This window comes from Poecilia reticulata, chromosome 12, assembly GCF_904066995.2.
Source record: "Poecilia reticulata chromosome 12, P_reticulata-male-v2, whole genome shotgun sequence".
Lineage (NCBI taxonomy): Eukaryota > Metazoa > Chordata > Actinopteri > Cyprinodontiformes > Poeciliidae > Poecilia > Poecilia reticulata.
Window position 1 is genome coordinate 27,509,024 of NC_088841.1, and position 121,896 is coordinate 27,630,919.

General features: G+C 39.5%; 1 protein-coding gene, 1 long non-coding RNA gene and 1 pseudogene across 10 annotated transcripts in view; all 3 read left to right on the forward strand.

Moving 5' to 3' along the window:
- LOC108166038 (NACHT, LRR and PYD domains-containing protein 12-like) overlaps nt 1-24,542 on the forward strand; it is a 92,767-nt pseudogene extending 68,225 nt beyond the window's left edge. Inside the window, exons 6-13 of the transcript XR_014090022.1 lie at nt 2,909-4,727; nt 7,245-7,439; nt 8,591-8,761; nt 10,296-10,466; nt 11,940-12,110; nt 16,265-16,438; nt 23,385-23,431; nt 23,573-24,542. The product of XR_014090022.1 is annotated as an NACHT, LRR and PYD domains-containing protein 12-like (transcript). The remainder of the gene's footprint in view (nt 1-2,908; nt 4,728-7,244; nt 7,440-8,590; nt 8,762-10,295; nt 10,467-11,939; nt 12,111-16,264; nt 16,439-23,384; nt 23,432-23,572) is intronic.
- Nucleotides 24,543-35,069: 10,527 nt separating this feature from the next.
- LOC145553964 (uncharacterized) lies at nt 35,070-38,644 on the forward strand. Of its 3 annotated transcripts, none has more exons than XR_014090026.1 (5): nt 35,070-35,862; nt 36,904-37,080; nt 37,779-37,957; nt 38,378-38,460; nt 38,545-38,644. It is a non-coding gene; the product is annotated as an uncharacterized LOC145553964 (long non-coding RNA). The 3 variants fall into 3 exon arrangements; XR_014090024.1 differs by having other exon boundaries at nt 37,827-37,957; XR_014090025.1 differs by lacking the exon at nt 38,378-38,460 and having other exon boundaries at nt 37,827-37,957.
- A 10,302-nt stretch (nt 38,645-48,946) lies between these two features.
- Nucleotides 48,947-119,725, forward strand: LOC145547570 (NLR family CARD domain-containing protein 3-like). Of its 6 annotated transcripts, none has more exons than XM_081613061.1 (11): nt 48,947-49,292; nt 49,446-49,583; nt 50,466-50,612; nt 95,522-95,635; nt 97,181-97,416; nt 102,846-104,667; nt 107,538-107,732; nt 109,213-109,383; nt 114,537-114,710; nt 118,634-118,680; nt 118,822-119,725. In XM_081613061.1, exons 1-11 carry the CDS (start codon nt 49,204-49,206, stop codon nt 119,346-119,348), a joined length of 3,660 nt encoding a protein of 1,219 aa, XP_081469187.1. In that variant the 5' UTR covers nt 48,947-49,203; the 3' UTR covers nt 119,349-119,725. The 6 variants fall into 6 exon arrangements, with proteins under 6 accessions (XP_081469187.1, XP_081469191.1, XP_081469190.1 ...); XM_081613063.1 differs by lacking the exons at nt 48,947-49,292; nt 49,446-49,583; nt 50,466-50,612 and adding exons at nt 89,138-89,812; nt 90,514-90,645; nt 90,799-90,924 and having other exon boundaries at nt 102,849-104,667; XM_081613062.1 differs by lacking the exons at nt 48,947-49,292; nt 49,446-49,583; nt 50,466-50,612 and adding exons at nt 89,139-89,812; nt 90,514-90,645; nt 90,799-90,924.
- The last annotated feature ends 2,171 nt before the right edge of the window (nt 119,726-121,896 follow it).

Genomic DNA, 121,896 nt, shown 5'->3' on the forward strand with positions numbered 1-121,896 from the left:
AACAATAATGACCAAAATAAAACACAGGATATATTAAGTTCAGCTAAATTGTCGTGGTGGGAGCTAAAGGACCCTAAAGCCCTAAAGACAGTTCAGGATGATGTAAAATGTTCTACATAATTGGCCTCTGTTTTGTAATGCTTTAAGCTATTATGGGGATGAAAGAAAAAGCGGGGATTTCAACCATCTGTGAAGAACATTTTCATCAGACACTGACTGAAAAACGTTCGACTCGTTTCTCAAAGGTGTAAAATCCATATTTAGTTAATTAGTTAATTTATTAAATAAAACCTACCGTTTTAGGGCTTACATGGTTAAGAAACGTGATAATGTTATGAATATCTTCAAAAGTTTCCTCTTTGGTCATATTTCAGTCCGTTTTCTCATCAATATGCGAGAGTTTAGAGCGATGCGCGCTCCTGCTACAGGGGAAGCAATTCTCGGCAGGCCTGCGTTTCTCTGTATAACACCTGTAACACCTGTAACACCTGGCCTCCAGGACCTACTTTGGACACCCCGGTTTTAAAACATCCTCTTATTTATTGTATAGTAGTATCAGCCAAAAAAACCTAAATGGCCATTTAAAGAACAAATCATACTAAGAGATTAATAGTAAATACTGTACTTTCCGGACTATAAGGCGCACCTAAAAGCCTTAAATTTTCTCAAAATTCAGCAGTGCGCCTTATAATCCTGTGTGCCTTATGTGTGCACCGGATTCCAAAATCTGTTCCTGACACAGAGATGTACAGTGTACAGTACGTATGCTGGCAGCGATAAACCAATCAGAGAATTGTTGTCCGATTTCTGCAGCATAGGCCTCTGGTAAAAACCAGATAGGTTTTTCCACGCATCACCATCCCTGTTCATCTGCGACTCCATGCGCGCCCATCTCACTGCTACTGTGAAAAAGCAAGTGAAGAAAACTGATTCGGAGTTTGCTGCCATTCCAGGATGATCAACAAAAGAACTCCAACCGCTGGACATTGGTGTAAACAGGGCGTTCAAAAAGAAGTTGCGAGCAGCGTGGGAGCGATGGATGACAGACTGAACACACGTTTATTAAGACGGGAGGCAGCGCCGGGCGAGTTACGCCACCATGTGTGGATGGATTGTGGGAGCCTGGGCTAAAGTATCTGCGTTAACTGTTGTCCGAGCTTTTGCCGGCATCATTGCTGAACAGCCACCTGGCAATGAGACCGACTCCGACAATGATGAGAGGGAACCTGGCATGTTTGATGGCAAAATTGCCCAGCTGATCAATTCAGATACAGAAGACAAGGATGGATTTGTGGAAGAAGAATAAAAAAATAACGTGAATAAAGTTCAACTAAACTTACTGTTTTGTTTCCGTTGCTTTTTATTTTTATTGACAGTATGTTTTAGCATGCGTCTTATAATCCGGAAAATACGGTACATAAATATTTCCTACTTTAAAAGGTTTGTTAGGGCTTTCTGTTTGTTTATTAAGAAATGTTGACATTTTTTTATTAATTCACAATTCAAACTGACTATCTTGACCCCTGTGGTAAATTTGGTCGAGAACCAGCCTCCAAGCCTAACTATTTATTTCTATGAATATTTTAGTAATACTCTTTACAGTACCAGAGTTTTCACATAACTTTTATACTCTTGGCTGTCTGAGGACACATTTTGATTATTAAATTAGATGTTATGATCAGTAACTCAGTATTTGAACAGTTTACCAAATACTTTTTACTCTTTGCTTAAACTTGTTGAAGGTGTGCTACTCTGATTGGAGTACAATTTTGGAGTAGTCCAAGTATGAATGATTAGTATCTATGGATCACTTTTTAAAAACAAAAAACATCAACATAAAATATTGTCTATCACTGCAGCGGCCGTCCCGCCCCATGACAGTAGGATGAAGCGCCGCGGGGAGCGTCCCTTAATTTATTTTCTGAAAGGTGGCAACGCTGGTAAAAGTCAGTCCCAGGATCTTTATAGAAATTCACCACATTATTCAACTCTGACTAGATGAATAGCACAGAATCAGTAACTCCAAAAGGAAACGACAACAGTGATCACACAGCGCTCAAAAAATCGTATTGCTCTTCTGAGTTCAACACCAGCCTGCTACCTGTTGCCCCCTGACTCAGATTCTTGAGCCTACAGCGCCACCTAGTGACCAAAGAGGGAATTTATCACATACTTACTTCCTGTAGTGTATGGAGACAAGAAGGTGGAAAAAGCAACCTGCTGCTTTTACAAAGAGGAGAAAAAAGTCTGAGACAGAAACATTTATTTACTCTGATAATATAGCACAGATTACAGTTTATGTTTCCTTGCAAATTATGTGATAATTCTAACAATTTGTTGTTTACCTCTAAAGGACCAAATCAAATCCATGTCATTTTCAAACTGTAATGTTTCTTTAAAAACATCCGATCCAGAGATCTGATGGTGAAAAACCATTTTAAATGTGAACATTATCAGATAAACAAGCAATTTCTCTGGCATGTTTTTCTCTAGATTTCCCACATTAAGGCTGGATAAGGAGAAAACATTCTTTTTCTCTGCCTCTTCTGCAGCTGCTGTTTGTGGGAGAAGCTCAGATAGAAACAGTAAAATGAGGACATGGTGACATGATGCAGAAGAGTTCGTGTTGCTTAAAGCATTTAATGGACATGTTTCTGTAAGGTTTTTTATCTGCTCTGCTTTGTGAGAATCAGATCCCATCAGAACAAATTCTGGCCACAAAACTGAGACAGAAATAAATTGTCTGACAACAGAACAACATTCTGTTTCAGAGAATGGATCCGATCATTTATCTTCAGATCATGTGACGTCAGAGACAGTATAAAACTTTCTAATCTGCACCAGATGATTTTGTTCCAACTTAATCACAGTCATGTTTTTAATGCAGTTGTTTCTTCTGTTTCAGCAGATGTTCGTCTGCAGGAGGTTCTAAAGGAACATAAGATCAGTCTGAGGAGGAGATGTGAATGTGTGACTGAAGGAAGTGATGAAACAGGAAGTGATCTAACAGGAAGTAGAATCCTCCTAAACAGGATCTACACTGATCTCTACATCACAGAGGGTTGGAGTGAAGAGGTTAACACCCAACATGAGGTGAAGCAGTTGGAGAGAGCTTCCAAGATCCAGAACCTCCATGACTCTCCAATCAGATGCCAGGACATCTTCAAATCCGTCCCTGACCAACATGGAGCCATCAGAGTGGTTCTGACCAACGGTGTCGCTGGTGTTGGAAAAACCTTCTCAGTGCAGAAGTTCACTCTGGACTGGGCCGAGGGCTTGGAGAACCAAGATGTCAGTGTGGTGGTTCTGCTTTCGTTCAGGGAGCTGAACCTGATCAGAGATCAGCAGCACAGTCTTCTCTCGCTGCTCCATGTTTTCCATCCAACACTCCAGAAGCTCCCAGCAGAGCAGCTGGCTAAATACAAACTGCTCTTCATCTTTGATGGACTGGATGAAAACAGACTTTCACTGGACTTCAACAGCAGGCAGAAGGTTTCTGACGTCACGCATAAGTCATCAGTCAATGTTCTGCTGACAAACCTCATCAAGGGGAACCTGCTTCCCTCGGCTCTCATCTGGATAACTACCAGACCTGCAGCGGCCAATCAGATCCCTCCTTCATGTGTTTCCAGGGCAACAGAAGTACGAGGGTTCACCGATGCCCAGAAGGAGGAGTACTTCAGGAGGAGGTTCAGTGATGAAGAGCTGTCCAGCAGAATCATCTCCCACATCCAGACCTGCAGGAGCCTCCACATCATGTGTGGAATCCCAGTTTTCTGCTGGATCACTGCTACAGTTCTGGAGAACATGTTGACCTCACAGCAGAGAGGAGAGCTGCCCAAGACCATGACTGACATGTACTCACACTTCCTGCTGATCCAGACAAAAAGGAAGAAGAACAAGTACCATGGAGGACATGAGACAAGTCCACAAGAGCTGAAGGAGGCTGACAGGGAAGTTCTTCTGAAGCTGGGGAGGCTGGCATTTGAACATCTGGAGAAAGGAAACATCATGTTCTACCAAGAAGACCTGGAGCTGTGTGGTCTGGATGTCACAGAGGCCTCAGTGTACTCAGGAGTTTGTACAGAGATCTTCAAAAGAGAGAATCTGATCTTCCAGAAACCAGTTTACTGCTTTGTTCACCTGAGCATCCAGGAGTTTCTGGCTGCAGTTTACATGTTCCACTGTTTCACCAGCAGGAATACAGGGGTGATGGAGAAGTTCCTGAGAGAACATTATTATAATTATAATTCATCTTTGGATGAGTGTAGTAAGAAATCTCTCGAGGGTTTCATGAACAGAGTTATGTCTAAATCCCTCAGCAGTAAAAATGGCCACCTGGACCTGTTTGTTCGCTTCCTTCATGGTCTCACTCTGGAGTCCAACCAGAGTCTGTTAGGAGGCCTGCTGGGTCGTACAGAGAACAGTCCAGAAACCATCCAGAGAATTATCAACAATCTGAAGAAGATGAGTTCTAATGAAATCTCTCCTGACAAAAGCATCAACATTTTCCACTGCCTGGTGGAGATGAATGACCTCTCAGTTTTTCAGGAGATCCAACAGCTCCTGGAATCAGGGAATAAACTCTCAGAAATCCAGTGTTCAGCTCTCGCATTCATGCTGCAGATGTCAGAGGTTCTGGATGAGTTGGACCTGGAGAAGTACAACACATCAGAATCGGGACGAGTGAGACTGGTTCCAGCTGTGAGGAACTGCAGAAAGGCTCGGTGAGTCCGGATCAGTGATGACATAGTGACTTTGAAAAAGTAACTTTAATCAGATTATTGATTACCTGATGTGGAAAGTAACTAAGTTACATGAAAAGTAACTTTTCTGGTTACTTTGAGCATCTGCTAACAACAACGCTCCACCACCTGTGAAAATTACATTAAGCTTTGCCAAAACATTATTCTAAGTTATTTTATAATGGTAACATCAACAATGTGTCTCACTTATAAGGTTGAACTGAAGGGCAGATTGTTTAATGGTTACAACAACATAAATAACTGTAGTAATCTTTGTGTTTTCCTGTATTGTCTATAAACTCTAATAGGATTTTAGGCCCCCCACGCTCCCTGCCCCAGCCTCCAGGTTCTGTGTTACGGCCCTGTGTTTGCTGTCATAGCTCAGCGCACAGAGCTTCTCCTGCTGCTCCACAGTTCAGATCGCCTTCTGCACAGATTTATGACACTTATCTTAATATTAATGATTATAATGGTGTTTAGTTGCACAACTTTACAGACTCGTTCATTCATGGCTGTTTTAATGTTTATTGCTGTTCATATTAGTCTCAATGTTTGCAGTTTTCTGGAGCGTAAAGCAAAGCTCGACGTCGTTCACTGCAAATATATTAACTTGACATTAACAAAGACAAAGCAGGATGGATCATCTGGGAAATGATGGACAGGGAGATTCTGACTGAAACTACCTGGATGTCAGACAAATTCTGTGGTTTATTATGTGTCTCTGCTTATTTCCAAACCCAAATGAGGAACTTCACATTCAGAAACAAAACCAGAAAACTGCAAGCGTCTTTAGAAAAAACAAACCCAGAGGCACTTATAATAATCAGACTTGGTGACAGAAACTCAATAGTTCCTGATTTTCCATCAACAAAATGTGCATCTCCCTCCATTGTTTATGTTTGTGTTGCTGCTGATACTGTCGCATAGAAACGGCGGTCGCTCCCCAAGATATGTAGAAGTAACTTTAGTCTGATTACTGAATTTGTTGCTCAAATTGCTTCTGGTCGTTTTTGGCCTTTACTTCCTTCATTCTTTGGACAATTTCAATCATCTAAACATTCAGCTACTCCAGGACAGCATTGCTGCAGCTTTTAATGTTTAGAAATTTTTTAAAATATTCCACTTTTATCAGTGTTCAAGTATAAAATTCTATAAATCTGTTTTTTTCTGACAGATCCAATCAATGACAGACACATTTTTAACTTTCACTCATTGAGCCGCTTCCCCATAATTCACATTTTTGAATCTTTGACTCTTTTCTATTAAATCCCTGTTTAGGATTGATGGAAACTTGAACCATTAAAATAAACTCCTGCATCAAAATTGTTGCTCTTTAATCTAGTTGGAAACTTTGTGAACCAACTTTTCATCTGCCCACTAGTTTCCTCTGAGGTTATAAATGAGAGCAAGGTTACTGGTTTCTCAGTCAGAAGCTGGTTGTAAACCTGAGGCCAGCAGGTATCAATCAGTTATGGTAGATCTGAACTTTGACCTTAATATGAGAAACTACAGACTGATAAGAGGAACCAAAGAGTTGAGTTAAAATCTTGTGAAGTTGGGATTTTTTTCCTCCAACAGGATCCAGAGGATCCAGATGTTGGACTGGATTATATTTCAGTGTCATTTGTGAATGTTAGAGCCTCATTTTCAACAGTGGAGCGATAAAGGTTGAAAACGGTTATTATTTTGGAGAAAATCTCATCAATATCAATATTTCCACTAAATAAGAGACAAATATAAATATCATGTTTGATGGAGGAAAAGCCTCTCAGACTCTGAGCTCAAAGCAAGATGCCAGAGACCCAAACTAATGTTTTTATATTAGACAATTAATTTAATTCCACATAATTATCACCATATGAGTGATTTGTTTGTTAAATACTTAATGAAATATATTTGTCCTATTTGATGTTTGTTGTGAATGACTTATACTCACAAATGAACGAGGTAATTAGTCCAATTCTGTCGTTTATTGAACGTTCAGAAGCTACACCAGCTGTAATGAGCCACAGACAAACTAGAGAAGCTGAATTTGTCTAGAAAATGGATGAATAGAAACTATTTTCTGATCATCACCATCCACTCTACCATGTTGGGTCTGTTAGGATATCAGCTCCACTGGTTTCATCCGTTCCTTCATCTTCCAATGAAAATCCTGTTTTAAAGTCATGTGATGTAGAGCTTCTGATCCAGATTGTTGCTGCAGCAGTCAGAGCTCAGCATGAAGAAACAGGGAGGTTTGCTAACAGGCAGCCAAGATGGCTGCCGCTAAAACCTTCAGTTGTTCTGAGAACATGAAGCCTGAACTATTTGAACCTGTTGCTCAGCTTTTCTATTAAATGGATCTTTGACCAGAACCAGAATGTTAATTATGAAATAATCAAACTCAGTAAATTGATGTGAAGACCAGATGTTCATCAGATGATATCAATGTTATCATGTGTGTCTATATAGATTATCTGGTTTAGTTAGAACTGACTATTTCTTCTCTAATCACAGACTTGGTGGCTGTAAACTCAGAGATGCTGAATTTGAAGTTGTGGCTTCAGCTCTGAAGTCCAACCAACATCTGACTGAACTGGAAATCAGTCAGATCCACATAGATGGAACTAAAGATAAAACCATTACAGACTCTGAACTGAATCATCTGTGTGAGATCCTGCAGAGTTCAGTCAGTAAAGTGAAGAGTCTCAGGTTTGTTTTCTCTATTTATCCTATAAAATATTTCATTAACAGTTTAATACTTATTTATCTTCACACTTATTCTGTTTTCTTTAAAAACAATTTGCTCTCTAAATGTCAGAATATAATTTTTAAAATATTTTGCTTTGTAAATGAATTATTTTCCTTTTTCAGACTTTGAGAATATTGATCTTTATTTTTCACTTTAAAATGTTTTGAACTGATGAAAAAAAATAAGTGAAATAAGTCAAATGATGATAATTAATGATGGAGATGTTTCAGTTTGTTCTGAGAAAGATTCAGATGATCAGACTGATTTATTTCTCTTTTCTTCTTCACATTAATAATGAAGAGTTCCTCCAGAGTAAAACCAGAACCAGACCAGTTATGTTTTATAACCAGAAACTATAACATGAATAAAAAATGGCAGCAGCAGCCGGTTCCTCCAGCTCAGCTTTGTCCTGAAGCTGTGGTTCTGTTGGACCGGGTCAGAGAAGAACCGTCTCTTCAAATCCAGGCCTCCAGGTTTGGTGTCCTGCAGCCTTTAGATGTTTCTGCTTCAACACCTGAATGAAGTGATGAATTGTCCTTCAGGACGCAGTCAGGTTCTCCAGAGTCCTGCTGAACTTTGACCTCATGATGGAACTCAGGTGTTGAAGGTTGCAGGACGCCGGCCATCGAGGCCTGGAGCTGAAGATCCCTGGTCAGGACTGAACCAAAATAAGTTCTCCAAGTATTTACTGTCCCCATAGTTCAGTAAATACTTTGACTTTAGAATAAAGAGCTGAAACCTGATCGGCAGCAGAGCAGCGCCACCTGGTGGATCAACAGTCATGGGTTTCTACCTGATACCTGAGATAAACCAACCTTCACTTTGATTCTGATATGAAACTATTTTAATATTTAAAGTCCATTTTAATTCCCGACCAGAACCACTGAAGGCCCGAATGAAATATTCTAACAACACGTCGTAACAACATGTTCTGGTTCTGCTGGTTTGGACTCTATAAACCAGTTTTACTGGATCAAATATTAAACATCAGTTCATTATGTTTCTTTTACATTCAGTCAAGTTAATTTTCTACATTTTTATTATTTTGTTCATATTTCAGTTTTAACCTGCATCCTGTTGCTTCAGCTCACATCTTTTATTCTTTATTCAGATTGTTGAGCTGCAGGTTGTCAGAGATCAGCTGTTCTTCTCTGGCCTCAGCTCTGAAGTCCAACCAACATCTGACTGAACTGGACCTGAGCAACAACGACCTGAAAGATTCAGGAGTGAAGAAGCTCTGTGGTTTTCTACAGAATCCTGAATGCAGAATACAACGATTAATGTAAGAAACCATGTTTTATTCTGGATCTGATGTTTGTGATGTGAAAGTTGTGTTTCCACTAAACTGCAGACAGATGCTGATATTCTACTGATCCCCTCTGAGGATCTTCATGGTAAAGTCTGCTTTCTTCTTCTATGGTTTGGTCCAGTTAAAGTTTCTGTGTTTTATAAAAGCACCAGCAGTTCCTCCTCCCACCATCACATCCAACTAATCACAGCGTTCATTTCACAGACAGCAACCACACCTGCAGAGAGAAGGTCAAAGGTCAGATTGGAGCCTAAATGCTGATAAAACTCTGATATTAGGATCATTAAATGTCTTAATATCTACAAACAATCAGATATAAAATCTGATAAAATGTCTTTATGTCCAAGACAGACTGAGGCTGAATTCACTAAATGATGATGTTCATTCACATCTCTGACCTTCTGATCTTAAATGATCAATAAACCATCATTGATAAAACCACAAACTTTATTAATCTGTAAAGATGAACAGATGTAGAAACATCAGGAATCAGTTTGACATTTAAAATGAATCTGAACTGAAATATTAGAGCTCAGTCCAACAGAAACAGTTACATTTTAATACAGCAGCATCAATTTAAGTAAATTATCTGAAAATATGTAAATATTTTCCAAGCTGTGAATAAATGTGAGGTAAACAAAGTATTCCCTCCTTTCCTTGGTTGTTTCTAATCTCCAGTGTCTGAGGTGAAGCAGCAGGAATCCTGTGAGTTTGTGACAGATGTAGCAGGAAGTTGTGACGTTGACAGAAGGAGCTGGATGGACGACGGAGGGACAGCTGATAGCAGAGCAGCTTTATTTCTAGACAACTTTAAACAGGACCAAAGGAGACATGAAGCAGCATCACATGATACAATAATCAACCAATAAACCATCAATAGTAGATAATCATCAATACAACAGCCCTGGATTAAAATAATAAGATAATCATACGGTCAGAATGAAGTAAATGGAAATAGAGCAAAATAACAATAAATTGATTTAATTCAAACAGACAAAAGTCAACATTTGGTTTGAAGCAGGAATTTATAATCAATCTGGGCTATTGACCTTAGATAAATCAGTCAGTTCAGTTTCCACTCATGTGTTCATGTGTTTATGAATGAGTGAAGTGTAATTATTGCAGCTGTTGATCCTCCAGATGATGAATCAGTCAGTTCCTCTCAATAACAGGTTACTGTCACTGTGGAAATGAGCTGCTTCATTAAATCACTGCAGCTTCATTAACAGCTCTAATGTCTCACTTTGATTCTTAAAGTCCATTTTAATTCCCGACCAGAACCACTGAAGGCCCGACTGAAATATTCTAACAACACGTCATAATAACATGTTCTGGTTCTGCTGGTTTGGACTCTATGAACCAGTTTTACTGGATCAGATATTAAACATCAGTTCATCATGTTTTACATTCAGTCAAGTTAATTTTCTACATTTTTATTATTTTGTTCATATTTCAGTTTTAACCTGCATCCTGTTGCTTCAGCTCACATCTTTTATTCTTTATTCAGATTGATCTACTGCAGTTTGTCAGAGATCAGCTGTTCTTCTCTGGCCTCAGCTCTGAAGTCCAACCAACATCTGACTGATCTGGACCTGAGCAACAACGACCTGAAAGATTCAGGAGTGAAGAAGCTTTGTGGTTTTCTACAGAATCCTGAATGCAGAATACAACGATTAAAGTAAGAAACCATGTTTTATTCTGGATCTGATGTTTGTGATGTGAAAGTTGTGTTTCCACTAAACTGCAGACAGATGCTGATATTCTACTGATCCCCTCTGAGGATCTTCATGGTAAAGTCTGCTTACTTCTTCTATGGTTTGGTCCAGTTAAAGTTTCTCTGTTTTATAAAAGCACCAGCAGTTCCTCCTCCCACCATCACATCCAACCAGTCACAGCGTTCATTTCACAGACACCAACCACACCTGCAGAGAGAAGGTCAAAGGTCAGATTGGAGACTAAAACTCTGATATTAGGATCATTAAATGTCTTAATATCTATAAACAATCAGATATAAAATCTGATAAAATGTCTTTATGTCCAAGACAGACTGAGGCTGAATTCACTAAATGATGATGTTCATTCACATCTCTGACCTTCTGATCTTAAATGATCAATGAACCATCATTGATAAAACCACAAACTTTATTAATCTGTAAAGATGAACAGATGTAGAAACATCAGGAATCAGTTTGACATTTAAAATGAATCTGAACTGAAATATTAGAGCTCAGTCCAACAGAAACAGTTACATTTTAATACAGCAGCATCAATTTAAGTCAATTATCCGAAAATAATATGTAAATATTTTCCAAGCTGTGAATAAATGTGAGGTAAACAAAGTATTCCCTCCTTTCCTTGGTTGTTTCTAATCTCCAGTGTCTGAGGTGAAGCAGCAGGAATCCTGTGAGTTTGTGACAGATGTAGCAGGAAGTTGTGACGTTGACAGAAGGAGCTGGATGGACGACGGAGGGACAGCTGATAGCAGAGCAGCTTTATTTCTAGACAACTTTAAACAGGACCAAAGAGACATGAAGCAGCATCACATGATCCAATAATCAACCAATAAACCATCAATAGGAGATAAACATCAATACAACAGCCCTGATTAAAATAATAAGATAATCATACAGTCAGAATGAAGTAAATGGAAATAGAGCAAAATAACAATAAATTGATTTAATTCAAACAGACAAAAGTCAACATTTGGTTTGAAGCAGGAATTTATAATCAATCTGGGCTATTGATCCTTAGATAAATCAGTCAGTTCAGTTTCCACTCATGTGTTCATGTGTTTATGAATGAGTGAAGTGTAATTATTGCAGCTGTTGGTCCTCCAGATGATGAATCATTCAGTTCCTCTCAATAGCAGGTTACTGTCACTGTGGAAATGAGCTGCTTCATTAAATCACTGCAGCTTCATTAACAGCTCTAATGTTTCACTTTGATTCTTAAAGTCCATTTTAATTCCTGACCAGAACCACTGAAGGCCCGATTGAAATATTCTAACAACACGTCATAATAACATGTTCTGGTTCTGCTGGTTTGGACTCTATAAACCAGTTTTACTGGATCAGATATTAAACATCAGTTCATATTTGAGTTTTAACCTGCATCCTGTTGCTTCAGCTCACATCTTTTATTCTTTATTCAGATTGATCTACTGCAGTTTGTCAGAGATCAGCTGTTCTTCTCTGGCCTCAGCTCTGAAGTCCAACCAACATCTGACTGATCTGGACCTGAGCAACAACGACCTGAAAGATTCAGGAGTGAAGAAGCTCTGTGGTTTACTACAGGATCCTGAATGCAGAATACAACGATTAATGTAAGAAACCATGTTTTATTCTGGATCTGATGTTTGTGATGTGAAAGTTGTGTTTCCACTAAACTGCAGACAGATGCTGATATTCTACTGATCCACTCTGAGGATCTTCATGGTAAAGTCTGCTTTCTTCTTCTATGGTTTGGTCCAGTTAAAGTTTCTGTGTTTTAAAAAAGCACCAGCAGTTCCTCCTCCCACCATCACATCCAACCAATCACAGCGTTCATTTCACAGACAGCAACCACACCTGCAGAGAGAAGGTCAAAGGTCAGATTGGAGACTAAAGGCTGATAAAACTCTGATATTAGGATCATTAAATGTCTTAATATCTATAAACAATCAGATATAAAATCTGATAAAATGTCTTTATGTCCAAGACAGACTGAGGCTGAATTCACTAAATGATGATGTTCATTCACATCTCTGACCTTCTGATCTTAAATGATCAATAAACCATCATTGATAAAACCACAAACTTTATTAGCCTGTAAAGATGAACAGATGTAGAAACATTAGGAATCAGTTTGACATTTAAATGAATCTGAACTGAAATATTAGAGCTCAGTCCAACAGAAACAGTTACATTTTAATACAGCAGCATCAATTTAAGTAAATTATCTGAAAATATGTAAATATTTTCCAAGCTGTGAATAAATGTGAGGTAAACAAAGTATTCCCTCCTTTCTTTGGTTGTTTCTAATCTCCAGTGTCTGAGGTGAAGCAGCAGGAATCCTGTGAGTTTGTGACAGATGTAGCAGGAAGTTGTGACGTTGACAGAAGGAGCTGGATGGACGACGGAGGGACAGCTGATAGCAGAGCAGCTTTATTTCTAGATAACTTTAAACCAAAGGAGACATGAAGCAGCATCACATGATCCAATAATCAACCAATAAACCATCAATAGGAGATAAACATCAATACAACAGCCCTGGATTAAAATAATAAGATAATCAAACAGTCAGAATGAAGTAAATGGAAATAGAGCAAAATAACAATAAATTGATTTAATTCAAACAGACAAAAGTCAACATTTGGTTTGAAGCAGGAATTTATAATCAATCTGGGCTATTGATCCTTAGATAAATCAGTCAGTTCAGTTTCCACTCATGTGTTCATGTGTTTATGAATGAGTGAAGTGTAATTATTGCAGCTGTTGATCCTCCAGATGATGAATCAGTCAGTTCCTCTCAATAGCAGGTTACTGTCACTGTGGAAATGAGCTGCTTCATTAAATCACTGCAGCTTCATTAACAGCTCTAATGTCTCACTTTGGTTCTTAAAGTCCATTTTAATTCCCGACCAGAACCACTGAAGGCCCGACTGAAATATTCTAACAACACGTCATAATAACATGTTCTGGTTCTGCTGGTTTGGACTCTATAAACCAGTTTTACTGGATCAAAAACAAACCGGATTCCAAAAAAGTTGGGAAACTAAACAAATTGTGAATAAAAACTGAATGCAATGATGTAGAGGTGCCAACATCTAATATTTTATTCACAATAGAACACAAATCACAGATCAAAAGTTTAAACTGAGAGAATGTATCATTCATGTCTAATACAGGCCTTTAACTGTTCAATCGTCTTGGGCCTTCTTTGTCGCACCTTCCTCTTTATGATGCGCCAAATGTTCTCTATAGGTAAAGATCTGGACTGCAGACTGACCATTTCAGTACCTGGATCCTTCTCCTATGTAGCCATGATGTTGTGATTGCTGCAGAATGTGGTCTGACATTATCTTGTTGAAAAATGCAGGGTCTTCCCTGAAAGAGATGACGACGTCTAGATGGGAGCATGTTGTTCTAGAACCTGAACATAGTTCTCTCCATTAATGGAGCCTTTCCAGACATGCAAGCTGCCCAGGCCACCAGCACTCATGCAACCCCAGACCATCAGTGACGCAGACTTCTGAGCATTGATGACAACTTGGGTTATCCTTGTCCTCTCTGGTCCGGATGACATGGCGTCCCAGTGTTTCATAAAAAACTACAAAATGGTGACTCATCTGACCACAGACCAGTCGTCCATTTTGCCTCACTCCATTTTAAATTACTCCTGGCCCAGTGAAACGGCTGAGCTTGTGGAGCTTAGAAATGGTTTCCTCTTTGCACTGTAGAGTTTCAGCTGGCAACAATGGTGGAATTGGTTATCCTCTTACCATCTTGGCTTCAGAGAGACACTGACACTCTAAAGAAGCTCTTTTTATACCCAATCATGTTGTCAATTGACCTAATTAGTGTTAATTGGTCTTCCAGCTGTTTGTTATATGTTCAATTTACTTTTTCCAGTCTCTTATTGCTACGTGTCCCAACTTTTTTGGGATTAATAGACACTGAACTTTTGAATCAACATATTTTTACTTTAAAATGTTACATTTACTCAGATTAAACTTTTGATCTGCCATCTATGTTCTATTACGAATAAAATATTGACATTTGCCATCTCCACATCATTTCATTCAGTTTTTATTCACAATTTGTTTAGTGTCACAACTTTTTGGGAATCCGGTTTGCATTTCCTCCAGGCTGAAAGAACCAAAAAGAGAGTTAAGAAAAGTGGAGGTCAGGCTTCCACTGATAGTGTAACTCTGAATTATTGACAGAACAAAGGAGATTATTGCAGATCTTTCCAACCAGCAGTTGTCAGACTTTCTCAACCATCGTTGGGGAAATGTTGATTTTTATTATCTACAAAAGGAAGCAGTTTTATTAATATTTCAAAGTATTAACAGTTTAAGCTCCAGTTTCTGGTGTGTTTTCCTCTTGTGAAAATATCCAATTCAGACCTTGGGCTTTACCTCAACGCAGTGGTGTCGGATAAATATTTGAGGTTTTGGGGTCATGAGGTGTTTCATCACCTCTGTTACACACTTTGAATGTCAGGCTCTTGTTCAATTGATACGATGGCGCCTGTCAATCAATTCGGTGGGTTTGTTACAATTTGTCCTGAAGTAAACAGTAAACATCCCTTACCTGGTGAACGTTTTTGAGTGTACCATGCGCTGCGGTCAAAGAGGTTTGGTGGAAAACGATCAGACAAAAATTTAAAAGTTGTCAGTGGGGAACATGCAGAAGGCAGCTTTACACAGAGCATTAGATGGTGGAGTGGACTTTATTCCATTTTCAAACCTGGAGTCTGGAAAAACGTAAAAGAGAATAAATGGCTGCAGCTGATCTGAGAGCAGCTTAATACAGATCAACGGTATTAAAACACCGTGATTGTATGAAGGTTTTGTCATCATTACATCATTGGTGTGAACGCACCAGTAGCGGGTTAAACAGTTGTCCAACCGAGTGACCAGTCAGGTCTTCAGTTTGCCAAAACACACACACACACACGCAAAGCTCATAAACCGCACATGGTAAAAAGCTTTGCAGGATCCGACCGCTCTTAGAACTACGGGAGGATTCAAAATGACCAGTCAGACTGCTGACAATATTTTTATATTAGAAACAAAATTAAAAACACCATTAACTTTAATCTGCTTGTTATTTAGCAGACAAAAATGAATTTCAACAGAAAACAGAGACCTGAAAACCATCAGTAGCATCGATACTTATGGCTCCTGATGGCTGATTGGCATCTTTAAGAGCAAAGAGGAAAAACAAAACAAATTTTTGATCTGAACCAAAATGATGTGCTCTGGGCAAAGTGTGGGTGAGCATTTGGTCCGACCCATAAACGGACATGATGGACCCGATCTCTTTTTATTTTCATCCCAACATCATTAGAAAGAAAATATCATCACAACTCTATAAATGGTGACAAATACAGAAATCCAATTTAATCATTAGGCAGAATTGGTTCAGACCTGGACTGGATCAGAGTCGAGGTCTTTTGTTAGATGTCAGACGGGTTCCTGATCCCAACCCGACCCGAAGCTGCCGCATGTGGTAAATAAACCTTTGGGTGACGGTTATGATCTGGAGCCTCAGATTTGGTTCTCAGTGCTGGAGGTTTTATCTGTACCTCTGTCTGCATAGAAACACAGAGAGATGTCAGTCAGACTGTCAGAGTTGTGTGCAGCCTGTTAAATGTCTGGTGGGACCAGCGGACAAGCAGGGCCGTAAAGTGGGGGGCTAATGGCCCCCTGTTCAGGTGCCTATGCCTCAATGTTCTCATCTTCTCATCATGTGATGAATTGTGTGTCTGCAGCTTATCAGGCTGTTTGGTCTCAGAGGAAGGCTGTGCTTCTCTGGCCTCAGCTCTGACCTTTAACCCCTCCCATCTGAAAGAGTTGGACCTGAGCTACAATCATCCAGGAGACTCAGGAGTGAAGCTGCTGTCGGCTGGACTGAAGGATCCAGACTGGAGACTGGAAGCTCTCAGGTATGGAGGAACCTGCTGCAGGAGCAGAGAAGGTCTGATAGAGGAGGAAGAGGAGAAACGTCTTTAGTCAGTCTGATGGGAAATGTTTAGTTTGAAGAATATTTAGTTTGATTATTAAATATTTAGACGCCTCATCTGGAGGCAGAGATCATTACCCAGTTTTCTGGAATATTCTCCTGACTAAGAACGGCTCACAAGGAAAATTAAAGAGTGGGATGGATTTAATAGAGTTTAATAGGGAATCTGACTAAATGAATAAAAGTGAAGTTCAGTTAGATTTCCATGATGATCTACTGATGACAGAAAGGACTTTAAAACAATATTTGATGGAGCTCCAGACCAATCAGCCCCAAGGAGCAAAGATGAGAAGAAAAGTAACTCCATGTTGGTCAGATGGATGTTTAAAAGCTCTGAGAGAGAAATAAAGATTTTCAACAAAACTCCCAACTTTCAGGATTTAATAAAATATAAAATAAATGTAGTAGTTTGTTCTCCACCAGGGGGCGACATCTGGAAAATGATCAAATGAATGAGAGGAATCAGGAGAGAATTGAAATTCCTTGTTTTCCAGATGAAATGGAGAATTGCAGTGAATGATGAGGAAAAAGTAGAATTGTTCTCTGTTATTTATTAATAAAACATTAAGCCTAAAACGTACTACAACAACAAACTAAATGTTCTGTTTGCAAAATTCTTGAATGTTTTTGGTGTTAAATCCTAAAACATGAAGTGGCATTGTTGTCAGTTGCTATGGCAACTCATGGGCAGCTGAAGGAGGAACAGCTTATCCTGCTCTCTCCCGTCCTTACTGATAACTTTGCTTGTGAATTATTTTTAAAGTCACAATTTTTATGGTTTTATTCACATTATCGTCACCATAACTGGATTACTTCAAACCTAAAGACCAGGAGATTTTCTCACTTTTATTTTTACCTCACTTTTCTTCACCTCCAAGTTGAACTAGGCCAAAATGCCCCCGTCCGACCCCAAGGACATTAGCAGTATTCTACAACGACGACAGTTTTTAGAAACAAAGATTCAACGGCTGGAGGTGAACTTTGAGATCAACGCTACCTGTGGATATGAAACAACTCTTCCTCAAATCAGCGGAGAGGTCGTACACCCCGCACCAAGCAGCTCACCCTGGATCGCTCAGGGAGCCAAGCCAAAACAAAAGTCTCACACTGCAGATCCTGTAAGACGACTAACGTGGAGAACCCCTCACCTGGATGAATCAGTGAGGCCGGCTCTGAGCCGAAACCCACCTTCAACCTCAACACCTGCTCCGCCAAAGAATAGCAAACAAGCAGCTGGAACCAAAACGGCACCACCAACCCCACTCCCAAGGACAAAGCGACCAGCCCGAGCCTCAAAACATCCTGACTCCGTGGGGCTTTCACCTCTTTGGAAGAGGAGGACGCAATCTTAACACGGAATAAGGCTGCTCACTGCAAACATTGTTCATTTTATCAACAAGAACAACAATGTGACCATCGCTTCAGAAGAACAGGCTTAAGGATGTCTGACTAGGATGGAGCCCTCCGCATATCAAGAACAAACTATTCCAATACAAACTGATAAAACATCGGCTGTGAACAGAATGACTGGTTCCCCTCCTCCTTCCCCCATCCCACATCTTTCCTCCCTCCCTTCTCCTTCACCCTCCCTCTCTGCTCCTACACTCACTCACAAGATCAGAGTTTCTCAGAAAGTGAACCACTAAAGAGAGTCGGGCTGCACCTGAGCCGCCTGAAAATGCTGGTGGAGAATTCAGGTCAGAGAGAAAGACGGACGGACTCTTTCTCCTCCCAGCTGGATAGTATGGATCAACAGGTTCGCCTCGGCACGACTCTCACTTCATCTAAGCCACCTGCCTCTGACCTCCCTGAGGATCCAGCACTCCGCATTTCTGAGGTCTGAGACCGGGGTCCAGATATTATCCTTACACCCGTCTTCCTCCAGAATGTGTCTGGCCCCCCAACATTGCATAGCAGGACAATACCTGTCCGGATCACTACAAGAACAGTTACAAAAAACAGAAATACAAAAAACAGTGGTCTTAATTCAAACCTCAGACTGAAGAGCTTTCAGCCTCCGAGTCACTTAAACTGGCTCTTTTAAATACCAGATCTCTCTGTTCTAAAGCTCCATTAATTAATGATTTCATCACTGAGCATAATATTGATGTTTTATTTCTGACAGAAACATGGCTGAATGACAATAATGAACCAATCACACTAATTGAATCAGCGCCTCCTACGTACAGTTTTTTAAGTGAAAATAGAAAACACAAAAAAGGAGGAGGCGTGGCTTCAATATTTAAGAATACCATAAACTGTAGTAAAATCTCTTTGGGTAATTTTATGTCTTTTGAATATCTTGGAATCGAGGTAAAAGGCCACAAACGAACTTTGACACTAACTCTATACAAAACACCAACATATGTGGAAAATTTCTTTGCGGACTTGAATGAGCTTCTATCTCTCATATGTATTGATTACGATTGTTTGATAATTGTCGGTGATTTCAACATTCATGTTGACAACCCCCAAGACCGAGGGGCTAAAAAGCTCTGTAATATATTAGAGAGTTTTGGTTTAACACAACATGTCAAACAAGCAACACACACTCAGGGACACACACTGGACCTGGTTATCAGTCAGGGTGTGAATATTTCCAATGACTCTGTAACTGATGTCGCCTGTCGGATCATTTTGCTGTTTTCTTTGACAGTTCTTTATCCGTTAACCAGTGGTGGGAAGTAACGAAGTACAAGTACTTCGTTACTGTACTTAAGTACAGTTTTCGTGTATCTGTACTTTACTTAAGTAGATTTAATAATGGGGACTTTCTACTTTTACTCCACTACATTTTACAGTAAGTATCTGTACTTTCTACTTCACTACATTTCTACTAAACTGTCTCGTTACTCGTTACATCCAAGTCTCGTTGCTCTTTTCTTCCGTTAAAATGTGAAGTTCAGGGATTTAAGGTGGCGCCGTAAAATCCCAGCAATAACGTGACTTAGTGTCTGATGTCACCCATCGGCTCCACCTTTACTCGCACGCGGAGCTCCAGACATGCGCAGTGGTTTCCTCTGAGCGGGAGGAGATGTCTGTCTAATCATCAGTAATATAATAGCTGCATAAATAATAAGATATGGCGACATGTAAAATCAGCAGCGCTTCGCTTTCACAGACGGTGGGACTTCGTCCAACTTTTAGCGTCACTTTAAAAGGAAATCTTAAAGAAAGGTAAGATCTGTGCTAGCAAAGCTAGCTGTACTGAGACACATGTTGCATCTGATGAAAAAAAGTTGTCACTCATGCGCTGAATTATTGTGTGGAGGTGTTGACTGAGGTGTCGCATTTATGGAACAACGCTGTGACCAAAGTCTGCAATATAGTGATATGACATCTGAACGATCCGATTCTTCTGGACGGATCTTTACTAAGTCCTAAGGACTGAAGCCTCACTGAGAGCCGTTCTTTGTTCTTGTGTACACTGCGGTAGCTATATATATATATATATATATATATATATATATATATTCATTTAATCTCTGAATAAGTAAAAGTTGAACGTAGGAACACAGAGCATGCTCATTGCTCATTGATTGATTTCGTCTCCTGTCATGGTGGCAAACATCGCAGTGGGAGGGAGGATGAAAACAGTCATGATGCTCATTCTGCTTAGTTACTTGTTGCGCCGTTGGACAGTGTTCATAGTTGAACGTTATTTACTGTTAATTGCGATGTTTCAGTTGTGGTTTCTGACATATGCAATATGGGCAACCGCCCAGGGCGTTATTTTTCTAGGGATAGCAGGAGACCTCTGCGGATTGTAGCACAGCGATGAAAGCAAAACAGAATGAAGTGAGTTTTAATTGATACTGGTTAAATTCATTTCAGCTCTTAAGTATTTAATATCTAGGTGTTTTTATGGGAATGTGGATCTTTCAGATCAATCTGAAAACCAATTTTGATAGGTAAACTTAATGTTATTGTGTCATTTAGCGCGGGGCGCTGGTCTTGGTCTTGGGTTCGGTGGTCTTGACTACAACTCTGCTACATGGCTCCTTGGTTGCATGTCCTCCATCCCGCCCGCACCTTCTTTACATCCCCTTTCAGTTAGATTTCTTTCTAAATAAATGTGACTAATGAAGTTCATGCTATGTTAGGACAGGAGACAAAATGTTTCCATCCCTGAAATTATGATTCATAGAATCACATATCTAAGTCTAAACTGTTACAGAGAATAAACACAATAAGAACATGTTTAATCTGTGGTAGTGTTAATTAAAATGGCACATTTCTGATGTATTCAAATTAAATACGATCGGCACACTTAATGATATTAGTGATTAGGTAATGCATTCAGCGAGTACTTTTACTTTTAATACTTAAGTATTTTTAAAAGCCAGTACTTTTTTACTTTTACTTAAGTACATTTTTGACTGTGTGTTTGTACTTTTACTTAAGTAAATGTTTTGAGTACTTTCTCCACCACTGCCGTTAACCCACTTGGACAAAAAGCTACTATCACAAAACGTACTTTCACAGAAAACACAGCAGAAACATTTAATCAAATCTACTCTTCTTCCTCACTCTTAAGTTATAGTGACGTAGATAAGTTGGTGGATGATTTTCAGTGCAAACTGTCAGATATCATTGATTACATTGCCCCCACTAAAGTGAATTTTGTGACTGGTAGGAAGAAATCTCCATGGAGAAATGCACAAGTAGTTCAATCTGCAAGACAACTCTGCCGTAGGGCCGAACGGAAATGGCGTAAAGGTCAACTGCACGTTTATTGTGACATCTACAAAGAAAGACTACGTAACTATCACACAACAATAAAACATGCCAGAGAGGCTTTCTTTGCAGATGTCATAAGCAAAAACACTAACAACGCTCGAGCTTTATTTGCTACTGTTGACAGGCTCACAAACCCTCCTATGACGTTACCACCTGAACTTCAATCTAATGCCTGCAACAAGTTTTCAAGTTTCTTTTCAGAGAAAATTCAAAAAATCAGAGGATTAATCTGCACATCCACTCCAAAGACAGTACTAATGCTGGGCCCAAACAAAACAAATGCAGGAAAAATGACCCAATTTCTACTACTAAATTATAAAACCCTAGAAGAAATTATAAGTCAATTCAGCTCCAGTTCCTGCTGTCTGGATGTCCTACCCACACATTTCTTTAAGAAAGTCCTGCCTGTTGTTGCTAATGATCTGATCCAAATAGTAACTCATCGCTCTCTTCAGGTGTTTTTTCCCCCAGGCTTTGAAAACAGCAGTTATCAAACCACTGATAAAAAAGACCAATCTGGACAAATCACTAGTGCAGAATTACAGGCCGATCTCCAACCTCCCATTCATCAGCAAAATTATTGAAAAAGCTGTTTTTAAACAATTAAATAACTTCCTAACAATAACAAACTGCTTTGACTTCCAGTCTGGTTTTCGTGCTCACCACAGCACGGAGACGGCCTAGTCAAAGTGTTCAGTGACATCCATATAAATACAGACTGTGGGAGAACCACAGTGCTGGTTCTGGTTCTGTTGGACCTCAGTGTTGATCAGGACATTCTACTGAATCGACTGGAGAGTTGGGTCGGACTCTCCGGTCCAGTGCTCAACTGGTTTGAATCTTACATAAAGAACAGGGATTTCTTTGTTTCAATCGGAAACTTTTCATCAGAGAGGTCAAAGGTCACATGTGGGGTACCCCAAGGTTCAATCCTAGGACCCCTTCTTTTCAATATTTATATGCTCCCACTGGCTCAGGTTATAACAGGACATAGGATCAGATACCACAATTATGCGGATGATACACAGCTCTACATCACGATGTCACCAGGTGACCTTTGACCCCATCCAATCACTGAATAGATGCTTAGAACAGATCAATGTGTGGATGAGACAAAACTTTCTCCAGCTGAACAGAAACAAAACTGAAGTTATTATCTTTGGACCTAAAGAGGAGCGAACTAGAATCAATGCACAGCTTCAGTTATTACAACTAAAAACCAGCGATCAGCCCGAAACCTGGGAGTAGTGATGACCTCTGACCTGAACCTTCAGAGCCACATTAAGACAGTCACAAAGTCGGCCTTCTATCACCTGAAGAACATCTCTAGGATTAGAGGACTGATGTCTCAGCACGATCTAGAGAAACTCATCCATGTTTATCTTTAGCCGCATTGATTCCTGCAGCAGCGTCTTCACAGGTCTGACTAATAAATCAATCAAACAGCTGCAGCTGATCCAGAAGCTGCTGCTGCTGTTCTCACTAAAACCAGGAAGATGGAGACATAACACCAGTTTTAAAGTCCCTACACTGGCTCCCTGTAGCTCAGAGAATAGACTTTAAAATACTGATGTTAGTTTATAAATCACTGAACGGTTTAGCACCACAATACATTAAAGATCTGTTATTGTTGTACCAACCGTCTGGACCCCTCAGATCTTCTGGTTCTGGTCTGCTCTGCATCCCCAGAACCAGAACCAGACGAGGAGAAGCAGCATTCAGTTTCTATGCACCACAGATTTGGAACAAACTTCCAGAAAACTGTAAAACAGCTGAAACACTGGGTGCCTTTAAATCTCAACTTAAAACCCACCTGTTTAGAGTTGCTCATGGCTAAATTAGGTTAGAGTGGGTTTTGATGTCTTCCATGTTTTTATGTCTTTAATGTTTTTAATTTCTTCTTCTTTCTTCTCGACGTTTTAATGATGTAATGTTTTTTGTTTATTTTATTTTTTTTTAATCTCTCACTGATTGAAGATGGTTGAATGTGAGCTGCTTTGTTGTCATGAATCAGATGACAACAAAATCTCACTGATTATTTCTGTTTTTATTTTAATTATGTAAAGCACTTTGAAATGCCTTGCTGCTGAAATGTGCTATACAAATAAAATTTGATTGATTGATTTCAGGGTGGAGCCTGCTGGAGGCCGATTCTTGACACCAGGTCTGAGGAAGTGTAAGTGTGTTTTTCATCTGATTCATGACAACAAAGCAGCTCACATTCAACCATCTTCAAACTGTCACATCACTCATTCATCATCAAAGATCAATAAATGATCAATAACTGCAGCTGGATTGTGTTTGTTCTCTCCATCAGATTCCTGTCAACTCACCATCGACACAAACACAGTGAGCAGAGAGCTCAAACTGTCTGAAGACAACAGGAAGGTGACATATAAGGAGGAGCTTCAGTCATATCCTGATCATCCAGACAGATTTGATTATTTTCCTCAGCTGCTGTGTAGAACTGGTCTGACTGGTCGCTGTTACTGGGAGGTCGAGTGGAGAGGATGGGTTTATATATCAGTGAGTTACAGAAGAATCAGGAGGAAAGGAGACAGTAGAGACTGTGGTTTGGATATAATGATCATTCCTGGAGTCTGAGCTGCTCTGATGATGGTGGTTACTCTGTCTGGCACAATAACATAGAAACTCGTCTCTCCTCCTCCTCCGTCTCTAACAGAGTATCAGTGTATGTGGACTGTCCTGCTGGCATTCTGTCCTTCTACAGAGTCTCCTCTGACTCACTGATCCTCCTCCACACCTTCAACACCACATTCACTGAACCTCTGATTCCTGGATTTGGGTTCTGGTTGTTCTGGTTCCTCTTCAGTGTTTCTTTGCTGATTTGAGTCTAAATATTTTCCTCCTGTCAGAGAAACTCTCTCACTGTTGAACAGATAGTTCATCTCTACAATCTATTTCTTGGTGAAACTTTTCTGATTGAGTCCTTGGAAACTTTTTCTTTTTCCAGTCCTTTAAAGATGGAAGCTGGGATTATTCCAGGATGATTCCAGGATGATTCCAGGATCCTCATGTTTTCCTGTTTGTTTCCAGTCAAAGCTTCACACTGAATATCAAGATGTTGTTTCTCTTATTTTTTCCTCTCATTCATCAGATTTCATTGAAATGTTGATCAGTTTTTCTCAATCACTGAACATTTTCTGTTTCTGTCGGCTCCTATTTTTATAAACTCGTCAGATTTGAATATTAAATCTTTTTTGTTTATTTGCTGCAGTTTTTCTTCATGTGTTTTAGAGAAATAAAAACATTTTTCTTCTTCTGCATTTGGTTCATTTGCTGCTCATTCTGTTCTTTTCATGTTCAAATTTAAATATTTCTGTTAAAAATATTTTTTATCAACTCTGCCTTTCAGAAAGTCCTAGTTAAAGTAAAACATTCCCATCCCATGAAGGTGAAAGATGAAAAAATATAATCTACAACATTGGGTCATTTAAATACAGGTTTGTCTCACCAAATTAGTTTCCAGCAGTTAATTGTTTATTGTAAAATTAAAAGATGACACTTTGTCTATTCCCTCAGAATAAACTCTGGACTCTCAGTGCAGAATTAGTAGTTTGAACAAATTCAGGCATTTATAGCTGCAGTGTGTAACTTTTATTAAAAATATGTTTTTTACATATTTGTGAAAAATGTTACCGTGTCATGACTGTATGGCATAAGACAGACGAAATGTGAACAGATCAAACTCCTCCATGAGCTGCTATTGAGGTTTGAAGAAATACACCAGGTTGGTGTAGCGCGTTAGCATTAGCTCCTGTTAAGTACCATGTTATTGTAGTGCTTTAGCATTAGTTTCAGATAAATGCATTAGTGTAGCGTTTTAGTGTTAGCTACTGCTAAATACCATGTTGGTATAGCGCAGTGGTTCCCAAACAAGAATCAACTTTTTCAGGGACAAAATGAATGGTAGCTGAACACAGTCAACAACATTGTTAGCCTACAGGCTACTTGTTAAGCTTATGGTGCTGTATTGATATTAGCTAGCTAGCCATCTTTTAGCTAACATTACCTGCATCCAACAGCTTCACTCAACTCAGTCGGTTAGTTTGGGGGAAAAACAGTGAAAAGTTCTTAGCGTTTTGCTGCCATGATTCTAACACACCTGTGTAGTTCTGCACAGCAGCAGCAGGTCTCCTTCACAGGTGTAAATCCAGCGCGAGCGTTGTAGCGCTCATGTTGCGTTTAAAGGCGGCTCGGAAAAACAGGTTACCACATGTTAACAACGGATTAAACAGTTTTAACTTCTGATAAAAGTGACAGAGGACACAGACATGGGAAGTGTGGAAGCCCCTGCTGTATTAAACTGATATAGGAATAACAGAGAGTTGGCCATTCTAAGGTAAAAACCCAACGCATACAGCGTTCATGTTTTTTTTTTTCCATCCAGACGGCTTCCCGAGCTCCCCTTGCAAAGGCACGGCGCCCCCCCTAGGGGGCGCACCCCAGAGTTTGGGAACCTCTGGTATAGCGCTTTACAGCTAGTTATTGATAAATACTGAGTTTATGTAGCGCTTTGGCATTAGTTGCTAATATATCCTATGTTGGTATTGTCTGCTAGCATTTGCTAGTGCTAAATGCCATGTTGTTGTAGCGCTTTACAGCTAGCTACTGATAAATACTGAGTTATTGTACCGTGTTGGCATTAGTTGACAATAAGTACTATGTTGGTATTTGGCACTAGCCTTTGCTAGTGCCAAATATTGGGTTGTAGCGCTCTAGCTTTAGCCAAAGCTAAATACAGGTCTAAGGCATTAGAGTAAGTAGTGCTATATACCAGGTTTGTGTACCACTTTACTGCTAGCTACTGAGAAATACTGAGTTGGTGAAGCGTTTTATTAGTTGTTAATAAGTACTATGTTGATATTGTGCGCTAGCGTTATCTAGTGCTATATTCCGAGTTTTTAAATTTTTATTATTTATTTTTTTATTCAGAAAACAGAAGCTATTTCTCATCAGCTCAGTGAAACGTCTTGTTAGTTCACAATAATTTTAATTGTTAGCCTTTATTTACGTCTGGATTTTACTCCTCTGTCTTCTTCTGGTGCAGGATTACGACACATCTCACGTCAATGATGTAAAAGTTAGATAAAAATGAGTCCAACTTCCACTTATTTGGAGACCAAAACAGAGTTTGAAATTAACCAAATATTCCAGGAAGAGATTCTTATACTTCAACTGGAAACCCCAAAGATTATGAGAAATTAGTTCCCAGAACTATGGAAGCCCATTTCCGCATTGCATAAAAAAAAGATAAACAAGAAGTCATAATTATGACTGAAAGTCGAAATTATGATTTTAAATCTCATAATTATGACTTTGAAAGTCAAAATTATGATTTTAAATCTCATAATTATGACTTTGAAAGTCGAAATTATGCCTTTAAATGTCATAATTATGACTGAAAGTCGAAATTATGATTTTAAATCTCATAATTATGACTTAGCAAGTCAAAATTATGACTTCCTGTTTATCTTTTTTTTGCATGGCAGAAATGGGCTTCCATACAGAACCGTCCGGTGTGGCCGATACAGAAAAAGTCCCACAGATGATTTAACATTTCAGCTTAAACATAAAGAAAACCTGAGATTTTCTGAGAACTTTACTTTTTAAGCAGTGAATTAAACCCGAAGCGTTTCTGCTTCTGGATGTCTCTTCATCAGACCGGAGCTGCGTCGCTGCGTCTCTGTGCTTCTCCTAATTAGCAGCAGCCTGTGGAGAAGCGTGAGGCGGAGGTGACTCTGCGAGATGATGGATCACAGGAACCGATGCCAGCCCAGCAGAGCGGCAGAACCTGGACTCGCTGAGGAAAAGGCTGTAAAATCCCTGCAGTTTAGATGCCAATTCATTCATGGAGCGAGTCATAAAGACGGAACTACGTACAGCTCGAGTGTTTCCGCTCGATTCTTTATTGAATGTTTATAGCAAAATGAACAGACATAATGGTTAATGGTGCAGTTAATTGGGCTTAATATGGAGCATTTACATTTGTTTTTCTCTCATTACAAACTGGGGCAAAGCTCATTTTTGTTCTTTATCACTTTATAAAGCATTACTTTTAGAAAAAGTCAGACAGACAAAGGAGAATAAGACAAACTGCTACAGAGTGTTTCCTAAGAAATAACACATTTTGTATTTTTTACATCATAACTTGATTTTATTGAATGTTTTTCTGAAAAAATCTGCACCACAATCACAATCAGCTAAAACACGAATAAATATAAAGTTTTAAGGAGATAATTTATAAATGATTTACATAAAAACTGAGATTTCTTATTTCTTATATTATGAAAATTAACTCTGGGCTTGGAGCTACAAAAATATGAATAGATAAGAAATTAATGAGTAAAAGAGAAAACAGCCTGCAAAGAACTGTGCTAGCTTAGCAGCTAGCAGACGATTGTAGCTAGTAATAGCTATGATCCTCACTTGCTATATATCTTAAAAGCAAACTAGCTAGCTAATTACAGCTTCTTACAGAAATTCAGCAATATATCCAATGTGTGGATAAAAACTTAGCTAGCTTACTAGCTTCCTGAAAAGTTTCTACCCTGGACAGCTAACTAGCTAACTTGAAAGCTAGCAACATGCTAATAAATCCTGGCTAATAAACCTGCAATCCAACAATCTAGGAAGATTTTAGCATCAATATAACTAATTTCACCTTTGTTTTCCATGGTTGAATTCACATCAGAACCAATTGATGTCACTTACATTATATGAGATCATCAGAGCTGCTGTTTGATCACCAAGATCTTCATCAGTAGGATCTTCATTGTACCATTAGTGTAGAAGAATGGAACCAGCTTGCCAGTGAAGGTGTGTATGTGTGTGTTAGTATCCAGATCAGAGGACAGTTTTCCTCTGTCCCAGTCCAGATTCACTCTGATCCTCTGGAGATTCTTCTGGACTGAGAGACGAGTCGAAGGAGCTGATTTAGCATATTCATCTCTATTGAACCCAATGTTGAACCATCCAGACTTTGTGGTTCGATTCTCCTGAAGAGCCTTTTCTACCACACCAAGGCTCCAGACGTCACTGCCTCCAACATCAACATCCCAGCTGTGGTTCCCCGAGTTAAAACCCTCAGAACAGAAAACCTGTAATGATCAAACCTCTCTGGATTATAAGGAAGCTGCTGTTCCTTTTCAAAAGTCAAACTGGTCAGATCTTCAGACAGATGGAGGTGTGGACCAGCCGTGTTTGGGTCCAGAACCAGAGGAGTGTAGGTCACCATGGTCTCCATGTGGCTCCAGATGTTGAAGGCCAGGTTGCCCAGATGTTTGGCCTGGTCTATCAGAGCTCCTGAGGGCAGCTGTGGATCCTCCAGCAGGGGGCAGCGCTGGACTCTTTCCACTGCAGCCTTGTAGTTGTGCAGGAATGAGACGTCTGCAGCTCTCAGCTCCTCCTCTGTGGCTCTGACTGTGTCTGAAAGAGCTGCTATCTCTCTGCTCAGAGCCTCCATCTTCTCCTTCATCATCCCTCTCTTCTGCTCCTCTTCCTCCCTCAGTGCAGCCAGCCTGGCCTCCTCTTCCTCTGCTAGAAACTGATGAAGCTGCTTAAACTGCTCCCTAATCTGCCTCTCTGTGTGTCGGGCCTGGACCTTCAGGTGTTCTGCTGTCTGATCAAACTCCTCCTGAACTTTCTTCCTGAGCTCCAGCTTCTCCTTTAAAGGCTCCAGAGTTTCCTGAAGCTTCTTCCTGTGGGGCCGAGCAGCTTCATCGATGGGTCTGAATCTGTGGTCGGTGTGTTTTTCTGAATCTCTGCAGACGAGACAAACTGGCTGCTGATGGTCCAGACAGAAGAGTTTGAGTTTCTCAGAGTGCAGAGAGCAGAGACCCTCTGAAGCTTTTTGGTTTCTCTGCTGTAACAAAGACTCATTGATTTCAGTCGGAGACGAAGGCAGGTGTCAGAGTTCATCCTCAGGGTGTTTACTCCTCAGTGAGTTTCTCTCTCTGAACTGTTTCCTGTTCAATTTTTCCAAGAGTTCCTGCTTGAATTCCAGTCTTGAAGCAGAGATGTGGCGCCCTCTGGAGGATTTATAGTGAATGTGTGACTTTCAAAAAACTCTACAGTACATTAACTTATTCTGATAAAAGTTTCTTCTTGCTTTTAGTAAAAAATATATTTTTCCTCTCATAAAACTCTTTCAGCTTCTCAAACAAGTGGAAAACTTAAATGTTTTTACTCATCTCTCCGATTCACTGTCACAAAGGATGGCATACTTACCCTAAAAGCCTAATCAGATTTTACTTTTCATTTATCTCGTCAGAAAAATCCCATCAACATTAAAAATCTCTTTTACAAGAAAATCCAGGCCAAGACTGGCTGCAGCACACAGAGGTTACATGACATTCACAGCAAAAACAGAAAAGGTTATGAATTAATTATAATTAAAGGGAACATAGACCCAAACCTTTAAGCAGAACTCCTTTAAAAACTTTCACTTCCAGGATCCAACCACAGATGGATGTTGGAGGAATCTGTGGAATGGTCGGTCATCACACACGTCTTCTGGGACTGAGCACAAATAAAGACCTTCTGGAGGAAATGAAGCAGGACATTGAGGACATTCTAAGGACAGATGTCCCCATGGAGCCTCTTCCGTTTCTGCTGGACAGAAACACCAAGGATTTACTCACTAAAGATCAATGTTACATATTGATGCACATTCTGCTGCTAGTACCAAGAAAGACAGTTACACCAAACTGGATCAAACCTGTTCACAATTACACCAAACTGGATCAAACCTGTTCACAATTACACCAAACTGGATCAAACCTGTTCACAATTACACCAAACTGGATCAAACCTGTTCATCAACTGTTGCTGAATGGAGGAGAAACTGAAACATGACAACCTGATGGAGCGTCTGACTGAACAACCAGACATGAAAACACATAAATATGTAGTTTTAAAAAATATTGAATTTGAAAATACAATTTTAATTTGGAAAAAAAAAATTATGAAGCTAAATATTAGTATATATTTTTATACCAATAGTTTGTAGGCATTTCCAATTTTTTTTTCTGTGTGAAATGCTAAACAAACTAAAATATCGATGTTAATTTTTCTGCAATAATCACTACAGTCATCATGGTCTAAACCAAGTAAATCCTCATGAAGATTTTATCAACCTGCCTCTGATTTCACTGCAGACCTTCTACTTCCTGGTTCTGCTGCTCTGAAAGAAGAAACTACAAACCACATGAGCTGTGACATCATCAGTTACGCAACATCCGTTACATTTACTTTCAGTTTGAATTACACTGTTAAGGTGCGGCTCTGATGAGAAGGTCCTCGCTGCAGCAAACAGAAAAGGGCGGGACGGACCACTGTCAGTCCCATACCTTATTTGGAAATGGGACTATTGCACTCCGGAAGTGAAGGGGGCGCCATTTTCCTAATTGCTAGTATAAATACGGAAAATAAAGGATTTAACTGGAAATCCCAAAACTCAGTAAAATCAGCAGCTGGTTGTGATTAAAATGCAGTTTGTTGCAGAGGTTCTCTAGAATGTTTAATAAATATAAACATTTTGTAGTTAAACCAACTTAATGAATTCAGATTTTAAAAAAATAAAAACATCGAGTCAGATGATCACAATATACAGAGTTGAATAAACTTCATAAATGAGGCTGGATGAACATAATTGAATTACTTGTTGAAGCATTTCAATTAAGTTGGTTCAACTCATTTCTTTTTACAGTGCAGGAGGAACATGATGGTTTAGAAGTTCATTGAAATCTTCTGTTTTGAAAGAAGCAACATCTTCAAAATATTTAGATAAAATCTGTCAGGAAAGGGTCTGATAATGGGATATGCTGTTGGTTTTTAACAACAAGAACAAGTGACACTTTTCTTGCCTTCAGTTTTTGTGTTTTGGCTCAAGGTTTCACAATATTGTGAGACTTTGATCATTCCTGGAGTCTGAGATGCTCTGATGATGGTTACTCTGTTTGGCACAATAACATAGAAACTCGTCTTTCCTCCTCCTCCGTCTCTCAGTTTGTTGCAGAGGATGTTTCACCAACCTCAGATGTTGGTGAAACATCTGAGGAAGACAGAAAACATGCATGATTACAATTCAGTACAATCTGATGACAGGCTGATAAAGTCCTGAGGTTAGAGTCAAAATTCAGTAGTTTATCAAGTTTTAGAGGATCTTAAACCAAAAATACCAGAGAAAAACTTCCAACCGTTCCTGAAATATGGAAGACACTGGAGTGTTTTACAGAGTATCATTTAAAGCCGTCAAAACCTTCTTATGGTAGCTGTCCAGCTTTCTGCATGTTGTTGATATTTTGAATCTTTAACGATAACCTTCTTTGAGCTCAGCCTCATCTTTAGCTGAATCCATCAGATTCACTAACATCACTTCCAATCATAAGAAACATTGCTTGTAAAATTAAAAGATGACACTTTGTCTATTCCCTCAGAATAAACTCTGGACTCTCAGTGCAGAATTAGTAGTTTGAACAAATTCAGGCATTTATAGCTGCAGTGTGTAACTTTTAATAATGTTTTTTTTTTTTACATATTTGTGAAAAATGTTACCGTGTCATGACTGTATGGCATAAGACAGATGAAATGTGAACAGATCAAACTCCTCCATGAGCTGCTATTGACGTGTGAAGAAATACACCAGGTTGGCATTAGTTTAAGATAAAATGCCTTAGTGTAGCGTTTTAGTGTTAGCTACTGCTAAATACCATGTTTGAGCAGCATGTTAGCATTTGTTTCCGCTAAATATAATAAGTACTATGTTGGTATTGTGCTGTAGCACTAGCTAGTGCCAAATACCATGTTGGTGTAGCGTTTTACAGCTAGCTACTGATTAATACTGAATTGGTTGTAGCGCAGCACTGTAGCTAATATTAGCTGGTATCCTGCCGGTGGACGCAAATACAGTAAAGTAATAGTCTAATCACAATATATACACAATAATATGTCCATCTTACTTGTGAAATATTGTCTGTCGAGCCCTCGCATCAATAGTCCGTCGATTCGAACAACAATGTCCCTCAGTGCTGAGGGATCTTCTGCTGTTTTGATTGAGCAAATTAAGAGGGATGACCCATCCAAGATGGCCGCCGTAATTCCTTCGCCGGAGCAGCCAATGCGGGGTAAGAAACAACAATTGTCCAAGAAGCAGAAGTGTTGACATTTATTGGAGGACCAAACCAAAAATAGAAAAAAATTTTGACAAATAAAAACTTTTTAATATACATCTCAATAAATAAATGCACTTTAAAGGCAATTAAGAACTTTACCTAATGTTTTATAAATTTAATTGACCATCTATAATGTCCATATTCATTTTACCACCTTAGTTCCAACAAATTATAGATTTTAGCCTGCAGTCAGCACGTCGATGCAAAACTTTGACCAAGCGTCGACATATGTGCTTCTGAGTAAGTGTAACAATACAAAAATCGTGGTAGCTGCTTGTATTTTCTCTTAAAAAGTTCTATAAGCGCAACCGAGTAGCAAACTGCGTTTAGCTAGCTGCATTAACCAACTCCTGCCCTCGACAGTTAGCAAGCTGTTGTTTTACATCTTGTGCTTAAACATGCAACAGAGACACGAACTTTTAACTCTTAATAACACATTTTAAAAATGGATGGCATTATCAAAAAACGATAAATGCAGCTTACCTTACTTTTATGGCTCCAGCTCATTTCGCATTTAGAAAAAATGCCCCGTCGAATTTGAACGCCGTTGGGACGGATCCAGGTCTTGGTAAAATGGTATTCATCCGCGACTTTGCTTTCAACGTCCTTAATCTGGTCAGGTGGTGTTCCTCTTCTTCATTTAATATACAATTTAACTGGGATGGAGAACTTTATAAAGTCTTTACTTTATAAATTTTTTACATACATCTCAATTAAATGCTCTTTAAAGGCAATTAAGAACTTTACGTAATGTTTTATAAATTTAATTGACCATCTATAATGTCCATATTCATTTTACCACCTTAGTTCCAACAAATTATAGATTTTAGCCTGCAGTCAGCACGTCGATGCAAAACTTTGACCAAGCGTCGACATATGTGCTTCTGAGTAAGTGTAACAATACAAAAATCGTGGTAGCTGCTTGTATTTTCTCTTAAAAAGTTCTATAAGCGCAACCGAGTAGCAAACTGCGTTTAGCTAGCTGCATTAACCAACTCCTGCCCTCGACAGTTAGCAAGCTGTTGTTTTACATCTTGTGCTTAAACATGCAACAGAGACACGAACTTTTAACTCTTAATAACACATTTTAAAAATGGATGGCATTATCAAAAAACGATAAATGCAACTTACCTTACTTTAATGGCTCCAGCTCATTTCGCATTTAGAAAAAATGCCCCGTCGAATTTGAACGCCGTTGGGACGGATCCAGGTCTTGGTAAAATGGTATTCATCCGCGACTTTGCTTTCAACGTCCTTAATCTGGTCAGGTGGTGTTCCTCTTCTTCATTTAATATACAATTTAACTGGGATGGAGAACTTTATAAAGTCTTTACTTTATAAATTTTTTACATACATCTCAAATAAATGCACTTTAAAGGCAATTAAGAACTTTACCTAATGTTTTATAAATTTAATTGACCATCTATAATGTCCATATTAATTTTCCACCTTAGTTCCAACAAAATATAGATTTTAGCACATTTACAGTTTATCATTTTAAAAAATTTGTTTTTCCCCCTTACTTGAAGATTCATCTATTACTCTTAAATATTTTATCATTTTTTTCCAAAAAAACTTTTCCAGGTGTTGCTTTACCTGTGCATTTCTCCTTTATTATGCAAATAAGGCGGGCAGTGACATTTTTCTACTTTAAGACGAGACAAAATATTGGGTTAATGAAAAGACAAGGTTTTAAAACAATTTAAAGGAACCACCACTGACTAAATGGGGGCTGCATATCGATAGTGAAAAAAATATTCAAGCTCTTATCAATTAACTTGTTACTCAATATAACAATAAACTCAATAAAATAAATATATGAAAAAACAAAACAAAAAGTATTTTAACATTTAAGATAATCAGTAACAGCAGTGTGGGGCAAGGACACATGAAACAAAGGACACGGCTAATTACTGACAGGGAACACGACTAATTAATGATGGACAGCCTTTCCCGAAGCCGCTAACTCACCTGCAGTCAGCACGTCGATGCAAAACTTTGACCAAGCGTCACATATGTGCTTCTGAGTAAGTGGAACAATACAAAAATCGTGGTTGTGCTTGTATTTTCTCTTAAAAAGTTCTATAAGCGCAACCGAGTAGCAAACTGCGTTTAGCTAGCTGCATTAACCAACTCCTGCCCTCGACAGTTAGCAAGCTGTTGTTTTACGTCTCGTGTTTAAACATGCAACAGAGACACGCACTTTTAGCTCTTAATAACATGTTTTAAAAATGGATGGCATCATCAAAAAACGATAAATGCAGCTTACCTTACTTTTATGGCTCCAGCTCACTTCGCATTTAGAAAAAATGCCCCGCCGAATTTGAACGCCGTTGGGACGGATCCAGGTCTTGGTAAAATGGTATTCATCCGCGACTTTGCTTTCAACGTCCTTAATCTGGTCAGGTGGTGTTCCTCTTCTTCATTTAATATACAATTTAACTGGGATGGAGAACTTTATAAAGTCTCACATCATATTTAGTCCCTTATCAGATAAAGAGTGGCACTATTTGGATCTCGCATTAATATTGCCAGTGGTGATCAGTTTTTATAAGATCCGGTTACCATTTTAAAACTCAGCTTGTCAAGTTATGTTCACACATTTAAATGTATGTTTCACTGAACTGACCCGTTTAATAAACCGTACTGGTCAGTAGTAAACCAAGGGCAATACACATGAAGAGAGCACAGTTAGCTTTCAGCATTTAGCACTTAGTGCAACCGCGCTGTCTCAGAACTGTATAAAACAACCCTTTAAAGTGAATACATAAGAAATAAGCAAACAAGGCTGAATGTATCAGCCACACTATTCAGTCTCTTGAATTAGTAAAGCAGTCAGTTAGCTTTACAAACGTTGCAGGCCTGAAGGGACTCAGTTAGCATTCGTCCTCGGAATAGCAGCTCCAAAGATGGCGGCTCCCAGAACAACTACAAGGAATGGGTTACTCACCCCACCATGGATTACAGTTTTAAACGAACGGTAATAAAACGGCTCCAACTCCAGTCCAACAGTCCTTTCCGGTTCACGAGCGTGGTCCGGTTCTGTGGCTCCAAAAAACGTCCAGGGAAAAGTTCGTAGCTCCAACTGGTTAGTTAAAAAATAAAAGTCCACAGCAGCAAAGATCCAACCTCGTCCATGAACGGCTGCTGACCAACTGCCAGTACGTAGCAGCGGCACGTGCACCTCCAGTCCCGTTCTCACCCATCACAGCCAATCAAATTGCTTAAACTTGATTTTGCCCTTGACTGACCAGTGAGGTGGTAGAGACAAGTAAAAACGATGCATTTACTGGCCGTAGTAAATAACAGTTACTGACGAAACGCTGCATTTACTGCGTGTTTTAAACCAACTGAAAATACTTGTGCGGACTATAATGTTAAGGACTTTTACAGCGGGAAAAACCTCCAATATGTGAGTGTAAAACATTAACCAGGTTAAATAACAGGCGATTATTACTGTTTAAATGCATTGTATTTAAGAACATGTCTAAGGTGTGTAGGAGAAAAGAGCCATATAACCCGAGGCGTTACACTTGCCTTTTCATGGCTGATAGGAAAATCCGTCATAGTGGCGACTGGAACCGGGTTCTGGACCCAGTCTGGACTGGGATCAGGATCTGACCAAACACTGAGCTGAAGTAGGGAAACAGTCCCAGATTTTATGAGAGAATTAAATCTGGTAGATATCTGGAGACATTTAGAACCAGCTGAAATAATCTACTCATGACAATCAAGAACATATTTGACTATTTATTGATTCCAATCGAATTTCTCTCAAATGTAACTGATTGTTGCTATGGTAACGTGCTACTGTCAGATCACGCTCCCTGTAGTTTCATGTATTCTAACAACAGCAAAAGCCGAGATCATCCCACTTCCCAAAGCTGGAGATTTAGTTTAATAGTAATAAATAAATAAAGTTTCCTTTAAAGTTAATCACACTAAGTAACATTTAGACCCAACAGTCAAACTTTAATCAAATCAATCAGGTTGTCTGTTGTTTTGTCTCCAGCAAACTTTGCTTTAATTCTACTTTCTTTTTTCTATCTAATCATAAAAACAAAGTCAGGCTGAAAGAGAGTCATGAAACAGGAACAGCAGGTTTCCTGAGAGAAGAGGAAGTTTCCAGCTCATAGATTCATAGAAATAGTTGAAATTATTCCTTATTTCAAAGCATAAAAGTTTTAAAGAATGAAGTCTAAACATTCTGAGTAATTGAATAAGACCTAAAGTGAAATATTTAAATTAATATTGGTTTTGTAAGGACACTCAGTGGGACCCGGAAATTCAACCACACACAGGAGGAAGCAGTGAAAAAACAAGTTTAGTTAATATTCAGACTCTGGTTCAGGAAGAGTTTGTCAAACACAGCACTGAGGAGAGAGGCGAGAAGGCTGGTGATGCTCAGATAACGGAGGGTATCTTTGAAATGTTCATCTCAACTGGCCTGCAGAGCAGCAGACGGGTGGAGCAGAGGAGCTGAGGGTCTGACAACAGGGAGATGCAGGAAACCAGAGGAACAGTGGGAGCAATGAAGATCTGCACCAGGAGATCCAAAACGCAACATCCAGGGACTTTGTAGATAATCTGGCAACGAGGCAGAGACTGAGACGAGTTTAAGGTGGAACAGGTGAGCAATCAGGGTGGCAGGTGAGCTGGATGAGAGCTGAACACAGCATGGACAAGAATCAGAGCAGGTTTACTTAGAAGAAAACTGACTTTGTGGGAAAACCTACAAGTAAAACTAGTAACTGTAACTTTGGCATCAAATCATTAGAGTGATGGATTATTCTTGGTTTCTTTCCAGAACACCGTCTGAAACCCAGATGAAGATTTTAATAAGAGTATTTCATAAGTCATGGTTAAAAGACTAAAATCTTTGCACTGCAGCTTTTTTCTAAACAAACCAAGGAAGTAAAGCTGTTGGGCAAACAATGTTATCTACAATTTATCAGGTGAAGCTCGTTAAGAACAGGCGACTCATTTTGTTGGTTTCCTTCAAGCTAGTGGAAACATTTACATGAGTCATTTACTGGGGGAAGTGAACTTTTCACTTTTACTGATAGCAGTTTAAATAATATTAGGAACTATTGATACTTGAGTAGATTGACTTTGTATAAAGAAATAGACTTCAGTGATTGGAAACGTGAGATTATTAAACTTCTGCAACATATCAGCAAATGTTTATGCAAATCTGAGCATAAACATTGATCAGCATTTTCTGTATGTGAGTTTTTACATCATTAGTTTTTTATATTAATAAGCAAAATCAGCATTTGATCTGAAGGTTGTTTATGTATCCATATTAAATCAAATGCCTTCCCAAAGCCATCTAAAGTCCTGTGGAGCTGGATGTGATGGTTCCTGTTTCTGCAGAGGTCACCAGAGTGCATGCTGGGATCTCCTGAGCTGCTCTCAGCTCTGGAAACGAGTCGTTGATGACACACTTCCCAAGATTCGTGTCCAGGTTGAACCAAGGATGAGCTTCATGAAGGATTTTGTTCAAGGTGAAGAAGATCCTGCATGTTTTTAATCCATATGTTGTTCAGTTGGATGCGCTCACATGCACATGACTCCTCTTCACATCCTGTCATTTGCAACAAGCAGCCAGTTTGATGCTGCATTAAAGGGACATTGAGTCACATTGTTTGGGGGGATTTGTATCGATGATATTTGGGTGATTGAGACGAGAAAAAACACAGTTAGTTGTTGAAATAATGAATGATTGAGCAACAGCCTGTGGCTTTAATATAATAATCAGCTGACAGCAGGTTGGATCGTTGCTGTTTCTCCTTTAACTGGACAACCATCAACAGTCCAATCAGGCTTAGACAGCAAATAAGGTGAACAATTATTTTAGGCCACTTATTGTGAAAAAGTGATTTCTTCAGAATATGCTTGAGCTTTTATTGTTTTTCTACTTGTAGGACCAAAGATGCTGTTGCCATGACGCCTGCTGTCCTGCCTTGTCTCTCAGTTGTCCTCCAGGACGATGACAGGCTTCTACAATGTCTCTGCTATGTTTTGCTTTTCTGCTTGTCAAAAATCTAAACTTTCATCTGTTTTTAACTTGTGCTTTTCTTATTATCCCCAGGATTCAGACGCCATGGCGACTTCATCCTGGTTCATGTGGGGTCACTGACTGTTATGTTAAGTTTATCATTTTGTTCAGATAAAATGTTGAATCATGTGAACTTAAGGTCTTTCGTTGTGTTTACTTAACTTATTAAGGCAACTGGTTTCCTAGATTCTGCTAAGTAAACTGTTCATGTAAGATGGACTAACTTGATGTAGTCGAGTTAAGAAGAGGATCATTTACTTGATATTTCTAAGTTGAAACAAATTCACTAAACTAAGTTAAATTAACTCGACACAATTAAGTTCACACAACAAGGTGTTAAGGAAACAAAACATAAGAATAGTAGTTAAACTTACTCACATTTTTCAGTGCAATCCACAATTTTTAAGTAAAGTCAACTTGTCAAGGTTTACAGTGCATAGAGATGAATGAATAGAACAGATCCCAGTTTCTATAAGCAGGTCAAACCAGTAACAAACTGTATTACATGGAAAATGTCTCATTAAGTTTCATCAGCATCAAATCAACCAACCAGCTGCACTGTAAAACATTTGAAGGTGGTTTAACTTGAAAATAAAAATCCACCTGCTGCCTTGAAAATGTAATTTAAGTCAACAAGAAATTTGTTTTGGTTTTAACTCAAGTTCATGAAGTTGATTCAACAACTAGAGACAAGTTGTCTAAACATTGTTTTTTAAGTTCATTAATCTTGAATTTTCAGTTTTAACTTAAAGCTGCAATTTAAACCAAATAATTATTTCACAATATGTAATAAAAAACTGTCGTCACCTGGTGAAAGAGCAAACATTTCTCTATTGTTTCACTCAAAATATCAAGTTAAAATAAGTTTATTTTACTTTAGATTAATTTAAATCCTTGTTTGAACCTGAATGAATAAAATGTCTGATGTGATGATGAATTTTATTAAACATGACAATGAATTGAGCTCAGAAACATTTAGTGTGAACAGAACATTTTCCTCCACTTTCATTCAGTTCACAACTCAAGTTTATCATCAGGATTCTGTAAATTAAATATTTTCATAGTATATTTCAATCATTCTGTTTATACGGTTTAGGCTCCTGAAAAGGAGAAATTACTTGTTAGAGAAAATATTAATATTTACGATTGATCTGAGTTCATTAATATTTTACTTAATCTGACTATTTGATACTTTTTAACACATACAGAAGATTTGCATTGATCATCTATAAGCTTTGGTAATGGAGCTTATCAGCAACTAGAAGTGTATTTGTTAGTGAACGTTGGTGAACAGGCAGCATCATTAGGACCAAGGAGCAAAAGCTGCAGATCATTTTAAAGGTAACAAAACAATTCAGCATGTTGGAGCAACTCTTGGAGCTGGTTGTACAATGTAAACACTTTCAACTTTAGGGAAAACTGAAAAATGACCTCAGATCTGGAAAACAAACTTTAACTGAGATGTTAACTGGATTAAACCTTCACAATTACACTAAACTGGATTAAACTTGTTCACATTACACTAAACTGGATTAAACCTTCACAATTACACTTAAATGAATGTTTATTTTAAAGTTAAATATAAATTAGTAAATGTTTTATACCAATACTTAGTTTGTATGTATTTCCACATTTTTCTCTGTGTGAAATGATAAACTAAAATATTGATGTTCATTTTTTTATAATAATCACTACAGTCATCATGGTCTAAACCAGGGGTGTCAAACTCAATTTCACCGAGGGTCACTTCAGCATATTGGCCTCCCTCAACGGGCCACATTGACGGTACAAATCAGGAGTTCCCAGGTTCAGTCCTCCAGACTGCAGCTTTAGATGCATCCCTGCTAAAACACACCAGACAAAAGGTTGATTTTCCTCATCAGCAGCAACTCAGTTCTGCAGAGGCTGATAATGAGTCAATGATCCAGGTGTGATGGAGAAGGAACACATCTAAAGTTGCAGATTGTAGCTCTGGAAAACTAGACTTGGGCAGCTCTAGCATAAACGTATGAAAATACAATGTTAAAAATAGATTAAACACCTCATATTGTTAAATATCGCTTTGGAGCGTCTGGTTAGGAAGCGCATTCAAAACCTTTGGTTGAAATGGTGAGTTAAACTCAAGTCTCCATTACAGACCAGAGAAAACTAAAGAGAACGCAACGTTGTGTTGATCCATTTGAGGAGCCGGGAGTTTATCTTGAGGAAATAAATGACGAAGCAGAAGTTAGTTAGACTGTAAAATTAATTAGACTGTAACATGCGCAGTCCGCTGCTCAACCACTGCGGACGCGGCTGCGAAGAATTAAAAACCGCTGTGAGTAACTCATCCAGAAGATTTAACAAATGGAGCTTCTTGGTGCAAGTTACCCAGGAGAGCGGCGCTCAGGAGGAGCTGCAGACGTAACTTCTGTCCGTTTCGGAGAAGCGAAACCACGCAAAAATAAATAAATAAATAAATAATCCTGGTAAAAGCGCACACCGGACAGCACACAGAGTTCAACTGATCTGTTTGGATCAGACAGATCCAACTGACTGATGAATTAGCGCAGATTTTTCTGCAGATGGAACCAGGAGGAAGTGGTTCAGACCCCAGCGGGTGAAGTGATGCTAATTTAAGTGAGTAATTTAATTTATTATAAGTTATTGGGGCCAGTCAGTGGTTTGTGTCACTACGGAGAAAAATGTAGATGCATTTATCAGCTTAATTTGCGATGGGATCTGGATTTACGGTGAATATTAACTAAACCGCATAAAATGCGGCTAAATAGCCGATGTTAATATGATTGTAATTTCATGGATAAAAATAGTACATGACAGATTTTTTTTTATGTTGTCCGTCAAGATGACAGATAACAAAAAAAAAGTCCGCCCTGATACCAATTCACACACATCTTCATTCACAGTCTTACTTGTAAATCGATGTTTCTTTTCTTGAACATTTTGATGTTAGCTTGTCGACGTCTCAGTTTTATTCGCTGGGAAAATCAATAAGCAGCTTGAGGTGACTCTGCTGCTCTCTAGTGGCGAGAAGCCGTAATGTTGGCTGGTAACAATCGGAATGCATTATGGGAGATGTAGTTTGTAGTCAATTCGTGCTCAAAACATTTTAAGTCAATCATGGGCCTATAGGGGGGGCACATAAAATGACATTGCGGGCCACATGTGGCCCGCGGGCCTTGAGTTTGACACATGTGGTCTAAACTAAGTAAAACCTCATGAAGATTTTTTCAACCTGCCTCTGATTTCACTGCAGACTTCCTGGTTCTGCTGCTCTGAGATAAACAACTACAGCCCAGGTGAGCTGTGACGTCATCAGTCATGTAACATCCGTCACATTTACTTTCGATTTGAATTCACTTACTAAAGTGACTCCAGTCCGGTTGCTGTCTATATTTGTTGTTCAAAAATAGTTAAAGTTCATATTTCCATCTGGCCAGCAGCGTCTCTGCTGACCTTTGACCTGCTGTGGAAGCAGAAAAGATGGACTTAGTTTTTTACTCACTGCTTCAGCATTTTGGTTCTGGTTCTGGTCAATAAATAATGATTCAATGGAATCTGTGATGCTGTTGTATTGAACTCATTTTAAGAGCTGCTGAGGAACAAATGATCTTTATTCATGTCCTGATAAATCAAACAGTAGAACCGGTTCTGGTTCTGATAGCTTCTGACCATCAGTGACATATTTGGATAACATTTCATCTGGGTTTAATAATCAGACATCAGGCAAGTTGTAGTTCCACCAGCAGAGGGAGACAAATCCCCACCAGTTAGGAGTTCAGTTGGTTCAAAGTTAAAACAGGTTCTGGTTCCATTAGATCTGAACAGAACCTGGATCGGCAGAATAACAGCAGTAGATTGTTTGTGATTGGACTGAGAGTCATGAGACGGATTTATGTCTTCAGACGTCAACAGATTCCTCTGACCAGTCAAACCAGTTTGAGCTCATTTCTCCTCCAAATACTTTCAGTTTGTTCTGTTCAGGTGAGGCTCCAGTCTGGTTCTGCTGTGGTTCTGTTGGGTCTCAGTCTGTTGTTCAGATGTTCTTCTTCAACTCTTTGGATCGTTTGAACAAACTGTAAGTTTGATTTGTTTCCTATTGAACTTTGTGAACAGAAACTATTTGACTTGATTCTGCTGTTTGGAGAAAATGTTCACTTTTAAATTCAGCTCAAAGTTTCATCTCCCTGCTGTTTGAAAGCTAATATACAGGATTATTAAATATTTGATCAATTGGAAGAAAAAACATGAACAGATGATGTTTCTTTATTTCTCTAAACAAACTGATTTTATTTTCAGGAATTAAACTCTGCTGTTAACAATTAACTTCAATCACAACAATTTCCTCCTGATTTGTTTCTAAATGAAATTAGTTTATTCTTAAATTGTCTTTGATTGAGTCAGATTATTAAATAGTCAATAAAGCAGGTAATCCACTTGTAGAGATTAATAATGAACTAAAATCCTTCCTGTTGTTCAGGTTGAACCAGTGAATGTAAATGTTGCTCCATGTCTCCATCTAGTGGACTGATAGTAGAAGTGCAGCAGCTGATGGCAGCTTCCTCTGCCTCTCTGCTGTCTGACTGCATTCACCTGACACTGATACGTAGCAGAGAAGAAGAGCCAATCAGAGGAGGAGCAGCTGATCTTTTCCAGCACTAATGATGTAAAGGATGATCAGAGTTGATGTGCAGATGAATGATGTGTGTTTCCTCTGCAGGTGAAGCTAGAAAGTGTGTGTGAGCTGATGTGAATTCAGCAGCATGGATCAGTGTGAGGACAGAGAGGAGGGAGTCCCTCCCTCTAAAACCACTCTGTGTGGGGAAGATGAGAGCCAGAGCAAAGGTCAGAGGTGAGGTCACCATCTCTAACTGTCCACAGCCCTTTTCACACAGCGTTCACTATATCAGGCCAAAACAGACGTGGTGATGAAGCTGCTGCTGCTCCTCTTTGCTGCTTCATCCAGACTGAACAGATTCAGTTTTAATCATCATGTTTCTGTCAGGAGCAGAAAGAGACGCAAACGAAAACCAAGACCAGAACCAGAACCAGAACCAGAACCCAGCTGTGTGTCCTTTAAGAGCGACAGGTCAAAGGATCTTCCCATTGACTTTAAATCTCTTGGATCTCCACCATCAGAGAGGTGAGCTGTTTCTAACTGCTGAAGCTTGATGTTCAGTTGATCCAAATCTAAAGCTGGTCTGCAGGGACGACTTTAGGGTTTGTTTGTTTCCACTAGATCCAGACCAGAACCTGGAGAACATCTACGCTGGAAGCAGAGCCACAAGCTAGAAAAAGATCCAGGTTTCTATCCAACCTGAACACAGGAAGTCCTTTCTTCTTCTGCTGCAGCTGAGAAGGTCCTGCTGCAGAACTGAAGCCACACAGTTCCTCCTCCACAGCAGAACAGAGGAGGTTCTGGAGGAGACCAGGGTCCACATCTGGACTCAGAGTTCTCCTGAGCTTCAGCAGAGCTGCTGGCTTTGGTTCTGATCCGCCTCTGTTCTGGTGTCTGATCTTCAGAGACGATCTGAACCGACCCATCAGAACTCGGAGGAGGAGGAGGAGGAGGAGGAGGAGGAGGAGGAGGAGGAGGAGGAGGAGGAGGAGGAGGAGGAGGAGGAGGAGGAGGAGGAGGAGGAGGAGGAGCCGTGATTCATCTCTCTGCTGTGGAGACCTGAGGGAGTCTGACAGAGAAACGTTGATTATATGAAACAGCAGCTTAGAATTACAATAACACTGTTATTACTATCACTGTTATTACAATAATAATGATATTAATGATAATAGTTTCATCAGTTGTTCCAAGTGTGAAAGTAGGTAAACATCTTTCCTTCAGTATTTTTAAAACTATCGTTTCTCCAGCGTTGATGTTGAGGGTCAAGTGTTTGGTTGGAGACATCAGAACGTGAGACGGCGACAACGGCAGCCTCTCCTCTTCAGGCTCGGACTCAACATAAAGGTCATAAATGTCTCTGCTCAGGTTCATGGGACTGGAGGAAAACATTCATGTGGATCAACGTTCAGCTTGGAGGCAACAGGAACCAAACAGCTGAAATGAAAGATGTAGTCGAGTTAAGAAGAGGATCATTTACTGGATATTTCTAAGTTGAAACAAATTCACTAAACTAAGTTAAATTAACTCGACACAATTACGTTCACACAACAAGGTGTTAAGTAAACTGAACAAGAATATGTTAAGGAAACTAAACATAAGAATAGTAGTTAAACTTACTCACATTTTTCAGTGCAATCCACAATTTTTAAGTAAAGTCAACTTGTCAAGGTTTACAGTGCATAGAGATGAATGAATAGAACAGATCCCAGTTTCTATAAGCAGGTCAAACCAGTAACAAACTGTATTACATGGAAAATGTCTCATTAAGTTTCATCAGCATCAAATCAACCAACCAGCTGCACTGTAAAACATTTGAAGGTGATTTAACTTGAAAATAAAAATCCACCTGCTGCCTTGAAAATGTAATTTAAGTCAACAAGAAATTAGTTTTGGTTTTAACTCAAGTTCATGAAGTTTATTCAACAACTAGAGACAAGTTGTCTAAACATTGTTTTTAAGTTCATTAATCTTGAATTTTCAGTTTTAACTTAAAGCTGCAATTTAAACCAAATAATTATTTCACAATATGTAATAAAAAACTGTCGTCACCTGGTGAAAGAGCAAACATTTCTCTATTGTTTCACTCAAAATATCAAGTTAAAATAAGTTTATTTTACTTTAGATTCATTTAAATTCTTGTTTGAAATTGAATGAATAAAATGTCTGATGTGATGAGGAATTTTATTAAACATGACAATGAATTGAGCTCAGAAACATTTAGTGTGAACAGAACATTTTCCTCCACTTTCATTCAGTTCACAACTGAAGTTTATCATCAGGATTCTGTAAATGAAATATTTTCATGGTATATTTCAATCATTCTGTTTATACAGTTTAGGCTCCTGAAAAGGAGAAATTACTTGTTAGAGGAAAATATTAATATTTATGATTGATCTGAGTTTATTAATATTTTACTTAATCTGACTATTTGATACTTTTTAACACATACAGAAGATTTGCATTGATCATTTATAAGCTTTGGTAATGGAGCTTATCAGCAACTAGAAGTGTATTTGTTAGTGAACGTTGGTGAACAGGCAGCATCATTAGGACCAAGGAGCAAAAGCTGCAGATCATTTTAAAGGTAACAAAACAATTCAGCATGTTGGAGCAACTCTTGGAGCTGGTTGTACAATGTAAACACTTTCAACTTTAGGGAAAACTGAAAAATGACCTCAGATCTGGAAAACAAACTTTAACTGAGATGTTACTGAAGCTTGATGTTCAGTTGATCCAAATCTAAAGCTGGTCTGCAGGGACGACTTTAGGGTTTGTTTGTTTCCACTAGATCCAGACCAGAACCTGGAGAACATCTACGCTGGAAGCAGAGCCACAAGCTAGAAAAAGATCCAGGTTTCTATCCAACCTGAACACAGGAAGTCCTTTCTTCTTCTGCTGCAGCTGAGAAGGTCCTGCTGCAGAACTGAAGCCACACAGTTCCTCCTCCACAGCAGAACAGAGGAGGTTCTGGAGGAGACCAGGGTCCACATCTGGACTCAGAGTTCTCCTGAGCTTCAGCAGAGCTGCTGGCTTTGGTTCTGATCCGCCTCTGTTCTGGTGTCTGATCTTCAGAGACGATCTGAACCGACCCATCAGAACTCGGAGGAGGAGGAGGAGGAGGAGGAGGAGGAGGAGGAGGAGGAGGAGGAGGAGGAGGAGGAGGAGGAGGAGGAGGAGCCGTGATTCATCTCTCTGCTGTGGAGACCTGAGGGAGTCTGACAGAGAAACGTTGATTATATGAAACAGCAGCTTAGAATTACAATAACACTGTTATTACTATCACTGTTATTACAATAATAATGATATTAATGATAATAGTTTCATCAGTTGTTCCAAGTGTGAAAGTAGGTAAACATCTTTCCTTCAGTATTTTTAAAACTATCGTTTCTCCAGCGTTGATGTTGAGGGTCAAGTGTTTGGTTGGAGACATCAGAACGTGAGACGGCGACAACGGCAGCCTCTCCTCTTCAGGCTCGGACTCAACATAAAGGTCATAAATGTCTCTGCTCAGGTTCATGGGACTGGAGGAAAACATTCATGTGGATCAACGTTCAGCTTGGAGGCAACAGGAACCAAACAGCTGAAATGAAAAGTTGATGCTTGCAGAATAAAGAGTCGACCCAATTAACTGGAGGAAATAAATTTGGTCAGACAAACCTTTAAGCAGAACTCCTTTAAAAACTTTCGTTTCCAGGATCCAACCACAGATGGATGTTGGAGGAATCTGTGGAATGGTCGGTCATCACACACGTCTTCTGGGACTGAGCACAAATAAAGACCTTCTGGAGGAAATGAAGCAGGACATTGAGGACATTCTAAGGACAGATGTCCCCATGGAGCCTCTTCTGTTTCTGCTGGACAGAAACACCAAAGATTTACTCACTAAAGATCAATGTTACATATTGATGCACATTCTGCTGCTAGTACCAAGAAAGACAATTACACTAAACTGGATTAAACCTGTTCACATTACACTAAACTGGATTAAACCTGTTCACATTACACTAAACTGGATTAAACCTGTTCACATTACACTAAACTGGATTAAACCTGTTCACATTACACTAAACTGGATTAAACCTGTTCACATTACACTAAACTGGATTAAACCTGTTCACATTACACTAAACTGGATTAAACCTGTTCACATTACACTAAACTGGATTAAACCTGTTCACATTACACTAAACTGGATTAAACTTGTTCACCACCTGCTGCTGAATGGAGGAGAAACTGAAACATGACAAGATGATGGAGCGTCTGACTGAACAACTAGACTTGAGCAAAGATCATTAAATATGTAGTTTGGACAATAAATCTTAAATTTGAAAATCAAATGTTAATTTAGAAAATATTTTGTTTGCAAAATAAATGTTTATTTTAAAGTTAAATATGAATTAGTAAATGTTTTATACCAATACTTAGTTTGTATGTATTTCCACATTTTTCTCTGTGTGAAATGATAAACTAAAATATAGATGTAATTTATTTATGATAATCACTACAGTCATCATGGTCTAGACTAAGTAAATCCTCATGAAGATTTTATCAACCTGCCTCTGATTTCACTGCAAACCTTCTACTTCCTGGTTCTGCTGCTCTGAAAGAAAAAACTACAACCCAGGTGAGCTGTGACGTCATCGGTTATGCAACTTCCGTCACATTTCCTTTCAGTTGGAATTACACTGTTGAGGTGCGGCTCTGATCAGGTTGTTGGATCTTTATTTGTTGTTCAAAAATAAAGTTCATATTTTCATCTGGCCAGCAGCGTCTCTGCTGACCTTTGACCTGCTGTGGAAGCAGAAAAGATGGACTTAGTTTTTTACTCACTGCTTCAGCATTTTGGTTCTGGTCAATAAATAATGATTCAATGTAATCTGTGATGCTGTTGTATTGAACTCATTTTAAGAGCTGCTGAGGAACAAATGATCTTTATTCATGTCCTGATAAATCAAACAGTAGAACCGGTTCTGGTTCTGATAACTTCTGACCATCACCGACATATTTGGATAACATTTCATCTGGGTTTAATAATCAGACATCAGGCAAGTTGTAGTTCCACCAGCAGAGGGAGACAAATCCCCACCAGTTAGGAGTTCAGTTGGTTCAAAGTTAAAACAGGTTCTGGTTCCATTAGATCTGAACAGAACCTGGATCGGCAGAATAACAGCAGTAGATTGTGATTGGACTGAGAGTCATGAGACGGATTTATGTCTTCCAACGTCAACAGATTCCTCTGACCAGTCAAACCAGTTTGAGCTCATTTCTCCTCAAAACACTTTCAGTTTGTTCTGTTCAGGTGTGGCACCACTGCTGTGGTTCTGTTGGGTCTCAGTCTGTTGTTCAGATATTCTTCTTCAAATCTTTGAATCGTTCGAACAAACAACTGCTTTGTTTCCTATTGAACTTTGTGAACAGAAACTATTTGACTTGATTCTGCTGTTTGGAGAAAATGTTCACTTTTAAATTCAGCTCAAAGTTTCATCTCCCTGCTGTTTGAAAGCTAATATACAGGATTATTAAATATTTGATCAATTGGAAGAAAAAAACATGATGAACAGATGATGTTTCTTTATTTTTCTAAACAAACTGATTTTATTTTCAGGAATTAAACTCTGCTGTTAACAATTAACTTCAAACACAACAATTTCCTGCTGATTTGTTTCAAAATGAAATGACTTTATTCTTAAATTGTCTTTGATTGAGTCAGATTATTAAATAGTCAATAGTTAAAGCAGATAATCCACTTGTAGAGATTAATAATTAACTAAAATCCTTCCTGTTGTTCAGGTTGAACCAGTGAATGTAAATGTTGCTCCATGTCTCCATCTAGTGGACTGATAGTAGAAGTGCAGCAGCTGATGGCAGCTTCCTCTGCCTCTCTGCTGTCTGACTGCATTCACCTGACACTGATATGAAGCAGAGAAGAAGAGCCAATCAGAGGAGGAGCAGCTGATCTTTTTCCAGCACTAATGATGTAAAGGATGATCAGAGTTGATGTGCAGATGAATGATGTGTGTTTCCTCTGCAGGTGAAGCTAGAAAGTGTGTGTGAGCTGATGTGAATTCAGCAGCATGGATCAGTGTGAGGACAGAGAGGAGGGAGTCCCTCCCTCTAAAACCACTCTGTGTGGGGAAGATGAGAGCCAGAGCAAAGGTCAGAGGTGAGGTCACCATCTCTAACTGTCCACAGCCCTTTTCACACAGCGTTCACTATATCAGGCCAAAACAGACGTGGTGATGAAGCTGCTGCTGCTCCTCTTTGCTGCTTCATCCAGACTGAACAGATTCAGTTTTAATCATTATGTTTCTCTCAGGAGCAGAAAGAGACGCAAACGAAAACCAAGACCAGAACCAGAACCAGAACCAGAACCCAGCTGTGTGTCCTTTAAGAGCGACAGGTCAAAGGATCATCCCATTGACTTTAAATCTCCTGGATCTCCACCATCAGAGAGGTGAGCTGTTTCTAACTGTTGTAATATTCTGACTTTATTCTCATATTTTATATATTTTTATGTATTTTCTTAGTGTGTCCATAATACTCCATCCTGTTAAACTGCTTTACCTGATTATTTAAATCCTAAAATGAGACACATCTCTCCTTCCTCTGCAGTCTGGGGTTCATCAGAAACTGATGTTTCTCTGATCTGTGGAGTCAAACCAGATTTAAACTCAACAGATTTCCCTCTCTTCCTCCTCTCTGAGTCGTTTCTTTTCCAGTTGGACTTGTTGTTTCTCCTGCAGCAGTGAGAAACTCTTTGTCTCTCTAAGCGCTGCTGGAAACCTGAACAGATCTGCTGGAAGCTGAGAGTGATCAGATCCTCCTCATGATCTCCATGGATCACCTGATCCTGAATCTCTCTGATTGTTGGTCCGTCTGGAAAATATTCCTTCCACATATTCCTGCCTCTCTGACTGAACCGACTCTCAGCAGGAGGACTGGCAGCCCGTCTAAAGGAGGTCTGGACCCCACAGGTTTCAGAACCGCTGCTTTAACTGAGCCCATCTGTTCAGGACCAACACATCACCACTTCATAGGAAATGTTCACTCCTTCATTCACTACATCTGACCTCACTCTGGATGTTTCTGCAGACCTGGAACATGATTCCAGTTCAGGTTTCAGGTTTTAAATGTTGTTAATAAAGTCAGAAGTTCTCCAGAAGGTTCTGGATCAGCCAGCAGACATCAGAAGGTCATGAAGAAGTGAAGGAGAGAACAATTCAAACCCAGATGGTTCCTGCTGGATCAGGTTCCTCTGATCCTCTGAACACATGATGGGATCAACTTTCTGCTGACTGGATCACCGGGAACTGACTGGTACTGGTTTCTCTTCCAGACTCACTGAAATCCAGAAGATGGAAGATTTGGACCTAAAGCAGGACAGAGCAGAACCTGCAGGATCCGTCTGTCCTTCTATGAGGAGTGACCGGTCCAGAAGAGAACCTCCAGACTTCAGTAATGAACCTGGACCCTCAGACAGGAAGTAAGAAACCAGTTTCTCACTGATTCTTATGACTCCACACAGATTTATTTAATATTAACTTGTTTATCTTCAGCAAATAAATAAAAATAAACTTAATTTTTCTGCCAACTTGAAGCTGAGTAGACATGAGGAATGTCAGCCAATCAGAGGAGTTTTAATGAGGCTTCAGTGAGTCAGAGATGGATGGAAATGATCCATGGAAACAGAAACAACCAGAACTTTAGAGAGCAACAATTCAGAGATAAACCCACTGAGAGAGGAAACTTCTTTACTGGGACCAGTCTATATACTGGGAACACTGGGACCAGTTTATATACTGGGAACACTGGGACCAGTCTATATACTGGGAACACTGGGACCAGTTAATATACTGGGAACACTGGGACCAGTCTATATACTGGGAACACTGGGACCAGTTAATATACTGGGAACACTGGGACCAGTTTATATACTGGGAACACTGGGACCAGTCTATATACTGGGAACACTGGGACCAGTCTATATACTGGGAACACTGGGACCAGTTAATATACTGGGAACACTGGGACCAGTCTATATACTGGGAACACTGGGACCAGTCTATATACTGGGAACACTGGGACCAGTCTATATACTGGGAACACTGGGACCAGTCTATATACTGGGAACACTGGGACCAGTTTATATACTGGGAACACTGGGACCATGTGATCCAGGTTGACGATCCAGAACTTTAAACTTTCTGTTTCTCTGCAGCAGTTTGTGTTCTGGAGCCTCAGGCATAAAGCGTCCACACAAAAAATGTCTGGTCCCATATTTTATGCAAAAGTCGGCATGTATAAAAATTAACTTTGCGTCAAGGTTTGCATAAATATACACATTTTTTCACTGGCGTGAAAATGTGCAGCAGCCAACAAACTTTTTCTGTGGACAATATCAAACCACAAAGAGTCAAAACTCACTAAATACTGAAATCTGACGACATTCAGTTATTTAGACCAAGAAGCATCAAACTCGATGGTTTTCATGATTTTAATATTTTATTGCTTAAACATAAACGATGAAACTGAACTGCATTTATCCTCAGACAATAAGCTAACAGACACACACACACACACACACACACACACACACACACACACACACACACACACACACACACACACACACACGGACACAAAATAAAGAAAATAAGAGTGAAAGTATATGAAAACCTCACTAGAACGTAAATAATACTTTTCCTCAGTTTTTGTCTCATAAAGATGTAACTCATCTATGGAGTAATTTCATTCTCACTAAAAAAGAAAACAGGTTGGATCAGCAGATTAACTCCAACCTGCTGATTAGAAATGATCAACAGGTTTGATTATTGAAGGTGATCAGGTGTGGAGACAATCACAGGTCCATCAGTAGCTGCATCAAGGTGAGCAGCTACCTGAGGAGCTTTGGTTCTGATGGAGAACAATGGAAGGATTCAGAGGGAGGATTGATCAGAGATCAGATTGATCTGATGGTTTATTAGTGTTTAGATTAATCCAGACTGATCATCCTGGAGCTCTGAGCAGAACTTAAAGAAGGAGCCGAGCGGTACCGGTACCGGTCCAGCTGCAGCCATCCTTCAGTCGAGCCGCTTTGTGAATGAACCTTATGGACATAAAGCATCTTTATTCTGTAAATGTAAACTTATAAACATGATTCTACTATTTAGAATAAACGTCCACTTTCCCACTCAGAGACTCTCTGTCTGTCTTTAAATCCTGGCTGAACGATCTGCTGCTCAAACAGACATTTGAACTTAGATCTCTTTATTTTATTGTTTTAATTTGGATATTTTTTAAATGTATTTTTATTTTCGTGAGGTGACATTATGTGCCCTTAAAGCACATTTTAAATAAAATATGTAATTATTATAATAAATACTTATACTGCTTCAAACAAGGACGTTGCCATGGTTACTGCTTCACATGGTGGCAGACTTCCAGGTATTTCTACTAACTTACATTAATATTTATTAATGGAGGCGACAGGCCGACCAGCAGCTGCTTTATTTCCCGCAAATTAGGATTTATAAAGCCAGTTTCTAACTGATTCATTTGACTCTGCAGAGACCAACCAGGATTTAAACTTTGATTTCAGCTTATAAACTGATTCATGGATACCAAAACATTTTAAATCATTTTATTTTTTTCAGTTGTGATCTTTGAGAAAACAGAACAAACTGGAGGAAAAACTAAATGGTTTCCTTCATGAATCTCTAGAACAAGCACATGCTAGCAGCAGGCACGACAGAGAAATGTTTCAAACTCGTATGATGCAGCTTTTAAGTTGAGGGATGTCGATCTGGCACTATAGGAGGGACATAGAGCCGCTGCATTTAAGCTCGGTGTGAATGAAACCATGATTCGGCTTTGGAGACGAAGGGCTGCATCTTTAATATATGCAGCAGATGTCATGTCTCAAAGCTCAGTATTTTAAAATGTTCCACATTCAAAATAAACTTTACAGAAAGAATACACAGAAATATTTAAATGAGAATATATTTCTGTGTATATATTTCTGAGTCTCTGATCCGTCAGAGACTCAGACCAGAACCAGAACCCAGCTGTGTGTCCTTTAAGAGTGACTGGTCAATGGATAAACCCATTAACTTTAAATCCCCTGGATCTCCACCATCAGAGAGGTGAGCTGTTTCTAACTGCTGTAAACTGAACCAGTAAATTTCAGATGTTTCCAGTTATATTTACAGAGTTTTGATCCATTATCTAAACCAGCTGCTCTGATCTATTGAAGACACCTTCATATCTTCATCTCTGGGTGGTGATGATGATGTTCTGCTGCTTCCTGGCTCCATGTCAGACTAACAGTGGGACACATTTCCACCACCCACTGGGAAATACCTGGTAAACCAGTCTGGTCCATCAGGACTTGGTTCTTGTGTGCATTGTGAGATCAGTTCAGCAGGAAGGAAGCTTCATGATGTGGTTGGTGAGATCAGCTGGAACTCAACAAGACTGAGCTGAAGTGGACCATCAGAGGTTCTGCTGGTTCTTAGTGGGATCAGCAGGAACATTAAATCTTTACAGCTACTTGGATCATCTGGTTCACTGCTCACATCCAGATATCACTTCATGGACCTTTACCTTCTGATTGTCTCTGTGTGGACAGATATAATGTGAGCTCACTGGCTTCCAGGATCTACAGGATCCATTTAAATCCTCTATAACATCCAGGAGAGGATCCCACATGGACACACCCACATATCTCAGAGCTCCTCCATGACCACACCACCTCAGATCCAGTCATCAGAACCTGATGGATGTCCCACACTGTCCTGAAGACCTGTGTGGACAGAGCCTTCACTTCCACTGTCCCCAATCTCTGAGACTCTGTATCCACCAGCATCAGATCTGCTGACAGTGTGGACAGATTGAAGTCCAAGTTCAGCACCAACGTTTTAAAATGTCTACTGGTGATTCTGGTGTTACTGGTCTTCATCCTTGGAGTTCATCTTCCTCTTTCTAACTTCTTTGTATTGTGTTCATGTGATGCTCCGATTTCTGCTTTTAATGTGACACTCTTAGTTATTTTATTAGTAAATATTGCTGGATGAATGTTTCCTGACTTCCTGATTGTTGCTGGTTCCTCCACAGAGTGGAACAGCAGAGCTCAGAGGTTCCCAGTGGTCCGTCTGCCCAGCAGCATCAAATACAGCTGGACTCTATATTTATGGTCTGTACATGAACAACAACTACTTTTCCATGGTTCTGTTCACAGTCGTCTCCATGCTGCACTTTTGTAGACCAGAGGACTGTCAGTCAGTCCAACATCCATCTGGTGTTTGGCTCCATGATTTCAGTCTGATGTTTCCTTCATCTATTATTCTGTTCCAGCTGCTGGAGGAAAACATTGTCACTTTTGTGAAGAATGAGCTGAAGAAGGTCCAGAAGGCTCTGACTCCAGATTACCCAGAATGCTCAGAGAGTCAGAGAGAGGATGATGAGGTGTTGGAAGGTGATGATGAAGAACAGAGGAGGAGCAACAGAGAGGCAGTGATGAAGATCACACTGAACTTCCTGAGGAGGATGAAGCAGGAGGAGCTGGCTGACCGTCTGCAGAGCAGTAAGAAGATTTCTACAAAGATTTGACCTGATGGATAAATTACACATTTACTGATGTCTGAAGAAATGGAATCACATTGATTAAAATCATCTTCAGAAGTTATTTTTGTTTCATTCCTCATTTTACTTTTTGTGTTAATTTAGAACATCCTGCTGCAGTTTGTAAACATCAACTTAAATCTGTTCTGAAGAAGAAGTTTCAGTCTGTGTTTGAGGGGATTGCTAAAGCAGGAAGTCCAACCCTTCTGAACCAGATCTACACAGAGCTCTACATCACAGAGGGAGGGACTGGAGAGGTCAATGATGAACATGAGGTCAGACAGATTGAAACAGCATCCAGGAAACCACACAGACCAGAAACAACAATCAGACAAGAAGACATCTTTAAAGTCCCACCTGGAAGTGATCAACCAATCAGAACAGTGATGACAAAGGGAGTGGCTGGCATTGGGAAAACAGTCTTAACACAGAAGTTCACTCTGGACTGGGCTGAAGACAAAGCCAACCAGTACATCCACTTCATATTTCCATTCACCTTCAGAGAGCTGAATATGCTGAGAAAGAAAAAGTTCAGCTTGGTGGAACTTGTTCATCACTTCTTTAAAGAAACCAAAGAAATCTGCAGCTTTGAACACTTCCAGGTTTTGTTCATCTTTGATGGCCTGGATGAGAGTAGACTTCCACTGGACTTCCACAGCAAGGAGATCCTGACTGATGCTACAGAGTCCAGCTCAGTGGATGTTTTGCTGACAAACCTCATCAGGGGGAAACTGCTTCCGTCTGCACTCCTCTGGATAACCACACGACCTGCAGCAGCCAATCAGATCCCTCCACAGTGTGTTGGCATGGTGACAGAGGTCAGAGGGTTCAATGACCCCCAGAAGGAGGAGTACTTCAGGAAGAGATTCAGAGATGAGCAGCAGGCCAGCAGGATAATCTCCCACATGAAGACGTCACGAAGCCTCCACATCATGTGCCACATCCCAGTCTTCTGCTGGATCACTGCTACAGTTCTGGAGGTTGTGTTGGAGACCAAAGAGAGAGGAGAGCTGCCCAGAACCCTGACTGAGATGTACATCCACTTCCTGGTGGTTCAGACCAAAGTGAAGAAGGTCAAGTATGATGGAGGAGCTGAAACAGATCCACACTGGAGTCCAGAGAGCAGGAAGATGATTGAGTCTCTGGGAAAACTGGCTTTTGATCAGCTGCAGAAAGGAAACCTGATCTTCTATGAATCAGACTTGACAGAGTGTGGCATCGATATCAGAGCAGCCTCAGTGTACTCAGGAGTGTTCACACAGATCTTTAGAGAGGAGAGAGGGCTGTACCAGGACCAGAACAAGGTGTTCTGCTTCGTCCATCTGAGTGTTCAGGAGTTTCTGGCTGCTCTTCATGTTCATCTGACCTTCATCAACTCTGGAGTCAACCTGATGGAAGAAACACAAACATCTAAGAAGTTTTTATTATTTAATAAGCCTAAAGTAAAGTCTTTCCATCAGAGAGCTGTTGACCAGGCCTTACAGAGTCCAAATGGACACCTGGACTTGTTCCTCCGTTTCCTCCTTGGACTTTCACTGCAGACCAATCAGAGACTCCTACAAGGTCTGATGACACAGACAGGAAGTAGCTCACAGACCAATCAGGAAACAGTTCAGTACATCAAGGAGAAGATCAGTGAGAATATGTCTGCAGAGAAAAGCATCAATCTGTTCCACTGTCTGAATGAACTGAATGATCGTTCTCTAGTAGAGGAGATCCAACAGTCTCTGAGTTCAGGACGTCTCTCCACAGATAAACTGTCTCCTGCTCAGTGGTCAGCTCTGGTCTTCATCTTAGTGTCATCAGGAAAAGAGCTGGATGTTTTTGACCTGAAAAAATACTCTGCTTCAGAGGAGGCTCTTCTGAGGCTGCTGCCAGTGGTTAAAGCCTCCAACAAAGCTCTGTAAGGACACAGATTGTTACTGCAGGTATTTTTAATAGGTAGAAATCTGCTAATTATGAGGTAAATATTCATGTTTCAGTTTATATATTAGTGCATTGTCTCTTCAAAGTGTCCCACTGAGGGAATGCCCAAAAAAGAAACAGACTTTCTTCAGCAGCTGATTATAATGTTACATATTCAAGCAGCAAAACTTCTCCACCCTATGTTAACATTGAAATTGGATTAATATAGTTATTTGTGTAATTTTCTAATTCTCTTTCCAACCTCCTTGTTGCCTGTAGTTTTGTCATTTAAGGCTGGAGGCCCAACTATAGAATGTACCAATTCACAACAAATACAAAGATTGTGTAAAATAAGATGCTTCCTTCCCTATCCAATGAAAACATTATTGAATTGAAAGAACATAAATTTTGAGGAACTGTTTAATAACAGATTTTCCTCCCTGTCTCCTCAGACTGAGTGGCTGTAACCTCTCAGAGAGAAGCTGTGAAGCTCTGTCCTCAGTTCTCAGCTCCCAGTCCTCCAGTCTCAGAGAACTGGACCTGAGTAACAACAACCTGAAGGATTCAGGAGTGAAGCTTCTCTCTGCTGGACTGAAGAGTCCAAACTGCAACCTGGAAACTCTCAGGTAAAATGTGACCAATCCTGGTGAAACCAGATTTCTGTACTTTACCTGCTTTCAAAGATGATGTAATTATTATTTATCATAACAATAATGTCTGACTGTGACATGGTTAACCTGCTAAATCTCAACACATAATAATGGATAATTTTCATTTCCTCCAGACTGAAAGAACCAAAAAGAGAGTTATTAAGAAAAGTGGAGGTCAGGCTTCCACTGATAGTGTTACTCTGTTTACTTGACAGAACAAAGGAGATTGTTCCATACCTTTCCAACCAGCAGTTGTCAGACTTTCCCAACCATTGTTATGGAAATTTTGATTTTTATTATCTACAAAAGGAAGTACATTTTTATTAATATTTCAAAGTATTAACAGTTTAAGCTCCAGTTTTTTGTGTGTTTTCCTCTTGTGAAAAAGTCCAATTCAGACCTTTGGCTTTACCTCAACGCAACGGCGTCAGATTCATTTTTGAGGTATTGGGGTCATGGGGTGTTTCGTCACCTGTTACGCACTTTGAATGTCATGCTCTTGTTCAATTTATATGATGTCACCTGTCAATCAATTCGGTGGGTTTGTTACAATTTGTCCTGAAGTAAACAGTGAACATCCCTTACCTGGTGAACAACGTTTTTGAGTCTACCATGCGCTGCGGTCATAGAGGTTTGGTGGAAAACAATCAGAAAATTTTTTAAAGTTGTCAGTGGGGAACATGCAAAAGGCAGCTTTACACAGAGCATTAGATGACGGAGTGGACTTTATTCCATTTTCAAAACTGGAGTCTGGAAAAATGTAAAAGAGAATAAATGCCTGCAGCTGTTCTGAGAGCAGCTGAATACAGATCGACGGTTTTAAAACACTGTGATTGTATGAAAGTTTTTACATCATTACATCATTGGTGTGAACACACCAGTTGTCCAACCGGGTTCAGCTCTTCAGTTTGCCAAAACACACACACATGCACGCACACACATGGTCATGTGCACGCACACACACAGACACACACACACACACATTTGCGTGGCTATCTTTGTGGGGACTTTCCATTGACTTCCATTCATTTCTACAACTTAAACCTTGCCTTTACCCTTTTCCTAACCCCATCCATCACATACCTAACCCTAACCAAAACTCAATTCACACCTTAGCCCTAAATCTGACCCCAGACCCAAAAACAGGGTTTTCACTTGTGGGGACAAGGCTTCAGTCCCCACAAGGAGCAATTGATCCCTACAACGTAGTATGTGTCAGGAAAATAGTTCCCACAAGTTATTAAAAACAAACGTGCACACACACACATCCACACCCAGACACACACACACACACAAAGCTCATAAACCGGAGACCCGCCCGAACGCACATGGTAAAAAGCTCTGCAGGATCCGACCGCTCCTAGAACTACGGAAGGATTCAAACTCCACTCTTCATTTTTACCTTATAGAAAAAGCGCCAAGCTGCCAAATTCACTAAAGTAAACTGACCAATCAGATTCAGGCTTTGTGCGCACCTCCACGGACTCACACAGACTCGCTACGTTTTACACAATAAATCTTTTTTTTCCTAATTGTTAAAAGAGGGACAGATATTTAAAAAATCAAAAATTATTTTCTGGTGGAAAATCTCAATGTAAACAGTGCAGTTGCGGCACCCTGTGGTCAGCTACTGTTAAAAGTCCAAAATACGCTCAAGAGAACTATGGGGAGGACAGATAGATATGACAAAAATCATGACTGGTCAAATATTTGGAATATTAAAAACATAATAAAATAGATGTCAAATGTCCACCAGCAATGCCAGTTTAGAGCAGCAGGACAACCTAATGGATCATCACGTTACGGTGCAGCAGCGCTTGGATGCTGCGGGTCTAAAACGAAAAGGCAGCGCAGATTATATTTGCTGTTCCACAAACTGTGGGGGAAAGGGATGATATGTGTGGAACAGATGACCAGTCAGACTGCTGACAATATTTTTATATTAAAAACAAAATGAAAAACACCGTTAACTTTAATCTTATTATTTAATCTTATTGTTATTTAGCAGACAAAAATGAATTTCAACAGACAACAGAGACCTGAAAACCATCAGTAGCATCAATACTTATGGCTCCTGATGGCTGATTGGCATTTGGAGGAGCAAAGAGGAAAAAACAAACAAATTCACCGAATTATTTTTTTATCTGAGCCAGAATGATGTGCTCTGGGCAAAGTGTGGGTGAGCATTTGGTCCGACCCATAAACGGACATGATGGACCCGATCTTTTTTTTTCATCCCAACATCATTAGAAAGAAAACATTTTCACAGCTCTATAAATGGTGACAAATACAGAAATTTAATTTAATCATTAGGAAGAATTGGTTCAGACCTGGACTGGACCAGAATCAAGGCCTTTTTTCAGATGTCAGACCGGTTCCTGATCCCAACCCGACCCGAAGCTGCAGCATCTGGTAAATAAACCTTTGGGTGACGGTTATGATCTGGAGCCTCAGATTTGGTCCTCAGTGCTGGAGGTTTTATCTATACCTCTGTCTGCATAGAAACACAGAGAGATGTCAGTCAGACTGTCAGAGTTGTGTGCAGCCTGTTAAATGCCTGGTGGGACCAGCGGACAAGCAGGGCCGTAAAGTGGGGGGCTAATGGCCCCCTGTTCAGGTGCCTATGCCTCAATGTTCTCATCTTCTCATCATGTGATGAATTGTGTGTCTGCAGCTTATCAGGCTGTTTGGTCTCAAAGAAAGGCTGTGCTTCTCTGGCCTCAGCTCTGACCTTTAACCCCTCCCATCTGAAAGAGTTGGACCTGAGCTACAATCATCCAGGAGACTCAGGAGTGAAGCTGCTGTCGGCTGGACTGAAGGATCCAGACTGGAGACTGGAAGCTCTCAGGTATGGAGGAACCTGCTGCAGGAGCAGAGAAGGTCTGATAGAGGAGGAAGAGGAGAAACGACTTTAGTCAGTCTGATGGGAAATGTTTAGTTTGAAGATAAATATTTAGTTTGATAATTAAATATTTAGACGCCTCATCTGGAGGCAGAGATCATTACCCAGTTTTCTGACTAAGAACGGCTCACAAGGAAAATTAAAGAGTGGGATGGATTTAATAGAGTTTAATAGGGACTCTGACTAAATGAATAAAAGTGAAGTTCAGTTAGATTTCCATGATGATCTACTGATGACAGAAAGGACTTTAAAACAATATTTGATGGAGCTCCAGACCAATCAGCCCCAAGGAGCAAAGATGAGAAGAAAAGTAACTCCATGTTGGTCAGATGGATGTTTAAAAGTTCTGAGAGAGAAATAAAGATTTTCAACAAAACTCCCAACTTTCAGGATTTAATAAAATATAAAATAAATGTAGTAGTTTGTTCTCCACCAGGGGGCGACATCTGGAAAATGATCAAATGAATGAGAGGAATCAGGAGAGAATTGAAATTCCTTGTTTTCCAGAGGAAATGGAGAATTGCAGTGAATGATGAGGAAAAAGTAGAATTGTTCTCTGTTGACCGTGGTAAAAATTAAAAACAGTAATAAGACCTTTTAGAGTTCAGCTCCAAGAAAAGACTTGTGTGTTTAGGTTTTCAGTAGTTGGGATAGCTTTTGGGATTGTTCAATAAAGTTTGGGATACATTCCCAACGTCTTGGAAAAAGGCAGAGACCCTTCATGTTGGAAAACCAGGAAAATATCCATCCGACCAATCAGATTCCAGATCCACAGCTCTGACGTCACATTCAGGAAAAATAATGGAGTCGTAATAAGAGAAAGAAAAACCTTTTATTTGTAACGTAGAGGGATGATATCAGCCCATCAGATGGTTTAGAAGAGGGAGAGGAAGCATCATGGACTGCAGAGGTCCTTCACCTGATCCTGGTTGTTGGGACAAGAACTTTGTTCCTGAACTTAAGGGATTTTAATCAGCTCAGACACTAATACAGTTTGTATTGCAGCACTGAACTCCTGGACACACTGTTGTAAGACTCTCTCCAAAAGGTGTCCGATGCTCCGGTATTCCGAGCCTGTAGCTTCCATAAAGCAATTGTGAGTCTTTTTTCCAATGTTAAACATTTTAGAAAGGTAGTATCTGTTCGCTCCAAAACGTGGCGTAATCTTGCACACAGATAATTTATTGTGTCTTCAGACATCAGAAAGTTCTGGAGTCACTGTGAATCGGTGAAACCTGGAACTATAACGTCCCACCAGTGTGAGCTTCGGTTAATGGCCCAAACCGTCGGTTCCCGGAGGCGACGAAAACTGATCTAAAAAAACGGGAAAACGAAGAAAAAGTTTAAACGACGTTTTTAAACACCGTAGAATGTTTTAGTCACTTAATCATTCATGTATAACTGATATATATATCAGTGACATGGGGTCAGGGTAGGCAACCTCTCGCTAACTGCACTGGCTGCCATTATGACAGCATGTTCGTCCTGTCTGTACGCCGGCAATAAAATGGTTAAAAAACGTTTAATATATGGACTGATATTCCATAATTTCGCTTATGTATATAATGTACAGTGTTTTTGTCACTAACTGTGTGTGTATCGTGTTTTGTGTGCGGAGGAGCGATAAGAAACGGCAGAGAACAGACTGGAGGTGAGGCAGGCAGTTCTCTTGCCTCACCGCTGGGGGCGCTCATGATCCCAGATATTGTGACTGCACAACTGCAGAGTAAGACACGGTGAGCTAGCCATGGAGCTAGCCACACAGTAAATAAATACAGCGATATATTTGTTTTCTTCTCTCTTCAACATGAAAGACTACATTTCTACACTTGAACAGTTTTCTAAAGTGGATTTTCAACTGAAGCAGGAGATAATAACTAAAGTTAGACCAACACGGAGCTGAAGGTTTTACTTCAGGACAGTTTGATTCTCAGACGGAGTAGAAAAGACATGGAGGATAAACTTGGCTTTGGATGAACGGATATTTTTATACAGAATTAGCGGCGCATGGATTTCATTGATACGTAAAGGTAAGACAGCAATAAGATGTTTTTGTTTAGTTTTTTAATTAAATGTGCGTTTTGTGGGCTACAGTTAATGTTTAAATAATTCAGTAAAGTAGAAGCGGTAGCTAATCCACCACAGCAATTATTTATTAATATTAAGCCTAAAACGTGCTACAACAACAAACTAAATGTTCTGTGTGCAAAATTCTTGAATGTTTTTGGTGTTAAATCCTAAAACATGAAGTGGCATTGTTGTCAGTTGCTATGGCAACGAGTCTGCGTAGCTTGGCGACTACAGATCACTTTGCTGTGGATCATAGCACCAAATTAATTCCTACATTTATAAGTTTCACTGAGTTAACGCGGCTATGGATGAATGTAAAAGATTAGTCTTTTTGCCCCCCAGCGTTGTACGCATGCGCGAAATTTCCGTAGGTCCAACAAGATGGATGGTGTCCAGGGGCGGATCTAGCGGGGTGGCAGTTGTCACCCCAAACCAGAGCCTCGCCACCCCTGTTGCCACCCCAGCTAGCGACATGAATTCAATAAATAGTTATGGCAAATCGGACATTAAGCGCATGAAACTCTTTTTTCCCCGACAACATTGAATGCAACACAATGTAACCTGACACCTACTGCTGAGTGGCGGGAAGCGCGAGAGAAGGACAGAGCGCGAGGCAGCAGCATTGATGGATGTATATGTTACTGGACATTATGTGATTTACCGTAAGTCACACATGATGCGCCATTTCTGTCCATTGAGTCAGAAATATCGGTGGTCAGGAAAATACTACAATCACGCAAAGAATCAGAACAACGGACGCCATGTTTAGCAGTTAATTCAACCATAGATAATGGTAATAAGGGCTTCAGATTTCACAGGTGAGGAAAACTTTTAATTTAAAGAAAACATTGAACAAGTGAGCAGTGGGTCAGTTATGCTAGGCTAACATTGATAACCTTAACATGCTGCGCAGTTCGGAGTGTTTTGGTTCCGTTGGCACTAAAACAGGTCAACCCGCCACCACGTCATCAGCAGAGCAGCTGTTTATTAAATCAGCTGATCAACCGCCGCTGCGCTCAGGCGAAAACTTATTAATAATCCAAATATAGACATCAAGCCTGACGGCATAATGTAACAGACTGGATGTTCTGTTTGACTGTTTCTGCTACTTTTTGTGAGGGAAATGTTTGTTTTTTGGTGCTGATTCCCCTGATCGGTAATCTCTGCTCTATGTGCTCGTTGAGCTGTTGTCTGTCGGTCGCCATGGCAACGGGTCCGCGTAAAGCGACACACAGCGAGAAAAGGCAGAATAAAAGTTGTTGGAGCTATTTTTACTTTATTTCTTTATCCATTTGAATTTTGTTACTTTATTCTTAAATTTCTATTTTTTGTATTATTTACAGAGTTTATTTGTAGGTTAATTGTTGATTTTATTTATTATTTTCTTATTTTCTAAATTCAGACAGGAAGTAATGTGGGTCAGTCCACATAGATCAGTGCAGGGGCCTGGAGAAGGACCAGCAGGCATTTGGGTTTGGGGCCGATGGTTTTTAAGAGTGGTAGCATGAGAACAAATGAAGGTTTGATGTCTGTAATTGTTTTGGTGAAAGAGGAAAATAAATCACCAAGAACAATCAATAAGTTTGGACATTGAACCTTGTTTTGCCGTGTCTAGAATCTTGACCCCAGTGCCTCAGTAGTGGCTTGGTGGACCTTTTACTGGATGTTTGGCTTTGCAAACAGTCAGAAGTGGTTCTGTTTGGTTCTTCACCTGTTTATCAGCTTTATTGTACCTTTATTGTGGCGCCACTGCAGAAGCTGCAATTCCTAAAACAAGCGACAAAAACTGAGCGAATCCCCTGAGTTCTAAAAACATGGTGGTATTTATAACAGTCGTCAAACTACGGCTCCTACAGCATATTTAAAATAAACCGATTGACCAATATAAGTAGATATTCACCCTTTCTTGTATCTTGACAGAACTAACAGAAACTGAACTGTTTATAGATTTTTATCATGGAGAATTGATCAAACATCAGTTTTCTAATCTTTATTTTAAGTCGTATTTAATAGATATATCGAATAACAAATGATGGAGCTGCTAATATTTTTGTGACAGATTTCTCCTTGTCCTGTATAAAATGGTTTTCTGGACACAATGCATGTCAATTGATATGCGTATCAATAATGAATATCAATTATCAGGAGAATGAAAGACGTGAAAATAATTAACTACAGTAAGAAATTGAATTTAAGCCTCGTTGCTACATGGAGCTCATTTTGAAACAATGCAAGTTAAAAACAATATTTCATATTTAATACGAAATATTAAAACAATACATATATAAGACTTTTATTTTGAAGTCTTTTATATTCTTCAAAATAAAAGACTTCCTCTATTCAAATAAATCACTTAAATATATTTCACTTCACCTTTGTAATTATATACAATCATGTTCAGATCAATTAATAATAATCATCATGTAAATAAACTGAACACAACATGGATTTTAATGCTGATATTAAATCAGGTTGAGCTTCCAGAAATGTTTCCTTAGTTTCCTGATGTCCTTTCAGGCTTCAGTGAGTTTCTTCAGGTTGTTACTGAGGGATTTCCTTTCTCCTCTCTGTTGGAGCTTTTCCTGTGTTTGGAGAAATGAGTTGTGCTGCAGCAGCACCAACTGTCCTTCCTACATCCACTGCAGTTTGCAGGCCAGATGTTGGACTGTTCCTGTCTCAGTGGAGGACAATGTGTGTCTGAGAGACATGTAATGTCCATGTTTGCTGCTGAAAGAGACTGATGGTCTGACCCCCCTCCTCCTTTCAGGGTGGAGCCTGCTGGAGGCCGATTCTTGACACCAGGTCTGAGGAAGTGTAAGTGTGTTTTTCATCTGATTCATGACAACAAAGCAGCTCACATTCAACCATCTTCAAACTGTCACATCACTCATTCATCATCAAAGATCAATAAATGATCAATAACTGCAGCTGGATTGTGTTTGTTCTCTCCATCAGATTCCTGTCAACTCACCATCGACACAAACACAGTGAGCAGAGAGCTCAAACTGTCTGAAGACAACAGGAAGGTGACATGGGTGATGGAGCTTCAGTCATATCCTGATCATCCAGACAGATTTGATTATTATCCTCAGCTGCTGTGTAGAACTGGTCTGACTGGTCGCTGTTACTGGGAGGTCGAGTGGAGAGGAAGAGTTTATATATCAGTGAGTTACAGAAGAATCAGGAGGAAAGGAAACAGTGATGACTGTTTGTTTGGATATAATGATCATTCCTGGAGTCTGAGATGCTCTGATGATGGTTACTCTGTCTGGCACAATAACATAGAAACTCGTCTCTCCTCCTCCTCCGTCTCTAACAGAGTATCAGTGTATGTGGACTGTCCTGCTGGCATTCTGTCCTTCTACAGAGTCTCCTCTGACTCACTGATCCTCCTCCACACCTTCAACACCACATTCACTGAACCTCTGATTCCTGGATTTGGGTTCTGGTTCAGTTCTGGTTCTTCAGTGTTTCTTTGCTGATTTGAGTCTAAATATTTTCCTCCTGTCAGAGAAACTCTCTCACTGTTGAACAGATGGTTCATCTCTACAATCTATTTCTTGGTGAAACTTTTCTGATTGAGTCCTTGGAAACTTTTTCTTCTTCCAGTCCTTTAAAGATGGAAGCTGGGATTATTCCAGGATGATTCCAGGATGATTCCAGGATCCTCATGTTTTCCTGTTTGTTTCCAGTCAAAGCTTCACACTGAATATCAAGATGTTGTTTCTCTTATTTTTTCCTCTCATTCATCAGATTTCATTGAAATGTTGATCAGTTTTTCTCAATCACTGAACATTTTCTGTTTCTGTCGGCTCCTATTTTTATAAACTCGTCAGATTTGAATATTAAATCTTTTTTGTTTATTTGCTGCAGTTTTTCTTCATGTGTTTTAGAGAAATAAAAACATTTTTCTTCTTCTGCATTTGGTTCATTTGCTGCTCATTCTGTTCTTTTCATGTTCAAATTTAAATATTTGCATTAAAAATATTTTTCATCAACTCTGCCTTTCAGAAAGTCCTAGTTAAAGTAAAACATTCCCATCCCATGAAGGTGAGAGGTCAATGCTTTGAAGCATAAAGTGATTATCTATCTATCTATCTATCTATCTATCTATCTATCTATCTATCTATCTATCTATCTATCTATCTATCTATCTATCTATCTATCTATCTATCTATCTATCTATCTATCTATCGTCTCGATCCAGGAGGAACATGAAGGTTTAGAAGTTCATTGAAATCTTTTCCATTTTGAAAGAAGCAACATTTGGGGAACTTATGAATTACATTATTATTGGTTATGCTTAAAAAAACTAACCTTAAAATGAGTTATTCCATGGCTGCACAGTGGTGCAGTTGGTAGAGCTGTTGCCTTGCAGCAAGAAGGTTCGATTCCCGGCCCCGGTCTTTCTGCATGGAGTCTCCATGTTCTCCCTGTGCATGGTGGGTTTTCTCCAGGTACTCCGGTTTCCTCCCACAGTCCAGAAACATGACTGTCAGGTTAATTGGCCTCTCTAAATATACATATATGATTTAGAATTTTTTTTAATCAATTGGATATTTATTCTTAATTTAACAAGTTAAACAAGTTTATCTTGTATTTTTGGCCCTGGAAACCCAACAGGACATAGTCTGTCTTGATTTGTTGGCAAAATGTCTGCAAAATTTGAAGAAACTTTTTCTTTTCTTGTTAAAAATAAAAAATCATACGTGTTTCTGAGCCTCTGTTATCTCAGTTGGTAGCGTGTTTGGCGTTGATGCAGAGACTGTTGTGGTTCAATTCCAGGTCTGTCAATAATATGAAGATTCAGCCTTAATTTGTTTTGTTAACTATTTTCATAATTTTCAGTCAAAATTAAGGCTTTATGTTCATAAAAACCATAATTTCTGCTTAAATAAGTTCTTTTTTTTAAATTGATCTACATTTACTCTATGATTGAACCGATTTGAGATTTCGGCCAATATTCATGTTTCTGGTTTTTGCACCATGACAGAGAAAATCAATATCTTATTATCTTGTTCACCTGATCAAACAAACACCAGATGACCGACCCGCTAAACTCTGTCTGGATAAATAATTAACAATAATTAAATAAACTTTGATAAAAACTAAATCATATTGGCCCAGTTCCACTTATTGATCTTGATGGATTTGTATCCATCATAAAACAGATTTTTTGTTTTTCTCACAGTTTATGAAAGATCAGGCCAAACTCCATTAGTCAAAGATTTAACGTTTATTTTGTACCGAAGTTTGAAAAATAAATACCCAGCATGAGAGAAAACTAAATGTGGCGTTCAGATTTAAAACCTAATGTTTGTGCTCGTTTAAAATGAGAAACTTTGTAAACACGGCAGAAATCAACCTGCTCATGGAGTTAAAGGTCATATTTCTGATTTCCTGTTGTTGCAAACGATGAACGGCTTCCTCGCCCCGTTAAACGTTCAAACAACGTCTTTACACAAACGGCAGAGTTACATTAAAACAGCAGCAAACCCTATAAATATGCAAAAAATTGAACTTTTAAGATGTCCCAGAAAGACTTCAAAACATATAAATAATCTTTGCTGTGATTGAGATGAAAAAAGCCACGATCAAAGATCCCACAGACACTTTCACAACCCGTTGAAGCATCGTAAACACAAATACTGCAGATAAACGTTTTCCTGTACAGAAAATAAAAACTGAGGCGTCTCAGATGAAGGACAGTTTCTTCTTAAAGCTTATTCTACATTTTCTATAAGGAGAAATTAAGTTTTCCTCTAGATCACAACTCCTATAAACATTTTGAGAGAAAAGAGCAGCTGAGTGCAAAATGAAGCGGTTGTAGTTCCTGGTGGCCACCAGCAGAGGGAGCCGAGGGAATTTAACTTCTTAAAATCATGAAAAGAGGAAGAGAGAGTCCTGATCTGAACCTCTTTGTGTTTTCATGTCAGGCAGGAACAACCTGAAAACAAAGTTTGCTACAACCTAGCACCAGATTTCATCTCAATGACTTTCTCAGTTTATAGTGAAGAACTTTCCTGGAAACATGAGATTATTTCCAAGCAGCTAAAAGTGTTTTCTGTTTCTGCTGCTGCAGATCTTCTGGTTTCCTGTCAAATGATCCCATTTCTCCACAGGCAGGTGGCGCTGGAGGGGTTAAGCTTTAGTCACACTGGTTGGTTGTTCACTTAGCGGCTTCTTCTCTTCATCATCGTCGTCTTCGTCTCCGCTGAGGTCCAACCTCAGGTTGTCCAGAGTCTGACGGATCGTCAGGTTGTCTTTACGTCTGTTAGAAACAGAAAACTTTCTTTAATCCTTCATTTCTAAACTATGTGAAGTTCATTTTCCTCCAGAAAGAAATTTTATTTCAGCCCAAAGTGAAAACATGGAATCTCTCAATCCTCTGTTAGCATTAGCATGCTAAGTGTTAAAGGTCATGGAAGGTTAATTGAAAACATTATGGAAGAACCAGGAAGTCGTCTGCAGCCAGAACAGTAGAAGAGCTGATGGGTTTGGACCATCATGATGTTGGAATAATAATAGTGCCGACTGAATACCAACATGAATCAGCAGCGATTTTGGAGGGTAAACTGTCATAATTGCCAGAAAAATACAAAAAATCGTTTTTATACATCTTAAATAAAATTAAACTTATAAAAAATGTTTAATACATCATGGAAAATACCTTATCTTAAGATAAATCAGCACATAACATTTTTTAAGACCACAGCCTTTTCATATTGATAAAAATCCTCTGAAAATGTCTCATTTTAATTTTTAATTTTGAGTTCTGTGTGAAAAATATTTCAAATGTTCTAATAATTGCAATGGATTTACATATTTTTAAATGTTTAATTTCCCCTGATGGAAATCCTGATACGTCAACGACCCTGAAACAGACGTTCCTCCAGAATCTCAGTGATTTCCTTTGGTTTCAGTCTTGCATCCACATCAGCAGAAAGAGGTTTTGAAACCACTGAAATATCATCAGTAGCAATAATTTCAGCATTAAAAGCTGAAATCTGACTTCATCTAGTTGAGCATCAAGTCCTTGAATGGGAGGTTTTAGACTCCTGGTAGTTTGAGCAGCGAATGTAACAAACAGCCATTGGTAGAAAAAGCTGCTGTTCCTGTAAATGACCCAACATGACAGTTTGATCGGATCTGTCAGCCTCGTCTCCATCAGTAGAAGAGGCTCCTGATGGACCTGATGGTCCAGAGCAGTGCTGGCTTCAGAGTCATTTAATCAGGGGGGATTTTCCACTTCCTGCTCCACCGTTGACATACAAGTAAAATGGATGAGGGTCCAAAGCACAGAAACACTGAACACACCAGTCTCTTCCTGCATAGAACACACAGGCCTGGTTCTGGTCCAGATTCTGATCAACTGATCGTAACACAGCTGGATCAATTGAAGGCTGTTCCCTGATGACTCTGACTTCTGTTCCAGCATCAGACTGATGGCTGCAGTCGGGTCGACATCCTGATCTTTGTCCTCATCAGAATCTCTCTCAGATTCTCATCACACTGTAATCTTACAGCTTCAGGAGCCAGAATCCACCGTTCATCCATCACATCGTCTCTGTTTGGTTCTCCTTCTTCCACCGACTCTGAATCTCCTCAGGAAAGTTTCTCATGTTTGTCTGTCTGTCTTAAAGCTTTTCACAGACTCAACGTCCTCAGAACCAGGAAGTCGTCTGCAGCCAGAACAGTAGAAGAGCTGATGGGTTTGGACCATCATGATGTTGGAATAATAATAGTGCCGACTGAATACCAACATGAATCAGCAGCTTTTTAATGCAGGTGGAAAAAAGACCCAAACAGGCGACAAGAAGGTGAATCAGTGACAAACAGTCTCCACAGCAGAGAGACGAATCACGGCTCTTCCTCCTCCTCCTCCTCCTCCTCCTCCTCCTCCTCCTCCTCCTCCTCCTCCTCCTCCTCCTCCTCCTCCTCCTCCTCCTCCTCCTCCTCCTCCTCCACTGAGTTCTGATGGGTCGGTTCAGATCGTCTCTGAAGATCAGACACCAGAACAGAGGCGGATCAGAACCAAAGCCAGCAGCTCTGCTGAAGCTCAGGAGAACTCTGAGTCCAGATGTGGACCCTGGTCTCCTCCAGAACCTCCTCTGTTCTGCTGTGGAGGAGGAACTGTGTGGCTTCAGTTCTGCAGCAGGACCTTCTCAGCTGCAGCAGAAGAAGAAAGGACTTCCTGTGTTCAGGTTGGATAGAAACCTGGATCTTTTTCTAGCTTGTGGCTCTGCTTCCAGCGTAGATGTTCTCCAGGTTCTGGTCTGGATCTAGTGGACTGTAGAGCTCATCAGGTTTCCTCTCATCACTCTGAGATCTTCAGCTTCTTTAGATTCAACCTGAAGCTTCTTCTGGCAGCGGCAGATAATATTTAGCATGATGTTTATTATTCTAGCCTCAGTGTTTCTGTTCTTCATGTGACTCCACTGAATCCAACTCTGATGTCGTCACTTCACAAGTGATGAAGATCCATTTTTCTTTCACTTCCTGCTCATTTCTTTCCAAAGCTCCATGTTTTCCAGGAGGAGCTTCAATGTTCTCCAGCTCTCTTTAGATGATGAAGGAGCTCAGACTGACTCCACCCGGCTGGTGCTCCAGGTGAGCAGAAACAAACAAACCCTAAAGTCGTCCCTGCAGACCAGCTTTAGATTTGGATCAACTGAACATCAAGCTTCAGTAACATCTCAGTTAAAGTTTGTTTTCCAGATCTGAGGTCATTTTTCAGTTTTCCCTAAAGTTGAAAGTGTTTACATTGTACAACCAGCTCCAAGAGTTGCTCCAACATGCTGAATTGTTTTGTTACCTTTAAAATGATCTGCAGCTTTTGCTCCTTGGTCCTAATGATGCTGCCTGTTCACCAACGTTCACTAACAAATACACTTCTAGTTGCTGATAAGCTCCATTACCAAAGCTTATAGATGATCAATGCAAATCTTCTGTATGTGTTAAAAAGTATCAAATAGTCAGATTAAGTAAAATATTAATAAACTCAGATCAATCATAAATATTAATATTTTCCTCTAACAAGTAATTTCTCCTTTTCAGGAGCCTAAACCGTATAAACAGAATGATTGAAATATACTATGAAAATATTTAATTTACAGAATCCTGATGATAAACTTCAGTTGTGAACTGAATGAAAGTGGAGGAAAATGTTCTGTTCACACTAAATGTTTCTGAGCTCAATTCATTGTCATGTTTAATAAAATTCATCATCACATCAGACATTTTATTCATTCAATGTCAAACAAGAATTTAAATGAATCTAAAGTAAAATAAACTTATTTTAACTTGATATTTTGAGTGAAACAATAGAGAAATGTTTGCTCTTTCACCAGGTGACGACAGTTTTTTATTACATATTGTGAAATAATTATTTGGTTTAAATTGCAGCTTTAAGTTAAAACTGAAAATTCAAGATTAATGAACTTAAAAAACAATGTTTAGACAACTTGTCTCTAGTTGAATCAACTTCATGAACTTGAGTTAAAACCAAAACTAATTTCTTGTTGACTTAAATTACATTTTCAAGGCAGCAGGTGGATTTTTATTTTCAAGTTAAATCACCTTCAAATGTTTTACAGTGCAGCTGGTTGGTTGATTTGATGCTGATGAAACTTAATGAGACATTTTCCATGTAATACAGTTTGTTACTGGTTTGACCTGCTTATAGAAACTGGGATCTGTTCTATTCATTCATCTCTATGCACTGTAAACCTTGACAAGTTGACTTTACTTAAAAATTGTGGATTGCACTGAAAAATGTGAGTAAGTTTAACTACTATTCTTATGTTTAGTTTCCTTAACATATTCTTGTTCAGTTTACTTAACACCTTGTTGTGTGAACGTATGTGGTGGCCATTTGTAATGTTTGCAACTTGTAAGTTCTATTAATTTAGTTTTTTATTTTTGGAAAGTTAGAATTAAGTCTGTGATTAATTTGTAAATTAGAATTGATTATGTTGGTAATTGGTTAGCCCCTCCCATTAATTTAGGTAATTAAAAACACACCGGGTGCTTGGTGGAGGCATTGTTTTGCAAATGTCTGGTGTGTACGGGAGGGTTGGTAAATGATTTTTTGACCATTTCATTTCACTTGCATTTCACTTTCAATTTGACTTTTTATTTTGCACCTTTTTACTTGAAACGCCATGTTAAGTTCACTTTCGTTTTCGATTAAGATGTAGGACATTTTTTGATATTTTGTTACTAATTTTATAAGAAATAAACAATCTATTTTCGCAAACAAATGAAGAGGAAGTGCGTTCAATCTAAAACCCACCTGTTAACACACACGGCCTTAGTTGGAGTATTGGAAGCTAGAAGGCCGCGACATTTAAGTCAAAAAATCATTTTTTGGAACATTTTTGGAAGGTTTGGATATTGGAAAAGCTTGGAAGATTGGACGATCGCACTTGGCGACTGAAACTTCATGGAATGGACTTGGAGAAGACGCACAAAGTTCGTGAGTAAATGCGATACTTTGTTGGAGAAAGCAGACGCTGAGCTGCAAATTGAAAAGTTTGTTTTGGACAATTATCTTTTGGATTTAGAGAATCGAAGTTTGTGTTAAATGGATGAACAAGATGAAGAATTTGAAAAGGAAAGAGAACTCTTTAATTTAATTAAAAGACGCAGAGCCAAACTCGGCGTTCTGACAAGAAAAAGAAATGACATTCATGCTTTAATTGATGCTGGAGAGTTAAAACCCTCCATAGATGAGCATATGAAAACTTTCAATAATTATTTAGCAGAGTTTGTGGACTTGCAATCTTCAGTTCAAAGACTTCTGAACGTTGATGAAAAAGAAACCGATCACTGCGATTGGTATGAACCAAAGTTGATCAGTTTTAAAGAGTTCCTGGATGAGGTAGAAGTTTGGATGAATAGCAATCCTGATGCGCAGAAGAGCGAAGTATGTTCAGCATTTGAAGTTGAATCAAAGGCGGCATCTCATGACCGTGACGTTGAGCCGGATGACAGCGTCTCACAGACGGTGCAACAGACGATCAGCAAAGACTTTGAAAGGCTATCTGGGTCCGCAGCTAAACCAGCGAGCACGACGCCCAGTATAGTGAGTAAAACCTCTAGTGCTCGGAGCACGAGCTCTCGTGCGGCTTCAATGGCGCTGATGGAAGCCGAGGTGGAAAGAGCCGCTCTGAAAGCGGAGGCGGATGCGCTGCAAGAAAAACACGCGCTCGAGCTGGAAGAACTCCAGTTAAAATCAAGAAAAGAAGCATTGGCTTTGAGGACCAAGCTGGTGAAGGCGGATGCAAAGATGAAAATCTACAACTCTGCGCAAGAACAGAAAAGTTCCAGCGCTGACGTCGCAAGTCGGGAAACATCAGGTTCCGCAGCATCTGAGTTCATACCCGCTGCTACAGCTCAAAAGGCTCCAAGAACACAGAAGCGATCAGCAACTCTTGCACCTTTGCCAATGCCCCAAGAGACATCTATTAATGAAACATTAAAAGTGAAACCGGAAGGGGAAAGCCCAAGACAAATATCTCAGGTTGATGTTCACAGTAGTGCTTTAACAGAGATCATGAAGAAGCAGAATGAAATCACTGAAATGCTTGTAAAACAGCAAAGACTGTCACTCCTGCCATCTGTAGAAATCCCTGTTTTTAGTGGAGACTCTTTACATTTTAGGTCCTTTCTTAAGGCTTTTGAGCAAGGAATAGAAACTAAGACGGATAACATGCAGGACAGGCTTTACTACTTAGAACAGTTTACCTCAGGACAGCCAAGAACTTTAGTGAGAAGTTGTATGCACATGAGTCCACAAACTGCTTATGTAGAGGCTAAAAAACAGCTTGAGTGGAACTTTGGTAACAGAGCAAAAATAACATCTGCATTTATAGACAAAGCTCTGAATTGGTCAGTTTTAAAGTCTGATGATGCCACTGCTTTAAGAGCTTATACATTATTTCTAAGAAGTTGTTTCAACACAATGGATGAAGCTGGGTTTATTGATGAGCTTGAAAACTCAACCAATATGAGGATTCTTGTTTCAAAGTTACCTTTTAGACTTCGTGACAAATGGCGACTTATTGTGGTTGACATAGCAGAAAAGTACGATCGTAGAATAAAGTTTAAAGATCTTCTTGACTTTTTGGAAAAACAAACAAAAGCTGCATTAGATCCTGTTTTTGGAGAAGGTCAAACTACAAAAGAAAAGATGGCTTAAAACCATCAAAGGTTCCTTTTAAAACTAGAAGCAGCAGTTTTGCCACTTCTGTTGCTGTAGTTTCTAAACAGAACAATGACAGACAGGTCCAGTTTAATCATGAAGATGTAAAGTTGACTAAAACTTTGTGCTTATTCTGTCTTAGAAGTCATTGCTTAGAAAAATGTGACTCCTTTAAGAGGAAAACCAACAAAGAAAAGGTGATTTTCATTAAAAGTAAAGGTATATGCTTTGGATGCTTACAGAAGGGGCATATGAGTAAAAACTGTCCACAGCGTCTAACATGCCTCACCTGTAGTAAAAGTCACCCTACGGTTCTGCACATTGAACCGGCAGAGCAGCAACGTCAAACAGTTGAGGCCGAGGGTGAAGAGTCACCAGTCTCAAGTGCTCTTGTATCTTTAAATGTTGGTAGCTACACTGGGGCCGGGTCTAAAGAGTGTGCTCTGTCAGTTGTCCCAGTAAAAGTAAAGTTGGAAAAGGGGACAAAGATTGTAGAGACTTATGCCTTTCTAGATCCAGGCAGCTCTGCAACATTTTGTACAGAGGCTTTGATGATGCAGTTAAATGCGTCTGGAAAGAAAGTGGAAATCATGCTAAAAACCATGGGTCAGGAAAAGCAAGTAAGTAGCTATAGATTATCTGGTTTGGAAGTAGCTGCTTTAAAAGAAAATGAGTACTTGAAGTTGCCTGATGTATATACTCAACAATCCATTCCTGTCACTAAAGAAAATATCCCTAAAGAGGAAGACCTAAGAAAATGGTCTTATCTAAGAGGTGTTGAGTTGACACCAATAGATGCTGGCATTGGGCTGCTCATTGGTGTAAATTCTCCCAAAGCATTGGAACCTTGGAAAATAGTTAACAGTGAAGGTAGTGGGCCTTATGCTGTGCTAACACGCCTTGGTTGGGTTGTTAATGGTCCTCTCAGCCAGGTTAGTGAAGAAAATGGACATGTTGCTGGTTCTATTCAGGTGAACCGTATTTCTATAAGTAATTTGGAAGAAATGCTGGTCAGTCAGTATAACCAAGATTTTGTAGAGCACCAGTGCAATGAGCATGCTGAAATGTCTGTAGAAGACAAACAGTTCATGGACATTATGTCAAAGTCAGCGGTGCTTAAAGACGGTCATTATTACCTAAAGTTACCCTTTCGTAATCCTGAAGTAAAAATGCCCAACAACAAACAGGTGGCCCAGCAGAGGGCGCAATGTCTGTTAAAACGATTTCAGAAGGATAAACTATTTTTTGAAGAGTACAAAGAATTTATGCATAATGTTAGTGTGGAAGGGCATTCAGAAATCATTCCACAAGATCAAGTGGAACAGGAGGAAGGAAAGGTGTGGTACGTACCTCATCATGGGGTCTACCACCCCCGCAAGAAAACACTGCGGGTTGTCTATGATTGTGCTGCAACGTTTGCTGGAACATCACTGAACAAAGAGCTGTTACAAGGACCAGATTTGACTAGCACCTTATTAGGTGTACTCATTCGTTTTCGGCAAGATCCAATAGCACTTATGACAGACATTAAAGGGATGTTCCACCAAGTCAGAGTTGCTGAAGAACATGTAAATTACCTACGTTTTCTCTGGTGGCCCAACGGTGACATCACAAAAGAGCTTGTTGAGCATAGAATGTTGGTCCATATTTTTGGTGCAGTCTCTTCTCCTAGTTGTGCCACATATGCACTTTTAAAGACTGCTGAGGACAACAAACATCTGTACCCAGAAGAGATTATTAATACAATCAGACACAGTTTTTATGTAGATGACTGTCTCAGGTCTGTCCAGACTATTGAGCAGGCCATTTTTCTTTATCAACAGCTCACTGAGGTGTGTACCAAGGGGGGATTTAGACTCAATAAATGGGTGTGTAGTGAGCGCTCTGTCCTCTCTCAGATCCCTGAGGAAAATAGAGCAACATGTGTAAAGTTGCTAGATCTTAGCCGGGACCAGCTTCCCACTGAAAGAACCCTGGGGGTGCAATGGGATGTTGAACAGGATGTTTTCACCTTTAGCATTGAAAACAAGCACAAACCACTAACGAGGCGTGGTATTCTGTCCATTGTCAGCTCTATTTATGACCCTTTGGGTTTCTTGGCTCCAGTTATTCTCCCTGCTAAACAAATTCTTCAACATTTATGTAAACTGAAGCTTGGCTGGGATGAGAGAATTCCACCAGAAAAAGCCCAACTTTGGAAAAAATGGGTTGAAGATTTAGTTCTTCTTGACAACTTTAGTGTCAGAAGATGCATCACACCCAAAGAGTTTGGAGAGATAAGAAGTGCACAGCTGCATCACTTTTGTGATGCCAGTGAAACTGGATTTGGTGTTGTGTCTTATCTTAGGGTATCTAATGACAAACAGGAAGTGTGTGTTTCCTTTGTTTTTGGCAAAGCAAGAGTGGCACCATTAAAACAAGTCACCATACCACGACTTGAACTTGCTGCCGCAGTGTTAGCTGTACGTCTGGACAAAATGCTGTCAGTGCAACTTGGACTCAATCTGAGCGAATCAGTCTTCTGGTGTGACAGCACAACCGTCCTGCAGTACATTGCAAACACAACGATAAGGTTTAAAACATATGTAGCTAATAGAGTGTCCATCATTCATGATCTTACAAAGGTTACTCAATGGAGATACATCAGCTCAAAGTTAAATCCAGCTGATGCAGCATCTCGAGGCATGAAAATTGGCTCTTTTTTAAAGTCTTCCACCTGGATCAGTGGGCCGGAATTCCTCACAAAACCTGAGATCCAATGGCCAGCAGTAATTAAGGAAAGACCTGTCCATTTGGAAACTGATCCAGAGGTTAAAGACAAGATCCTGACATGTGCAACCTTGTTGGAAAAAGTGTGTCCGACTACTAAGCTGCTAATGTACTTTTCCAGTTGGACAAAGCTAAAAAGAAGTGTAGCATGGATCCTGAAACTAAAAGAGAGGATGCAAACAAAGAAGTTGCTAGCTGCACACTGTGGAAATAAAATGTGTAATGAACAGGACAATAAGATGAATGTTCAGCTCACAACTGATGATCTCTTCAAGGCTGAGGAAGCCATAGTGAGCTTTGTGCAGAAAAAACATTATGGCGAGGAAATAGCTGCCCTGAGCTCTGGTACAGTGAAAAAGTCAAGTCATCTGTACAAGCTTGATCCTGTTGTTACTGATGGTGTGTTGAGAGTGGGTGGCCGATTGAGCAAAGCAGCATTACCTGAAGAAACAAAACATCCTGCAATACTGCCTAAAGAAAGCCATGTTTCAAAGCTCATTCTTCAACACATCCATGAAAAAGTTGGACACGGAGGAAGAAATCATATGCTTTCTACTCTTCGACGACAGTACTGGATCCCTCATGCTAATTCAGCAGCTAGAAAGATCATAAGAGATTGTATGGTGTGTCGAAGACGACGACAAAAGCCAGGTGAGCAAAAAATGTCAGATCTTCCTGTTGACAGACTCTCAACTGATCTTCCACCATTTACTTATGTTGGTGTTGATTACTTTGGACCGATAGAAGTGAAGAGAGGGAGAACTATTGTTAAAAGATATGGAGTTCTCTTCACATGTCTAACCTGTCGTGCAGTTCACCTGGAGGTAGCACATTCTCTTGACACAGATTCCTGCATAAACGCCATCAGAAGATTCATCTGTCGCAGAGGACAAGTCAAGGAAATCAGGTCGGACAACGGAACCAACTTTGTCAGCTCAAACCATGAGTTAAAGCAAGCTCTGCTGGAGCTAAAACAAAGTAAAATCCAAAAATGCTTTGCAGAAGATGGCATAAAGTGGATTTTCAACCCACCTTATGGAGCCCATCATGGTGGTGTATGGGAGCGCCTGGTGCAGGAAATAAAGAGAGTGCTGTGCTCCATCACAAACCTACAAGTACTAGATGATGAAGGCTTGCACACAGTTTTTTGTGAAGTGGAGGCTATATTAAATGATCGCCCGATTACACCTTCTTCTGAAGATCCTAATGATTTAGAGGCTCTAACTCCAAATCATTTGCTCCAGTTAAAAGGTAAGCCTGTGCTCCCACCAGGTTTGTTCAAAAAGGAGGACCTGTACAGTTGGAGACGTTGGAAGCAGGCCCAGTACATTGTGGACCTTTTCTGGAAACGGTGGGTGAAAGAATATCTCCCTATGTTGCAAGAGCGACGGAAATGGAACAAGACTCGCAGGAACTTTGCCATTGATGATGTGGTGCTTGTTGTCGACGAGGCTGCACCAAGAAATTCATGGCCTATTGGACGCATCACAGAAACCATGGCAGATGCAAGTGGATTGGTTCGACGTGTTCGAGTGAAGACGAGAACAAATGTGCTGGAGAAACCGATCAACAAGATATGTCTCCTGCTGGAGGCTGTGTAGAGACAACAATGAATGTTTGTCTCCAACTGAGCTAAGTTCTGGAACCTCTGGCTCTACATTTACACTGATGCTCATTTACTGACCTGCTAAACATCTCATTCTGCTACATACACCTTTTTAATACATACACAGACCATGCACATGGACAAGAGAAGAACTTGGAAGTCATGAAATATTGACTGTTTTTGCTTTTTGATTTTTCTAAGAAGATGAATAGACCACAAAAAAGAATTGTAATATGGACTACTGCATAAATTGATGTTTAAACGAATCTTGTTAATATTGATCTTGTATTTGGTAATGGCCACGTGTGCAGATATTATAATTCATTTAGATGAATTAGGGGCCGGGATGTGGTGGCCATTTGTAATGTTTGCAACTTGTAAGTTCTATTAATTTAGTTTTTTATTTTTGGAAAGTTAGAATTAAGTCTGTGATTAATTTGTAAATTAGAATTGATTATGTTGGTAATTGGTTAGCCCCTCCCATTAATTTAGGTAATTAAAAACACACCGGGTGCTTGGTGGAGGCATTGTTTTGCAAATGTCTGGTGTGTACGGGAGGGTTGGTAAATGATTTTTTGACCATTTCATTTCACTTGCATTTCACTTTCAATTTGACTTTTTATTTTGCACCTTTTTACTTGAAACGCCATGTTAAGTTCACTTTCGTTTTCGATTAAGATGTAGGACATTTTTTGATATTTTGTTACTAATTTTATAAGAAATAAACAATCTATTTTCGCAAACAAATGAAGAGGAAGTGCGTTCAATCTAAAACCCACCTGTTAACACACACGGCCTTAGTTGGAGTATTGGAAGCTAGAAGGCCGCGACAACGTAATTGTGTCGAGTTAATTTAACTTAGTTTAGTGAATTTGTTTCAACTTAGAAATATCAAGTAAATGATCCTCTTCTTAACTACATCAAGTTAGTCCATCTTACATGAACAGTTTACTTAGCAGAATCTAGGAAACCAGTTGCCTTAATAAGTTAAGTAACCACAACGAAAGACTTTAAGTTCACGAGATTCAACATTTTATTTGAACAAAATGATAAACTTAACATAACAGTCAGTGACCCCACATGAACCAGGATGAAGTCGCCATGGCGTCTGAATCCTGGGGATAATAAGAAAAGCACAAGTTAAAAACAGATGAAAGTTTAGATTTTTGACAAGCAGAAAAGCAAAACATAGCAGAGACATTGTAGAAGCCTGTCATCGTCCTGGAGGACAACTGAGAGACATGGCAGGACAGCAGGCGTCATGGCAACAGCATCTTTGGTCCTACAAGTAGAAAAACAATAAAAGCTCAAGCATATTCTGAAGAAATCACTTTTTCACAATAAGTGTCCTAAAATAATTGTTCACCCTTATTTGCTGTCTAAGCCTGATTGGACTGTTGATGGTTGTCCAGTTAAAGGAGAAACAGCAACGATCCAACCTGCTGTCAGCTGATTATTATATTAAAGCCACAGGCTGTTGCTCAATCATTCATTATTTCAACAACTAACTGTGTTTTTTCTCGTCTCAATCACCCAAATATCATCGATACAAATCCCCCCAAACAATGTGACTCAATGTCCCTTTAATGCAGCATCAAACTCTTATTAAAATCTTCATCTGGGTTTCAGACGGTGTTCTGGAAAGAAACCAAGAATAATCCATCACTCTAATGATTTGATGCCAAAGTTACAGTTACTTGTTTTACTTGTAGGTTTTCCCTCAAAGTCAGTTTTCTTCTAAGTAAACCTGCTCTGATTCTTGTCCATGCTGTGTTCAGCTCTCATCCAGCTCACCTGCCACCCTGATTGCTCACCTGTTCCACCTTAAACTCGTCTCAGTCTCTGCCTCGTTGCCAGATTATCTACAAAGTCCCTGGATGTTGCGTTTTGGATCTCCTGGTGCAGATCTTCATTGCTCCCACTGTTCCTCTGGTTTCCTGCATCTCCCTGTTGTCAGACCCTCAGCTCCTCTGCTCCACCCGTCTGCTGCTCTGCAGGCCAGTTGAGATGAACATTTCAAAGATACCCTCCGTTATCTGAGCATCACCAGCCTTCTCGCCTCTCTCCTCAGTGCTGTGTTTGACAAACTCTTCCTGAACCAGAGTCTGAATATTAACTAAACTTGTTTTTTCACTGCTTCCTCCTGTGTGTGGTTGAATTTCCGGGTCCCACTGAGTGTCCTTACAAAACCAATATTAATTTAAATATTTCACTTTAGGTCTTATTCAATTACTCAGAATGTTTAGACTTCATTCTTTAAAACTTTTATGCTTTGAAATAAGGAATAGTTTCAACTATTTCTATGAATCTATGAGCTGGAAACTTCCTCTTCTCTCAGGAAACCTGCTGTTCCTGTTTCATGACTCTCTTTCAGCCTGACTTTGTTTTTATGATTAGATAGAAAAAAGAAAGTAGAATTAAAGCAAAGTTTGCTGGAGACAAAACAACAGACAACCTGATTGATTTGATGAAAGTTTGACTGTTGGGTCTAAATGTTACTTAGTGTGATTAACTTTAAAGGAAACTTTATTTATTTATTACTATTAAACTAAATCTCCATCTTGGGAAGTGGGATGATCTCTGCTTTTGCTGTTGCTAGAATATATGAAACTACAGGGAGCGTGATCTGACAGTAGCACGTTACCATAGCAACAATCAATTTACATTTGAGAGAAATTCGATTGGAATCAATAAATAGTCAAATATGTTCTTGATTGTCATGAATAGATTATTTCAGCTGGTTCTAAATGTCTCCAGATATCTACCAGATTTAATTATCTCATGAAATCTGGGACTGTTTCCTAGCACCATCAGTCACAGGATCAGTGACATCATCAGGATCATCGTTACATTTGATATATTGATCAACGTTTCATTGATTATTGGTCCTGAAGCAGCGCTAACCAGTTAGCCTCAAAGCAGCTCAGGGTTTCAGATGATTCTCAGTTTTCTGGAAGTTTGTTCCAGATCTGTGGAGCATAGAAGCTGACTGCGTCCATGTCAGGTTCTGGAACCAGAACCAGAACCTGAGCGCTGATCCAGCAGCGGCTCTTTGACCCGGTCAGCAGCATTCTCACTCTGCTCTCTGATTGGCTCCTGCTTCCTCCTGCTGGACTCCGGCTTCACTTCCTGTCAGTTCACCATCAAGAGACAAAAACTGACAGAGCTTCATCATCATCTTCATCATCAATCAATAAACCCAAACCAGGTTCATCACCATGGCAACCAAACAACAACACACTCCAGCTTCCTCTGCTGGTTTCACTTCCTGACCTGAATACGATTCATTGGTAAGACCAGAACCGGGACCACACCGGGCCCAGTCTGGGCCCAGACCGGGACTGGGCCCAGACCGGGACTGGGCCCAGACCGGGCCCGGTGAGGAATGTTCCTGGAGGTTCTGCTTCATAACATCTGCAGGTTTCAGCAGATTCTTGTTACATAACCAGGAAGCTTCAGGCGTTTAGACAGTTTCATAAGAGCAGCAAGTCTGGACCGAACCGGAGCAGAACCTGAGCAGAACCTGAACAGAACCTGAGCAGAACCTGAACAGAACCTGAGCAGAACCTGAACAGAACCTGAGCAGAACCTGAACAGAACCTGAGCAGAACCTGAACAGAACCTGAGCAGAACCTGGACCGAACCGGAGCAGAACCTGAGCAGAACCTGAACAGAACCTGAGCAGAACCTGGACCGAACCTGAGCAGAACCTGGACCGAACCTGAGCAGAACCTGAACAGAACCTGGACAGAACCTGAGCAGAACCTGGACCGAACCGGAGCAGAACCTGAGCAGAACCTGACAGAACCTGGACCGAACCTGAGCAGAACCTGAACAGAACCTGAACAGAACCTGGACAGAACCTGAGCAGAACCTGAGCAGAACCTGAACAGAACCTGAGCAGAACCTGAACAGAACCTGAACAGAACCTGATCATCTCTGTGAATCAACGATTCGCTTCAGGAACCTGAAAAGCCTCCAGGACGTTCAGGAGGTTCTGACCCAAACGGGTCCAGCTGGGTTTCGGGTCATGAATCAGGTGAAGTTGACGTCTAATAAAACTAAAACTCACCAAACGTCTCAGCATCGATTCACGTTCATCTGTTTTTACTAAACTGTTTAATAAGTAATTTATTGATTTATTGATCAGAATCTGACTCAGCGGAGCCAGAAATCCTCCTCACTATTTAAATTAAATACAATCGGTTCACTTAATGATATTAGTGATTAGGTCCATTCAGCAAGTACTTTTACTTTTAATACTTAAGTATTTTTAAAAGCCAGTACTTCTGTACTTTTACTTAAGTACATTGTTTGAGTACTTTCTCCACCACTGCTCATGACCTTATGTTGATTCTTATGCTTGTTTTTAGACTTTATGTACTGAGAATCATGTTGAACAGGATATTATGACTCGTGTCTCAGAAAATTGCTTCGTAAGTCAAACTTAACATCTCGGTTTCTGACAACAGCTTCTTATTATCGTGACCTTTACCTGCTCAGACACCAGGCTATGGTATGTCCATACCAACGGTCCAGTCCGTTGGGCAAATTGTGACCTTTCTTAATACAATTCAGTTGATTTATTTAACACTAATTTACAATAGGTAATCTTGAGACAATTTACAAAAAAGTCATTTCCATTGTACTTAACAGTACAGCAATTTAAATGTATTCATCACCATGGTAACCAAACAACAACACACTCCAGCTTCCTCTGCTGGTTTCACTGCCTGACCTGAATACGATTCATCAGAACCCGGTCCGGGTCCGGGCCCGGTCTGGTCCCGGTCCAGTCCCGGTCTGGGCCCAGTCTGGGCCCGGTCCGGTCCCGGTCTGGTACCGGTCTGGGCCCACATCGGGCCCGGTGAGGAATGTTCCTGGAGGTTCTGCTTCATAACATCTGCAGGTTTCAACAGATTCTTGTTACATAACCAGGAAGCTTCAGGGCGTTTAGACAGTTTCATAAGAGCAGCAAGTCTGGACCGAACCGGAGCAGAACCTGAACAGAACCTGAACAGAACCTGAGCAGAACCTGAGCAGAACATGTTGGTCCCTGTGGAACCAACATGAACATTTGCTGCCTTCTTTTTTTTGTTTCTTTATTACTGGACACCACTGGAGTTCCATAAAGTCTCGTAGTAAAAGTCGCATTAAGACACAACCAGAACCAATCAGAACCAATCAGAACCAATCAGAACCAATCAGAGCCCCTCGTGCTGAACCGATCCTCAACACAACCATCCTCCAACTTTTGTTTAACATGTCAGAGTTTTAACAAGAAAGGAAAACACAGAGTGCCATTTTATCTTTAGGTTTCATGTCAGTGATTCTTGAGAATAGGGACAAAATGGGTTTTAATTTTCCCTTTTTTTCATTTCTCAACCTTAAGTATGCAAAAATGACAAATGATGTTTTGGAAATGTAAAGATGCTGAGGTACAGGCTCCCAGTTGCAACATTAAAAAAAAAAAATTACATTTTTAATGGACCTGACCTACAACGTTGTCATCACCATCTGACAAAAATAAATATAAAATAATTTTTAATGACCCTATTAGTGATATTTTACTCATTTTACCGACAAATGCTTCTCAAAAAACAAAATAAATATTATTTAAAACAAAAAAACAACAAAAAGTACGTCTGTCGGAGTTGACACAGAACTGAAGGTGACAAACTAGTGAGTAAAATGAAAAACTTGGTACATGTGATGTAATGCTATTTATGTAAAATACATTAAAATGAATTAATTGCACATTTAAGTGAGATTTGACAACAATTTCACTGAAAGAGTCACAGAAACTCTGACGGAGTTGACGAAATGCCAAACTATCAATTTATATGATCTTATTCTGAAGGACCATGAAATCTTTACATTTTACCAAAATTAAGCTTTTATTTCACAAAATTTCATCAAAGTTTTGTAAATTGTCAGTTATGGTGTTGACACATCATGGTTGTGACAAAAAACTTGGGAATAAAAAGTAGAAAAAACTAAAGAATAGCATAAGCTAACCGGAGCTAACTAGCCTTCTTAGCAAAGGAAGAAACAGGAAGTGGTCATGGGGTCCTCAGAAGTTCTGGTGCCCCCCAATAATGCCTGATTTTTTTTTACATTCTTTTCATGTCTGACAGTGTTGACAAAAACTAGGGACAAATTTCAATGGAGTTGGAAAATATATAAAAATGATTTTTAATTCAATTTATTAATACGTTTATAATTATTTATATGACTACTTATACTTAATTGTCATAATATATAATTATAGTATTTCTTTAATTGTTTTAAACTATTATAATGTATTGAGTTCTGCTCCTGGACGAAGGGTTTTTACAGGCACCATCCACCGACTGTAATGTTTAAAATTAAAAGGAAAATATTCCGCAAATACCAGGAAAATATACATAAATAATATCACACTGAACACAAATCCTAATCATTAATCTCTACTGTATCTGCTCCTTTCTTCTTCTTCTGCAGCCCCTGAATTAACAGGAACAACTGATGTTTGTTCGTTCTGTAAGAAAAAAAACAACAAAGTTTTGCTTCTTTTACATTGTTGTTTTTAGAACACACACATGATACAGTACTTAATAAATTAAAATGAAAGTTGTTCATTTACATTATATTCATTTAGCCACAAAAGGAAAGTTATTAGTTATATTCTATAATTCAGAGGGGAAAAGTTTTAGACATTTTAATGAGATACAAATGTTTTCAAAGTTTTGACAAACCTTAACGTCTCTTCGTCTCCTGGAGTCGTTTCAGTGAAGTTTGCGTTCGTGGAGGGAAACTTGCTGTCGCTGTTCTGCTCAGTCAGAAAGTTACTAATCTGCTGTCATGTCATGAGCTGGAAAAAGAAATCAAAGATAAGACTTACAAAATAGTTTCATAATTTTGGTTATGGTTGTAGAATTTAAACTGAGGTAACACTGAACAATACATTGTTGGGTGAATAGTGTGAAAAAGAGGAGATATTAAAGAGATTCTAACATAAATGGCTGCAAATGCATCCGTTGCTGAAAATGAATAAAACTCATGTAACACAGTGTAATGATTCTCTGAAACACTTTGAGTCACCGAGCTTTATGCTTTTCAAACCCTTGTTATTTGGTCAGTTTGATTTCAGAAGAGCCGATGACATTTCTATTACAGAAACATAAAATGTACTCATCTTTAAGACGACTAGAACAAGACTCACTGATGGCGATGAGTTCAGCCAAAAGTAAAACATTCAGGATTCCCAAAGCCACACAGAGGCAAAAACCTGAACAAAATGTAATTAAATACATACTAGATTTATCTTTAACTTTATTCTTACCTGTGTGATTAGATGCAGTTTGTCCAACAGGCTCCATGTTGACGTAAATTTCCTCCATCGGTTCAGATTCTGTGCTGCTTTTAACACTGACTATAAAATCCACTGCAGTCGTGGAACTAAGTCAAAAACTGGGAAAGAGGTGAGACGTCTGGTGTTCAACATAAAAAGTAACGTGTTTTAGAGATAACAGTCAAAGAAATTCATGAGTGCTGTTTCACTATTATTTTCTTAAATATCGTACACAACATAAGATTCTAGAAGGTTCCAATAGTTTCATAAGTTCATATTTGCTGATTTGGTTCTGTATCAATGAATATTAATTTCTCCTTTTTCTTTGTTTTCGTTCAGCTCAGTTAATCCTACTCATAATAAACACATTACACTTTTCTGTCGGTCAAGAAGAATTGACTTTTACATTCAAGCACAGCTTTGCCGTCTACTGCATGGTATCAAAAATTATAATAGTTTTAAATCACTGATATAAGGATGAGAAATATCTGATATAAGGATGTTGTGATGTTCCTGCTCCTGGTGTCCAGACATGGTTCCTAAAGGGTAATAAATTGTTGGAGCAGATGACTGGTTCTCTCCTTGGTCATAAGGACCCAACAGTTTTTCAGGTCTCATTTTGTCCTGATAACTAGTCATAACCCAGTAAATACAACTATCAACTATTTTATTTCTAAATCCTCGTTTAACCCTATTCCTTGTCTTCTTACTGTCTCACTCCAGTATCAGAAACACTGACATTAAGGAACCACAATCCCTGAATTGCATTACTACCAAACTTCTATAACCGCTGGATGGAATAATTATGAAATTGTACGTATTTATTCATAATTTAAAGATATATACTTGTAGGGCTGCCATCTAGTAAAAAGCTGTATAAGCTGCTACTAGTGTCTAAAACTCAGTCACCTTCTCATCTTCTGAGGGAGATCAACAGTTTGACAAACAGTTTGCTTTGTGAAGCATCGCCTCACTGGGAGGGAATTGAAAGGCTAACATGCCAATCAGGTGCAAGTTGGGCGGTTAAAGTAAGAGAAACCAGATGCTGCATTCAAAGCATGAAGACCAGCAAGCAAAGCTTTCACAGAATGAATTCTGTAGAATATCAGAGTACAGGAGATACAGGATAGAAGATTTGACTGAATCAAGACATTGTCCAGAAGTTCAGACTGGGAAGCTAACTGGAACATTGCTAGCCAAGTATGTGGAGCAGGAAAATAGGTTGTAGTTACTTAAATTTATGCAAACCAGTTGCCTCAAAAGATTCAATTACTGCAGCATGTAAAAGACAAGTGTAGTTACATTGTGTGATTTTGGCAAACAATATTCTTAAACTCATCCAAAATATTATTCAATGCAAATTTTATTTTACTTTCTGCTTAGAGCAGCAGCAGCAGAAATGTATTTACTACATAGATTAAAGATACATGTTGTTGACAAAGTTGTTCTGTTCAAAACCTCTCAGTTTGCTTGAGTAGAAATGGAGTAATGTCTGTATATGTTAAAATGTTAAACATTTACCATCAAAAATCCTCACTACTATCAAATAATTCACTTTTTATTTTATTCTATTTGTTGCAGACTCAACTTAAATAGATTAACTTGTAAAGCATCTTTTTTTCTTTTTTAAATCCAAATGTTTCTGCCACTTATTTAAGATGAGAACAAACAACAAGTTGATGAGAATTAAATGAAGTTCACTTGAACTCTTTAATTAAACAGAATGTTTTATTTTACAGTGAGGAAGGCCGGAGTCAAGCTTTAGCAGACGGCTGGAGGCATCTGACCCGCTTCAAACTCAGTACCTGTTTGCTCTACGGCAACAATTTGGTAAGATTAAATTTAGTCGACTAAAGAAAGTCAGACGGTTCATTAGAGTGAAATCCATTGAGGTTGTCAAGTTTCTTGTTTGTTCAGATGTTGCTAGTCATTTCCATAGTATTATTACTAATTAACAGTTGATTCTTTTGTGTCTAATTGCAATCTAATTATTCAGTTCACAATTGAAGTTTTATTATCAGGATTCTGTGAATTAAATATTTTCATCGTATATTTCAATCATACAGCCTAAAAAGGATACATTACCTTTCAGAGAAATATAATTCTGATTATTTTGAGTATCATGTTATTTTACTTATTCTGACTGATATGATCTTCTTGAACGCAAACTGATGCTTCACATTGATCATTTATAAGCTGATCAATTACAAGAAGTGTAAAAGCTGCAGATAATTTTAAAGGTAACAAAACAATTCACCATGTTGTGACCAACTCTTGGAGCCTGTAGTGAGCATGTCATTTTATTTTATTTTTAGGTAAAGTGTACCAATGGCAAACTTTGTCAATGTTATTATAAATTAGTCCAGGTGGGTACTTGAGAAAAAAACACAAATTCACTGATTGAATTGTTGGCTGATAGCTAGCATATATTTGAGTTTGTGCAACAAACATTGAAAGAAAAGAAAAAACTATCCTGTTCACATTACACTAAACTGGATTAAACCTGTTCACATTACACTAAACTGGATTAAACCTGTTCACATTACACTAAACTGGATTAAACCTGTTCACATTACACTAAACTGGATTAAACCTGTTCACATTACACTAAACTGGATTAAACCTGTTCACATTACACTAAACTGGATTAAACCTGTTCACATTACACTAAACTGGATTAAACCTGTTCACATTACACTAAACTGGATTAAACCTGTTCACATTACACTAAACTGGATTAAACCTGTTCACCACCTGCTGCTGAATGGAGGAAAAACTGAAACATGACAACATGATGGAGCGTCTGATTGAACAACTAGACATGAAAAAAGATAATTAAATATGTAGTTTGAAAATAAATATTGAATTTGAAAATCAAATGTTATTTTGGAGAATAAATTTGTAGTTTTCCAAATAAATATTTACTTAGAAGTCAGATAAGTGTTTTTAAAGTTATTTAAATAGTTTAGATGTATTTTGACATGTTTTCTGTGATATGCTAAATAACCTAAAATATTGCTACATATTTTACAGTCATCACTTCATTGATGATCAAAAGTCAGTACATCCTGTTGAGAATAAATAATTCTGTGTTTTCCTTCTGTCTCTTTTAATAATTGCAAAGCTAAAGCTAAAGGAAATGACATGTTAGGAAACACCCTCAAAGTTAAGGTTAAAGGTCCTGACACAGTAAGGAGTAGATTAGATAGAGGCTAACAAATAGGATTTAAAACTTTTTGGTGCCATGAAGGTAGCATGAGAAATGGACCAGCTGTATTTTGGTATTAATAAATGGAATTTATGATTTAAACTCACTGACTTTTCTTTAACCTCATACATCACAAAATTAGCATGGAGAACAGATAATTCTCCAAAATCCTCATTTCCATCAGAACTTCTCTCTTTCCTCGTGAAGATTTTATCAACCTGCCTCTGATTTCACTGCAGACCTTCTACTTCCTGGTTCTGCTGCTCTGAAAGAAGAAACTACAAATCACATGAGCTTCCGTTACATTTACTTTCAGTTTGAATTACAATGTTAAGATGCGGCTCTGATCAGGTTGTTGGATCTTTATTTGCTGTTCAGATGTTATTCTTCAACTCTTTTGATCATTTGAACAAATTGTAAGTTTGATTTATTTACTGAACTTTGTCTTCAGGAACTTTCCTGTTTCTTTCTGCTCTCTAAAGTTTGGAGAAAAGATTCACTGCTTATTTCAGCTCAAAGTTTCATCTCTCTGCTGTTTGAAAGTCAGTATTATATTACTGATGAACTGGAATCAAACAACGTGATAAAATGACGATGTTTCTATGATTTCTTCTCTGAAAAATCTGCTTCCTGTTTTTATTTCCTGTAATCAAACTCTGGTCTCCACCATCAAGGTCAGAAGAAACAATAACTTGTTGCTTCCTTTCAAAGTAAAATATCTATTTATATCATCTTTGATGAAGAATATAATCCAATCACTACAAATGATACAAGTGATTAATAATGAACTAAAATCCTTCCTGTTGTTCAGGTTGAACCAGTGAATGTAAATGTTGCTCCATGTCTCCATCTAGTGGACTGATAGTAGAAGTGCAGGTTGAACCAGTGAATGTAAATGTTGCTCCATGTCTCCATCTAGTGGACTGATAGTAGAAGTGCAGCAGCTGATGGCAGCTTCCTCTGCCTCTCTGCTGTCTGACTGCATTCACCTGACACTGATATGAAGCAGAGAAGAAGAGCCAATCAGAGGAGGAGCAGCTGATCTTTTTCCAGCACTAATGATGTAAAGGATGATCAGAGTTGATGTGCAGATGAATGATGTGTGTTTCCTCTGCAGGTGAAGCTAGAAAGTGTGTGTGAGCTGATGTGAATTCAGCAGCATGGATCAGTGTGAGGACAGAGAGGAGGGAGTCCCTCCCTCTAAAACCACTCTGTGTGGGGAAGATGAGAGCCAGAGCAAAGGTCAGAGGTGAGGTCACCATCTCTAACTGTCCACAGCCCTTTTCACACAGCGTTCACTATATCAGGCCCAAACAGACGTGGTGATGAAGCTGCTGCTGCTCCTCTTTGCTGCTTCATCCAGACTGAACAGATTCAGTTTTAATCATCATGTTTCTGTCAGGATCCATCAGAGACTCAGACCAGAACCAGAACCAGAACCAGAACCCAGCTGTGTGTCCTTTAAGAGCGACAGGTCAAAGAGTCCTCCCATTTTCTTTAAATCTCCTGGATCTCCACCATCAGAGAGGTGAGCTGTTTCTAACTGCTGTAACTGATCTGTTCATATCAAATCAAATATTGTTTCTATAGCAAATTTCAGCATCAAGGCATTTCAAAGTTCTTTACATCATAACAAACAAAAACACAGAGTCATGCAACATTGAATCAACAATCTAAACATCACATTAAATCAAGTGTCATCATTAAATTAGTAACTGATTACGTTCCATAAGAAACTCTAACCAGGTGGGTTTTAAGTCGAGATTTAAAGGCACTCAGTGTTTCAGCTGTTTTACAGTTTTCTGCAAGTTTGATCCAGATTTGTGGTTGCTAGAAGCTGAATGCTGGTTCTCCTCGTTTGGTTCTGGTTCTGGATGCAGAACCGGAACCAGAACCTGAGGGATCTAGATGGTTGGTACAACAGCAGCAGGGGCCTCATGCAGAAAAGACTGCACAGTTTTCAAACTAAAACTTGGAGTACAGAAAAATTTAGAAACATGTGGCGCACAAAAAAAGGGATGCATAAAGCCGCACGTGGCGGCACACCTGTCCTTTATAAATCCTAATTTGCGGGAAATAGAGCAGCTGCTGGTCTGCAACGTCGCCACCCATAAATACATATTAATGTAAATTAGTATAAATACCCAGAAGTCTGCCACCACTTGAAGCAGTAACCATGGCAACGTCCTTGTTTGAAGAAGTGTAAGTATTTATAATTATAATAATTATAGTAATTATATATTTTTTTGAAAGGTACTTTGAGGTGGGTGTGGTGTGGTGGCGCAGGGGTTAAGCACAACCCACATATGGAGGCCTCAGTCCGGCTGTCACAGGTTAAATTCCCAGCCTGGAGACCCTCGCCGCATGTCTTCCCTTCTCTCATCACCTGCTTTCCTGTCAACTAACTATCAAATAAAGGCCACTAGAGCCAATAAAATGTTTTTAAAAAAAAGGTCCTTTGAGGGCACATAATGTCGCCTCACAAAAATAAAAATACATTTTAAAGAAAAAAAATACAAATTAAAAATATAAAAAATAAAAAGAGATTGTGCAAATGCCTGTCTAAACAGCAAAGTGTTCAGCTGGGATTTAAAGACAGACAGTCAGAGAGTCCATTGAGTGGGAAAGTGTATGGTTATTCTAAATGGTAGAATCATGTTTATAAGTTTTACATTTACAGAATAAAGATGCGTTATGTCCATAAGGCTCATTCACAAAGTGGGCGGCTCGATGACTGCATCTGGACCGGTACCGCTCGGCTCCTTCTTTAAGTTCTGCTCAGAGATCCAGGATGATCAGTCTGGATTAATCTAAACACTAATAAACCATCATCAACGTTTCCCAGCAGCAGATCAATATGATCTCTGATCAATCCTCCCTCTGAATCCTTTCATTGATGATGTTCTTCATCAGAGCCAAAAGCTCCATAATATGACTCACCTTGATGCAGCTACTGATATACGTGTGATTGCAGACACACCTTGATCACCTTAAAAATAATCAAACCTGTTGATTATTTTTAATCAGCAGGTTTGAGTTAATCTGCTGATCCAACCCTATTTTCTTCTTTTAGTGGGAATAAAATTACCCCATAGATGCATTTCATGCGCTTCGGCTCACAGACCAATGAGTTACATCTTTATGAGACAAAAACTGAGAAGTTCTATTTATATTCTAGTGAGGTTTTCACATACTTTCATTTTTATTTTATTTATTTTGTGTGCGTGTTAGCTTATCATCTGAGGATAAATGCGGTTCAGTTTCATCGTTTAAACAATAAAATATTAAAATCATAAAAAACATCGATTTGATGCTTCTTGGTCTAATAACTGAATGTAGTCAGACTTCAGTGTATTTAGGTGAGTTTTGATGTTTTGTGGTTTGATATTGTCCGCAGAAAAATTTTGTGTGTATATATTTACGCAAACCTTGACACAAAGTTAATTTTTATACATGCCGACTTGTGTGTAAAATATGGGCCCGCACATTTTTTGTGCACACTGCTTTATGCATGAGGCCCCAGGTGACATCGTAATATAGAGCTGTGTATCATCTGCATAGTTATGGTAGCTGATCTTATTTCTTGTTACAACCTGAGCCAGTGGGAGCATATAGATGTTGAATAAAGAGATCCTAGGATCATGTGGATCTGGTTGAGCTTCAGTGTCTCTAACTGACCATCTGGTTCTGAATGAAGCTCCATCAGATCCTCCTTGGATGGTCAGAGTGGAAGCGACTCCTGGTTCTTCTCCATGTCAGAGATCAACACTAACATCACCAAACTTCTCTCAGTCATTTAAACCAACATGTTTGTCTCAGAATCAGATGTTTCTGCTCTTTAAACAAGGCTGGAATTTATTCAGGAGGATCAATGATCAGGAACATGTTGGAGGATCGGACCGGTTCTGATGGGAATCATTTATTTTATTTTAATATTTCCTTTATTTAACCAGGTGAACCCGTTGAGATCTAGATCTCATTTTCAAGAGGGACCTGGGAAGAAGTCTGCAACACACAGCAACCTGGTTACAAAATAAAACTAATTAATACATGTGCACAAATGAAAAACAATAGAAAACAATTTAAACTCAACAGATTTCCCTCTCTTCCTCCTCTCTGAGTTGTTTCTTTTCCAGTTGGACTTGTTGTTTCTCCTGCAGCAGTGAGAAACTCTTTGTCTCTCTAAGCGCTGCTGGAAACCTGAACAGATCTGCTGGAAGCTGAGAGTGATCAGATCCTCCTCATGATCTCCATGGATCACCTGATCCTGAATCTCTCTGATTGTTGGTCCGTCTGGAAAATATTCCTTCCACATATTCCTGCCTCTCTGACTGAACCGACTCTCAGCAGGAGGACTGGCAGCCCGTCTAAAGGAGGTCTGGACCCCACAGGTTTCAGAACCGCTGCTTTAACTGAGCCCATCTGTTCAGGACCAACACATCACCACTTCATAGGAAATGTTCACTCCTTCATTCACTACACTGGGACCAGTCTATATACTGGGAACACTGGGACCAGTCTATATACTGGGAACACTGGGACCAGTCTATATACTGGGAACACTGGGACCAGTCTATATACTGGGAACACTGGGACCATGTGATCCAGGTTGATGATCCAGAACTTTAAACTTTCTGTTTCTCTGCAGCAGTTTGTGTTCTGGAGCCTCAGGCATAAAGCGTCCGCACAAAAAATGTCTGGTCCCATATTTTATGCAAAAGTCGGCATGTATAAAAATTAACTTTGCGTCAAGGTTTGCATAAATATACACATTTTTTCACTGGCGTGATAATGTGCAGCAGCCAACAAACTTTTTCTGTGGACAATATCAAACCACAAAGAGTCAAAACTCACTAAATACTGAAATCTGACGACATTCAGTTATTTAGACCAAGAAGCATCAAACTCGATGGTTTTCATGATTTTAATATTTTATTGCTTAAACGTAAACGATGAAACTGAACTGCATTTATCCTCAGACAATAAGCTAACAGACACACACACACACACACACACACACACACACACACACACACGGACACAAAATAAAGAAAATAAGAGTGAAAGTATATGAAAACCTCACTAGAACGTAAATAATACTTTTCCTCAGTTTCTGTCTCATAAAGATGTAACTCATCTATGGAGTAATTTCATTCTCACTAAAAAAGAAAACAGGTTGGATCAGCAGATTAACTCCAACCTGCTGATTAGAAATGATCAACAGGTTTGATTATTGAAGGTGATCAGGTGTGGAGACAATCACAGGTCCATCAGTAGCTGCATCAAGGTGAGCAGCTACCTGAGGAGCTTTGGTTCTGATGGAGAACAATGGAAGGATTCAGAGGGAGGATTGATCAGAGATCAGATTGATCTGATGGTTTATTAGTGTTTAGATTAATCCAGACTGATCATCCTGGATCTCTGAGCAGAACTTAAAGAAGGAGCCGAGCGGTACCGGTACCGGTCCAGCTGCAGCCATCCTTCAGTCGAGCCGCTTTGTGAATGAGCCTTATGGACATAAAGCATCTTTATTCTGTAAATGTAAACTTATAAACATGATTCTACTATTCAGAATAAACGTCCACTTTCCCACTCAGAGACTCTCTGTCTGTCTTTAAATCCTGGCTGAACGATCTGCTGCTCAAACAGACATTTGAACTTAGATCTCTTTATTTTTTTTATTTGAAATATTTTATTTCTTTAAAATGTATTTTTATTTTTATGAGGTGACATTATGTGCCCTTAAAGCACATTTTAAATAAAATATATAATTATTATTATTATAAATACTTATACTGCTTCAAACAAGGACGTTGCCATGGTTACTGCTTCACATGGTGGCAGACTTCCAGGTATTTCTACTAATTTACATTAATATGTATTTAGGGAGGCGACAGGCCGACCAGCAGCTGCTTTATTTCCTATAACTTAGGATTTATAAAGGAAAGGTGAGCAGGTTTTATGCATCCGATTTTTTTGTGTGCCGAACTTTTCTAAATTTTTCTGTTCTCCAAGTTTTAGTGTCAAAACTGTGCAGTCTTTTCTGCATGAGGCCCCAGATCTTCTTCAGTGTTTTTATGTCAGAGTTTCTCAGTAATTGATCTGAATAACGTTTTGTGTTTCAGAGATCAGAACCTCAGACTGAGAGCAGAACCTGCAGGATCCGTCTGTCCCTCTATGAAGAGTGACTGGTCCAGAGGAAAACCTCCAGACTTCAGTACTGAACCAGAACCATCAGAGTAAGAAACCAGTTTCTAAGTTATTCATGTGACTCTGCAGAGACCAACCAGGATTTAAACTTTGATCTCAGCTTACAAACTGATTCATAGAGACCAAAACATAATTTTAAATCATTTTAGCTGTTATTATGTTATGTTAGTTCTTGTTTCAGTTGTGATCTTTGAGAGAACAGAACAAACTGGAGGAAAAACTAAATAGTTTCCTTTGTGTCTTTATGAATCTCTAGCAGCTTCCATGTTCCACTGAGGTCTGGAGCCTCATGTATAAAAGAGAGAGCAGTTTTCACTCCAACATGGACAAATTTAGAAAAGTGCAGCGCACAAAAAATTAGGATGTATAAAACCATACGTACAAACCTGCTCACCTTTACTTTATAAATCACAATTTATAGGAAATAAAGCAGCTGCTGGTCGGCCTGTCGCCTCCATAAATACATATTAGTGTAAATTAGTAGAAATACCCAGAAGTCTGCCACCATGTGAAGCAGTAACCATGGCAACGTCCTTGTTTGTAGCAGTGTAAGTATTTATAATAATAATAATTAAATTTTTTATTGAAAATGTGTTTTCAGGGCACATGATGTCACCTCACAAAAATAATAATAGTAAATTTTAAGTAAAATATTTCAAATAAAAAAAATGAAATAAAGAGATCTAAATGTCTGTTTGAGCTGCAAATCGTTCAGCCAGGATTTAAAGACAGTCAGAGAGTCTCTGAGTGGGAAAGAGGACGTTTATTCTTATAAGTTTACATTTACAGAATAAAGATGCTTTATGTCCATAAGGTTCATTCACAAAGCGGCTCGACTGAAGGATGGCTGCAGCTGGACCGGTACCGGTACCGCTCGGCTCCTTCTTTAAGTTCTGCTCAGAGCTCCAGGATGATCCGTCTCAACAGATCAATGTATTTAATGTCTTTGGTGACAAATAATCCCAGAAACAGGCAAAATGATCAGAACCAGATGGAAACCAGAACCAAGTGCATTAAAGGAACCAGACTGTCTAAATAAAACAGGAACTGGACCCAATAAAGATGGACTGTAACTAAACTACAACTATAAACTATCAATCAGGACAATAAAACTACAAATGAAAACAGAACCAAAGTCCAAATCATCATGAAGTCAGATTTAGCAAAAAATAAGACAAATTTAATAACTTGTTGTTGCTCTGCTAACATGTCTAAATAATGCTCTATCACAGTTCAAGGCTCTTTATAAAGTTCTGAGATAAATGCAAACTGGACCTGAATCCAGTTTACTGGAGCTCCACCATTAAATAATGATCCATGTTTCTACTCTGGAATCCAGATCAGAATCTGATTTTGGTCTCTGAGCCTCTGATGGAAACAGTTTTCTACTCAGACAGAATAAAGATTTCAGACGGACAAAAACAACCAGAGAAAGATCCATCAATACACCAGATATAATGAAACACTTCAAACCAGAGATCATCAATGTTCTGTTCTGACTCAGCTTCTGGTACCAGGACGGCTCCAGCCTGTTGTTAGTGAACTATTTCAGTGATGAAGAAATGTCTTCACAGAGGGAGGAAGAGGAGCAGCGTTGGTGAGGAGGAGCAGCCGTCCTGCTGTGCTTTGTGTCAGGAGGTTCTGGTGGATCTGGTCTCTACCAGCTGTGGACACTGGTTCTGCAGACAGTGCATCAGGTCCTACTGGGACCAGTCTGCTCCATCTGGACCCTCCTCCTGCCACCATTGTGGGAAACGACCCAGAACAGGAGCTGGACTGCTGACAGCCAATCAGAGCAGCTGTGCTCCAGGTGAGACTGAATACGTCCAATCAGAGCTTCTTCTGTCGTCTGTTGGACCAATTCAACGTCTTTAGTTGGGATTTGGACATTTAAGGTTTTATAAATCTTCCTGTCAACTAAATCTCTGTATTTCCAGCTGCTGTAAATAGTTTTACTTTAAAGTGACTCTGTTCTCAACTCTTTGTGCTAATTGCATTAAAACTGAACATTTTATTAAATCTGATGGTCATTTTGATGTATGAACTAGGCAGCCTAGTTCTGCACTAATGAGATGCTAGGTGGCTAACCACTCGTCCCTTAAAATACGTAACCGTCCCGTATTTGGCTGTTAAATGAACCGATTGAACCGATACGGGTCACAATTTGTTCCATATTTCTATAAATGTCTGATAGACACGCCTAACACACACATATCAACATTAATTGTAACAATAATGACCAAAATAAAACACAGGATATATTAAGTTCAGCTAAATTGTCGTGGTGGGAGCTAAAGGACCCTAAAGCCCTAAAGACAGTTCAGGATGATATAAAATGTTCTACATAATTGGCCTCTGTTTTGTAATGCTTTAAGCTATTATGGGGATAAAAGAAAAAGCGGGGATTTCAACCATCTGTGAAGAACATTTTCATCAGACACTGACTGAAAAACGTTCGACTCATGTGTCTCAAAGGTGTAAAATCCATATTTAGTTAATTAGTTAATTCGTGAAATAAAACCCACCGTTTTAGGGCTTACATGGTTAAGAAACGTGATAATGTTATGAATATCTTCAAAAGTTTCCTCTTTGGTCATATTTCAGTCCGTTTTCTCATCAATATGCGAGAGTTTAGAGCGATGCGCGCTCCTGCTACAGGGGATGCAATTCTCGGCAGGCCTGCGTTTCTCTGCATAACACCTGTAACACCTGTAACACCTGTAACACCTGTAACACCTGGCCTCCAGGACCGACTTTGGACACCCCGGTTTTAAAACATCCTCTTATTTATTGTATAGTATGTCTGTTACTACCCAATAGTAAGTCCCGCCTACTCCTCACAACCCTTTGGACTCACTACTGCCCAGTTCTCTGTCCAACAGGTCCGGAAAATCCCCAGAAACTCGGGTCTTACCCTAGAGATAGTTTGTGGAGAATAATCTGTTTAAACTGGGGTCGGAAAGGACTCGCCTAGCTCTGACTACCTTCGATCCAGAAGTTATGACCCTTTTCAGTTGAGAGGCAATCAGCTGAGTAGCCCTCGCAGCTGCATAACCCCTACAACCACTCCTGTTAACGGTAGCTCCTCTCCTGTTAACGGTAGCTCCTCTCCTGTTAACGGTAGCTCCTCTCCTGTTAACGGTAGCTCCTCTCCTGTTAACGGTAGCTCCTCTCCTAAAATAACGGCACTTGTTAACGGCTAGATTAAGTTTAGTGACTTAGATTTAAGTCCCAGGGTCATTATTTTAACACTCACCAGAGGAAAACACAAAGCCACCCTGTCTCTAGAATCATGTATGTTCCCTTTACCGTATTTAGGAGAACCAACAATAATTAAGACTGACACAATTAAACTCACTGTTCACAATTCTCATTAGAATTTTAGAATTACAATTTTATTAAGCAAGCTTTAGCAGGGGCATATGACAACAGGTTAAATTCCCAAAAGTTATAAAAGAGGCAAAAATATAATGAAATCAACCAGGATCAATCACATCCTATCCTTGTTCTCATCCCTTACCTGTTTCTCTAAATTCACTGAGAGAGGCTTTGGGGGAAGCTGGTCAACTCATACCCGATGGTTCTTGGTCTCGGCAGCTGTAATCGTTAAATGTCCTTGGTCAGAGTCTTTGTCCAGCCGGAGCAAAGTCCTCTTTACTGAAGAGAAGCGGAGAGAAGACTCACGCTGTCCTTTGAACATGCAGACTCTTTGTCTTTAAAAGACCTCCGTCTCTTTTCCAAGTTGGCTGCGGTGATTTGGAGAGCGTTGGGTAGAGGCAGAGGAATCGGTCGAATCTGGAACTAGGGTCGGTGGCGGGTGGAGCTCGTCCCTTCTAGGCGGCGTGAAGTCGTGGAGTGAGTTTCCCTCGGTCCCGGGGTGTAGTCCTCTGCTGATCTTTAGCCTGCTTCCTCTGGTGGCTCCTCTTCTGCGCCGCGGACGAAGAACACTATTTCTCCCCCGTACATCAGTATTTATGCCTTCTAACCCAGGGCGGTTTGTAAGGCAGGACTGTATCTCCATGGAGCCTGCCCATTGCATTATGTCATTACCTGATGTCATGCAAGGCAGGGCTGCCTGCGGAAAGTCCTGGACTTTCTTAATACTAATGTGACTCACCGGTCATCTGTTTCTAATTTTGCCCCACCCTTGCTTCTCGCTCACTCGTTTGATGACTCATATCCTTTGGTTCCCCACCTTTCGCTCAGTGAGGAGTATTCTTTCCCTTGTGCCTCAATATCTATGATTTTTAATGTTTGTTGATTCAAAAGTACAACCTTCAGTCTTCCATATTGTAATAAAATCAACTGATTAAGAGTACAGAGCATACATTATTATAACACTCACTTGATTAAAAGTACAGAATACATGTTTTAATCATACATTACAGACATTTCTTCATTGGTATGTGTATTATCACTTTATAATCACTTATTACTTATAATCATATCCAGGGTATACTGTTATTCCTCAGGCCTTTATTCCGTTTTCTGCGTGCACCTGGAAAGATCTCACATGCTCATACCAGATTTCATGACAAGTAGTATCAGCCAAAAAAAAACCTAAATGGCCATTTAAAGAACAAATCATACTAAGAGATTAATAGTAAATACTGTACTTTCCGGACTATAAGGCGCACCTAAAAGCCTTAAATTTTCTCAAAATTCAGCAGTGCGCCTTATAATCCTGTGTGCCTTATGTGTGCACCGGATTCCAAAATCTGTTCCTGACACAGAGATGTACAGTGTACAGTACGTACGCTGGCAGCGATAAACCAATCAGAGAATTGTTATCCGATTTCTGCAGCATAGGCCTCCAGTAAAAACCAGATAGGTTTTTCCACGCATCACCATCCCTGTTCATCTGCGACTCCATGCGCGCCCATCTCACTGCTACTGTGAAAAAGCAAGTGAAGAAAACTGATTCAGAGTTTGCCGCCATTCCGGGATGATCAACAAAAGAACTCCAACCGCTGGACATTGGTGTAAACAGGGCGTTCAAAAAGAAGTTGCGAGCAGCGTGGGAGCGATGGATGTCAGACTGAACACACGTTTACTAAGATGGAGGGGCAGCGCCACCATGTGTGGATGGATTGTGGATGCCTGGGCTAAAGTATCTGCGTTAACTGTTGTCCGAGCTTTTGCCGGCATCATTGCTGAACAGCCACCTGGCAATGAGACCGACTCCGACAATGATGAGAGGGAACCTGGCGTGTTTGATGGCAAAATTGCCCAGCTGATCAATTCAGATACAGAAGACAAGGATGGATTTGTCGAAGAAGAATAAAAAAATAACGTGAATAAAGTTCAACTAAAATTACTGTTTTGTTTCCGTTTCCTTTTATTTTTATTGACAGTATGTTTTAGCATGTGTCTTATAATCCAGAAAATACGGTACATAAATATTTCTTACTTTAAAAGGTTTGTTAGGGCTTTCTGTTTGTTTATTAAGAAATGTTGACATTTTTTATTAATTCAGTGTTCAGTGGTCATTTAATGTATTATTAATGTCAGACACAGACCTGCAGCCCAGGGGCGGTTCTAGATGGGGGCCAACAGGGGTACAGAAGTAATTTTGATAAATAAATGTATTTGTAATATTCAGAGGTGGATTTTTTTTAATCTACACAATTTTACTTTAACAATGAATAAAAAAATATAGTGCTGCACTTTTAGCTGCTGTATAGGATCATAGTTTCCATCTACTAGATCAGGATCTGCAACCTGGATCTCTGGAGACACAAGTGGCTCTTTGGCTCACTTGATATATCAAATAATGAAATATTGCTCTGTTTTTTGTTTCATTCTTTTTTAAGTGTCCCCGTGAAATAACACTGACTATCCTGACCCCTGTGGTAAATTTGGTCAAGAACCAGCCTCCAAGCCTAACTATTTATTTCTATGAATATTTTAGTAATACTCTTTACAGTACCAGAGTTTTCACATAACTTTTATACTCTTGGCTGTCTGAGGACACATTTTGATTATTAAATTAGATGTTATGATCAGTTACTCAGTATTTGAACAGTTTACCAAATACTTTTTACTCTTTGCTTAAACTTGTTTAAGGTGTGCTACTCTGATTGGAGTACAATTTTGGAGTAGTCCAAGTATGAATGATTAGTATCTATGGATCACTTTTTAAAAACAAAAAACATCACCATAAAATATTGTCTATCACTGCAGCGGCCGTCCCGCCCCATGACAGTAGGATGAGCGCCGCGGGGAGCGTCCCTTATTTTATTTTCTGAAAGGTGGCAACCCTAACCTATTATTGTGGTAAAAGTCAGTCCCAGGATCTTTATAGAAATTCACCACATTATTCAATTCTGACTAGATGAATAGCACAGAATCAGTAACTCCAAAAGGAAACGACAATAGTAATCACACAGCACTCAAAAAACTTGTTGCTCTTCTGAGTTCAACACCTGCCTGCTACCTGTTGCCCCCTGACTCAAATTCTTGAGCCTACAGCGCCACCTAGTGACCAAAGAGGGAATTTATCACATACTTGCCTCCTGTAGTTTATGGAGACAAGAAGGTGGAAAAAGCAACCTGCTGCTTTTACAAAGAGGAGAAAAAAGTCTGAGACAGAAACATTTATTTACTCTGATAATATAGCACAGATTACAGTTTATATGTTTCCTTGCAAATTATGTGATAATTCTAACAATTTGTTGCTTACCTCTAAAGGACCAAATCAAATCCATGTCATTTTCAAACTATGTTTCTTTAAAAACATTTGATCCAGAGATCTGATGGTGAAAAACCATTTTAAATGTGAACATTATGAGATAAACAAGCAGTTTCTCTGGCATGTTTTTCTCTAGATTTCCCACATTAATGCTGGAAAAGGAAACAACATTCTTTTTCTCTGCCTCTTCTGCAGCTGCCGTTTGTGGGAGAAGCTCAGATAGAAACAGTAAAATGAGGACATGGTGACATGATGCAGAAGAGTTCATGTTGCTTAAAGCATTTAATGGACATGTTTCTGTAAGGTTTTTTATCTGCTCTGCTTTGTGAGAATCAGATCCCATCAGAACAAATTCTGGTCACAAAACGGAGACAGAAATAAATTGTCTGACAACAGAACAACATTCTGTTTCAGAGAATGGATCCGATCATTTATCTTCAGATCATGTGACGTCAGAGACCGTATAAAACTTTCTAATCTGCACCAGATGATTTTGTTCCAACTTAATCACAGTCATGTTTTTAATGCAGTTGTTTCTTCTGTTTCAGCAGATGTTGGTCTGCAGGAGGTTCTAAAGGAACATAAGATCAGTCTGAGGAGGAGATGTGAATGTGTGACTGAAGGAAGTGATGAAACAGGAAGTGATGTAACAGGAAGTAGAATCCTCCTCAACAGGATCTACACTGATCTCTACATCACAGAGGGTTGGAGTGAAGAGGTTAACACCCAACATGAGGTGAAGCAGCTGGAGAGAGCTTCCAAGATCCAGAACCTCCATGACTCTCCAATCAGGTGCCAGGACATCTTTAAATCCTTCCCTGACCAACATGGAGCCATCAGAGTGGTTCTGACCAACGGTGTCGCTGGTGTTGGAAAAACCTTCTCAGTGCAGAAGTTCACTCTGGACTGGGCCGAGGGCTTGGAGAACCAAGATGTCAGTGTGGTGGTTCTGCTTTCGTTCAGGGAGCTGAACCTGATCAGAGATCAGCAGCACAGTCTTCTCTCGCTGCTCCATGTTTTCCATCCAACACTCCAGAAGCTCCCAGCAGAGCAGCTGGCTAAATACAAACTGCTCTTCATCTTTGATGGACTGGATGAAAACAGACTTTCACTGGACTTCAACAGCAGGCAGAAGGTTTCTGACGTCACGCATAAGTCATCAGTCAATGTTCTGCTGACAAACCTCATCAAGGGGAAGCTGCTTCCCTCGGCTCTCATCTGGATAACTACCAGACCTGCAGCGGCCAATCAGATCCCTCCTTCATGTGTTTCCAGGGCAACAGAAGTACGAGGGTTCACCGATGCCCAGAAGGAGGAGTACTTCAGGAGGAGGTTCAGTGATGAAGATCTGTCCAGCAGAATCATCTCCCACATCCAGACCTGCAGGAGCCTCCACATCATGTGTGGAATCCCAGTTTTCTGCTGGATCACTGCTACAGTTCTGGAGAACATGTTGACCTCACAGCAGAGAGGAGAACTGCCCAAGACCATGACTGACATGTACTCACACTTCCTGCTGATCCAGACAAAAAGGAAGAAGAACAAGTACCATGGAGGACATGAGACAAGTCCACAAGAGCTGAAGGAGGCTGACAGGGAAGTTCTTCTGAAGCTGGGGAGGCTGGCATTTGAACATCTGGAGAAAGGAAACATCATGTTCTACCAAGAAGACCTGGAGCTGTGTGGTCTGGATGTCACAGAGGCCTCAGTGTACTCAGGAGTTTGTACAGAGATCTTCAAAAGAGAGAATCTGATCTTCCAGAAACCAGTTTACTGCTTTGTTCACCTGAGCATCCAGGAGTTTCTGGCTGCAGTTTACATGTTCCACTGTTTCACCAGCAGGAATACAGGGGTGATGGTGAAGTTCCTGAGAGAAAATTATTATAAGTATAATTCATTTTTGGATGAGCGTAGTAAGGAATCTCTCGAGGGTTTAATGAAAAGAGTTATGTCTAAATCCCTCAGCAGTAAAAATGGCCACCTGGACCTGTTTGTTCGCTTCCTTCATGGTCTCACTCTGGAGTCCAACCAGAGTCTGTTAGGAGGCCTGCTGGGTCGTACAGAGAACAGTCCAGAAACCATCCAGAGAATCATCAACAATCTGAAGAAGATGAGTTCTGATGAAATCTCTCCTGACAAAAGCATCAACATTTTCCACTGCCTGGTGGAGATGAATGACCTCTCAGTTTTTCAGGAGATCCAACAGCTCCTGGAATCAGGGAATAAACTCTCAGAAATCCAGTGTTCAGCTCTGGTCTTCATGCTGCAGATGTCAGAGGTTCTGGATGAGTTGGACCTGGAGAAGTACAACACATCAGAATCGGGCCGACTGAGACTGGTTCCAGCTGTGAGGAACTGCAGAAAGGCTCGGTGAGTCCAGATCAGTGATGGCATAGTGACTTTGAAAAAGTAACTTTAATCAGATTATTGATTACCTGATGTGGAAAGTAACTAAGTTACATGAAAAGTAACTTTTCTGGTTACTTTGAGCATCTGCTAACAACAACGCTCCACCACCTGTGAAAATTACATTAAGCTTTGCCAAAACTTTATTCTAAATTATTTTATAATGGTAACATCAACAATGTGTCTCACTTATAAGGTTGAACTGAAGGGCAGATTGTTTAATGGTTACAACAACATAAATAACTGTAGTAATCTTTGTGTTTTCCTGTATTGTCTATAAACTCTAATAGGATTTTAGGCCCCCCACGCTCCCTGCCCCAGCCTCCAGGTTCTGTGTTACGGCTCTGTGTTTGCTGTCATAGCTCAGCGCACAGAGCTTCTCCTGCTGCTCCACAGTTCAGATCGCCTTCTGCACAGATTTATGACACTTATCTTAATATTAATGATTATAATGGTGTTTAGTTGCACAACTTTACAGACTCGTTCATTCATGGCTGTTTTAATGTTTATTGCTGTTCATATTAGTCTCAATGTTTGCAGAGCAAAGCTTGATGTCGTTCACAGCAAATATATTAACTTTACCTTAACAAAGACACAGCAGGATGGATCATCTGGGAAATGATTGACAGGGAGATTCTGACTGAAACTACCTGGATGTCAGACAAATTCTGTGGTTTATTATGTGTCTCTGCTTATTTCCAAACCCAAATGAGGAACTTCACGTTCAGAAACAAAACCAGAAAACTGCAAGCGTCTTTAGAAAAAACAAACCCAGAGTCACTTATAATAATCAGACTTGGTGACAGAAACTCAATAGTTCCTGATTTTCCATCAATGTGCATCTCCCTCTATTGTTTATGTTTGTGTTGCTGCTGATACTGTCGCATATAAACGGCGGTCGCTCCAGAAGACACGTAGAAGTAACTTTAGTCTGATTACTGGATTTGAAAAAGCAATGCGTTACTGAAAAAACTGGTCCAGATGTCTTCATTATATTCATTCACACATACAATCAATCACAGACATTTTTAACTTTCACTCATTGGGCCGCTTCCCCATAATTCACATCTTTGGATCTTTGACTCTTTTTTTTTTTATAAAATCCCTGTTTAGGTTTGATGGAAACTTGGACCATTACAATAAACTCCTGCATCAAAATTGTTGCCCTTTAATCTAGTTGGAAACTTTGTGAACCAACTTTTCTTCTGCCCACTAGTTTCCTCTGAGGTTATAAATGAGAGCAACATGAATGGATTGTTCTGTAACCTCTGTCTGCTGCCAGTCTGGGTCAGGATTCTCTTGCAAAATAGATTTTCAATCTCAGTGGGATTTTCCTGGTGAAATAAAGGTTAAATAAATAAATTAGTGATTGTTGTCTGCTGTCATAAAAAGTCATTTCTGGATGAGTCCTGGTTTCTGTCAGATCCTCCCAAAGCTCTGAGAATCTGGTTCCAGCGCTGAAACCATTTTCCTCATCAACTCTTCATCTGCAGCCTTTATGAAGCTGTTAATGTCCATAAAGACCTGGAGAGACATGAGCTTCAACACTCTAGAGCAGCTGACCAAACTGTTGGAGACCAGGATCAACTTTTTCTCTCACCAGCCGGCTGAGATCTACCACTCACCCACAGAAACTGTAAATTACACTATTTTATATGCAGATATGCATCAGTTATAGCAGACATATGGAAGTGATAGAAAACCTGATGCAGTTTCTTCCTCAGTGAGATTCTGACACTGGGAGGAGGTTACTGGTTTCTCAATCAGAAACTGGTTGTAAACCTGAAGCCAGCAGGAATCAATCAGTTATGGTAGATCTGAACTTTGACCTTAATATGAGAAACTACAGACTGATAAGAGGAACCAAAGAGTTGAGTTAAAATCTTGTGAAGTTGGGATTTTTTTCCTCCAGAGGATCCAGAGGATCCAGATGTTGGACTATATTTTATTTCAATGTCATTCATGAATGTTAGAGCCTCATTTTCAACAGTGGAGCTACAAAGGTTGAAAATTATTATTATTTTGGAGAAAATCTCATCAATATCAATATTTCCACTAAATAAGAGACAAATATAAATATCATGTTTGATGGAGGAAAAGCCTCTCAGACTCTGAGCTCAAAGCAAGATGCCAGAGACCCAAACTAATATTTTAATATTAGACAATTAATTTAATTCCACATAATTATCACCATATGAGTGATTTGTTTAATATTTAATGAAATATATTTGTCCTATTTGATGTTTGTTGTGAATGACTTATACTCACAAATGAACGAGGTAATTAGTCCAATTCTGTCGTTTATTGAACGTTCAGAAGCTACACCAGCTGTAATGAGCCACAGACAAACTAGAGAAGCTGAAGTTTGTCTAGAAAATGGATGAATAGAAACTATTTTCTGATCATCACCATCCACTCCACCATGTTGGGTCTGTTAGGATATCAGCTCCACTGGTTTCATCCGTTCCTTCATCTTCCAATGAAAATCCTGTTTTAAAGTCATGTGATGAAGAGCTTCTGATCCAGATTGTTGCTGCAGCAGTCAGAGCTCAGCATGAAGAAACAGGGAGGTTTGCTAACAGGTAGCAAAGATGGCCGCCGCTAAAACCTTCAGTTGTTCTGAGAACATGAAGCCTTAATTATTTGAACCTGTTGCTCAGCTTCTCTATTAAATGGATCTTTGACCAGAACCAGGATGTTAATTATGAAATGATCAAACTCAGTAAATTGATGTGAAGACCAGATGTTCATCAGATGATATCAATGTTATCATGTGTGTCTATATAGATTATCTGGTTTAGTTAGAACTGACTTTATTTCTTCTCTAATCACAGACTTGGTGGCTGTAAACTCAGAGATGCTGAATTTGAAGTTGTGGCTTCAGCTCTGAAGTCCAACCAACATCTGACTGAACTGGAAATCAGTCAGATCCACATAGATGGAACTAAAGATAAAACCATTACAGACTCTGAACTGAATCATGTGTGTGAGATCCTGCAGAGTTCAGTCAGTAAAGTGAAGAGTCTGAGGTTTGTTTTCTCTATTTATCCTATAAAATCTTTCATTGATACTTTAATACTTATTTATCTTCACACTTATTCTGTTTTCTTTAAAAACAATTTGCTCTCTAAATGTCAGAATATAATTTCTAAAATCTTTTTGCTTTGTAAATGAATTATTTTCCTTTTTCAGACTTTGAGAATATTGATCTTTATTTTTCACTTTAAAATGTTTTGGACTGATGAACAAAAATAAGTGAAATAAGTCAAATGATGATAATTAATGATGGAGATGTTTCAGTTTGTTCTGAAAAGATTCAGATGATCAGATTGATTTATTTCTCTTTTCTTCTTCACATTAATAATGAAGAGTTCCTCCAGAGTAAAACCAGAACCAGAACCAGACCAGTTATGTTTTATAACCAGAAACTATAACATGAATAAAAACTGGCAGCAGCAGCCGGTTCCTCCAGCTCAGCTTTGTCCTGAAGCTGTGGTTCTGTTGGACCGGGTCAGAGAAGAACCGTCTCTTCAGTCTGTCAGTCAGTTGGAGCCTCAGAGACGCTTCATCAGGTCACTGATCAGAACCTTTAGAGCTGATTCAGAGTTAATCCATTATGTTTCTAATGATCAATAATGATCAGATGTGATCAGTGGTAAAGGAGGCCTGTGTCTCACTGCAGCAAACATCTGGTCCTCGTCTCCAGCTGTCCTCTGTCTCTGCTGTCCATCCTCTGCTGGGATGTCACCAGGTAGATGGACCACAACGTCTGCTTGTTGGTGATTGGCTGAGCTGTTGTCATGGCAACATGCAGGTAGCCAGAAGGCAGCATAGCAGCTTCTAGACCAGGACTCTTCAAATCCAGGCCTCCAGGTTCGGTGTCCTGCAGCCTTTAGATGTTTCTGCTTCAACACCTGAATGAAGTGATGAATTGTCCCTCAGGACACAGTCAGGTTCTCCAGAGTCCTGCTGAACTTTGACCTCATGATGGGACTCAGGGGTTGAAGGTTGCAGGACGCCGGCCATCGAGGCCTGGAGGTGAAGATCCCTGGTCTGGACCGAACCAGAATAAGTTCTCCAAGTATTTACTGTCCCCATAGTTCAGTAAATACTTTGACTTTAGAACAAAGAGCTGAGAACCTGATCACCAGCAGAGCAGCGCCACCTGGTGGATCAACAGAGTCATAGGTTTCTACCAGATACCTGAGATAAACCAACCTTCACTTTGATTCTGATATGAAATAATTTTAATATTTAAAGTCCATTTTAATTCCAGACCAGAACCACTGAAGGCCAGACTGAAATATTCTAACAACACGTCATAATAACATGTTCTGGTTCTGCTGGTTTGGACTCTATAACCAGTTTTACTGGATCAGATATTAAACATCAGTTCATCATGTTTTACATTCAGTCAAGTTAATTTTCTACATTTTTATTATTTTGTTCTTATTTCAGTTTTAACCTGCATCCTGTTGCTTCAGCTCACATCTTTTATTCTTTATTCAGATTGATCTACTGCAGTTTGTCAGAGAACAGCTGTTCTTCTCTGGCCTCAGCTCTGAAGTCCAAACAACATCTGACTGATCTGGACCTGAGCAGGAACGACCTGAAAGATTCAGGAGTGAAGGAGCTCTGTGGTTTACTACAGAATCCTGAATGCAGAATACAACGATTAGAGTAAGAAACCATGTTTTATTCTGGATCTGATGTTTGTGATGTGAAAGTTGTGTTGCCACTAAACTGCAGACAGAAGCTGATATTCTACTGATCCACTCTGAGGATCTTCATGGTAAAGTCTGCTTTCTTCTTCTATGGTTTGGCCCAGTTAAAGTTTCTGTTTTTAAAAAGCACCAGCATTTCCTCCTCCCACCATCACATCCAACCAATCACAGCGTTCCTTTCACAGACAGCAACCACACCTGCAGAGAGAAGGTCAAAGGTCAGATGGGAGCCTAAAGGCTGATAAAACTCTGATATTAGGATCATTAAATGTCTCAATATCTATAAACAATCAAATATAAAATCTGATAAAATGTCTTTATGTCCAAGACAGACTGAGGCTGAATTCACTAAATGATGATGTTCATCCACATCTCTGACCTTCTGATCATAAATGATCAATGAACCATCATTGATAAAACCACAAACTTTATTAACCTGTAAAGATGAACAGATGTAGAAACATCAGGAATCAGTTTGACATTTAAAATGAATCTGAGCTGAAATATTAGAGCTCAGTCCAACAGAAACAGTTACATTTTAATACAGCAGCATCAATTTAAGTAAATTATCTGAAAATAATATGTAAATATTTTCCAAGCTGTGAATAAATGTGAGGTAAACAAAGTATTCCCTCCTTTCCTTGGTTGTTTCTAATCTCCAGTGTTTGAGGTGAAGCAGCAGGAATCCTGTGAGTTTGTGACAGATGTAGCAGGAAGTTGTGACGTTGACAGAAGGAGCTGGATGGACGACGGAGGGACAGCTGATAGCAGAGCAGCTTTATTTCTAGACAACTTTAAACCAAAGGAGACATGAAGCAGCATCACATGATCTAATAATCAACCAATAAACCATCAATAGGAGATAAACATCAATACAACAGCCCTGGATTAAAATAATAAGATAATCATACGGTCAGAATGAAGTAAATGGAAATAGGGCAAAATAACAATAAATTGATTTAATTCAAACAGACAAAAGTCAACATTTGGTTTGAAGCAGGAATTTATAATCAATCTGGGCTATTGATCCTTAGATAAATCAGTCAGTTCAGTGTCCCCTCATGTGTTCATGTGTTTATGAATGAGTGAAGTGTAATTATTGCAGCTGTTGATCCTCCAGATGATGAATCACTCAGTTCCTCTCAATAGCAGGTTACTGTCACTGTGGAAATGAGCTGCTTCTTTAAATCACTGCAGCTGCATTAACAGCTCTAATGTCTCACTTTAGTTCTTAAAGTCCATTTTAATTCCCGACCAGAACCAATGAAGGCCCGACTGAAATATTCTAACAACACGTCATAATAACATGTTCTGGTTCTGCTGGTTTGGACTCTATAAACCAGTTTTACTGGATCAAAAACAAACCGGATTCCAAAAAAGTTGGGACACTAAACAAACTGTGAATAAAACTGAATGCAATGATGTCGAGGTGCCAACATCTAATATTTTATTCACAATAGAACACAAATCACAGATCAAAAGTTTAAACTGAAAGAATGTATCATTTTAAGGGAAAAATATGTTTCAAATTTTCAGTGTCAACAAATCCCCAATAAGTTGGGACAAGGCCATTTTTACCACTGTGTGGCATCTCCCCTTCTTCTTCCAACACTCAACAGATGTCTGGGGACAGAGGAGACCAGTTTCTCATGTTCAGAAATAGGAATGCTCTCCCATTCATGTCTAATACAGGCCTCTAACTGTTCAATCGTCTTGGGCCTTCTTTGTTGCACCTTCCTCTTTATGATGCGCCAAATGTTCTCTAGAGGTGAAAGATCTGGACTATTGAGGAATTGAAGGGTGGCTATTCTCAAAAATACTAGTAAGGAAATAATACACAGAGACGTAGTTCTTGCTGCTAGGCCATAGACGAGCCGGAGATTTATTACACCCACGGAATCAGTTTCGTCAGTTCAACACGTAAAATCCATAACAAAAATTCCTCTCAAGTCTCAAATTCAACAGTTTTTATACTCTCAAGTCTCCACGAGTGTTCATTGGAAGGTTTCAACCAATGGAGAAGGGGTGTTGTTTTTGCCAACAGACTCTCAGCTGCTTTCCTCCAGTGTTTGTTGGGCGACCTTTAATACGAGTCCAAATAAGGACATAAGACCTCATGATTTCAACAGACCTAATCATCTGCTCCTTCTCAGAACTACCAACAGACCAATTTGTTAATGCTATCCCTCGAGACCACATTCCTTCCAAGTCCATCTGTGCACTTTGTACACAAATGGAAGGAAGGGAGTTAGGTCAGCTTGAACTAGAGAACTGCCGAGAATCCTTTTGCAAAAACAACTCCTTAGATGGTATTTCAGCTCCAACACAGGCTGGACATTTCAGTACCCGGATCCTTCTCCTACGTAGCCATGATGTTGTGATTGCTGCAGAATGTGGTCTGGCATCATCTTGTTGAAAAATGCAGGGTCTTCCCTGAAAGAGACGACGACATCTAGATATGTTGTTCTAGAACCTGAACATAGTTCTCTCCATTAATGGAGCCTTTCCAGACATGCAAGCTGCCCAGGCCACAAACACTCATGCAACCCCAGACCATCAGTGATGCAGCTTCCGAGCGTTGATAACAACTTGGGTTATCCTTGTCCTCTCTGGTCCGGATGACATGGCGTCCCAGTGTCCATAAAGAACTTCAAATCGTGACTCATCTGACCACAGAACAGTCGTCCATTTTGCCTCACTCCAGTTTAAATGACTCCTGGCCCAGTGCAAACGGCTGAGCTTGTGGAGCTTAGAAATGGCTTCCTCTTTGCACTGTAGAGTTTCAGCTGCAGCGGCAGATGGCCCGGTGGATTGTGTTCACTGACGATGCTTTCTGGAAGTATTCCTGAGCCCAGGCTGTTATTTCCTTGACATTCCTGTTTGAGGTGCAGTGACGTTTAAGGGCCCGGAGATCCCGAGCATCCAGTAGTTTTACGGCCTCGACCCTTACGCACAGCGATTGTTCCAGATTCTCTGAATCTCTTGATGATGTTATGAACGGTTGATGATGATAACTTAAAAGTCTTTGCTATTTTACGTTGGGATAGCAGAACACCATTCTGCTATTGCTGCGCCATCTTTCTGCGCAACAATGGTGGAATTGGTGATCCTCTTATCATCTTGGCTTCAGAGACACTGACACTCTAAGAAGCTCTTTTTATACCCAATCATGTTGTCAATTGACCTAATTAGTGTTAATTGGTCTTCCTGCTGTTTGTTATATGTTCAATTTCCTTTTTCTAGTCACTTATTGCTACTTGTGCCAACTTTTTTGGGATTAGTAGACATTGAAATTTTGAATCAACATATTTTTACTTTAAAATGTTACATTTACTCAGATTAAATTTTTGATCTGCCATCTATGTTCTATTACGAATAAAATATTGACATTTGCCATCTCCACATCATTTCATTCAGATTTTATTCACAATTTGTTTAGTGTCACAACTTTTTGGGAATCCGGTTTGCATTTCCTCCAGGCTGAAAGAACCAAAATGAGAGTTAAGAAAAGTGGAGGTCAGGCTTCCACTGATAGTGTAACTCTGAATTATTGACAGAACAAAGGAGATTATTGCAGATCTTTCCAACCAGCAGTTGTCAGACTTTCTCAACCATCGTTGGGGAAATGTAGATTTTTATTATCTACAAAAGGAAGCAGTTTTATTGATATTTCAAAGTATTAACAGTTTAAGCTCCAGTTTCTGGTGTGTTTTACCCTTGTGAAAATGTCCAATTCAGACCTTGGGTTCTACCTCAACGCAGTGGTGTCGGATAAATATTTGAGGTTTTGGGGTCATGAGGTGTTCATCATCTCTGTTACACACTTTGAATATCAGGCTCTTGTTCAATTGATACGATGGCGCCTGTCAATCAATTCAGTGGGTTTGTTACAATTTGTCCTGAAGTAAACAGTAAACATCCCTTACCTGGTGAACGTTTTTGAGTGTACCATGCGCTGCGGTCAAAGAGGTTTGGTGGAAAACAATTAGAAAAAATTGTTAAAAGTTGTCAGTGGGGAACATGCAGATGGCAGCTTTACACAGAGAATTAGATGGTGGAGTGGACTTTATTCCATTTTCAAACCTGGAGTCTGGAAAAAAGTAAAAGATGATAAATGGCTGCAGCCGATCTGAGAGCAGCTGAATACAGATCAACGGTATTAAAACACCTGATTGTATGAAGGTTTTGTCATCATTACATCATTGGTGTGAACGCACCAGTAGCGGGTTAAACAGTTGTCCAACCGAGTGACCAGTCAGGTCTTCAGTTTGCCAAAACACACACACACGCGTGCAAAGCTCATAAACCGCACATGGTAAAAAGCTTTGCAGGATCCGACCGCTCTTAGAACTACGGGAGGATTCAAAATGACCAGTCAGACTGCTGACAATATTTTTATATTAGAAACAAAATTAAAAACACCATTAACTTTAATCTGCTTGTTATTTAGCAGACAAAAATGAATTTCAACAGAAAACAGAGACCTGAAAACCATCAGTAGCATCGATACTTATGGCTCCTGATGGCTGATTGGCATCTTTAAGAGCAAAGAGGAAAAACAAAACAAATTTTTGATCTGAACCAAAATGATGTGATCTGGGCAAAGTGTGGGTGAGCATTTGGTCCGACCCATAAACGGACATGATGGACCCGATCTCTTTTTATTTTCATCCCAACATCATTAGAAAGAAAATATCGTCACAACTCTATAAATGGTGACAAATACAGAAATCCAATTTAATCATTAGGCAGAATTGGTTCAGACCTGGACTGGATCAGAGTCAAGGTCTTTTGTTAGATGTCAGACGGGTTCCTGATCCCAACCCGACCCGAAGCTGCCGCATGTGGTAAATAAACCTTTGGGTGACGGTTATGATCTGGAGCCTCAGATTTGGTTCTCAGTGCTGGAGGTTTTATCTATACCTCTGTCTGCATAGAAACACAGAGAGATGTCAGTCAGACTGTAAGAGTTGTGTGCAGCCTGTTAAATGCCTGGTGGGACCAGCGGACAAGCAGGGCCGTAAAGTGGGGGGCTAATGGCCCCCTGTTCAGGTGCCTATGCCTCAATGTTCTCATCTTCTCATCATGTGATGAATTTTGTGTCTGCAGCTTATCAGGCTGTTTGGTCTCAGAGGAAGGCTGTGCTTCTCTGGCCTCAGCTCTGACCTTTAACCCCTCCCATCTGAAAGAGTTGGACCTGAGCTACAATCATCCAGGAGACTCAGGAGTGAAGCTGCTGTCGGCTGGACTGAAGGATCCAGACTGGAGACTGGAAGCTCTCAGGTATGGAGGAACCTGCTGCAGGAGCAGAGAAGGTCTGATAGAGGAGGAAGAGGAGAAACGTCTTTAGTCAGTCTGATGGGAAATGTTTAGTTTGAAGAAGAATATTTAGTTTGATTATTAAATATTTAGACGCCTCATCTGGAGGCAGAGATCATTACCCAGTTTTCTGGAATATTCTCCTGACTAAGAACGGCTCACAAGGAAAATTAAAGAGTGGGATGGATTTAATAGAGTTTAATAGGGACTCTGACTAAATGAATAAAAGTGAAGTTCAGTTAGATTTCCATGATGATCTACTGATGACAGAAAGGACTTTAAAACAATATTTGATGGAGCTCCAGACCAATCAGCCCCAAGGAGCAAAGATGAGAAGAAAAGTAACTCCATGTTGGTCAGATGGATGTTTAAAAGCTCTGAGAGAGAAATAAAGATTTTCAACAAAACACACAACTTTCAGGATTTAATAAAATATAAAATAAATGTAGTAGTTTGTTCTCCACCAGGGGGCGACATCTGGAAAATGATCAAATGAATGAGAGGAATCAGGAGAGAATTGAAATTCCTTGTTTTCCAGAGGAAATGGAGAATTGCAGTGAATGATGAGGAAAAAGTAGAATTGTTCTCTGTTGACCGTGGTAGAAATTAAAAACAATAATAAGACCTTTTAGAGTTCAGCTCCAAGAAAAGACTGATGTGTTTAGGTTTTCAGTAGTTGGGAAAGCTTTTGGGATTGTTCAATAAAGTTTGGGAAAAATTCCCAACGTCTTGGAAAAAGGCAGAGACCCTTCATGTTGGAAAACCAGGGAAATATCCATCCGACCAATCAGATTCCAGATCCACAGCTCTGACGTCACATTCAGGAAAAATAATGGAGTCGTAATAAGAGAAAGAAAAACATTTTATTTGTAAAGTAGAGGGATGATATCAGCCCATCAGATGGTTTAGAAGAGGGAGAGGAAGCATCATGGACTGCAGAGGTCCTTCACCTGATCCTGGTTGTTGGGACAAGAACTTTGTTCCTGAACTTAAGGGATTTTAATCAGCTCAGGCACTAATACAGTTTGTATTGCAGCACTGAACTCCTGGACACACTGTTGTAAGACTCTCTCCAAAAGGTGTCCGATGCTCCGGTATTCCGAGCCTGTAGCTTCCATAAAGCAATTGTGAGTCTTTTTTCCAACGTTAAACATTTTAGAAAGGTAGTATCTGTTCGCTCCAAAACGTGGCGTAATCTTGCACACAGATAATTTATTGTGTCTTCAGACATCAGAAAGTTCTGGAGTCACTGTGAATCGGTGAAACCTGGAACTATAACGTCCCACCAGTGTGAGCTTCGGTTAATGGCCCAAACCGTCGGTTCCCGGAGGCGACAAAAACTGATCTGAAACACGGGGAAACGAAGAAAAAGTTTAAACGACGTTTTTAAACACCGTAGAATGTTTTAGTCACTTAATCATTCATGTATAACTGATATATATAAATCAGTGTCATGGGGTCAGGGTAGGCAACCTCTTGCTAACTGCACTGGCTGCCATTATGACAGCATGTTCGTCCTGTTTGTACGCTGGGAATAAAATGGTTAAAAAACACTTAATATATGGACTGATTCTCCATAATCTAGCTTATGTATATAATGTACAGTGTTTTTGTCACTAACTGTGTGTGTATCGTGTTTTGTGTGCGGAGGAGCGATAAGAAACGGCAGAGAACAGACTGGAGGTGAGGCAGGCAGTTCTCTTGCCTCACCGCTGGGGGCGCTCATGATCCCAGATATTGTGACTGCACAACTGCAGAGTAAGACACGGTGAGCTAGCCATGGAGCTAGCCACACAGTAAATAAATACAGCGATATATTTGTTTTCTTCTCTCTTCAACATGAAAGACTACATTTCTACACTTGAACAGTTTTCTAAAGTGGATTTTCAACTGAAGCAGGAGATGATAACTAAAGTTAGACCAACACGGAGCTGAAGGTTTTACTTCAGGACAGTTTGATTCTCAGACGGAGTAGAAAAGACATGGAGGATAAACTTGGCTTTGGATGAACGGATATTTTTATACAGAATTAGCGGCGCATGGATTTCATTGATACGTAAAGGTAAGACAGCAATACGATGCTTTTGTTTAGTTTTTTAATTAAATGTGCGTTTTGTGGGCTACAGTTAATGTTCAAATAATTCAGTAAAGTAGAAGCGGTAGCTAATCTACCACAGCAATTATTTATTAACATTAAGCCCAAAACCTACAACAACAAACTAAATGTTCTGTGTGAAAAATTCTTGAATGTTTTTGGTGTTAAATCCTAAAACATGAAGTGGCATTGTTGTCAGTTGCTATGGCAACGAGTCTGCGTAGCTTGGCGGACTCAGAGCGATAAAACGCTTTCCTTTTGCTGTGGATCAAAATTAATTCCTACATTTCTAAGTTTCACTGAGTTAACGCGGCTGACATGTAAAAGATTAGTCTTTTTGCCCCCCAGCATTGTACGCATGCGCGAAATTTCCGTAGGTCCAACAAGATGGATGGTGTCCATAAAAGTCTTAAGTCAGAGCCTCACCGCACGTCACTGATATATATATTACGGAGGCCTCCAGGGGACATGGGGATTTTTTTCTTTTGCGTTCCCTCGCAATAATCTACTGATCAGTTCATGCGGCATAATTGATACTGTAAGCCTTTCTTACGGTGGCCGCCGTACTTTCTGCTTTAATACAAGCTTATAAGGTTTTTCCATGGACTATTGAGTTATTATCGCGGGTAATCAGTCATCTGATTGTCTGTTGTTCCTCTGAATGGTTTAAAGAGCTGCTTTCAGTCCATCTGAGCCTCAACAGACATAAACTTGCAGTAAATGAATCGATTTTCAATCAGTTTTTTGCTGTGAGACTTATTCTTTACAGTGGTGATTGAAATTGTTAATAATTTCATTTCCTGTAGTTATTAAAAGTAGATGCGGTTGAGGGTCAAGAAAACCCCCAACATCCTGCATATATTATAAAAAATAAAAAATGAGACACTTCAAATCTGGACTAGATTATTCTCCTCTTCAAGAAGAATCTTTATTACCATGTTTGCGATTTGTCAAACTTCACTTAACAGACCACTGCAGAAGATCTTTCCTTCCTTCAGCCATCACCATTTGCAATGACTCTTTGAAGAATTAATGAGTTACACCACATTTAATTTCCCATTGGGATTAATAAAGTGGTTTTAAATTAGAATTGAATTGGAAAAAGACAACATGGAACAAGTGTGAATGGTAATCTGATCTTTATTGAAGTCTGACAAATCACATAAAGGTTTCACAAATCCCAAACATGGACCAGTTTTTATTGAAGAGAAAAACGGCCACAGCTGATCGTAACCTAGCAACCAAACGTCAACAAAAGCAAGATGGTGGCAAAACAGAAGCAGATCCTGAAGCACTCTTCAAAATAAAAGACTTCCTCTATTCAAATAAATCACTTAAATATATTTCACTTCACCTTTGTAATTATATACAATCATGTTCAGATCAATTAATAATAATCATCATGTAAATGATGCTGAACATATAATTGTAAATCAGTCACTTATCATGAAAATAAACTGAACACAACATGGATTTTAATGCTGATATTAAATCAGGTTGAGCTTCCAGAAATGTTTCCTTAGTTTCCTGATGTCCTTTCAGGCTTCAGTGAGTTTCTTCAGGTTGTTACTGAGGGATTTCCTTTCTCCTCTCTGTTGGAGCTTTTCCTGTGTTTGGAGAAATGAGTTGTGCTGCAGCAGCACCAACTGTCCTTCCTACATCCACTGCAGTTTGCAGGCCAGATGTTGGACTGTTCCTGTCTCAGTGGAGGACAATGTGTGTCTGAGAGACATGTAATGTCCATGTTTGCTGCTGAAAGAGACTGATGGTCTGACCCCCCTCCTCCTTTCAGGGTGGAGCCTGCTGGAGGCCGATTCTTGACACCAGGTCTGAGGAAGTGTAAGTGTGTTTTTCATCTGATTCATGACAACAAAGCAGCTCACATTCAACCATCTTCAAACTGTCACATCACTCATTCAGGATCAAAGATCAATAAATGATCAATAACTGCAGCTGGATTGTGTTTGTTCTCTCCATCAGATTCCTGTCAACTCACCATCGACACAAACACAGTGAGCAGATTCCTCAAACTGTCTGAAGACAACAGGAAGGTGACATGGGAGGAGGAGCTTCAGTCATATCCTGATCATCCAGACAGATTTGATTACTGGGATCAGCTGCTGTGTAGAACTGGTCTGACTGGTCGCTGTTACTGGGAGGTCGAGTGGAGAGGAGGAGTTAATATATCAGTGAGTTACAGAAGAATCAGGAGGAAAGGAAACAGTGGAGACTGTTGGTTTGGATATAATGATCATTCCTGGAGTCTGAGCTGCTCTGATGATGGTTACTCTGTCTGGCACAATAACATAGTAACTCGTCTCTCCTCCTCCTCCGTCTCTAACAGAGTATCAGTGTATGTGGACTGTCCTGCTGGCATTCTGTCCTTCTACAGAGTCTCCTCTGACTCACTGATCCTCCTCCACACCTTCAACACCACATTCACTGAACCTCTGATTCCTGGATTTGGGTTCTGGTTTGGTTCTGGTTCTTCAGTGTTTCTTTGCTGATTTGAGTCTAAATATTTTCCTCCTGTCAGAAACTCTCTCACTGTTGAACAGATGGTTCATCTCTACAATCTATTTCTTGGTGAAACTTTTCTGATCGAGTCCTTGGAAACTTTTTCTTCTTCCAGTCCTTTAAAGATGGAAGCTGGGATTATTCCAGGATGATTCCAGGATGATTCCAGGATCCTCATGTTTTCCTGTTTGTTTCCAGTCAAAGCTTCACACTGAATATCAAGATGTTGTTTCTCTTATTTTTTCCTCTCATTCATCAGATTTCATTGAAATGTTGATCAGTTTTTCTCAATCACTGAACATTTTCTGTTTCTGTCGGCTCCTATTTTTATAAACTCGTCACATTTGAATATTAAATCTTTTTTGTTTATTTGCTGCAGTTTTTCTTCATGTTTTAGAGAAATAAAAACATTTTTCTTCTTCTGCATTTGGTTCATTTGCTGCTCATTCTGTTCTTTTCATGTTCAAATTTAAATATTTCTGTTAAAAATATTTTTTATCAACTCTGCCTTTCAGAAAGTCCTAGTTAAAGTAAAACATTCCCATCCCATGAAGGTGAAAGATGAAAAAATATAATCTACAACATTGGGTCATTTAAATACAGGTTTGTCTCACCAAATTAGTTTCCAGCAGTTAATTGTTTATTGTAAAATTAAAAGATGACACTTTGTCTATTCCCTCAGAATAAACTCTGGACTCTCAGTGCAGAATTAGTAGTTTGAACAAATTCAGGCATTTATAGCTGCAGTGTGTAACTTTTATTAAAAATATGTTTTTTACATATTTGTGAAAAATGTTACCGTGTCATGACTGTATGGCATAAGACAGACGAAATGTGAACAGATCAAACTCCTCCATGAGCTGCTATTGAGGTGTGAAGAAATACACCAGGTTGGTGTAGCGCGTTAGCATTAGCTCCTGTTAAGTACCATGTTATTGTAGTGCTTTAGCATTAGTTTCAGATAAATGCATTAGTGTAGCGTTTTAGTGTTAGCTACTGCTAAATACCATGTTGGTATAGCGCAGTGGTTCCCAAACAAGAATCAACTTTTTCAGGGACAAAATGAATGGTAGCTGAACACAGTCAACAACATTGATAGCCTACAGGCTACTTGTTAAGCTTAAGGTGCTGTATTGATATTAGCTAGCTAGCCATCTTTTAGCTAACATTACCTCCATCCAACAGCTTCACTCAACTCAGTCGGTTAGTTTGGGGGAAAAACAGTGAAAAGTTCTTAGCGTTTTGCTGCCATGATTCTAACACACCTGTGTAGTTCTGCACAGCAGCAGCAGGTCTCCTTCACAGGTGTAAATCCAGCGCGAGCGTTGTAGCGCTCATGTTGCGTTTAAAGGCGGCTCGGAAAAACAGGTTACCACATGTTAACAACGGATTAAACAGTTTTAACTTCTGATACAAGTGACAGAGGACACAGACATGGGAAGTGTGGAAGCCCCTGCTGTATTAAACTGATATAGGAATAACAGAGAGTTGGCCATTCTAAGGTAAAAACCCAACGCATACAGCGTTCATGTTTTGTTTTTTTTCATCCAGACGGCTTCCCGAGCTCCCCTTGCAAAGGCACGGCGCCCCCCCTAGGGGGCGCACCCCAGAGTTTGGGAACCTCTGGTATAGCGCTTTACAGCTAGTTATTGATAAATACTGAGTTTATGTAGCGCTTTGGCATTAGTTGCTAATATATCCTATGTTGGTATTGTCTGCTAGCATTTGCTAGTGCTAAATGCCATGTTGTTGTAGCGCTTTACAGCTAGCTACTGATAAATACTGAGTTATTGTACCGTGTTGGCATTAGTTGACAATAAGTACTATGTTGGTATTTTGCACTAGCCTTTGCTAGTGCCAAATATTGGGTTGTAGCGCTCTAGCTTTAGCCAAAGCTAAATACAGGTCTAAGGCATTAGAGTAAGTAGTGCTATATACCAGGTTTGTGTACCACTTTACTGCTAGCTACTGAGAAATACTGAGTTGGTGAAGCGTTTTATTAGTTGTTAATAAGTACTATGTTGATATTGTGCGCTAGCGTTATCTAGTGCTATATTCCGAGTTTTTAAATTATTTTTATTTTATTTTTTTATTCAGAAAACAGAAGCTATTTCTCATCAGCTCAGTGAAACGTCTTGTTAGTTCACAATAATTTTAATTGTTAGCCTTTATTTACGTCTGGATTTTACTCCTCTGTCTTCTTCTGGTGCAGGATTACGACACATCTCACGTCAATGATGTAAAAGTTAGATAAAAATGAGTCCAACTTCCACTTATTTGGAGACCAAAACAGAGTTTGAAATTAACCAAATATTCCAGGAAGAGATTCTTATACTTCAACTGGAAACCCCAAAGATTATGAGAAATTAGTTCCCAGAACTATGGAAGCCCATTTCCGCAATGCATAAAAAAAATATAAACAAGAAGTCATAATTATGACTTTGAAGGTCATAATTATGAGATTTAAAGTCATCATTTCGACTTCCAAAGTCCAAATTCTGACTTATGACTTTAAATCTCATAATTATGACTTTGAAA

Coding starts and splice junctions, on each gene's coding strand:
- LOC145547570 (XM_081613061.1), top strand. CDS start 49,204: ATGGATCAGTGTGAGGACAGAGAGGAGGGAGTCCCTCCCTCTAAAACC. Junction 49,293..49,445: donor AGCCAGAGCAAAGGTCAGAG/GTGAGGTCACCA, acceptor TGTTTCTCTCAG/GAGCAGAAAGAGACGCAAAC. Junction 107,733..109,212: donor AGTAAAGTGAAGAGTCTGAG/GTTTGTTTTCTC, acceptor TTCTTTATTCAG/ATTGATCTACTGCAGTTTGT.